The sequence below is a fragment of the Mauremys mutica genome, chromosome 2 (assembly GCF_020497125.1).
Source record: "Mauremys mutica isolate MM-2020 ecotype Southern chromosome 2, ASM2049712v1, whole genome shotgun sequence".
NCBI classification, from domain to species: Eukaryota; Metazoa; Chordata; order Testudines; family Geoemydidae; genus Mauremys; species Mauremys mutica.
Window position 1 is genome coordinate 72678147 of NC_059073.1, and position 144179 is coordinate 72822325.

The window sequence follows — 144179 nt, forward strand, 5'->3', positions numbered from 1 at the left end:
CCTCTTCTGTGTTCCCTGTTTCAGATTCTCCTCCAGCTAGAGTCAGGCCATGTGGACAAACACCATTAATGTAAATGATTTCAGGTGGCCAGTGTGTGTGTTAGTCTGTATGGTGAGTAATTCATTTATTTTATTTTGCCGATGAGTCCCCTAAATATTTCTACAAATATTTTAAAATATTGTTTTCTGTTGTATGGCTGGTTGCTTCAGAGATGGAGAGGGGAGGGAGAAAGGAACTAGACCTTGCGATCGGCCTCATGTTTTCAAGACAACCATAAATAGGGAAATTGGCATGGGATGGCTAGGTGATCTCAACTTGCCTCTGCTGAGTTAGGCATGCCTCTGGCATGACTATCTGAGAGGCACCTTGCTGAATGCTAGGGGACCACTGGGGGCTTTAGAAATGTCACATGAGCACTCAGCACATCAGCCAGGCTCCAGCCCACTCTTGGGCAGTGCACAGCACCAAGGGCACACTAGGTATTTGAATGAGACTAACATATGGCGTGGAAAATGCCTTGAACATCCAGATGGCCGCTCTTTCCCCCCCCCCCGATACTTTTAGCTGTCAAAATTGCCATTTGGGGGCTCTCAGATGTTTGAGACTGTTAGCCTGAATCTTTTATCCTTTTAAGATTGCTTTTTAGTAACGCAAGGAGGCACCATCACGTCAATTGACCACCACAATAAGACCACAATAGATATATAGGAACAAATATATCCTGGGCATAATGCCAATGAAGCAATTGCATGGGTTTAATGAAGAGCAGAATGTAATCTGGCTCATCATGTTGACGTTTTTCTTCCAGTCATAATGAAAAATTATAAATCACCATTTTTCTGGAATTCCTATAAGAAGGAACCAGAGCAGATGCACATACTTTCTTTTTGAAATGAGTATAAGTTTTGGTATAGAGAAAAATAAATAGATGTGGAAATTATTTTGAAGGCTCCTTAATGATTCAGATTTTTTCAACACATTCTTTCTCTCTCTCTTTTTTTTTGCCTAAGTGGACATCTTTGCTGTCACACAGGGTGCTAGATATCTACAAGTCAATTCCCAGGTTCCATGAAAATATGTTCACTTGTCATGTCACATCGAGGATCAGGTTTTTGACTGAAATGGTTTGGAGGTTAAACTGGGAAGAAAGTCTCACCAAGCATAGTCATGTTACTGAACAAAAATACTTGGGTAAATAGGATTCTTTTTAGTCATCTTTAAACTAGTACAGGAAGCAGGATAATGCACTGCATGGCAAAATTGGTGTTCCCACAACTATGTAAAATTAATGATAATGTTGTGGTTTTGTGCAGTTTATATTCATGTGTCAGTATTTCAAAAACCACAATTTAAAGGCATCTCACCTACACTTCATCGAAATTCACTGATCCCTCAGGACCCAGTCTGTTGTTCATTGATGTCAATGGAGGTCTTTCCATTGATTTCAGTGGGCATATGATTTGGTCTTCAGCCAGTAAAGATCTATAAATTAGGGTCAATGTCATACATAAACTAGAGCTTCAGTGAAATCCAAAGCTCCAGTGAAAAGTTCATTGAGGTGTGTGAACCCACTGTGAATCTCAAGTTTTACTTCGTCTGAATCTCACCTTCCCCTTGGGTTCCACACCTGACGTCTTCATTCAGTATCTAGGGTTACACCTTGGTTTTCTTAGATACCAGCTGCTTATGGTATCTGAATCCCAGTCAGCAGTGTGACAGTTTATTAATTGGATCGTAAGCCTTTCCTACTATTGAATTTTGGCAGCATGCGTTGAACCATGCTAGAGAGCTCCCTAAAGATAACTGCTGGGAAGAGTAACCATGCAGCCTTCCTGGGAGAGCCATGGAAGAGGGAAATGAGCCAGCAGAATTCAGAGAGGATTGGAGGCCACCAGCCCATCTCCTCCCCCACTGAAAACACAGATCAGGTAGAGGGGCGATCTCGTTGGTTGGAGGGCATGTAGAGTTCGAAGGGAAGGGATTCAGTGGGGCAGAGGGGGTGTCTCTGTAAGGAGATGTACATATTGACTACTTAGAGAGCCTTCCCCGCCCCTCCAATGTTTGGATTCACGAGTTAATGTTGGCATGTGGCCATTCAATGTTTTTGAGGTTTTTTTGTGATTGGGTTACGCATCTCTAACGTGCCTGTATTAGCAGTGTTGGTGCCTTGATAATTTCTTCATAGCTTTGCTTCAGGTTGCTCATACTCTTTTAATAACCTTTCCTTCATTAACTTCTGGAAATTGTTTTCTGTCTTAACATTATCAGAGATGGTGACCAATATCTTTTGTTCATTTAGAGCCTGACCTCAATAGTATTTATACTCTTTGCTCAGTCCCTTGCAAATGTTTTCTTTTTCCCCTTAGATTCCATACATTTAGCTCTTTCACCCTCTCCTATTGATTGTGAATCCTTGCATCATTTGGGTTGCCTTTCTTTATATTTTCTCTAGTTTTTCAGACCTTTCTAAACTTTGAAGACCAAAACTGCCCACCAGGCTCTAGCTTCAGGCACACTAATGCCGTATAGAGTGGCACTGTTTCCTCATTTTATAGTTCATCTATTTTTTAATTTGAAAATGGGAGTTTTTGTTTGGGAATGGCTTCTCACTGTGAAATCATATGACATTTTAGTAGTTATATATATTTTCTCCTTCAATATAAAATGTTCTGATTTCACAAATGAGATTTTTAGACTTACAACACAGTAAACCATACTAAGAATAGGAGTTGGAAAGCAAAACAGAGCTCTTTCTGATTTGTATATTATCACAAAGATGATATTCCTGGAATGGAACCTATACAGCAGTTTTGATGATATGTGAAACATTAAAATGCACCTTTCTGTTCTATAGCTGTATTGGCTTTGCATTGATACATGTATTAAAGACTTCTTATCAGTAGATTAAATGGGTTTACTCCAAGCCCTCAAATCCTTGCTGACTTTGGCAGCCCAAGTCATCACTCAGAACAACCTGCTCAGAAAATTGGCTGGTTCAACTTGGGGTGTGAGTGCCCGGACACTTAGAATATCAGCCTTTGCCCTCTGCTATTCAACAGCAGAGTACGGTGCTCCTGTCTGCTGTCACTCGTCTCACATGAGGCTGGTTGATGTAGAGCTTAACAAAGCTATGCATGTTGTTACCAGGACTTTACAGGCAACTTTGTTGCCCTGGCTACCAATATTTAGTACTAGCACTGCCCTATTTTTGCCATGAGAAGGCCTTTATTATGCTGCTGGCCAAGATCCATGAGAAATAGCAACCTGCCTTTGTATGCAGACCTCTTCAACCACCCGCCAGCTCGCCTGTTTTCTAGGCACCCTTTATGGTAATTTATGCCACCACAGGACATGACGGTGATATCTACTTGGCACAACAAGTGGTCAGCGACAACAGTCATTAACCATTTGCTTGTCACTGACCCAACTATCTGTCCACTAGGTTTTGATCTGCCAAGGCACTTGTGGTCATCTCTGAACCGGTTTCGAACAGGAAAGGGCAACTGTGTGGCCAATCTCTTTAAATGTTTTTTTCCTAATGACCACAATGTAGCTGCAGTTAACGTTAGACTATGTGGCATATCCTTGATGAGTGCCCACTGACTTATTTTGATGGCAGGCTACCGGCTCTCCACCTGGCTGATGATGATGATGCCATCAAATGGCTGGGCACATTGTGCATACACTGATATATATAATCCTTGCTCAATCTAGTGTCAGTGTAAGCTTGGCCCGAAAGAAGGCCTCAAGATTAAGTCTTAGAAGGTTAAGGTAATTAGTTTACATGCTGCCTCTTGGACAGCATAGAAGCCACTAATCCTTCATGAACCTCCATAATGTGCTGTCCTGAGCGGGGGCGGCTCTAGGATTTCCGCCGCCCCAAGCAGGGCGGCATGCCGCGGGGGGCGCTTTGCTGGTCGCCGGTCCCGCGGCGCCGGTGGACCTCTCGCAGACGTGCCTGCGGAGGGTCCACTTGTCCCACGGCTCCGGTGGACCTCCCGCAGGCATGCCTGTGGATACTCCACCGGAGCCACTGGACCAGCGGCCCCTCCGCAGGCACGTCTGTGGGAAGTCCACCGGCGCCGCGGGACCAGCGGACCTTCCGCAGGCATGCCTGGGGGAGGTCCGCCGGAGCCGCCTGCCGCCCTCCCGCGGGACGCCGCCCCAAGCGCGCGCTTGGCGCGCTGGAGTCTGGATCTGGCCCTGGTCCTGAGCTGAATCTGGTACATTGAAGGATAGGATGACTGTGAGGGACAGGTGGCTATTGACACTGTTTTAGGTCTTCTGGAGGGTCTTTTCCATCCTGATTTCAATGGGTCAAAGTCAAAGATGATTCTTGCAGAGAAGTTGGGAGGCATTTGGAATAGTTGACTATACCATATTGGAGAACATTGGGTGACTGAGAAAGCAGGACTTTGTTTAGTTAGAAAACAAAACTCTTCATTCCACTTGAATTTGTTCCATTTGATGTTTTTGATCATTTGGAGGTTCATCTGAGTGGTGTCCAACTTCTTTTCAATCTTGACAGTCCTATGGGCCAAAATAGAGTCCTAAAGTCATAGATTCTAATTCAGAAGGGAACACTGTGATGTTTTATTTTGACTTCCTGTATAACACAGGCCATAGAACTTTCCCATAATAATTCTTAGAGCATATATTTTTGGAAAACATCCTTGATTTAAAAATGGTCAGTGATGGAGAATCTGCCCTCCCCTTTGGTAAATTGTTCCAGTGATTAGTTGCCTTCTCTGTTAAAAATTATGTCATACTTCCAGTCTGAATTTGTCTAGCTTCAACTTCCAGCCATTGGATCATGTTATACCTTTGTCTGCTACATTGAAGAGCCCATTATTAAACATTTATTCCCCATGTAGATACTTATAGACTGTAATCAGGTCACCCCTTAACCTTCTCTCTGTTAAGCTAAAGAAATTGAGCTCCTTGAGTCTAATCACTATAAGGCATGTTTTCTAATTCTTTAATCATTCTTGTGGCTCCTCTCTGAACCCTCTTCAATTAATCAGCATCCTTCTTGAATTGTGGGCACCAGAACTGGACACAGTATTCCAGCAGGAGTCACGCCAATACCAAATACAGAGTTAAAATAACCTCTCTATTCCGACTTGAGATTCCCCTGCTTATGTATCCCAGAATCGCATTAGCTCTTTTGCTCATGGCATCAAATTGGGAGCTCTTGTTCAGCTGATTATCCACAATGATCCCCAAATCTTTTTCACAGTCAGTTTTCCAGGACAGAGTCCCTCATCTTGTAAATATGGCCGACATTCTTTGTTTCTAAAACTTTCCCTGGGATGGATAAAAGAGTTATCCAGTGATAGTCTCATTTGTTGTCTTTGTTTCCAGAGAGGTAAAATAATACTTTTTTGCCAGTTGGATGGAACCAACTCTGCTCTGAAGGTGGTATTGAACAGTCTGCAGCCACAAAAGAATAGCTGGTCCAGTGCTTTTTACCAGTTCCACAGGAAATCCACAGATTCTTGACACCTTATTTCCCTAAAGCTTCTTTACATCTCTGGATTTCATCAATAGTAAATTGCCAGAATCATTTTGTGCAGAATGTGTCAACTCAGCAGTCGTCTTAATGTTTGGGTCCAAAGAAATTGAGGATTCAGCTAACAGCTGATTGAAATGATCACTACAATGTGGCACACACTCCGCTTCTGTATTGATTAGCTGACCAGAACGGGCACAGACCACATCAAGTGAGTGACCTTTCTCATCACTGAGATGACAAAAGTGTATGCAAGGAGGTGACATCGTTCCTGGCAGAAACTTGCTTGCATGTGACAGCTTTCGCTTCCATACTAGCTCTGCGTTCAATGTGTATTTCTTTATTACAAGAACCATTTAACTTATGACTTGTGACCATATCAACTCTCAGATGAGATTAGTGGCACTGTTCAATTTTGGGTAAGATATTAATGGAGATCCAGGACCCCTTGGCTCTTTTTTTGGAACCAATAATGGTTTTGGTGGTATCAATCGTATGGGATCTGAAGTCCATCCATATGGATTCCACATCAGTATACTCAGTCAGGGTCTCAAACCTGATTAAGATTTCAACTACATAGTGGTTTTCAAATGCTGTAAATGTTTAGGTTGGACTTTTCAAATTTTGGAAACCCAAACATTTCTTTTCCTGTGCATTTTAGCTTCAGATGGAAATTTGCAAAGACTAATTTGTGGTCAGTGTTAGTGAGCTTGGGAGACCAATATGTTCTGCAGTTGCCGATGGATGATTTTCAAGAATGATTTTATTCACTGTGTCTGAATATATAGCTGTTTTGTAAGGCATTATCTGCCTCATCACTTTATCTATGGAGTGGGATGGTGTGATGATACGGTTCTGGCGGGACCCAACTGAGAGTGCCAATTCAGGACCAATTGCTTAAACAGGGCAGTCACAGCCCTAGGCTGGGGTTTTTCCACCTCTAAGGCAAACCAAACCAGTCAGACAAAAAGGACTTCGGTCTCACCCCACTGGCTAACCACAAGTCACACAAGCAATTTCCTTAGACACTCCAGTCTCCCAGTATCACCACCAGTCCCACTCGTCCTGGGGATGAATGGTTATGAAAACCAACACCCCAATAAAAGAAAAAGGTTCTCTCGATTCCAAAGACTCAAGCCCCAGACCCAGGTCAATATACACATCAGATCTTACCCACAAATCACACTGTTGCCAATCCTTTAGAATCTAAAATCTAAAGGTTTATTCATAAAGGGAAAAAGGTAGAGATGAGAGCTAGAATTGGTTAAATGGAATCAATTACATACAGTAATGGCAAAGTTCTTAGTTCAGGCTTGCAGCAGTGATGGCATAAACTGCAGGTTCAAATCAAGTCTCTGGAACATCCCCCGCTGGGATGGGTCATTCAGTCCTTTGTGCAGAGCTTCAGGTTGTAGCAGTGTCCCTCCAGAGGTAAGAAGCAGGATTGAAGACCAGATGGAGATGAGGCATCAGCCTTATATAGGCTTTTCCAGGTGCAAGAACCTCTTTGTCCTTACTGTGGAAAATTACAGCAAAATGGAGTCTGGAGTCACATGGGCCAGTCCCTGCATACTTTGCTGAGTCACAAGGCGTGTCTGCCTTCTCTCCATGGGTCAATTGTGTAGCTGATGGTCCTTAATGGGCCATCAAGCAGGCTAGGCAGGGCTAACACCAGCTTGTCTGTGGTGTCACCCAGAAGCAGAGCACAATACAAAATACAGACAGTACAGAGCCAATACTTATAACTTCAATTACAAAATGATACACAGACATACAGACAGCATAATCATAACCAGCAACCCATAACCTGGTGTTAGACACCTTATATGACCCCCTTTACCCCAGATTTGGTGCCACTACAGGACCTTGGTTGCAACCCATGTTCTATATGGTCCCAATTTATATCAATAATGTCACAGATGGTCAAGATCTAGAAAAGGCATCTGTAACAGGGTACTGACCTTTAAGGCCAGAGGAGGTAAGTTGGGAAGCCAGTTGCCATATTCCTCCCTATGTCCAGGAAAAGCAGATGAATCCCAGAAAAATAACTTAAGCTGCTGTTGTAAGAGAAGATGGTCCCTGGGAGCAGTTAATGTCTGGGGAAGGGAAGGTATAAGGCCATCCCAGACCATTGTTCCTTTAAGAGCCCACAACCAGGAACGTTGTAGAGTGGGCAGGGCAAGAGTCTTCTCTCTCATCCAGGACAGACAGAGCTTTGGGTTTATTAGATACACCAGGGGAGTATCAAAAGAGTAATTAGTTGGCTGGGCAGATGAGCTCCAAGCTCAGTCAAATGAGGTTGCTGCTGAAGAAGCTGGAACTGAGAAGGACTCAGCCAGGATACAACCCCAAGAAGTAGCTGGCATGGGGCAGGCTCGGCAACTCCCCTGGGTAGCTGGCACAGGGCAGGCTTGGCAACTCCTCCAGGTAGCTAGCGCAGGGCAGGTTTGGCAACTCCTCAGGGTAGTTGGCGCTTGGCAGGTCGGGCCAGTCCTTGGGTTTTTCACATGACACTGGGCTTTCCCAATCACAAGCTAGGCCAGATGCATCTGGCCTCCCTGGCGGCTGCTTCCCCAGTGAGCCCTGAGGTCGGGCCTTTATACTTCCGAGGAAATGCCTGACCTTCTGGGGGGCAGGCTCAGAACTCCCTGGCTCCACCCACTCTGGTGTCTGGACGGGCTCGTCTCTCTCCAGGGCAGCAGGGATCCACACCACCTCGCTATACCCATGTATTAGTAATTCTGACTTGACTTCCTCTTCAGTAGTTCTGTAGACTATACTCAGGGCCTAACTGCAAGAGTGTGCATTGCTGGCTCTAACACCAAGTTATTTGTTGAATTATGAAATTGTTGTTAGGTTCTTCCTGTTGACTTTGTTCACTGAATATAAGAATGGTGATACCAGGGAGAAGGACTGCTTAAAATATTTAGAAATACAGTGCTTGATTATATATTATATTTGTAGGGTAATAAGGTAATAATTAGAGATATACCAATCTCCTAGAACTGGAAGGGACCTTGAAAGGTCATCAAGTCCAGCCCCCTGCCTTCACTAGCAGGACCAATTTTTGCCCCAGATCCCTAAGTGGCCCCCTCAAGGATTGAACTCACAACCCTGGGTTTAGCAGGCCAATGCTCAAACCACTGAGCTATCTCCTTCCCCCGTTGTAGCAATGTTGGTCCCAGGATATTAGAGAGAGAAGGTAGGTGAGATATCCTTTTATTCAGAAGTTTTCCCAAAAAGAGAGATTACCTCACGCATCTTGTCTCTTTGATTCAGACATATTATTTATTTGATTTATACAATGCACTCAATCACGTCTCATGGCACAGGCCAAAATCTAATAACATTTTTTGTTTTCCCAAGAAATCAAATGGAAGAAAAAGGACATTATCAGGTTATCAACACACTTTTCTTCTCTTCCCCTTTACCTCACATCCTCTCAAGGAGGTGTGCTAGACAGCTGCAGATCCAGCTCAGTGTGGGGAACAAATTCCAGAACCGAGGGCCTGCTGCTGACAACAGTCAACTTCCAGCCCCCAGACATTTAAATCTAGGGCCTATTTGCTTAGATGTCCTAACTGATATCAACAGCTACTGCCACTGATGGTGAAAGAGGTGATTTATCAAAGAGCTGTAACTTAAAGTCCATCTAAGGCTTTAAAGATCAATATCAGTGTCTTCAGCTGCACCCAGAAGTGAATGGGAAGCCAGTAGCTCTCCTAGAAAAATAGCACTGTGTTTGTTCAGGCTAATATCACCTTCTCCACTAATTGTAGCTTCAAGAGATCTTCAAGTTTAGCCCAAGAATAGTACACTGAAATTGCTGCAATCCAGAAGTCAAAGGGCCTGGGCTATTATGAGAGGGTCAACATCTGAAAAAAAAAAAAAAGTAGTTGTAAACACCTAGCCAAATGTAGATTTTAAAAAAGCAGGCTGGATTCTAACGCTATGCTGCAAAAACAATCCTCCTTCCCATCCCACTATTTTTAAATTATATATGCTGAAATCTGTTCCCTGAGGAGACCATCCACTGAATCATACAAAGGAAGTGGGAGCCAAGAGCAAACTGAGGCAGATGAGACAGCCTCTTAAGTGAAATCTTGTGAAATGCATGCCAAAAAAATGATGCTTTTAGAGTCTAAGTCAATTCTTTAGTATCAAGCCAGAAAACTAATCCAATGAAGAGATTAAACACAGAGTAATATTTGCAGAGAAATAAAGTCATACAAGCATATTCATTGTTAAAGATTTTCTTTCACTTTGTTTGATAGTGGAGGGGCAAAGGTGGGAGGGCAGAGAAAATTAAACGCTTTCTTTGCCTCTGCCGAGTTGTGCAGTTTGGTACTTATTACTTTGTTGTTGTTTGGCTTTATACATGGTGGTTTTATTCCATGATTTCTTTGCCATATAACAAAATTAGGACATTCCATGCAAGAAAATCTATGTTTGTGCAACTTTGACACAATTAAGCACTCAGACAATGGGAAATACAATTGTTAAGATTATGTGCATATATTTAACCTTGCCTCATTCCATATCCATTTGTATTAAGGCTGGTGGGGAAAAAATCAGAACATTGTCATTTACTAGACATGTTTTGAATCCTCAACATATTTTTTTGGTCTATTTTGAGGTCCCCAAAACTTGGGAAGATCACTTTCCACCATTCACTTTTGGTTCAAAATTTCATAATTATACATGTCCATCTCAAATGTTCACATGAAATTACCACGGCAGATACTTTTGGCAATTTTGCTTTTGAGAACAAATAGAGAGATGGTGGGACACTAACAATACAGACTAAGCCACAGAAAATCATGCCTATTTTTATAATACGTATGCAAAGACTAATATGTGGTCAAAAGAACAGGAGTACTTGTGGCACCTTAGAGATTAACACATTTATTTCAGCATGAGCTTTCGTGAGCTACAGCTGACTTCTTCGGATGCATAGAATGGACTATGCATCCAAAGAAGAGAGCTGTAGCTCACGAAAGCTCATGCTGAAATAAATGTGTTAGTCTCTATGGTGCCACAAGTACTCCTGTTCTTTTTGCGGATACAGACTAACACGGCTGCTACTCTGAAATATGTGGTCAGTTACTTACAGAAATGGCCAGGTAAGTATCCATCCTAATTCCTCCTCTAGCGTCATGGGGAGTTGTATCTGGTCCTTCATGTGACAATAAGGGAGATGGCAACTTCAAATGGGATTTTGGGCATCTTCATGCTAAGAAAGAAAGTTTATTATAGGCTGAAAGAATAATGATAACAATTATGATCACCATCATCAGTTCTCAAGGGGGTGTAATAGCAGCTCCCATTTTCAAAGCCTGATTCCGGCCACAAGGCAATTACAAACTAAATTAGAGAAGATAAGACAACAGCAGAGAAGGCTGGGGTAGGAAGGTGGGGGTCATATCATAAAAATAGAGCATTTTTGAGTTTTATGACCTATACTTTGTAATTACAATGGGAATAATATAAAGAGCATGTGGCTCTATTATTGAAACCTAGTCAAACTACTGTGCAAGTAAAAACACAATAAACCAGTCTCACTGCAGTCAAACCACATGTGAAAGTTTTCAGAGTAGCAGCCATGTTAATCTGTATCAGCAAAAAAGTTTGTTTTCTAAATCAACTTTGACATGGAATAAGTCAGCCTCAACATAATCAACTGACTTACAGAATTGGTGGTGAGAGAACCACAAAATTATTTGAACCACCATTAATACTAGACTCAAAGTATGAAGCAGGGGATGCATGCTCACATCTTATGATATAGCCCATCAGGGTGTAATTCCACATAATAAGCTTGCTCTGCCTTTGGCGTAGCCTTCTGTAATTTTAACTTTGCTTCTATTTTAGTTATATTATAAAAACTGGTACAAAATATAAAATCTTTCCATTTATTACCACAGGAAATTTACGTGTGTAACAGAACATAGGCCAATTGAAAAAACAGTCTCGGGATCTATATCAGAAGCAGACTTTGTTTTCCACCACCCAGTACTTGTTAGTACCAGTGTGGTCAGTTTTTAGTTTACCAGCATCCCAGCATGTCAACTGTACTGTGCAATTCAGAGACTTCCCCCAGAGTGAACCCACATGCTATCAACTTTGTCTGTAAGACATTATACAGAGCACGTAAGGTGTCCCCCTGGTGCAAACAGCATTACAAGTCTGGGGCTTTCCAGACCTTCTATTGTCTTGCAACGATGCTTGAGGAGGGAAAACAACAGGTGTAATGCACAGCTGCAAATTCTTGATTTTCCGTCATTAATTTCTAAGTCTTCAGTTTGAATGCAGTTGATGATGAGTAAAATTCATTACTACCTGAAGGCTGGGTGGCCTATACAACATATTTTGGAGGTTTTGGTTCTGTTCCTAGTGTAGAAATTACCTCAGTGTCCACTAACAACACACACACAGAAAACCCTACTGCCATCACCACCATTGCCATAATTGGTAGCCTGGTTTGGAAGTCTCATTAGAAAGGCCAAAGGATTAAGGATGAAATTTGCCCCTGTGCAGAGGGCCAGCAGAAAAATGAACAATATTCTAGTCTTAATAATGCAATGTTAGCAGTTACCTTATAAAAGAAGCCTCTATCTGGATGAGATCATCTCCTCACCCAGTTTTCAACTACTGTTATGCCAATATCTCCCGGATCTGTCTTTCCACTACTGACCTGTCTCCCTCCATTTATTTCCACATTTTAGTTTCTTTCTCTGACAGATTCTGGTTAACTTGAACTTAACATTAGCTCCTTCTCTTACCTCAGAAATGGTCACCAGTCCTCTCATTCTCTGTCACCGTTGCCAACACCCACTCCTTCCAGTTTCTAAGCCCATAACCTAGATTCAACTCCTTCAACTTTTTTGCCTCTCACATCCACGCTGAGTTCAAATCATGTTGCTTCTTCCCCCATAACATTTCTAAGATCCATCCTTTTTATTCTGTCTAGATAGCCAAAAATTTTGTCCCAAGGTTTAATCATCTCCCATACTGAATACCACAATCTCTTCCTTTATGGCCTCTCTGACAGACATACTATCTTCTTCAGGCTATAGAAAACATAGCTACTAATGTCATTTTCATTATGCATATTCTGAATGCATAACCCCCTCTCCAGCCTCTCTAAATCCCTCTATTGGCTTCCTCAGTTTCACTGCACTCAGTTCAAGCTTCTTATTCTCACCTTCAAGGCCCTATCTGTCTATTTTTATTTCTTACTGTGTCTGACACACACACACTCTCTCTCTCTCTCTCTCTCTCTCTCTCTGCCTCCTCCATTCCATCAATAAATGCCAGTGGGTTTGTCAGCTTCTCACACAAATGTGTCTCTGCCTTCTACCCTCTCTTCCTTTAAATCCCAATTCAAGCTCCACTTCTGCAGAGGCACTATAAGAAATCTGCTAATTGATGATGGCTTTTTATGAAGGGCACATGAAGAAACTTTCTCTATTTATAAAAATAATGTAATAGAATTGAAATTAGAGTCAGGAATTGAACCCAGGTCTCCTGAGTCCCCATCCTGTGCCTTAACCACAAGGTAATTCTTCCTTTTGCAGGGGGTACCAGCATAATATAAGGAACCTATTTAAGAAAAACATGTTTCTGGCAGAGGCCATAATCCTCTCTAAAGCTGTAACAAATGCAGAAACTATAAACATACATAACTAGTCATGGGCCAAGGCACACAAGTCATATAAAGTTAGAACGTAAAACCTTCATCTCCAAAAACCTAGTCCTCTATCTCTTGAGCTAAAAGAAAACCTCCATTAGCTGGAAGTAATGTGATTTGTATCCCTTCCATTCCACCATCTTGTGTAGGTCATTTGTCCTCTTACATTGTTAGCTTTCTGGGCAGGTACTATGTCTTTACATGTATTTATATAATACAACAAAGGAGGCATCAAACCTGATCTACTACAGCGTAAATATTAAATAACAACTGCCAACAAGTTTAACATGTTTCAGATTGCCTCACATATATTTCCTTCTTCTGTTTTAAGCAAAAGTATTGCACTGTACACGGGTTTTTTGTTGGTTAGTTTGCTTGTTTGATTGACATTTTGTTTCACTGGAAATTATGCTGTAGGTGCAAAATGTTCGTGTTCTGAGAGCTGAAGATTGGGACTGCCAAATTTGAAAGGTCACTTGCTACCAGATGCAGAACATTAAATACATATTATCATAAACTTTTTATGGAGGCTTCACTAGTAAAAGTAGCAGTACATACAAAATGTTCCACGAGGAACAGCATGGTCCAAATTCTTAACTCACTCTACAGGTTAAAACATACCCCAGTATAAGGACTGCAGAACTGTGTGGTGTATGTGTGCCAAACTGAACTGACAGCTGAGGCCTGTTTTCACACCTTTGGGCTGATGAACCAAAAGGAAAAATGTTTGTGTGTCTGGTAGTTTAGTACTTGGGATAGATAGATTTGTAGAGACTCAGGACCAGAAAGGCTGTTGGGGTCTCCCTGGAAGGAGTAACTAGGTTGGTGGAAGCCAGGGTAACAGCTTTATGGTCGTGGACTACTGTTGTCAGGACTCTGATCCATAGAGGATTAGCGTTAAGGCACCCAAATATACATGGCAGGCAGTGACAGAATCTCTTGCTGGGCTCCAAAACAACACAAATACAAATAATAAAAAATAAAGATCTTTGCTAGAGAATTCATTCATATGTTACATATGGACAGGCACATTGGCTTGGGGAAAATAGAAATGATTCAAACCTTTCAAAACTCAAACTTAACTAAACCTAATTTTTGTTTATTTTTGCTTACATTTTCAGGTGTTAGCTTGGACCAGAAGTGTAAATGCTGAAAAACCATGACAGGCTGTCCTTGTGGTATTTCTGATCCAGCTGAAACACTCATTCTACCGACCAGCTTTTTATTGAGGCAGCTATGGGGAGGTATCATGTAATTTTGCCAGATAAGGGAAGCCCTTTACGTCCTAGAGAACACTAGCTCAGAAACCTTGACTGTGCTCCAAGTAAGCCATGCTGGAGAAGATGGGGATTAATACAAGAATTGTAAGGTGAATAAGGCGCTGACTTAAGAGGGGAAGGCATCTGATTAAGTTGAAAGGACAGCTATCAGACTCAGGGACGTTACTAGTGGAGTTTGTCAAGGATCAGACTTGGGACTAATCTTAGCCAATATTTTTTTATTAATGACCTTGTCACAAGAAGTACAAGTGTGCTAATGAAATTTGCTGATGGTACAAAATTGGGAGGCACCATCAATACAGAAAAGGATCAGAATATGATACCGTAAGATCTAGGTGACCTTGAAGACTGGAGTGACAGAAATGGGATGAATTTCAACAGTACAAACGGCAAGATCGTGCACTTAGCGTCTAATAATAAGAATTGCTGCTACAAGCTGGGGTCTCATCAGCTGGAAGCAACAAAGGAGGAGCGATACCTGGGTGTGCGGGGTGATCAGAAGGTCTATGAGCCATCAGTGTGAGGTGGCTATGAAAAAGGCAAATGCAATCCTGGGATTTATCAGGCAAGGTATTTCCGGAGAAGTATTACCATCGTACAAGCCATTGGTAAGACATCATTTGGAATACTGTTTAGAATTCTGGTCACTCATGTTCAAGAAGTTTAATTCAAACTGGAACTGGTGCAGCAAACTGGTGCAGTTACTAGGATGATTAGGGGAATGGAGGGCCTATCTTATGAGATGAGACTGGAAGAGCTTGGCTGGTTTAGCTTAACAGAAAGAAGGCTGAGAAGGGATATAATTTCTCTCTATAAATACACTGGGACGTGTAAGGATAAACACCAGGGAATGTGAAGAGATATTTAAACTAAAAGACCATGTTGACACAAGAACAAATAAAGTGAAGGGTGAAATTAGAAGAAGGATTCTAACCATCAGAAGAGTGAGGTTCTGGAACAGCCTCCAAATGGGAGTTGTGGGGAAAAAGCAACTTAATTCATTTTAAGAGAGAGCTGGACAAATTTATGAGAATGATTGTATGGTGGGGTTGCTTGTGATGGTGGGGATAGGGCTCAGCAGCCCTGGGGCTTACTTCCAGTCTTCATGGCTTCAGCTGGACAACTGCAGGTGTCAGGAAGGTATTCCCCTCCACCAAAAAATCTATTCTGTGGGTTTTCTTGTTGTTTTTATCTCCTTCCTCTGAAGCATCAGGGATGGCCATAGCTGGAGATGAGATGGGATGGACCAGTGCTCTGAGGAGGCAGTGAGTATTCTTTTTCTCAAGTGCTTGGCTCGCTGCTCGCTGGTCATTGCTCACAGGCTTGCAGTCTAATGGATTGCCAAATGTGGGGTTGGGAAGGGATTTTCTCCCAGCTAAGATTGGCAGTGACCTTGGGTTTTTTTTCACCTTCCTCTGTAGCATGTGGATGTGGGTCACTTGCCAGGATTAGCTAAGTATATCTCACTTAATCATTTCCCTGCCACTGTGGGGGCCTTGGGCAGTGGTTCACCTCGGTCCTGCCTATTCTCTCCCTGTGGCACATAAAATTCTAGTCTCTTATGGACTGTATTACTTTGGTATAATTTTGGTTGTTGGCTTGTGTGTGCTAGTGCTGGGTGGTGCTGGTGGCCTGTGATATACAGGAGGTCAGACTAGATGATCTAGTGGTCCTTTCTGGCCTTGGTCAGTGACTCAAGATGTGAGTTTTTCAACCTCTCTTTTGGCTAGAACAGGTTAATGAGTTTGCTGCAGCTGCCCATTAGATGAGGTTCATGCTTCTAGTGCAAATGCCCTACGTTCAAACTCTGCTGATGACCCAAACAGTGTCAATTGCACTAGAAATTATGGTGTGTCTCCATAACTGGCTAAGCAAAGATTCAGCTGGCAGTGAGTACAGACATGTTTCCCCACTCCCAGTGCTCCAATTTTGGGGACAGGCAAGTCTTGTAATTCTAGAATATCCTCGTATGGAACTGGGGAAAGTGGCTCCTTCTTTGCTGCTTCTTAGGTCATATCTACACTTACCGGTAGATCGGCACTGCTGCAATCGATGCAGCGGTGTCTATTTAGTGGGTCTGGTGAAGACCCGCTTAGTCAATGGCAGAGCACTCTCTGGTCGACTCCGGTATTCTAGCTCCCCAAGAAGAGTAAGGTAAGTCAGTGGGAGAGCGTCTCACATCGACACAGTGCAGTGTAAACACCATGGTAAGTCGACCTAAGGTATGTTAACTTCAGTTACATTATTCACATAGTACCAAAACTTAGGTCAACTTACTGCGGTAGTGTAGACCAGTCATTAGTTTCTGGGTGACTAGCCACTCAATGACTCCTGAAGACTTGGGGTGTGGTTGAGGGAACTGAAGGTAGAGAGTGGGGGGAAAAAACCAGTATCCACACTGTAGGTGGTGTGCTTGAGTCCGCCAAGCACCATCTGTTTCTGAGAGAGAGGTCTACACTACGCGTTTAAACTGATTTTAGCAGCGTTAAACCAATTTAACGCTGCACCCATCCACACAACGAGGCCCTTTATATCAATATAAAGGGCTCTTTAAACCGGTTTCTGTACTCCTCTCCGACGAGAGGAGTAGCGCTGAAATCGGTATTACCATATCGGATTAGGGTTAGTGTGGCCGCAAATCGACGGTATTGGCCTCCGGGCGGTATCCCACAGTGCACCATTGTGACTGCTCTGGACAGCAATCTGAACTCTGATGCACTGGCCAGGTAAACAGGAAAAGCCCCGTGAACTTTTGAATTTCATTTCCTGTTTGCCCAGCGTGGAGCTCTGATCAGCAAGGGTGGCGATGCAGTCCCAAATCCAAAAAGAGCTCCAGCATGGACCGTATGGGAGATACTGGATCTGATCGCTGTATGGGGAGGCAAATCTGTTCTATCACAGCTCCGTTACAGAAGATGAAATGCCAAAGCATTTGAAAAAATCTCCAGAGGCCACAGCAGGGACTCAGCACAGTGGGTCATTCCCATTTTTGCCTATGCGCCCCTGGCCGACCTCAGCGAGGCCAGCCAGGAGCACCCATGATAGCAGCAGACGGTACAGAGTGACTGATAACCGTCATCTCATCGCCAATTTACAATGGCATGGTAGACGGTACAATATGACTGGTAACCATCTCTGCTATCTTGCAAAGGCAAATGAATGCTGCTGTGTAGCAGTGCAGTACCGCGTCTGTCAGCAGCATCTAGTACACATACGGTGACAGTGACAAAAGGCAAAACGGGCTCCATGATTGCCATGCTATGGCGTCTGCCAGGGCAATCCAGGGAAAAAGGGCGCGAAATGATTGTCTGCAGTTGCTTTCCCAGAGGAAGGATTGAGTGACGACATTTACCCAGAATCATCTGTAACACTGTTTTTGCATTGGGATCTCAACCCAGAATTCCAATGGGCAGGGGAGACTGCGGGAACTATGGGATAGCTACGGGATAGCTACCCACAGTGCAACGCTCCGGAAATCGACACTAGCCTCGGTACATGGACGCACACCGCCGAATTAATGTGCTTAGTGTGGCCGCGTGCACTCGACTTTATACAATCTGTTTTACAAAACCGGTTTATGAAAAATCAGAATAATCCCGTAGTGTAGACGTACCCAGAGAGACAGCCAGGGCTGACTTGCTGTTTGTCTCTCTCTTCCTGATCTGACATCAGGAGTTGGGAATAGGTGACAGGGGATGGATCACTTGATGATTACCTGTTTTATTCGTTCCCTCTGGGGCATCTGGCATGAAACCTGTCAGAAGACAGGATACTGGGCTAGATGGACCTTTGGTCTGATCCAGTATGGGTGTTCTTATGTTCTTATGACATTGATAGCATAGTAAGGCTATCCTACGTCTATTCTGCTTGATCCTCTTATCAAAGAATGAAAGGGAAAAACAAAACAAGAAAATGCTGAATCTGTCATAGACACAGGTGAGAAGAATTCACCAGGCTAACAACAGCACAGATTAGTTCCACCAGGGAATTCCACATTCTTGTCCCCCAAATTTTATCTGGCCATCAACCCAGACCCAGACTCTCCAAACAGAGTCTGATTGGCCTCAGAATAAGTCATTGTCCAGCCGTACTCCAGTCTTCTTCCTAACTTCTTCAACTCCTGGGGCTGAGAAAGAAGGGAACAAAGAAAAGGGATGAGATGCATCGGAGCCACTTATTCAATGGCAATGGACAGAAAGAAATTATACAGATCAACTAAGCTACTGAAGGAATAAATAGTTCAGTGATGAAAACTCCAAACCATCAAAAACCAAACTGGAGACAACAGTACTGTAGGGCATAGCATCAAAATAGGTTCTAGTCATCTGAGAGGGTTAGGTGGCCTGACACCTGCACACATGAAACCATGGAAATGTTCTGTCAAAATACAGATTGAAAAACTTAGGGAGTAGAAAGATGTGTATGTGCTGTGGTCCATTTGAGTGTACCTGACTATTGTTCAATGCAACGATGTTATGTCTTCAAGAAAATGAGTGATTGCTGCCATCTATTGGTAGACGAGATACACAGATGAACATTACCTTCCCACCAATGTACTAGAAGATACTGCATTTACCTACGAATTGTCATGTTATATGGTTATAACAAGGATGATTGTATATACTGTCACTCCACTTGGTATCACAAGGATTTATTTTTCTTTATAAAAGAAAACTATACCACTGAATATATGCAGTATATATTTTTTCTTGATAAACTTCTTTCCTTTATATTCTCTCAATGTTTTGTCTGTTCTAACATTTAATTTTTTTATGGCACATGTTGTATAAGACACTCAATTTTCTCAAAAGCAGAACATCTCTTCTAAGGACATGACTACACTACAAAGTTAAGTTCACTTAATTTAAGTCGAAAGCCAGACACCACAGTAATTAAGTCACTTGGGCATGTCCACACCACACTCATTGTGTCGGTGGATTGCATCTTCACTAGCAGCTCTTGCATCAATGCACAGAGCAGTGCACCATGGGTAGCTATCCCACAGTGCAACTAGCCGCAAGGGGTTTTGGAATGGGCTTGCAATGCCTTATGGGACAAAAACATTGTCACAAAGAGGCATGGGAGCATGGCAGTTTCCTTCCTCCCTTCCCTGATATCAGTGGCAAACAACTCATGTTTTTCGTGTGCCTTTTAAAAAAAACCTGGCTTAGTCGTGCATATGCCATAGTCTAAGAAGCATGGACACCACTCAGCTGTGCATTCTTGTTGAGAGCATTACAAACACCTTGCGCCTTATCTCACAGTATTTCCAGAGTCAAGACAGGAGCATGGAACATTGCAATGTCATTCAAGCAGCCCTACTGCAAGCCATAGAATGAAAAAAATTCCCGGTTGCTGCTGGCAGTCGTTCAGCAACTGAACATGGTTGAGCACTGTTTCTGATCCTGGGAAACAAGCACTGACTGGTGGGATTGCATTGTTATGCAGCTATGGGATGATGAGCAGTGGCTACAGAACTTTCGAATGTGGAAGGCCACTTTCCAGGAACTTTGTGCGGAGCTTTCCCCAGCCCTGAAGTGCAGCAACACTAAAATGAGACCTGCAATGCCAGACTGCTACCATCAATTCGGTAGCAATTCGGAGTTGGTAAAACCACTGTGGGAACTGTTGTGATCCAAGTGTGAAGGGCCATTAATCGACTTTTGCAGAGAGGGATAACGACTCTGGGCAACATGCAGGACATAGTGGATGGTTTTGCCGCAATGGGGTTCCCTAACTGCAGTGGGGCGATAGACGGAACACATATCCCCATCTTAGCATCAGACCACCTTGCCAAAGAGAACATAAACCGAAAGAGATACTTTTCAATGGTGTTGCAAGTACCGATGGATCACAGGCGGCATTTCACTAACATCAATTTGGGATGATCAGGAAAAGTGCATGACGTGCACATCTTTAGGAACACAGGTCTGTTCAGAAAGCTGCAATCAGATACTTTCTTTCCAGATTTCAAACTAACCACTGATGACCTTGAAATGCCAATCGTGATCCTGGGACACCCAGTTTACCCCTTCTCCAATGGCTCATGAAGCCGTACACCGGCCACATGGACAGCAGTAAGGAGTAGTTCAACAATAGGCTGAGCAAGTGCAGAATGGTAGAGGAATAAATAAAGAGTATTTCATTCTTAAAGCATTGACTTTTATTGCACAAACATAAAGAGACTGAAAGAACAGGAAAATAATTTAACCTTGGGCAAATGGTGTGATAAAACTCAGAGGGGAGAAACCAAGTCAGCTTGTCTGTGAAAGCACAGAAGTCTTGCCCATCAAAGGTCTTCAAATGGCTGCCTTTTGTTCTTAGTACCCTACCCTGGTGTTGAATGGAAGAGATGCTGCACCTTCCCAATCCCACCTTGTGGAATGTTTGGGGGAGGGGGATTGGGAACAGGTTGATGTTTTCAGGCCGTTGTGCAGGGGTTGCAGAAGGAGCCTAGCTTCAAGTTGTTTTTCTTGACGTGCAATTGCCTCAACATGTCTGATTGGTCCTTCATAATCCATAGCATCCCATCCTGCATGGCATGCTCATGCTCCTGGGATGGTTTTCTGCTCTTCACGTCCTCCAGGCTCTGAGCTCCATATCAAATGTCCCTGAGGCATTTGTTATCTCGTTGAACATGTCATCACAAGTTCTCTCTTTCTGTCCTCTAATCTAATCTGCTGTAGCCTCTCCGCCGGTGTCACCGTAAGGCACTCAAAGCACAAGGCAACCATTGTCAGTGCATACCCTGGGTCTGGTACAAGGTTGCTATTTAAAAAACACTCCCCTTATTAATCTCAGGTGAAAGCCAGAACAAAATCAGAATCCCTAGCTGTTTAACAAAGTGGTTTGCTGTTCTAGCCATGGTGAGTATGCCCTAGCAGCATGGGGTGACATGCCTTGTGATGCAACTTGTGGGAAACCCGCACTGGGAGCACAAGTGAACAATACCCCCTCTCCCTAGCAACATGGATGTTGCCTAGAGACCAGGGACCAGGGTTTACCTCCAAAATTGTGGTCTTTGTCTGAGGCAGTTCTGGTGGAAGGTGTGTGTGTGTGCGGCCAGAAGAGAACATAAGAAACCCCGCTGCCCTTCCCTTAATGCTGCTCGCAGTTGTCCTGGGCTTGTAGATTCTGAGGTCAGTGTTGATCCCTGCCATCCAAACATGTTAGTGAAACCATGGTTGAGGGACCCAGAAATCACCATGGGTGGGGGATCACATACTCTATTGTTTGTGGTATGAGTCTAGTAATGATAACTTCCTCCGTCTCCCCTAGGTGACCCTATGTGATAGTCTCCTGAGGGTAACAGAGATGGGAAGGGAGCAGATTCTGCAAGCATCTGGGTACAGACCTAGTCCTCAGGCTGCTATGCTATGTATTGCGGTGATGTCATCAGAGTTAATACTGGAGTGGTGGAAGAAATAAGGCAAAACTTTTGAAAAAGATTGCAGAGTAGCTCCATGAAAGTTTCCTGGAGATCTCCATGGTGGATTCTTGGGCCATCCTTGTTCACATAAACAGTCCGGGGGGCACCCTCTGCATAGCATAAGAATTCTTGAAGAGAAAAATGAATTTTCTGTGCAATTTTTGCAATAAAAGATTAGGTAAGAATGATCTCTTTGTAAAGCATACCTTTTCAGAGATTTTTACGTATCCCACTAACTTAATAAGTATATTTCATAGGCTTCAAATTTCACCCACAGTATCTCAGACATAGACTACAGAGTGGAACTTGAAATAACAAAGTCATTTCTAAAGTTCATCATAATGTAATCTAGATTCACCAGCAAAATATGGTAGATATAAAAGTTATGTAAAACAGACTATAAAGTCAAATGAATATCCCAGAATCTCAACTTTCACTCAAAATAAACAAACAAAACAGTATCTCTGTAATCCTCATGGTTGTGAAGAAAACCTTGAAGACTTGAACCAATTGTAATTGAGGTCTTCTTCTCAACCACATGAATTAAAAATATATATATTCACAAACCCAAAATTTCATTTAATTTTAGTTAAGGTTGCTCTACTCGATAAACTGAACCATAAAAAAATTAGAAAATAAAAAATTAGTGATTAAAAAGAATTAAAAGGTTGCAAAGTTGAGCACTAACAAGTTGGAAAATGTTAGAATGAATGTTGCCCATGCAACCTAAATTCAGTCCCCTTGTGCATATGCATTATGATACAGCCTTTAATTACATGCATAAGTGACTATCTGGGAAAAAAAACTAATACTAATTAGTCGCTGAAATTTGCTTCAAATTCCCCATGGCATGTTTACAAAATGGTTAAAAAGATGAGACACTGAGGTACAGACCCAGTAAAACAGAAAATTCTGATGCAACCTTAATTATGATCTTGCTATTCTAAAATGATAATGAAGCAGAAAATTGAAAGGTCTAGAAAAATAAGGGTTACTGAGACAATTTAGGAGCTGCATACATTAGGCCATATGGAAAATTATTAAATATTTAATTTTGTTATAGCACAAAAGCAGATCTTAAAAACTATATAAAGCTCATCTGATGTTACTATTTCCACATATTTTGGGCATATCAGATTTTTTTTTTGTCTTTTATTTTTTTTCAAGACTCAATGACTGTTAATGTACACCAGTTGTGGAACAGGGCTAGGTATTTATGACCTTGTCAGATGGAAATCAGGACCTAGGATGAAAACCTTGCCCTACTGAAATCAAGAGAGTTTTGCTATTGACTTCAGTAGGGCCAGGATTTTACCTCTAAGTTTCCAGCACTGGAGCATGCTGATGAAGTGGTTAAATAAGAATTCTGGAAGAACAGATCCACTGAAATCAAAGGGAATATTTGTGTTGTTAAGGGCTACTTGCTTAAATAAGGTTTGCCGAATGGGATCCATACCATGTCCACTGAGATGTCACCCTAGGAAAATGAATGGATCATTATATGAGCATGTAGGAAGCTGAGAGTGGTGTAGAATCATTTGGTTTTGTACAGCACCTGGTTTGGTGTCCTCTTATTATGGGCTAGATAGTGAACTCCTTACTCCTATTGGTGAGTAATTATTTGCGTAATGTCTGTCAAGGTTAAAACTGTTTCTATTGTTGTAAAAGAATATTTTAATGAAATTGTAGCCTTTTTATCCAAAAGGATTATTGTTTTATTTATTATTAGAAAAACCTCTAGAATGGTAGGTTGAGTGTCCTGCTAATGTTAAGTAGATAATTTTGGCATTAATAATTGTATTTATTCTAGGAGTACTTGTGGCACCTTAGAGACTAACAAGGTGCCACAAGTACTCCTCATTCTTTTTGCTGATACAGACTAACATGGCTACCACTCTGAAACCTGTATTTATTTTGAAGCTCTCAGTCCCTATTATATTATCTCTGTACTTGAAACATTAGATTTGGTATTGTTTAAAAAAAAAAAAAAGAGAGAGAAGCAGCATTTCACTAACACTATAAGAAGAAATGTGATATTGCTTAGTTTAGTTTGGGCTCATTCCTTGGTTCAGAAAATGTTCTTTAATCCAGTGAGATATAATAAATAATGTTTTAGAAATTATTCCAAAAAGTCAACAAACTGTCATATTTTCTCATTGTTGCCTTTCTGTTTACTTGAAAAAATATTAATAATGCAGTTTACAAGTTCTTTAGTAACCTAACACATGAAACAATCAGCTGAAATGTTGCTAATGTCAGCATGAAATATGTTTTCATAGGAAATCATAAGGCATAAGTTCATTGCCCATCACATTGCTGGAAAGCCTGCCCTCTTACGGGTCCTGATTCAGCAAATTACTTAAGTTCATGCTTATCTTTAAGCATTCCAGTGAGACATAAATACTTGTTTAAGTGAGATCAGAAGAGGACCTAGGAGAGAGTTCTTAGGGACTAGCACAGAAAGGCAGATGGAAGAGGCTGTGAAGTCTCTGAAAGAGACAATGAAGGTGCAGTCAGAAAGGTAAGAAGATAACCAGGAGAGTAGTAAATTTTGGAAGCCCAAGGCAAGGAGGCAGTGAAGGAGAAAGGACTAACTAACTTCTCAAAGGTCACAGAAAGGGAAGAAGAGTTAGAACAGTGAAGAAGTTGAAATTACTTAGGAGGTGGGCATTCGTGATGTTAATTAGTAAGAGTGGTTTTTATGTGATGAAGGGGAGCAAACATCAGATTGGAGGCTATGACAGGACTCAGGATGCTATCTTGTCTCTGTGACAGGTGGGTAACTTGAGCTCAGCCCCTCCCTTCCCTTGCACAGGTGTCAGGTAAGGGTGCTTGGGAAACAAAGTGGAAAGAGTGTTTTCAGGTTCCACAGCCAGAGTCATAGACCAGAACTGAACCTTAAACTGAGATTTTCTGCTTTCTGAGTATGTTCATTATTTTGCTTTCTTGTCATGACTAGGAAAAAACTTGGCTGACTGCAGTAGGGGAGTTTTCTCATGAGTCACTCTATCATGTTTCAGAACTGAAGAGAAGGGCTGGCCAGAAAAGAAGAAAAATTTTGAGGTTTCAAAATTTGTTTTTATTCCACTTCAGAATAAAACTGAGACCTTTTGAATTTGTGTGCGTGTAAAAATCACACAAGAGAAAGACACCACTCCCCCAGAATAGCCAATAGGCCAGTGTTAGGGTACTCACCAGAGCTGTCGGAGACTGAGGTTTATCTCCCTGCTCTGCCTGGTTCAGAGCAGGGACCTGACCCTAGATTGCTGGTACTGGTACTAGATTGCTCACATCCCAGCTGAATGTCCTAACTAATGGCCTTTGTTGGTGGGGAGGAGTTAAACATTCTCTCTCCATTTTGACCAGAGATTCAGTCCTGGACCTGAAAAGCCTTCCCAGTGAATGTTGGGTTAAAAATTATACATTTCTGCAAAAAGTTCTGGGTTTGACAAATTGGCATGCCCCCCCCCCCAATATTAACAAATTCCAAAACAACTCTACTGAAGAGAGGAAATCAGAAAACAGAATCTATCAAAATAAGGAGTCTGGATAACTGAGGTAATGGAACAGTAATTAGAGAGACAACAGGCTTCAGAGATTTTAGTTTGCTTGTTTGTTTAAGATAAGTGAGGTGGCATGGCCAAGTGGCTAGTGCACTGAAGTAGGGATCAAGAGACCTTACTTTTCTGTGTAACCTTGGGTAAATCATAAAATCTCTCTGTGCCTCTGTTTACCTTCCCACTTGTTGGCTGTATTTCCTACTTATACTGAAAGCTCTTCAGAACAGGAAATGATGTGTGTTTGTTAGAGCTGGCTGGAAAAAGAATTTTCCTTCCTGTGAATTTCTTTTGTTTTTGAGGAATGTTTTGTCCCAAATCAGGAAGTCAAAAACTTGTCATTTTTTGTGGGAATGAAAATCCAAAAAAAAAAATCTGTTTTGGCAGAATTTAGATGAAAGTTTTCAGTTTGCTGGGCTGCCTGGTTTCCCAGTCAGCTCCACAGTTCCCCAGCTGCTCAGCTGGCTAAAAGGCCAGTTAATAAGCCAGACAGCAGGCAATCAAGGACACAGGGTTTAAAGGTCTCTTGAAGTACATTTTGAAGAGACAATTTAAAAATGAGTGGTGGAGGTATTGTGTTGGTAGTACCAGTGACTTCTGTACTCTCCTTTCTCTCTCCCTCTTTTACAGAAATAATTCAAAGTTTGTGTTCCATTAATTGATTATCAACCCTCAAAACTCTAACACATTGAATAATCAAAATTTTATTTTATGTTTAAAATAAAATCCTTATGAAGGTTTTGATGGAATCCTTGAGGTTGGCCATCTGGCACTTAGGGAATGCCTACACTTCAAGCCACTGATTGAGACAGCACACTAAAATTAGAATGTAGCCACAGTGGTGGGAGGAGCTAACTTCCCCTAGCCTATACATAGGGTTCCAGTCAGGGCTGTATTGTGGGAAGCTAACCCTTCCTGTTTTTCATGCTGCTGTAGCTACAATCTATTTTTATCATGCTAATTCCCTCAGAGCTAGCACAGGTATGTCTCCTCAAACTGGGAATGGCATGCCCAGCTTGAAGTGTAGACATATCCATATGATGCAATTATTACTTTTGTGCTTTACAGAAAGACTGAAGATGACACTATGATAATCTTATCTCACTCGGTTGATTTGTTTAAGTTAAATTACTCTCCAACTGTCTAGAAAGGCTTAGGCTCATATTAGTTAAACCTAATCAAGTTAGATTTAATAAAAGTCCATATGGTGCAGCCAATCTGAGGCTCTTAATGAATGTTCTTTGCTTGTCCCTGTCAAAGGCTAGCCCTACTCTTATTTTTTTCTCTTGAAATAGATAAATTCCTTTGTCTGGGATGAGAACATCTAGTTATCCCAGACCCATGAGCTTTGGTAATGGATTTTTCACTGGTTCTTATACCACTTCTAAAGCAGCCTTAGTGGCTCATGGAATCTCCCTCCTTTTAGCTGGGGTGGGGGGCCCTGTTACAGTTTTGTCCCCTGTTTCTTAAAGCTCTGAGTAAAGCTGTTGGTCTGTACAATTAGTCAGTATTGATAGTCAATAATCAAACATTGTAATCAAAGAATGTATGTTAGTCAAACTATGAGAGTAAAAAAAAGCAGGGTCACAATGTATGTGCACATTACTTTCTGATCTATGACCAACCCTTCTATCTTTTAGAGCTCTCCTAGAATGCTGTGGCTCCGAAGTGGGTTTAAGGTTGATGTGACATTGCTGTGTGCTTGGCATTAGAATGGGTGTGGAGTGGTTTCCAAATAGTGCACAGAAATGTCCCGGTCCATGATGAAAAGAGCATTGTTGAGGAGGATACCTGGTCATGATACAGGAGAGGCATAGAAAGGGCATTGGTGTTTTAAATGCAGCCTGTGAGTGCAATAATGGGACCAGTCCTCCTTCCAGCCAGTCAGTAGGAATTTTCCCATTGACTTCAGTGAGAGGAGGATGGAGCCTGACATGCAAAGCAGCCATTTTTAGAGATTTCCGGTAACTCCTCTTGCCAGCCAGGCTTACTCAGTTGTGCTTAGGAACTGCATTTTAAGGAAGAGAGGAAAAGCAAGGGCAGGCATGAGCATAGGCACTGCCTCTGTGGCTGAAGCACCCATGGAAAAAAATAGTGGATGCTTAGCAGGGCGGGGCCTTGGGGCAGAGGAGGGATGAAGGACCCCTAGGAAAAACTGAAAGTTAGTGCCTGTGGTCATGAGTCCCAGTTGTGATTAGAAATGCTTCTGAAGGTTCACTTGAAACATTGTCTCACAGCCCAGCACTTCAAACACATATTCAGCACAGTGATCTTATCAGCATGGCTCTCCCCTCAAATTACTTCACTGTATTAAATTGCAGGTAACAAATCACCATGCTTATTGCTGCTCTCTGAAACCTTCATCCACAACCCATAGCATAAAAGTACACAGCTAAGCCTGAAACACTCCCTCCAATGGAAATATCCCTGGGAAGTAATCTGTAGGGAGGAAAATTCTGCAAAGATGCCCTTGAGCAGCAGTTATTGACCCTGTGGACCGTATAATCATAGGACTGGAAGGGACCTCGAGAGGTCATTTAGTCCAGTCCCTTGCACTCAAGGCAGGACTAAGTATTATCTAGACCATCCCTGACAGGTGTTTGTCTAACCTGCTCTTAAAAATCTCCAAGAATGGAGATTCCACAACCTCCCTAGGCAATTTATTCCAGTGTTTAACCCCCCTGACAGTTAGCAAGTTTTTCCTAATGTCCAACCTTAACTTCCCTTGCTGCAATTTAAGCCCATTGCTTCTTGTCCTATCCTCAGAGGCTAAGACACACAATTTTTCTCCCTCCTCCTTATAACAACCTTTTATGTACTTGAAAACTGTTGTCATGTTCAGTCTTCTCTTTTCCAGACTAAACAAACCGAATTTTTTCAATCTTCCCTCATAGGTCATGTTTTCTATATCTTTAATCATTTTTGTCGCTCTTCTCTGGATTCTCTTTAAATTGTCCACATCCTTCCTGAAATGTGGTGCCCAGAACTGGACACAATACCCCAGTTAAGGCCTAATCAGCACAGAGTAGACCAGAAGAATTACTTCTCGTGTCTTGCTTACAACGCTCCTGCTAATACATCCCAGAATGATGTTTGCTTTTCTTGCAACAGCGTTACATTGTTGACTCATATTTAGCTTGTGGTCCACTCCCATATCCCTTTCCACAGTACTCCTTCCTAGGCAGTCATTTCCCATTTTGTATGTATGCAACTGATTGTTCCTTCCTAAGTGCAATACTTTGCATTTGTCCTTATTGAATTTCATTCTGTTTACTTCAGACCATTTCTCCACTTTGTCCAGATCATTTTGCATTTTAATCCTATCCTCCAAAGCACTTGTAACCCTCCCAACTTGGTATCATCCTCAAACTTTACAAGTGTACTCTCTATGCCATTATCTAAATCATTGATGAAGATATTGAACAGAACTGGACCCAGAACTGATCCCTGTGGGACCCCATTCATTATGTCCTTCCAGCATGACTGTGAATTACTGACAACTACTCTCTGGGAATGGTTTTCCAACCAGTTTTGCACCCACCTTACAGTAGCTCCATATAGGTTGCATTTCCCCAGTTTGTTTATCAGAAGGTCATGCGAGACAGTATCAAAAGCTTTACTAAAGTTAGGATCTACCACATCTAGCGCTTCCCTCCATCCACAAGGCTTGTTACCCTGTCAAAGAAACCTATCAGATTGGTTTGATATGATTTGTTTTTGACAAATCCATGCTGTCACTTATCACCTTATTATCTTCTAGATCAGTGGTTCTCAAAGCTGGTCCGCTGCTTGTTCAGGGAAAGTTCCCGGCGAGCCAGGTCGGTTTGTTTACCTTCCATGTCCACAGGTTCGGCTGATCGCGGTTCCCACTGGCCGCAGTTCGCCGCTCCAGGCCAATGGGGTCTGCGGGAAGGGCGGCCAGCACATCCCTCAGCCTGCGCCGCTTCCCGCAGCCCCCATTGGCCTGGAGTGGCAAATCGCAGCCAGTGGGAGCTGCGATCAGCTGAAACTGAGGACGCAGCAGGTAAACAAACAGGCCTGACCCGCCGGGGGCTTTCCCTGAACAAGCGGCGGACTGGCTTTGAGAACCACTGGTCTAGATGTTTTCAAATTGATTGCTTAATTATTTGTTCCATTATTTTTCTGGGTACAGAAGTTAAGCTGCCTGGTCTGTAATTCCCTGGGTTGTCCTTATTTCTCTTTACATAAATTGGCACTATATTTGCCCTTTTCCAGTCTTCTGGGATCTCTCCAGTCTTCCATGATTTTTCAAAGATAATCGCTAATGATATCTCCTCAGTAAGTTCCTTGAATATTCTAGGATGCATTTCATCAGGCCCTGGTGACTTGAAGACATCTAATTTGTCTACATCATTTAAACTTGTTTTTTCCCTAAGCACTTCTGCCATTTCCACATTTTCTGTTATTATTCTCCCTTCCTCCCATCCCTCCATCCCCATTGAGTAATGAGCCTTCCCTGTCCTTGGTCTTCCTCTTGCTTCTCATGTATTTGTAGAATGTTTTCTTGTTACCCTTTATGTGTCTAGCTAGTTTCATCTCATTTTGCAACTTGGCCTTTCTAATTTTGTCCCTACATAATTGTGTTAGTTTATACAGTATTCATCCTTTGTAATTTGACCTATTTTCTACTTTTTGTAGGATTCTTTTTTGATTTTTAGATCATTGAAGATCTCCTGGTTTAGCCAAGGTGGTCTCTTCCCATACTTCCTATCTTTCCTACGCAGTGGGATAGTTTGCTCTTGTGCCCTTAATAATGTCTCTTTGAAGAAGTGCCAACTTTCTTCAGTTGTTTTTCCTCTTAGACTTGCTTCCCATGGGATCTTACCTACCAACTCCGTGAGTTTGCTAAAGTCTGCCTTCTTGAAATCCATTGTCTTTATTTTGCTGTTCTCCCTCCTACCATTCCTTAGAATGATGAACTCTATCATTTCATGATCACTTTCACCCAAGATGCCTTCCACTTTCAAATTCTCAAACAGTTCCTCCCTATTCGCAAAATCAAATCTAGAACAGCCTCTCTCTTTAGTAGCTTTCTTCACCTTCTGAAATAAAAAATTGTCTCCAATATAGTCCAAGAACTTGTTGGATAATCTGTGCCTTGCTGTGTTATTTTCCCAACAGATGTCTGAGTAGTTGAAGTCCCCCATCATCACCAAGTCCTGTGCTTTGGATGATTTTATTAGTTTAAAAAAAGCCTCATCCACTTCTTCTTCCTGGCTAGGTAGTCTGTAGTAGACCCAACCATGACATCACCCTTGTTTTTTACCCTTTTATCCTTACCCAGAGACTTTCAACAAGTCTGTCTCATATTTCCATCTTAACCTCAGTCCAAGTGTATACATTTTTAATATATAAGGGATAACCTCCTTCCTTTTTCCCCTGCCTGAGCAAGCTGTACCCTTCTATATCAATATTCCAGTTATACATATTATCCCACCAGGTCTCTGTAATGCCAACTGTCATAGTTGTGTTTATTTACTAGCATTTCACGTTCTTCCTGCTTATTCCCCATACTTCTCGTAATAGTATACAGACATCTAAGATACTGATTTGATCTTGGGGAACCAAGAGAAGGCTGGGACTATTCATAGGGAAGTCCTGGTGTGTCTATGCTGGGTTTGGGGTCTCTTTCACTCTGGGCCGGGTAGCTCCTTTGTAGACCTTAGCTGCCCACAGAACCCTCTTAAAAAGGAATTCCCAACCAGACTCCACCCAAATGCAGTACAGTCTGGCTTCATGTTATATTTTGTATTGATTCCGTCAGGCTTGAGGGGGGATGACATACATTCTTTTCAGTTCCACTTTGCCCTTTATGCACCTGGCCAGCCTTTCTCCCCATGTGCAGGTCTATGTTTTCAGTGCAGAGCTCTCCATGAGGTACCAGAAAAAGGAAGACATTGATGCAGAGATAGTTGCATGACCCATTATTCCATGTGGATGGTACTCTTCAAGTGTGGGTCCCAAGGGTTTTATTGGGCCCCAATTAGATATGCACTTGTTAATTCTTGTACATGGCAAATATCTGTAGTGAAAGGAGATGAACAGGTGTGGATTGAGAAATGTACAACTCAGCATAAATTAACCTCCATTTCAGTTAAACTGAGAAAAAGCCTACAACAGAAGAGCTTATAACTCATTCACAGTGATCACTTCCTGATTTTCTCTTACAATTTTTCTTCTTTTCTTCCCTTAAAAATACCTATGGAACTAACAAAAATGATAGTGTAACATTACAGTTGCAGGACCATTAAAAGTTAGGGAATTAAAAATGTTAAGGTTGCCTCAACAATAACTTGGGCACAACTCAGATGCCACAGTGAAGAGCATGATATGACTGATAGATTGGACATATTCATCATTTTCTCATGTTAAATGTACATCTTAAAATATTGCTTTCTGTTATTAAAATATATGGGATGTACAACATTGAAGCCTTAACTCTTGGAATTTCCCAGTGTTTGATCTTGCAACTGTAGTGTGTGTGTGTGTGTGTGTGTGTGTGTGTGTGTGTTTCTAAATTAAAAGGAAATATAAGGGATGAGAGATTTTTCTGTGTGGGGGTGGATACATGGATAGCTGGAAGGGATGGGTAAGGAAGGACTGAGCAATGGCAGGAAAGACTTAAAGGAGGAAATAGGGGCACCTGGAGTAGAGGCAGAGAGACCATTGCAGAGGATACCATGACAGAAGGCAGGAAGTAGAGGGTGGGAAAAGAGGGAAAAGGGCCAGAAAGGTAACAAAACTATAAAGAATTAGTGATTTCATTATATTTAAATTTTTGAAGATAGGTGTGTCGATGCATTCAATATCATAATACATGAAAAGGGGAAATTAACTGAAAGTGAAATACAATTTTTTTAATTGATAAGAAAAACCCACACCACTAAATAATCCATAATTTGCCTCTGAAACTCTTCACAATAAAATACACTTGGGGCCAAGAGATTATGTGATTCCAAATAGGATATGAAAATTTAATGGTTAATTATCCTCCCTGTTAAAAATTTGCATTGTATTTCTAGTCTATATTTTTCTAGCTTCATCTTCAATGATTGGGTCTTGTTATACTTTGTCTGCTAGACTGAAGAGCACTTTATTATCACATTTCTGTTCCTTTGTAGATACTTATAGATTGTGATCAGGTCATCTCATAACCTTCTCTTTGATAAACTAAATAGATTGTGCTCCTTGACTTTTTCACTGTAAGGCATGTTTTCTAATCCTTTAAACATTCTTGTGTGTCTTCTCTAACACCTCTTCAATGTATTAAAATCCTTCTTGAATTGTGGACATCAGAACTTGATACAGTATTCCAGTAGTGGTCAAACCAGTGCCAAATGAAGTGGTACTATTACCTTTGTACTCCGACTTGTATTGTTTATACTTCCAAAGATAACTTCAGCTCTTTTGGCCACAGCCAGTTATGTTATTCTTCAAGTATGTGTCAGTGTGTAGCCCACTGCAGATGAGCATGTGCCTCGTGTGTGAGACTATAGTTTTTCTGGAGGGTTGTTAATAGCAGTGTCTGTCATGACTATTCATAAGCCCTGTGACTCCTCATGCTCCTGTATAAAGGACAAAGGGTGGGGTGGCCACAATCTTCTCTTAGTTCCCTCTTACTGCCCATGGCCATGAGACAGAATCTGGAGACTGTCTGATCCACTAGTTCTTAGCTCAGGCTAATCTTCAGAATCTTCAGAACCACTTCTGGTCTCCTGTTTCCCTCACCATGATCTGATTCCAACCATCTGGACCAAACTTTTCTAGTTAGACCATTCCCCCCACCTCCCAACCCACACAGGGCTCTTCAGAATGTCAGACTCAAACCTGCAGGCTTCCAATTCTGTCCATCCTGTGATAGTCTAATTCTACTAAAGGGCAGGCAGAGTAGATTTCTCTTTTGCCTGGGGCAATCACCTTCTGAGCTGATGCTTGGTATTCTTATCCAGTCTTGATATGAGAGGCCAGAGACTCCACCCTCTGGAACAGTCCAGGCAGATCTCATCGGACCCTGTGGAAACAAGCTCCAGAATCCTACTGGTGGACAAGCCAGCATCTTCAAGCATACTATCAAGCAGGGGGGTGACATATAAGACCACCATGGAGAAGACAGCACTGAGGAAAGATCTGGTATAGATATTGGCACTGGCACTAAAGTCAGCTTAAATGTTGAAGCCTACAGCAACACCTCCAGTGTCAAAGTAGAGCACCAAAAGGAGTTGCTCCACGCACCAAGGCAGAAGTTCAAGAAAGAGCTCAGTGTCCTCCCATGAGGAGAGTCACAGCAAAGCCTCTGGAGAGAAATCCTACAAACTTTGCATGACATTAATGCAACAGACTCTGACAATGTTCCTCTCTGCGTCGATCCCATTGGGGCATGAGGCTCAGACTGAACAAGGTCCTTCATTGGTGCTGAAAAAATCTACCAACCTCAGTACTGACTCTGATACTGGGAGCAGATTAAACACAAGTTCTATCTGTTTAGAAATACGTTCTCCCCATCATAGAACAAAGAACCTTCTCCTCTGAGGTCTGCAATCAGCGACACAAAGAGACATACAGACTTCTCCTATAGGACCCAGCTGCCACAGGATAGTCAAGACTCGCATTTGTCTAGCCAACAACCAGCAAACCTTCTATATGCACAAGGTATGCTACCGGGGCCCTACTGAGGGTCTCTCCAAGCTCAAGACTGGTGTGTAGCTCTTCATTCGCAGGATGTTTACTTCCATATCACCATCCACCTGGGCCACAAGAAGTATCTAAGATTCACAGCGGGGCGGCTTATTAATACAGAGTTCTGCCCTTCTGATTCTCCATGGCACCAAGAGTGTTCACCAAGTGCCTGGAAGTAGTGGCAACACATTTATGAAAACAGGAAATCCACATTTACCCATACTGGCTGATCAGCAGCAGGTCCCTGCAGAAGCTTCAGACAACCTTAAATTGTGTCCTTCCTCTGTTCTCTCAACTAGGATTCCTTGTGAACTACAGTAAATTGTCTCTCATACCATCATACACAGTAGAGTTAACAGGAGTTTTAGTCAGCTCCAGAGCAGCAAGTGGTTACCTGCCAACAGAAAAATTATGATCTCTTCAGTCTGTCATAAACAATTCACAGATTAAATAGACTATGACAGTCCTTATGTGTCTGGAGCTCTTAGGCTACATGTCGATGTGCACCTTGCCAAACTTCACCTTTGGTCCTTACAACTTTGGCCTCCACATCCAGATGGCTCATGAACACGGTCCTGCCTGAAGTCCGGTGAGTGGTCATTTGGTGGCTAGACCCCTTGAATGTGTGGAAAGGGGGAAACATTCTCAGTCACTTCCCTGATGATGGCTTTTATCATGGATGCTTCTGGAACAGGCTGGGGCACCCACCTCAACCACCTGCAAATGTACTGAGTAAGATAAAACTGATGATAGCAAGTAAATATCTCAAACAATTTATGGCTATTGTGGTCATGTTCTTTACATATGTCCTAAATAAGGGGCCATGTCAACTCTAAATCTTTTAGAATTAAGAATTACGCTCTTTGCTGTTTTCCAAGTACTTTTGCTATAAAAATCACACTGGGATTCTTTCCAAGAAAACTAATGTAGGGGCTCCTCATGGCCACTGCTAGATAGCCCTGCTGCAGTCTTGGCCTGAGAATAGGTTTTCAACCTATTAAAATTGCGTGGGATTAGTAAAGCAGTCTTCTCCCCCTAGTTGCTTCCCATGTCTCCTTCTTTGAAATACTTTCTGAAGAATGCACATTCCCAAACAACATAAGCAGAAGTAAGGCTTTGCGCAATAATAGAAAATAAATCTCTAAAAATAACCCATAGTCTCTGAGGTTCTTGGTTACTTTTTTTTAACAAAATAGGAAAAGCTACTTAAAAGTAGAGAGTCAGGAATCATGTTGCCCTAATTAGTTCTTGTCATTATTTTAGAGGTTGATCCAACTCACATTGCAGTCAATGAGAATCTTTGCAGTGACTTTAATGGAAGCTAGATCAGCCCTACTATCTGTTATGCTTACTCTCTTACTCCCTTGGTTTCTTGTTTACTCTCTTGAAAACAGAGGAGGAATACATTTAAAAAAATGTAAAAGATGGGATAGTGCATTGGGCTTTCACCTTTGGCAACCTGGGTTGTTGTTTTTATATTTATTTATTTAATTGAAAGTCTTTATTGTTTTTTTTAGGTGGGAATACCAGTGTATTGTTAATCCAAAAATGTTAGGGTGCAGGTCACTGGAAAGAGAGAAAGAACTGGTAGCAGGAATAAAAGAGAAAGGAAGAAGTTGGGTGTTCTACAAGGTATTCAATGAATGACAATCAAATAAAATGAAAGTGTGATACAGAGCTTTGCAGTATATAACTATAGATTATTGACCATACGTGTCAAGGAATAAGTTATGGCTACGTACAACCAAATTTGCTGGTTTTATACTAATTCCTAGCCAACAGCCGCTTCCCAGAACCACCACAGAATTTGGATGGCATGAATAGTAGGTTTTGCTCAAGGGATGCTCAGGCGTCCAGATCAGGATCCCCAAGATGTTACTGATCAAGATTCAGCTGCATTTGCAGAGCTGACTAGGGAAGCTTGCAAAATACTGCTCGTTACTATGGTTTTGAGACCTGAGATTGGGAAGATTAGTTTAGGATCACAGTGATTGCCATACCAGGTCACTCCATGTAGCACAGCATGCTGTCTGACAAGGACCAGTCCCCAATACTTCTAAGGATGATACAAACAACCCCGAGATAGCCAAATATGGGATAATCTGACCAAGGGAAAGTTTCTTCCTAGCTCCCCTATTAGTTAAAGTTTGGCTTATATGTTGTCTAAGCATGAAGATTTATATCTCCTACAAAACTCTTGCTTAAAAAAAACCCTTACTCTTACAACTTTGGTTACTCCATATAAATATCCAATTCTTTTTTTAATCCTGTTAAACTTTGGCCTCAGGTGACTTGTGACAAAGGGCTTCATGGGCTAATTCTGTGCTGTTGTGAAGAAGTATTTCGTCATATCATTTTTAAATGTGCTGTTTTTCAATTTACTACAGTACCATCTGTGCCTGACTGTTCTTCCAGTGCAGAGGTCCAATTTCCAATGATTTCAAAGCTTCCTTTCCATCTTTATGAATCTTTAAGGCAAATTTACAAACATGTTGGAATTAATGATTTTGCTAAGGCAGTGGTAACTATTTTGCCATTTTATTTTTTGTCTCCCATGTTCTGAAATTATTTTTTAAAGAAAAGTATTAACTTGTAATGTGCTTTACTTTATTGGTTAATTAAAAACTTTCTCTCCCTACCTGCCCTCAAACCATGACAAACCTGGGTGTGTGCAATTTATACACACTGTTCCTTTCTGATGGCTTCTTTTTTCCAATATGAGAGAAATTAATTTTACTTTCTCCCAATGTATTAATAGCTGTACAAGGGAATTCCACTGCGTTCAAAAGTATTCTCCTCTCTCGTACGTGTAGGTTTATTAGCAAGCATTTCCTAATCTACAGAGAAATCTAATTTCACAAATAGATCCGAGCCACTTCAATTGATGGCTTTCAATTGCTATCCACCGGGGGACGAAAAGGGAGGAGGAAGTTTGTCAGAAACACTTTCGCTGAGGCGAAGAATGATTACCAAAGATGTCTTCATTGACTGCCACCCACCTACAGTCGATAGTACTCAAATGAATACGCCGATAGTGAACTATATAAGACAGGCGAATGGCTGCTAAAGGCGCATCCTACTGTTTTGGGTTTAGAACCGATCGTTCCCCATTCACTCTCTAACCAAAGAAGTAAGTCTTCACTGGGAGGAAGAGGAAGGAAAGTCTCTTAGCAACTTAGAAATACCAGAGTTGAGCAAAATTTGACTCTACTTCAAGGTAAGCGCTCCCTCTTGTCCTCTGTTTAGAGAGAGAGAGACATTTTGCCAGGCTGCTGCAATTCTCTTTGTAGTCAAGATATGGTGGCTGGGGTTTAGCGATTTCTTTAATTATTCCAGGGGTTGTGTCACCACTTAGAATAATCAGGTTCCGCTCGCCGCATCAATGAATGAAAGGCTAAATCCGTTCCTAATTCATTCCTAGAGCTAGTCATATGCAATAGCTGCCGGCGAAGGGTTGGAAACCTAGAAATATTTTTGGGGCTGGTCGCTTGCTGCGAGATCTTTTTAGCTCTTTTGACAAAAGGGAGTTGCAAGCGATGCAAACATAAATCGGTTTGTAAATAACTGAATTATTCTTCCCTTTCGTAATCCGAATTGTTTGCTATATTTAGAATAGCTTACTTACAGGTATTAAGTTCTCTGCTAGGAGTCTCAGCCCATCATTTTTGTGTTTGCCTTTTAAACCGCCTTTCATATTTGTCTCCGCTCCAAAATAATGAAACACCCCAGCCTCTGTTTTCCTAAGATACTTATGGAAGTATCTTGGCTGTAGTATCTCCACGTGTGTAATGTGCTCGCGTGGATGTAGGAGGGCTTTGAACTCTCACACTGATATAGTAAAACATACTAAAGGTTTGGACTTTTAAAATGCATTCTTGTCAGAACACGGGCTGCATTGAAAAACAAAGCGCCTAAATTCTCTTACCAGTCACCTGGCAAAATCATTAACCCCCCCCGAAAGCCAGGAGTTCGATCAATGAATGTGCCCAGTAGATTCACAGAGATGAAAGTCAAGCCCATAACAAGAACTGGGGGAAATTGTCATTCTAAGTGGAAAGACAGCGTGAGTGTATTTCATATAATGTATATCAGTATGAGAATCTAGGGCAATGCCAGGGTAGTGTGGGGATTTCTAGTTCTATGGCTTAAAAGTCCTGGGACGATTTCTCCTTCCTTCCCCATTAAGAAAAAAAGTCTCTGTCTTGGTTAGCTGTGAAAGTTAAAACTGGTTGTGATTCCGCTGAATGACTAAAGCTTCAGGAATGATCACGTTGGGAGAAGAAAGCCAGGCAAATCCCCCAATAAAGCCCTGGATTGTAATATGTGCTGCTCGGTTAATACCCTTGTCCTAATCCGTGTCTATAAATGTGTCCTAAAGGGATCTGAGATGCAACTGCAGCGCTTGCCGCGGTGGGCGGGGAAGTGTGGCGGGGCCAGGCCATCCGGAGAGCCCTCCTTCTCCCCCGCCGCCGCCCCCCACCCCAGCGCAGCGGGGCTGGCACTAGCAAGGTCCCCAGCCCGGCAGCGCGCAGTGTAGGCGCGGGAGAGGAGACGGGTGTGCTGAGCCCAGCGCCCTTGCGCCCACCCGGCTCCCTGCGCGCCCAGCAACACGCGCCTCCGCCGCGCTCCAGCCAGTCTGGTCCCAGCAGCGCTCTTCTACCCAGCGCCCTGCAGCCGGCCCCAGTCAGCCCCCATTGGCTTCGCTCGCTTTCCCCACCCAGTGGGACAGGAGCCGGCCCCAGCATGAGGAGAGGGCTGGGTGCGGGCATGGCCAGGAGCTAACCGTGCTCTGCTCTCTCTTCTCCCAGGAGCCAGAGAGATGCGAGGGGCAAAGAGATGTCACGCTCTGCCTGCCATCTTCTTCCTGCTGCTCACTTCAGCCCCTGCGCCGCCGGGGGTCGAGGGCAGCAGCAGGGACCCGGAGGCGCCAGGAGGGGACAGGAGGACTCTGCTCGATCTCCTCTTGCAAGCTATCGGGGACAGCCAGAGCCACCAGCCCCACCACCCCCCGAGGGGGGACAGGGTGATCGCCAGGCGCTACAGCGGCAGCGCCCTTTACTCCGCAGCTGTGGACCAAGAGCCCCGGGTGACTTCCTCCGCCTCCGCCTCCAGGGAGCGAGCAGCGGGACAGGTGCCCCGGATCTTCACCAGCTCCAGGCACGTAGGTAAGAGCAGCGTCCCTTCCCCCCTCCTTTTCCCCTCCGCGCCCCCGATCCCAGCAGGCGGGGGACCGCTCAGCCTCTCTCCCCATCCCGGGCCTGGCAGAGGAAACTTGTCCTCAGCAGCTGCGGTACTTGTCACACCTAGGCCGGGAGGAAGGGCGCGTCTCCCCAGCTCCCGCGAGGGCAAGCACGCGTGTTTTATCGTGCTCCGTGGGGATCTGTGTTTCTACCCTGCCCCCCTATCTGCGGGAGCGGGACGTGTTGATGGCTTTAGAGCCAGCAGGAGCCAGGCTGACAGTCCTCCTGGCTCGTCTGAGATCTGCCGCCTGCACGTGGATCCCCGCCGCGCAGAGGAGCTGGCCTCAGCCTTGTAGAAACACAGAAGCAGAGAGCGAGCGTCTAGAAATCTGCTTCTCCGCTTCCTTCCCCCTCTGCCCTGGTGTCCTTGTCGCTGCTGCTCGGCTACCGTGGCAGCCACCGCAGCGCGAAAGCTGCAAACTTTCGGTGCAGGCAGGAGCGGGGGCAGCGTGCGGATGTTTTGACTGGAGCAGAGCGCGTGGCCCGATGCCCGGGATTGGATGCTGCTGCCTGTGTGAGCTGCAGAACTTTCCCCACCTTGTCCTTAAAGTTTCTACCTAAGCGATTCCCATTCACTTTCAGGTCCTCGGGTGCCTTGTTAGCCTTTAAGTGCTGCAGGTCTCCCGAGGCTAAGAGCCTGAGTTTACCCCGTGAGCTGCTGTCCCTCTCCCTTACACACCCGCAGGCAGGGGCAGCGGAAAGCACAGCGCTGGGTAGGGAGAGCCGCTGGGGGCGGGGGCGAGCCGCGGCAGCACCAGGAGCCTCTTACAGAACAGGGGCCGGGGGCTGCTCCAGGGGAGCTTTTCTTCTTTATCACTTCCCCGTCGTTTCCAGGCTCTCGGCAGCCCCTGGATTTGTTTCTGCCTTTGCGTCCCTCCCGGGGCAGACGGGAGGCTCAGCGCGACTCAGCGCATCGACACCCGGTGGATCACAGAATAGAATATCAGGCTTGGAAGGGACCTCTGGAGGTCATCTAGTCCAGGGGTCTGCAACCTTTCAGAAGTGCTGTGCCAAGTCTTCATTTATTCACTCTAATTTAAGGTTTCACCTGCCAGTAATACATGTTAACGTTTTTAGAAGGTCTCTTTCTATAAGTCTATAATATATAACTAAACTATTGCTGTATGCAAAGTAAATAAGGTTTTAAAAATGTTTAAGAAGCTTCATTTACAATTAAATTAAAATGCAGCGCCCCCCCCCCCAAACCAGTGACCAGGACCTGGGCAGTGTGATTACCACTGAAAATCAGCTTGGGTGCTGCCTTCAGCCCACATGCCATAGGTTGTGTACCCCATCTAGTCAAACCCCCTGCTCAAAGCAGGACTAATCCCCAGGCAGATTTTTTCCCCAGGTCCCTAAATGGCCCCCTCAAGGATTGAACTCTCCTACCCCTTCCTCCCGCTGCACCCTGAAGAGGACTCCTCTCAGACCCATACTTTTAAAACAACTAGCAAGCAAATATAGGAAGCAATTTATTATCCTGCCGCTTCCGCTTTGGCTCCATTCCCCAAAATAAGAGTTCAGCTTGTGTTGGGCTCCTCGGTGTGTGTGTGTGTGTATGTGTAGGGTGGAGGATAAAGTTACACCAAACCTAACAAATTATGCTGTCCTTATCTGGAGGTGTGAGAGGGGGAATCGAGTTTACTGGTGTCATGTGATTGTCACTTTGGCTGCAAAAGTCGAGCTTCATATTTTTTGGAAAAACAAAACTACTGAGTAGTGGTTTTAAATCAAGCCCCTCCCTTTTCATATTTACATTGACTTGTTCTCTCCTTGGGTCAGCACAGAAACAATTCTCATGAAAATGAATTCCTACCCACATTCTGCACTGGCAGTTCAGTTATTCCTAGAATTAAGCACAGAGAAAATAACTGATGTAACATTTAGCTCTGGATTTATTAATTCAAGATGTCTTGTTTTATTGATACTGACAGCACCATTTGGTCCATATATTAAATAAATGCTAGCAACTTTCATGAGTCTGCCTGGGGGAAATGCAGTTTACCTTTTCTTCTTTTTGTGTGAAGAAGGTCAGAGTAGGTCAGAAACATTCATCCCGTTAAGCAATAAAGTATGGCAGGGAAATGAATTGTGGGTTTGGGCATAAAAGTCAATTGTGATCAACATAATTGTGCCTAGAACATATCAGGTACTAAGGTCTTATTGTGATAACATCTTGTATCCAGTAATGATGTCAATACACTGAGTTACAGTGGTTAGTTATTTGCAGAATTCTTTAATAGATAAGTGTATAGGTAAGACACAGTCTTTTGTCTAGGTGGTTAGGCTATGTACATTCTACATAACTGGTATTTTTGCATGAAAGTAGCATTATAAGATTTACAAAAAGGAGATGAAAGCATGAATATATCCTGGCTGTAGCCCACTGGTGTAGCTCACTGCCATTTCCTCCTGATGATGCTGAGCAATGAGAAAAGACACATTAGAAAAGTTGACATGGCAAAAACAAATAAAGTTTGGCCCTTCAGTATTATGCCTCTTCTATACACATTCCTTGACCTCTACATTTCAAAGGTGCAGGAAGATGCAATTAGTGAATACAGTCCCAGGAAGGAGAGTATCTTTAATGAACCTGCCAACATTTCCCCCAGTGTTTAGACCACCAGTTTACTGAAAAGAGAGGTGCCCATGATGCATGATATATCACTATCCTGGCTTGGACTACATGTGAGACAACTGCAAATATGTCTGATTTTTCACAGGTCCCCCTTTCAAGGCAATATGCAGGATGCTTGACCAAGTTCCACCATAAGTAATTTATTCTCATGACTGGATGGTAGAAGGACAGAATAATTGCACTCCCTGGTCTATGTATATAAATCCTCAGGCTGGGGAGTGCTGTTTTTTTAAAAAGCATGATAGATGCAAAAGAAGCATAGACCTCTTAGTGTTGAGAGCAGCCAGACTAACTCTGGGAGTTATAAAAAAAAGTCTATTAGAAAACATATTCAGATAATATCCCCACAGATTCATGTGCTGACATGAAGGGTGATAGCAGGGAACATATGTATTGACATACCAGAAAAGACTAGTGGGGCATCAAATCCTGTATCCTGTCACTAACAGTTGCTAATATCAGGAAGGCATAATTATAAAATACCTACCATAGAGGAAGTTTCTTATGCACTGAAATATAAAAGTTATAGGCATATAAAATATGTATATAATATCTAATGTAACAGTGACACTTTATTACCCATATAAATGTCTATTTTTTAGAATCTTTTCTGATGAAATACTTTTGAGTGCAGTTCACACAGCATGGTTTCTTTCTCTTTAAATACTTAGTTTTAGAGAATGTAGTGCTTGTGAAGAATGCAGGACTGATAACCTTGGAAACTGCAGACCTCCAGTTATCCATAGAACAGGTGGTTAAGCACCGAGCAAACTTCCTCCCTGACCTAGAGAGATCTTCTCTAGAGTTTAGAAATTTTCATGCTTATTCAGCTTCTGGATTTACTGACACAGTAGACAGCGAGGGTTCCAATTACACCTATTTTCATGGCTGAGGTTTTTGAGGTGGCCACGCATCTCCTTGAAACTGGATTTAGTTATCAACTCTTTTAATTTATGTCAGTGGCATGGTGACAACTTTTGTTTCAGATGGTCACAAAGTGTCTATTGAACTGGATTGAGAAAGGGATCTCTCAGTCAGAAGGCTGGTTCACTCAGATCAGGATGCAGATAGAGCTCCTTATTTGGCTCATCACTTATGTTCATTTTTTAAAATGATCATTTTGTGTCAAATGACAATTCAGTACCCCTTTCTGTTTCTTCTTTCAAAAACAAAAGGTACATGGAGCTATGGTACAGTAGGAGAAACACCTATTTTATGTGTCCTTCCTTTCCCTCTTCTCCTAGGAGCTATTCAATAGATTTGGTGAAAGAGGTCTTAGATTATACTAATCATCTCATATTGTGCATGGAGACCCTTATTTCCAGATCTAGTGAAGATGACAGCTTCTTCATCACTTTCTCTCTCTCCACTCAGAACCCAAGTCACAGGAACCTCCATCGCCCAGATCCTTCCAAGTTACACTTGTCATTTTGATTAACAAAAGTGAGCATCTATTCCCCAGAGAGGTATTCAGACAAAGTAATATCTAGCAACCAAAAGACAATCTTCTGCTAGGATGTCTTCTAGAATGTGACTAGAAATACACGGTGTTCCTTTGAATAGTGTGTTATCCCTAATGGAGTTAAATTTGGTACTGCAACATCCATACTTTGAGCCTCTATAAGCCTGAGAACTAGTCATATTAAGAAGCATATTTTTTGCTTTGGAAAGTTATGCGTCCCTCCTTTCTGAACCATGACTTACATTTTCTCCCTATTCCCTATATGTAACTGTGGCTTCCTAATCATCATTTCTCTGAATACATGAGTTTTCAATTCTGTCTTTTCATCTGAAAATTAAAGTAGTATTTTCCACAAAGATACAGTGGTCCTCAAGTTATCTTCTAATTTAATGTTTGGGTAAACATGAATATTTCATTAATTTCATGAGATTTTCTTAGCTGCCTTTTATCCAAATACTTTCTGCACAACAGGAACAGCATTGGTGTACCCTACATGCTAAAGTAGTCCTAAAAATTAAAAGACCATATGTATTCACTATTCTCCCTTTATGTAGAGGAAAGAGTCATCTAAATTCACAACAGCTAGGTGGCTCAAATTTTGCCTTTGTTATGGTAGGATATTATTTTAAAAGATATCAGTTGATTTTTTTTCCAGGATTTCAGGCTACAAAGCCAGGTTCTGTTCTCAGTTACACCAGTGTAAATTCAACAGAGAACTTTTAAATTAAACCGACAAGATTTTAAAGGATGTAATGGAGAACGGAAATGAGGCTGATGAAGAATAGAAACTTACTTTTTAATTTCCTATTATTTTTATAATAATTAGCATATTCTGTCATGATGCACATGGGATATTCCAGGCAGTGCCTATGCCTTCTCCAATTAATTAATTATTATTATTTATTTATTTTCAATATTCAAATAACTTTTTCCTACTTATAGTATGAAAGTAAAGATTTCTGGATATTGGGAGAAAAGGAAATAACAGTAATCAAAACTTTCCATTCTCCAGAATAACATGTCCACCAGACAGACAAGCCCCTAAAGATCAGCTAAAGTAACAGATGGAGCCACTTTATAAGTAATTCTATTTTATTAAGTCAAGAAGTCTAATATTTTTATTTGACTTCCTTAGTTAATCTTGTGGTTCCAAATCTACAATTTGTAAGTCAATCATTTTTATTGGAAGGTTGGTGAGCAAGTCCTTCTGTGAGCTGCTTCCAGTCACTTAATCCATGATTAAGTATTAGTAGTTTTGCTGTTTTGAAGGAAATGAATTGATAGGTAAGCAAAATTATAATTGTGTGTGTATACAAAACCTAGCAGCTAATAGACAGCAAATTAATTTTTATGGAGTAAACAAACCATAGCATGTTTAGTTCTTCTGATTGTCGTCTCGTTGAAATAATTATCAAGGGATATTTCAGCAGAATTTCTGGACAGTGTTTGTATCATCAGGTTTCAGTCATTTTACAGTTTGTTATTATTTTGTAATGACTAATGTGTATTTTGTATAGTTATTCTGGAAGGAAGATTATATTTAGCACAGGGTTATACTATGTGCTTTATAACTCAACTAGCTCTTTGTGTTTTCTTCTGTCTTGAGGGGAATCTAATAATATTGTGTTTATTATGGTAGTGCTTAAGAGCCAATCAAGAACGGAGCCGCATTGTGCTAGGCACTGTACAAACACAGGATGGAGGGTGGTTCTTGCCCCGAAGAGCTTACAAATGAAAAAGGCAAGACAGACAAAGGGTAGGGGAAGGGGTAGAACATCCAAGCAGATGGCTTGGATGAACAATGTGATGGCAGACCAAATTCAACCAGTATTAGGGTGACCAGATCACAACACTAAAATATCGGGACACATTGGGGTGCCATCAGCCCCGCCCACTGTCCACCCCTGCTCCTCCCAGGCTCTGCCCCCACTCTGCCCCAGGTCCTGCCCCCTCCCTGCTCGCCCCCCCACCCTACCTCGCCCCCTGCTGGCTTGCTGCATCCTTCCTCAGTCCCCCCCACCACTGCTCGCCTCCCCCCCCACCGCCCATCCGCCGCTTGCTTGCCTCTTTACCCTCCCCACCTGCCACTCGCCTCTTCATCTCCCCTGCCCGCCACTCACCCCTGTGGTGCTGACTTTCCGTCTGCCAGGTGGGTGTTTGCCCACCCCCGCCTCTTCCTGCCAACCATCCACCCTTGCTCTGCCCCCATTCCATCCCCTTCCCTCAAGTCCCTGCTCCTGCCCGTCTCTTCTCCTCCTCCTCCCCTGAGCGCGAGGTGTCCCCGCTCTTCCACCCTCCCTTCTGGAAAGCACTAAGTGCCGCCAAACAGCGGTTTGGTGGCGGGAAATGCTGGGAGGGGGGAGGAGCGGGGACACAGCACACTGGGGCCAGGGGGAGAAGGAGGCAAGGAGGGGGAAGCTTGGCTGCAATTTTTCCTCATGGGTGCTCCAACTCTGGAGCACCCACGGAGTCGGTGCCTCCCTCCCGCATGCCTCCTTACCTGAATATTGGGACAAATGGCGTCCCGATCGTACATTGATCGGGATGCAGGACAAAGGGTTAAATATCAGGACAGTCCCAATTTTATCAGGACATCTGGTCACGCTAACCAGTATCAGTGTTATTAACACAGAGCCTTTCAGTTACAGTTTTGATTTGTTTGGTGCTATAATTCAGGCCTAATTTGCTCTCCGTTTTATGACAATCTGCATCACATATTGATTCTTAAGGCTAATTTCCATTTTAAACTTTACAGGTGGTGGCAGAGGGTCCAGTCCGGCAAATGAATAATAGGAAGTGTAACACTTACAACCTTGAGTATTCCTATTGAGTTCAATGGGGCTAACAGTCATATGCATTATCTACGCTGGTACTAAGTTTAGCACTGAGCCCTACATGAACAATAAGAGATGTGAAATAGGTTTCTGTTAATGCTATAGGAGTACATTTTGGGTGGAGAGAAAGGATGACATTTTTATTTAATTTATTTAATTTTGTCCTCAGAAATATATATATATATATATAACTATTTCCCTTATAAGCTCTCACAGAGAAGATCCTATTAGTCATCTTTTCTTTTCTGATCAAGTGTTTAACATTTGTCCTATTGAACATGCATTTTTGTTTTATTTCATTTTATTCCTTTATCTGACATCCTGTGTCTCTGTCCCCACTTCCCTCCCTGGAACGCACCTCTGTGATCTCAGTCTGTTCCCTCCTCCTGTTCAGGATCCATTTCAGACCCACCCTTTCCTACCAGATGCAATGTTACTTTTGTATTACTACTGACATTGAATCATAGAAATGTAGGGCTAGAAGGGACCTTAAGAAGTCATCAAGTCCAGCCCGCTGTGCTGAGGAAGGATCAAGTAAACCTAGACCATCCATGATAGGTTTTTGTCCAATCTATTCTTAAAATCCTCAACTGATGGAGATTCTACAACCTCCCTTGGAAGCCTGTTCTAGAGTTTAACTACCTTTTATAGTTAGAAGGTTTTTCCTAATATCTAACCTAAATCTCCCTTGATGCAGATTAAGCCCATTATATCTTGTTCTACCTTCAGTGGACTTGGAGAACAATTTATCCCTACGGTCCTCTTTATAACAATCCTAACATATTTGAAGACTGTTATCAGGTCCCCCTCAAACATGCCCAGTTTTTTTAACTTTTCATCATAGTTCAGATTTTCTAAACCTTTTATCAATTTTGTTGCTCTCCTCTGGACTCTTTTCAATTTGTCTACATCTTTCTTAAAGTGTGGGACTCAGAATTGGACATAGTACTCCAGATGAGGCCTTACCAGTGCCAAGTAGAGTGGGACAGTTACCTCGTGTGTGTTACATACAACACTCCTGTTAATACAGCCCAAAATGATGACATCCTTTCTCGCAATTGCATCATCTCACATTCAATTTGTGTTCCACCATAACCCCTGATCCTTTTCAGTGATACTACAACCAGTTATTCCCCATTTTGTAGTAGTGCAGCAGATTTTTCCTTACTAAGTAAGTACTTTGCACTTGTCTGCATTGAATTCTGACTAATTCTCCAAAATTTGTCAAGATCTTTTGATTTCTAATCCTGTCCTCCAAAGATCCTGCAACCCCTTCCAACTTGGTATCATCTGCAAATTTTATAAGCATTCTCTACACTTCATTATCTAAGTCTTAATGAACATATTGAATAGTACCAGGTCCAGGACTAATCCTGGCGGGACTCCACTAGATACACCCTCCAAGTCTGACAGAACACCATTGATAACTACTTTTTGAGTATGGCCTTTCAACTAGTTGTGCACCCACCTTAAAGTAATTTAGCCTAGACCACATTTCCCTAGTTTGCTTATAAGAATGACATGTGGAACTGTGTCAAACAGTGCCGGCTCCAGGCACCAGCGAAGGAAGCAGGTGCCTGGGGCGGCCAGGGCTGCCCAGAGGGGGGGGGCAAAGGGGGCAATTTGCCCCGGCCCCGGGCTCCGCAGGGGCCCCCAAGAGAACAGCGGAGGCTCCCGCCTCCGCCCCTCTCCTGGAGCCTCAGCGCATCAAGCGCCGAGTCTCCGGCGGGGCCCCTGAGCCCCGCCCCGCTCCGAACTGCATGGTGAGGGGGCGGGGCTGGGAGCTCCGGGCTGAGCTCAGCTCCCTCCGCTCGGCGTGGAGCTCACAGCCCCACCCCCTCACCGCGCGGCTCTGAGCGGGACGGAGCTCAGGCCCCGCCGGCCACACGCTGCGGCTGTTCCGGCGAGGCGCTGAGACTCTGGGTGAGGAGGGAGCCGGGGGTAAGAGGCTGGGGCTGGGGCTGGGGCCAGGGCGGGGGGGGGGAAGTGGGACCCGCCGCCAAAGCGCAGCCCGGTCTTCGGCGGCGGGGGGCCCCTTCCATTCCGGGACCCGCCGCCGAAGTGCCCCGAAGACCCGCGGCGGGGACCCCCCCCCGCCGAATTACCGCCGAAGACCGGGCTGCACTTCAGCGGCGGGTCCCGCTTCGGCGGTAATTCGGCGGCGGGGGGCTCCCGCCGCGGGTCTTCGGGGCACTTCGGCGGCGGGTCCCGGAACAGAAGGGCCCCCCGCCGCCGAAGACCCCGGGCCCCCGGAATCCTCTGGGCGGCCCTGGGAGCGGCCAATAGAAAGGGGTGGCACGTCCATCTGTTGCTGGGGCGGCATGTCGGGGTCTTTGGCGGCAATTCAGCGGCAAGTCCTTCAGTCCCTCTGTTCCTCTTCAGTGGCACGTCGGTGGCAGCTTAATTGGGTTTGTCTTTTTTTTTTCCTTCACCGCTTGGGGCAGCAAAAAAGCTGGAGCCGACCCTGGTGTCAAAACCCTATGTCTTTGTCTGATATGAGTGTTTCTCAATATCGGTCATCTTTATCTTGGCTCTTAATTTAAATAATCCCCCCCCACACAATAGGAATGTGTGTTCCCTGAGCCCCAAGCACAGGGCAAGTGTTAAAGGGTTGGATTGTCATTGAATTTACTGATGCCTCAGTGGATTAGAATCCTGCTGATACAGTTTCTTGCCTGATGGCTCTGCCCTCAGGACTATTGCGCAAAGTATCACACTTACATTTTGAAATCACTGTGTGTGTGCCTGCCAAACATGGTTTGACATTGCTGTAAAGGGATATGGACTCACATATGGACAACCTATGATGTGCCAATAGTCCTCAAACCCATTCTGGATGGGGTCAAGCCTACAGGCCACTGGCCTAGCTTCTGTGTGAACAGTTAGAAGTACAACTATATTGCGTTTTAAAATATAATGAACTCCATCAAATAAAAATTATTAGATACGTTCTAGTGACACGTACATATCTTTTTACAAATGGAAGCCAGACAGGACATATTGTATAGGATATTGAAAAGCACCTAAGTGATTTAGGAGTACAAGTCCCATTGAAGTTCAGTAAGAATTGTGTTCCTAAGCCACTTAGGTATTTTCAAACCCCCAACTTGTATGTCCTTTAAAACCAGTGGTCCCCAAACTGTGGGGCACTCCCCCCCAGGGGGGCACAGAGGAATGTTCAGGGGTGTGTGGTGGGATCTGGGGGGGGGGATGGAGTGCCACTCAGCTCTGCTCTGCCCCCACCTCCCGTTCAGTCCTGGCCCCAGCTCATGTCCTGGCCTCAGCCCCCGGCCCCGCTCCTGGCCATGGCTCCCAACCACAGCTGTCGGCGGGGAAGGAGAAGGGGGGCACAGACAGATTATATTAGCGGCAAGGGGGGTGTGACTTAAAAAGTTTGGGGACCACTGTTTTAGGCCAAGATTTTTTTAAAAAGGGGCCTAAGGTTAGGTTCCTAAATCTATGCCTCGGGATCTAATTAAGTGATGTGATTTTCAAATATCTTGAGCACTTCAGTGAAAACTGTTGGGTGCTCAACACTTTTGAAAATCAGGTCACTTACTTAGGAACCTAGATAGAGACTAGATAAAGTTAGAAGCCTAACTTTTACCATCTAGGCTGAGATATTCAGTGCTGCATAAAGGATTAAAATTATTAAAAATTATGCATCCAGACCTCCATAGATGGCTTTGAAAACTTCTCTCCAATCTGTAACCTGATGGCTGCTCACATATTTTGCATGAGGCGGTGTTTTTGCTGAGTTCATGTCTCTCTCCCTTTTGTTACTGGCTTTATATACCACTCTAGCAGCTCTTCTTCTGTTACCCTGATTAATGATGGTTTGTCCCATCCTATAAGTAAATGCTGACAGATATTGGGCTCACATCTTTTCATGGTTATGAAGGCATTATGGCTGTGATTATAGAATGTGTTATGAATACCCATATGGGCATTAGCTACTCCCTGCTAGGTGTAGTGGTTTTGTAGCTCAGGCCCAGTTTTCTTGAAATTCTATTTTGCTCTTAGTACAATACAGCTGACATTTCAAATTCTTGTGGCTCCCTGTGTACTGGGATTTGGTCCACTGCAAGGTGATAGCTGTCAGTATGGGATTCCCTCTTTTCTGTGCTTTCTTATGGACTTGTTATTTACTGTATTCCAGTAACATCCAAAGGGTCCAATCAGGGTCAAGGGCCTGTGCTAGGTACGGTACAACCATATACATTGACAGTGGGCTGGTTTCTCTAAGTCCACAAATTGACTTAAAATGGCCAAACAGGGCCAGTGGAGAATCTCCACTGTGCAGGGGAACTCACCACAGATGGAAACCTGGCAGATGCAGATCAGCCACCTCCTGTAACAGCTGCGCTACCCACTCCCACTGTAGAAGAGGATGAAGGGGGTGGCTGGGTGAAGGGGGAGTGTGGTAGAATAGCACTTTACTAAGCCTGATACCTCTCTGGCACAAGTTAGAGCTATTTCCCACAGCTGAAACATGAGCTGGGTCTGTGTAGATGAGGCTCAAAGAGCTGTAAATGGCACTGTCACAGCAATTCCCCCCCACTGCCACTGTGCAGAGTTTTGATACAGTCCAGAATCTGTTTCACTATCCATGCCCTGAAGAACCTACAGTTTAATTCAGTGTAAGACCTAAGTAAAGGAAGACAAATAAAAACACCTTACCAGCATGATTTGTTTAACCATAAACATGTGATCTGTAATCAATTCACAGTGAACTGGAATCCTGGGTTCACACAACATGCTTTAAGGATCCACCATAAAATATGTTACTTTTAACTGTACACTAATCAACCATGTTGTCTTCTGAGAAGGTTATATTTTAAATTAGTAAAAATATATTTTAAAAAATTGCTCATTACAGTATTTTTACCTTATGCAAATTTAGAATCAGCATAATAAATATATAAATATATAATATTCATGTAGTTGTTTAAAGCAATTTGTATACAGCTTAATGCTTTAAATATTCAAGTTTTGAGAGGCGAGTAACTTTAAAAAAATCTTATTAATATTAGTAGGGGCCTGACCCAGTAAGGTGCTCAGCAGTAGTGCCCATTGAGGGCCCTAAGCCGCAATATTTTTGGAGGCCCTCGCACACAACACATCCTAATAATTAGTTGGGGACCCCCTTGAGCTGCTCAGGGCTCTAAGCAATTCCTTAGTCATTTTATGCCTAGTGCAATCTCTGCTCAGCACTTCGGGCCTGGATCCACAAAAGGACTTAGGCATTGTGACTCTGAGAGTCACAGCACCTAACTTTTAGGTGCCTAGAAAATCACAGGAGCACATTACGATTCACCAAGCCGAATTAGGTGCCTAGGCTCCCTGTAGAATGAACGAGAAGAGAGAGATGCTGGACTGTGATTCACAAAAGTCAGCATGCTAGTCAGGAAGCTGCCAAAGCTAGCCAATGAGATTGCCAACCAGAGGGGTAGGTGCTAAGATCCACTCCTCTCTCAGAGCTAAACACTTACTTCTGGACTGCAGGGAGGTCCCTGCCTCTGCTAGTGATTTACAGCCAGGAACCTCTTTGGGTGCTGGGTATTAGGAAAGGTTAAAAACAAACAAACAAACAAAAAAAACCCCAATGATATCTCCCTTACTAAACAAGGGAAAAACCTTCTGATGCGTTCTGGAATCCTGTTTGTATTGTATAACTGTATTTAGCATGACAAATGAGCCCCAATAAATAATGAGTTAAATTTTGGCTCCATTGAAATCAATGGCAAAATTCCCATGGACTTTAATAGGGCCAAGATTTTACCCAATACAGAAGGAAGCAAATAACAGGTAAAATAAATTAGCTTCAAAATAATCTGTGGCGAGGACTGGATGGTTCACAGGATCAATAATGGGATGTGAATTTTTACCTCTATGCCAGCTATGTGACTCAGCTTAGCTTGGTATTGAGTCTGTGACCAAACTGTTGAATGACATGAATCAGTAAGCTATTTATTTTATTCTGTACTATTATCCAATTACTTGTTAACCCAGCAGGGGCATAGCAATGAGCCAAAGGTGGTGGTTGATGGTCTGGATGAACAAGAGTTACAATAGGGTAAGACTATGGGATATGTTTATTGTTACATAGGCATCTATTCAGCAGCATGTAGTGTACATGTAGCTACAGACAGCAGTGTGGATGCTGTGAAAGACTCTGGCAGAGGTGAGGCAGTGGGAAAAGGCTTCAGCAGCTCCCTGAAAAGGCTCTGGTGGGGGAGAGGTAGCAGGTAAGGCCAAGCGTTTCCCCACTGTTCAAGTCTTCCTCTAGATTGAGCTCTTTGAATCTTTCACTATAAGGCATGTTTTCCAATCTTTTAACCATCCTTGTGGCTCTTCTCTGAACCCTCTCTAATTTATCAACATACTTCTTGAATTGTGGATACCAGAATGAACACAGATTTCCAGCAGTGGTTGTACCAGTGCCAGATACAGAGGAAACATACTCTTTCTACTCCTAGTTGATATTCCCCTGCTTATATATCCAAGGGTCACATTAGCTCTTTTGGCCACAGAATCACACTTGGAGCTCATTTTCAGCTGATTATCCACCATGACCTTCAAGTTTTTTTTCAAAGTCACTGCTTCCCACTGCTTCTCCATCCTGTCTTTAGTGCCAGCATTCTTTGTATGAAAAAGTGTTACTTTACCATACTGAAACACATACTGTTTTCTTGCAGTCAGTTTACCCAAGATATCCAGATTGCTATGTATCAGTGACCTGTCCATTTCAATATTTACCAGGTCCTCCTGAATCTTTGCATTATCTGAAAATTGTATCCCTGATTATTTTATATTTTTTCCCTCCAAAAGATGCCAGGAATATATTCTCCTGAGACCCCTCTAAAAACACATCCCATTGACAATGAATCCCTCATAATTACATTTTAAGACCTATCATTTCACTAATTTTTAATTCATTTAATGTATACCATGTTAAATTTGTATCATTCTAGTGTATTAATCAAGATGTCGGGTGGTACTAAATCAAATGCCTTTACAGAAGTCTAAGTATATTATATCAGCAGTATAACCTTTATTAACCAAACTTGTAATCTCATCAAAAATTGATATGAAATTAGTTTGACAAGATTTCTTTTCCAGAAACTTATATTGATTGGCAGTATTATGTTAGTCTCCTTTAATTCTTTATTAATCAGGTCCCTTATCAGACATCACATGATTTTTCCTGGAATTGATATCACGCTACCAGGCTTGTAGTTACCTGGGTCATCCCATTTACCTTTTAAAATATTGGAACATCATTAACTTTCTTTCAGTTCTCTGGAACTTCCCCTTTACTACAAAACTTACTGAAAATCAGTATTAGCAGTCCAGAGAGATCCTTGATCAGATCTTATAAGCTCTTGGATGCAAGTTATCTGGACCTGCTAATTAAAAATGTTTAACTTTAGTAGCTGCTGTTTAATATCATCCTTAGTTTCTGTTGGAATGGAAAGTATTTCATCATCAACATCATCATCATATGATATGAATACAGTTTTTTTCTCCAAATATAGAATTCTACTCATTGCCATTGTTAGGATTCCTTTCATTCTTGATACATGTAAAAAAAAATCTATCTGTGGACCTAAACTTATTATTCTTTGGATTTAGTTTTAAATTAGTTTTAAATGTTTGGGACTATGTCTGGAATGAGAGTCAGGGTGGAGGAAAATGGGGAAAATCTTTCTGAAAGAAGTGGGTTTTCTAGAGGGTTTTTCAGGTAGAGAATGAAGTTGTGTGATATCATGGTTTTGTAGTACTACAGTAATAATTGCGTTAGAAATACTGTGTGGGATTCTCAAAAGTGTGTAAGTGGCAGAATATAGGGCACATGAAGCAGAGTAGAAAAGAAATGATATATAGGCAGGCTGCAAAAGGTGAGGATAAGGAATTTGAATATGATATTGGGGTAAACTGGAAGCCAGTGCAAACATTCAGGAAGACTGACATGTTCAAAAGCAGCAGACAAAGAAGATGCAGATAAGTTTGAAGGGTATGCTGTAAAATTTGGGGAGGCCAGTGAGAGGCAGTTTCAGGAGTCAACTGGACCAGAGTAGTAGGAACGTAGAGGAAGGGATGAATTTTAGAGAAACTCTAAGTGGAGAACAGATAGGATTTAACAATGGCCTAGGGACTTGTCTACACCAACAATTTCCAGCAGGCTGGGGTGTGAATCTTCCTCACACTAGCCTACCATCGATTAACTGTCTGTGTGGACCCTGTTAATGTGCATTAACAGTTTATTAATATGCTTTGACCTAGTCCTCTTTGAAAGGGGACGAGTCAAAGTGCATTAACAAACTGTTAATGCAGCAGAGTTCATGTGAACAATTAATATGAGGTGCTAGTCCAGGGTAGATTCACACTCCAGTTTGCCACAAACTAATTGTTCATGTAGACAAGCCCTATATGTGGTGGAGGAATGGAAAAAGGATGTCTTTAGATTACTCTATAGCTGTGAACCTTGGTGCCATTAGAGTTGGTGAAGTTGTTGACAGTGACGGAGAAGGAGAGAGGATTTTTTTTTTTGAGGGAGGAAAAATAAGGAGTTCCTGAGTTCCTTTTCACTTCGAATTTAAATTGATGACTGGACATTTGAGAGATATTTCCAAGTTAAAGAAGCAGGGCCAGATAGAATGAGAGGGGTCAGAATTGCTGAGGTGGGTTTGGGTATCATCATCTTAGGGGTGAGAACTGAATCAGTGAGAGTTGGTGGGATCACCCGTGTATACCACAAAAAAGTGAGAAGAGGAGGGAGGTAGTGAAGGGGCTCTGAGAGACACTGGATGAGAGTGGGAAGTATGTACGATGAAAATGAGGGGCCACCTAGTAATACAGTGACTGGAGAGGTAGGATGGAAACTGATTCAGTTTGCCATAGTCCAGTTTCTATCAGAAAAGTGTCCACATCACAGTTAGCAGTTTTTGGAAGCCTTGTTGCCAGTTTCAGCAGAGGCCAGAGGTTGATTTTTTATTTTTACAGATGTTCTTTCCAAGTGAGAGTTGAAGGAATTTGCCAGGGTAAAAGTATGCCTGTGCTGCATCTGTATTGTAGAGGATTTAATCTCCAGCACTGCTTATCTAGCAGTTTTCACAAATAAATTTACTAAAATAATAACAAATTTTGTGCTTTTCCTAAACAGTGCCATTTAAAATATGTTGTAAGATATTTTCTCAATATATCCTTATTTCAAAGAATTACACTTATGTAAACATATCACAAGTGTTTTCTTCTGTAGAAGAAGTACTTGATTGAGATTGTACTGAAAGCTATAATTTCCTGAGTAATATTTTGATGTTTGTGCTTTGAGTAGGTTTGCTTTTCGTTATGAGGTAGGAATTGACCATGGGTTGTTAGAAAAAGGTATGGTGTTAGTGGACATATATACACACATTCATGTACACTGTGGGATAATATTTTCTATTCAAACATCTTTTCAACTGATTACTTGTGGCTTTTATAATAACATGAGTTTTTAAGCAATAGTATAAATTCCATATGCATGAAAATAATTCCTCCAGTTACTCTGGAGGAAAATCAGCAATGTCTAACTATACTTTACCAAATCTCTAAAAATGACTAATGTGTACTAGAATTTAGTTGGGAATTGGTCCTGCTTTGAGCAGGGGGTTGGACTAGATGACCTCCTGAGGTCCCTTCCAACCCTGATATTCTATGATTCTAGGAGAGAAATACCTAGCTGGACACTCTGTGGAGGAGCCCACCAAAGAGAATGGAAGAACTTCCATTGTCTTCAGTGGGCTTTGTGTCTAGCCCACTTACAAAATCTGTCTGATACGTGACACAGAACTGCCTGGAAGTGAGTTTTACTTTCTAAAGTGACCATTACAATAGCTAATAAGTTGACAGTCTGATTTCTTTCAGAATACATACTTTTATTAGTCATCATTATTACATTAGGGCTGGTGATGATTTTGGAAATTTGTCTGCACACAACTTATGAATTCAAGCTGATGTTATGAAATTGATGCCTCATGGAATGTCTCAGTGCATAGTGAGTCAGCCATAAATTGACTGGAGTTTGTCAGACAAGGTACAAAGTTTAGTTCTAATACCTTAATGATCAGCTTAGGATAGTGGGATGGCTGAAGCCTTGGGAAAACAGTTTGACCCAGTCTGTCTACAGGGAAGGGGTCTGGAGAGTGCAAGATCCCCAGATGCAGAACAAAGAAATCTAAGTGTTGATGCTAGCTAGCCTTTAAAAACCACAGAGACTGGGTGAGTCAGAGGAGACTCACAGAAACACACAGCTTTGAGCAGGAAAAAGGAAGAGCTAGGAAGAGGCAACAGCTGTCAGGGATGCTATACTTGGTTCTTCTTCAGCATGGGGGAACGATCTAGGTGACCTCTTGAGGTCTTCTCTAACCACACATTTCTATTCTATGCTTTTGTAGTGAGGGTGAGGGGGTCCTGTTTAATTGTGTGAGCAGCTGAGAAAGAAGGAATCTAGCTGACCTAGAGAGAGAGGATCATGGACACCCCAGAGGACTCTATACTAATTCCCAAAAATGCTCCAGAGTGGTGAGGAAACTGAGGCAGGGAAATGAGTATTAGTATTTGTCATTTTTCTAGATCTGTTTCCCCCTTGTGCTAGCTAAGTAAAGAGTATTTGCCTTTAGAATCCCATGCAAATCGATCTGTGTGTCTATCTGTGGTTCAATGAAGAGCTAAACTGTAAACCCAGAGCGCCCAGATTGTTGGAGTTCCAGGAAAAGGTGTGCTTAAGTATGGGGAAATCTGAGGGGTCAGTACTGGTCCTGGTGGCCACGGGTAGCAGAATGGCTCATTTCTGTGAAGGGATAACAGAGAGAACACTTGCTTGAAAATGTCACAGAGCGGCCACAGACATGTCTGGAGCCTGCTCAGCTAAAGGGAAGCTTGAAGCACATGGGTCCAGTGGATTAGGACTCAGAATTGCAGCCTGATGCCAGAGAGATCTTGATTATGGTTGTGTATGACACAGAGGTTATTACTGGTTGTTGCTTCAATGACCTTTTTATAGGCTATTTATTCATGTTTAGGACATGTTTAATATCATCAGTTGGTTGAAACATGGTTGTTCTAGTGAAAATATTGGTTTGCTATCGTGTGATTGTTCATTTGTACAGTATGCACAAAACTGATAAGAACTGAATCGGAGAATTAAGAATACACCATTTGCCAGGCTACTGACATTTTTAATATCATTTTATTCCTACTATATTTTATTATGCCTAATGGGTAAAATTCAGTGCGGTGCAAGTGGGTTTAACCATACTGATTTCTGTAAACCTGTGCTTACTCTTACAAAAGGTGAATTGTCTCATCTAAAGACGAAAAGTGTGTTTAATGCAAACATTAGAGCTGATTGAAAATGAAACCCTATTATGAAAAAAATGAAAATCTGAATTTTTTTGTTTTGAAGTGTTAGAAATCAATCCTTTTTATTTTTGAAATATGTGTTTTTTTGTCTTAAATTTTTGTTTTTGAAAATGTTAATAAAATGGTTAAGTTCAATAATTTTTTCAATGCTTTTAAAAACAATGGGGGAAATGGCACAATTTGTCTCATAAATGAAACATTTAAACAATGTCGACAATTGTTTGTGAAACATTTCATTTTAGAAAAAAGCCAGTTTTTGTTCCAAAATTGAAATCAGCTGTAACAATTGTAGTCTTAATTATTTCTTGGTGTGTTCAGCTATAGTAGTTAAATTTCATTTTAGCAAATATTCCATTATGACACAGTTTGAAACCTAAGTGTCTGGGGATGGTGATTGAAAAAAAAATGTTAAACTGCACCACCACTTACTGCAGCTATTGTCAGCTTTAAGATTTACTACAAGATTAGGGATACTGTGACACAAGCACAATGATAGATTTGCCTTATAAAGCACAGCGCTCCTTCAAAATAAAAATAACTAATACAATGCTCCTGAAATGTGGCTCACAACCCTATTAAATCCTTAAGCTCACCTTTTCTCACGCCTTCACTATTTATGGACCAGGGTTGGGTATTTCAGTGGAAAATACCTTTAAAGAAATAGTGTTAATAAGTAGTGCATACTTAACAGTGCATGTGGCAGCAGCAATGGATAAATGTGGCAGCACTAGATAAGTACAGTAGATCGGCAAACCTATTAAATCCCGTGGGATTAAAATAGCCAAAGAGTTAGCTGTGATGTTGTTAGAATAGCTTTGATAAAGCAGTTACTCCTTCTTTGTCTGTTAATGACATATCATAACTAATGTACGGGCAGTGTATCATAGTGGAGAGAGTACTGGGTCACTACTCAGAAGACCTGAGCTCTATTAGTGACTCTGCCACTGGTCTGCTGGGTGACCTTGGGCAAGTTATGGTGCTGCTCTGTGCCTCAGTTTCCCCATCTATAAAATAGAGATAATGATATTGATCTCCTTTGTAAAGTGCTATGAGATCCACTGCTGAGAAGTATTATTTACAACAATAGACATCTAGTTTGTCAAACAAGTTTTAATAATTTCCTAGGGATTTTTGTCTTGTATTGTATATAGTATGGTTTGTTTATATCCATTACATCTTCTTAAAATTATTTGATATGGCTTCAACTACATCACCAGATTGTAATAACCATGAAACCATAGAATATTCTTTCTTGCATATAATGCTAGTGAAAGGTTTCAGAAAAATGGCCTCCGGTCCTTTTTCCACCACATCCTTCCAGCATAACCAATGTAATTTATAATCCTTACCTGCTTTGACAAGATGTTAGTAAGCCCTTTGTGACAATAACAGCATGATACCTTTTCAATGCAGCGAAACTCCTGACCACCCTACTGCTAATCATTCACTGAACTTTGTATGACTGGAAAACTGATGTGGGTATGAATTTATGTTGGTTTCCAACTGGTTTCCTGTCATCAGTGACTCTTCCACAACCCCCATAGAAGGATTACTTGGTGGCTTAGAAATGTAATTATCTACTTGAGCCTCCAGCTGCTTGTGCCACAATCAAGCAAATTAAATCATTACAACTCAATATATCTTACTGTACTCATTCTAGTAAATTGCAGAGAACCTACATCAGGCATTGTACAATCTTGTCCTCATCTTAAGTGGCCCCTCAGTATTCCCTGGACAAATTGCAATAGATTTCATTGTAGCAACAACTCTATTCACTATTATTACTAAATTCAATGCCCATGTGCTCATGGGATCTAAGGTGTTTAGCTTTCAGATAGCTGTGGCTATTTCTGCACTGAATAATGTAATTTAGGACACCAGAAAAAGTCACAGTTCAATGTTTGGTAGAAAAAAAATTGCTGTGAAAACTTCTTCCTACGGATTCAGAAGCAAAGCATAACTCCTTCATTTGGTAATGCTTCAAAGTACCATTTCCAAATGAACACCATAATTAGCCTTGTCAAGCTTTTTATAGTAAGCAATAGATCTTGGTATTCAGGGCCAAATATTGGAAAACCCACAGCAGAATTGGGATACTCTGCAAATTAAATCTTGCAGTTACTTTCACATCATGCCACAGAGAGGTGAGCTTTATAGATAGCCGTACTAACATGAGGATGTCCTGAGATCTGCAGGGAAAGCTCACGGATCACAGGAGACTCTGCAGAAGGTTGGCACATCTACATTGAGACCCAGGGACTCTGCTGCTCACTAACTTCACGCTAACCTTGTTCCCACTGGCTCCTCACTTCTGCCTAAAACAGCTCTTCATTCCTTTAGGGGCAGAGAGTGGTGTCACGAACAGTACTGAGCATAAGATAATACTACCAAGGTCAGCATTATCTTGCCTAGAAAAATCCCCCTGGGTTTTGTGGATAATGATATCATTGCTGGCCCAGTTCCCTTTCTCCACAACACACACACACACACACACACACTTATAGAATTATAGTGGTGATAGGCATGGCATAAAAAAACCAAACATGGAAAAAACAGGGGCATAGTATATGGAAATTATTTGTAGGGGATTAGATGGGCTCTGTTTAAGGTCAACACTCTTTGTCTCCCAAACTTTGGCCCATTTAAATGTGAGATTTTCACATTTTTCCCTTTGGTTTATCTTTCCCCATTACCATAGTGTATGAACACCTCATAATCTTTAATGTATTTATCCTCACAGCACCCCCACAAGTTAGGGAAGATTATCCCCATTTTGCACATAGGGATACAAGACAAAGACAAAAAGTGACTTGCCAGGATGACAGAGAAGGTGTGGAATAGAGTAGGGAATAGAACTATGGTTTTCTGATGTCCCAGACTAGACCTTAACCACTGAAAAATCATGACCACCACTGTTTGTAAAACAAATGTTTTCAATAATTGCTATTTAAAAAAGTGTAATATCTTTCAATGGAAAACCTACAAGGCCAGGGGAAAGCATTTGAAAACCATATTGCTCTCAGGGGAGAGGTCTACAGCCTCACGGTACAACTCCCAAATGCCAGAGTCCATGGGGAAACTGGGCGTCAACCTTACAGATTATGGAGGTTTGCACCTTTTTGGGTTGCTCCCCTACCTGGCCTTAATAGCAACACTCCCTGAGAAGCCATGCAGTAATTTGTTCTGTCTTCCTAGATCCCCAAAGCTTGGAGGAGGAGTTTAATGCTGATGGGAGTAGCATTAACTCTCACATGGATTTGTCTGCATATCCAATCTTTTATTTATCATGTTTGGAGGAGAACATGCTATACAGAGCTGCTGCTCCTAAGCCTAATCCTCACTCCAGCATGCCACCTTTCTCCCTACAATGCAATTTTGGCACTTCAACTATGTGGTGTTTGGTAGAGGGATGAATTTCTAGTCAAATGCCTCATACCATGAAGCCATAGTTCTCTATTTCTTTACCTTTAGAATATATCAAACTGAAGCTTTAAAACACACTATAAATAAAATCATTTAATAATAATCATTGTATTCAAAGCATCTGATGTTGGAAGTTACAGTGTGTGCATAAAGCCTTGCACCTTGAGGTGAGATTAATGGTCCTGATCTTTAACTCGGGCCAAGAACTGCATAGTGCAGCTGGTACTATGCTAGCTGCCGGCTGGAATGTTGCTTGTGTACTCTGACGGCCAAAGGCTCTAAAGGGGTGCTTGAGCAGCCAGGATCAAAAAAGTTTAAGGAATCCCTGGCCCTGCTGCCTTTTCTCAGCATGCCCCTACTCCAGTAGCATAGGTTATGGGTGGCATTTGATCTACTGGGGTGATCCATCTGTGGCTGACCCTGCAGAATTTAGGGCTGTTGCCCAGTGATCCGGGAAAAAAAGTGACTGAACCAGAAGCAGGATCTGGACCATTTTTATTGGTCAAGTACAATCAAGTAGATAATAGTCATGGCTGTTACTAATTCTTTTGGACTTAACACACTGGATAAGCAAATACTTTGAGTCTTATTATTATTTTATACCACTCTGGCAGTGTAAAGTGTCCTTAATATGGGTGCAAATGTAATTTGTGTTCACTTTGAAGCACTTTTAGGCTAACAGAGCAGTCTAAAGGTGTAAATGAGAATCTGGCCCCAAGCTTTAAGTGTAAGAATTCCTTATAGACTGGTATGTCCTTTATTTAGCTATTCAGTCTGGATTACTAATTACTCTATCTGCACCATTACTGTTCTAATTCAAAGAAGAAATAGAAACATTTCTAAAATAAGCATAGGAAATGTCAAGTACACTAAAACATTACCACCTACACTGCAAGTAAACTGGAGCCTAATATGTCTCATTACTTTAAATAACTTGTCCTTTTAAAGCTTTATAAGCAGTTAATGTTTATAGTAAATCAGGGTTTGTTCAAAATGTAATAAATAATTTTTGTTCCACAGTCAGGTGTGCCTGCTACTTTTTCTCATAAACAGCTAGGGTAGTATCCTAGCTTTTCTTTTTACTGAAATCTCTCACTAATGCTCTCAGATTGTGCTCAGATTAATATAGCATCTAATAGATTAACATAACATAATTCTTTCACTCAATTTAATTTGTGTGTTGTATATATAATTGTCTTAATGCCTTTTTTAAATGTAAAAACCAGGCATATACTTGATAAGAGGGCTTTTTAAGCACATATCTGCATTTGCAACTCTGACACAGGAGAAAGAGGAATAGTTTACGAGGGAGCTTTAGACTGGCATCTAAATGATGCTTAAATTCAAATTCATTGTTTGATATAAGTACAATCATGATAAAAAACTATGGTCACTAAAATATTTTTTTCTTCATTTTGTTTAATATAAAACCTGCAAAACTGCATACATCTAAATTTACTTCCATTGGAATATTTTTAAACAGCTGGCTGGGAAGGCCAATCTAGTATAAAGTGGGGAAAAAGTGTGTGTGTATATGTATATATATATCTATATGTATAAGTTTGGTTTATTTCACTCTCCTGCAAAACTGATGGATTGAAGCAGAAGCTTATAATGAAAAAGAAAGAGAAGTCATGTTTCTTAATGTTTTTTTGTTAAGTGAAACCTCGAAATTGCTACAGGCTAGGGTTAACTCACATAAATATGCTTTATGAGAGAGAGAACACAGAAGAATCACTAATAAGCATTGCTATAGCTGTTTTTTGTGCTCAAAGACAATTAGCCTTGTAAATGTATCCTGATAATTTCATTGTGGTTGAGGCTGAAGAAGAAGCTGACATTTCAGACTCTCTAAGTCAAGTATTAATGAATGATTAGAAAGCAGCTGATTAGAAAGCATAGGCTTAGAAGAGACCATTGTATTTTGAACATTATTCTTTAATGATTTTTATTTATCTGCTAAGTTAACTCATTCACTGGCAAAGGAATCAAAATCCCTTGGCAAGTGAGGGTTCATGGCCCATGTAGTTATGGGCTTCATTTGCTGGGCCACTACATGGAGCAGCAGTGCATGTCCCAGAGAATAGAATTGGTTGGTATATATAGAAATAAATATAAAAATTCAATCCGCCTGAGGCGGGCAATGATCCCTCCTCTGTAATGATGCACATGGGGATCACAAAGGAGGATAGGAGTCCAAGTATGGGGCCAAGTAGGCAGTCACAAGTGGCTAGGTAAAGATGGTGGCCAAGTAAGGGACCCAGGATCAGGTTCTCCTGCCTTCAGAAGGTCATTAAAGGCTAGGTGAAACTCACTGTCCCCTCCTTGCTCCACCGTTCTGTTTGTCTGACTAGTGTTCTTGGTGTCATTCCCCCCTCAGATATTTGATTGGGGTCTGGTTTCTTTCAGTTGCGTCTGAACTGAATAGCTCTTGAATTATTAAGAAAACAAAAAAGACTGATTATCTTTCTTAAGTGACTGGTGCTTAGCACAGTTCACATGCTTTCAGAAGCATAATAAGTGAGTTTCTCTGCAAATTTCCAAATTTCATTCCATGCTCTACACTAGCATTTCACAGCAGGGATACTCAAGTCTACATGTCATTTGTCAAAGCTAAAATAAAAAAAAAGGCAGCAATGGAGCAGATTATGGGCCCCTTTTGTTTCCTTTAAACCACTGTCTTTGTAGATCTTTCTGTTAGGAGTGGCTCCCAAACTGATGTATGGAGAGCAGTTAACCACAAGACCTACCCCAAGGCATGGTCAGTGAGTAATCATTTGGATCCATTTGAATGTTCTGAGATATGCCAGTGCTATTGAATTGTGGATTTTCTTCAAATGTGAGGGATTAGGATCATGATTGGCAAGTATAAAATCTACCTTCAGGCTCCTCTCAATGCACCTGAATAAGTGATCTCTTGGGAGGTTGTTTATTTGGGGTTACAAGTGTCATGACATAGTCTTTCAACATGGTGGTTGGTATCTTGAGCAGCCTCTGAAAAATTCAGCTCCTTCTTAGAATGGGTGCTAAAAAGTAGAAGCGTAGATTCCTTTGGTTGCACTCTTATTGGATACCTTCTTATTTGCTGGGCATGGGGATATGCAGATATAATTTTTAGATTCTCAGTTTGTACCTCGTATCTTGCTGGGTAGAGCTGCGGTGTTGCACCAAAACAGCCAGTTGCAGTTCCCTGATCATATCTGGCCTTATCTTAGTTTAAAACAGTCTCAAGGCTACTCTAAAGTCTCAAGAGACCCGTACACAAGCTGAGAATAACTAGAGTACAGTAAAAAGAACAGGAGTACTTGTGGCATCTTAAAGACGTGCGCTAGCCATGCCCCTTGCTATGCCAAGGACTGAAGGGGCCAGAGGGAGGGAATATAACATAAAAGATGACTATACAAACCTGGAAACTCACTCATTCTGGGGGAATCTCCATCTGGGAAAATCTACTGGTATTATGTCCTTTGTGCCACCAGAGCAGAGGAAAAAAAGGCTGGACTGAAGAAGAGAATCTGGCTCAACGAACTTAAAATAAATATCAGCTGTTAGAGCTCTGACTTAATTGTTTTGCTAAGTAGATCATTTGAATTACACACAGATTAGGGACCTGTTCTTGTTTCCACTGAAGTCAAAGGGAGCAGGATCAATCCCTAAATCTGCTACTACAGTACTGTCTTTCAGCAGCCACAACTGTATCACATGTGAATATTACATCTTTAGGAAATATACTATCGGGCACCCCACACAACTGCAACTGATGCTTTGCAGTTATCTAAAACAGTGTATTTTTTTTGTCCATCATTGTTTGGTTGTGATTTTATACACAGCCTTTTTATAGTTTGATGATATGAGATTTCTAATAATGACATGAATGATTCTAAGTATCATAATATGAACCTCAATTTCAATTTCCAGTTTTATGATCATAGATAATCAATAATATTTAGAAGGTATCCATTGTGATATTAGCAACATTTTCCTTTTCTCAATACATTCTTATCTTAAAACTCTGATGGAATAAAAATGACACTTGTGTCCTGAATGAAAGAGTTTAGTGTTTTATGGATAACTTGAGTAATTCTCTTGATCTGTTTTTCTTTGATTACATTTCAGTAAAAATGTTTGATCTTTCCCCCCTTAACATATTAATCAGAAATGGTTATTTTCTCTTGAAAACGAAAGATTTAAAGCAAATTTCCTTTTATAAAATTTGCCACCGATGTTACATGTTTCTTTTGGCATTTTAACATCTTATATTAAATAAAAACATTTAATCATGGAGTTTCTGCTGCAATAAGTTAACAATCAGGAGAAAGAGAGCAGTAACTGGAAACTTGAAAAGATCATTTAGGCATAACTAGAATTACATTTACTCTAGATTTGTTTGATAGTCTTGCATTAAGGAGGGAGAGAGAGTGGGTGAAGCTTTCACATGTGTAATTGAAAATATTTTTCTGCTGTATAGCTAACAGCCTAGACAAGGCATTACTGACTCAGAGTGAAATGCAAGCTGACAGATGATAGGAGGAAAGTATTTGAGAAAATCTATAGTCAATTTATAGATTAACATGTATTGGTATAAATTCTGACTGGAAGGTAAATGTATATAGATATTGTATGTAATTGTTCATAATGTAAATGAGCTGAATATCTAGAATTGACTTAATACAGTGGCAAGTTTCTAGAGGTGTTTGGAAAACAGTGGGGGGAACTATCCAAAATAGTTAGAGAAATTCATAGGTGCTGTCTTCAGACAGCTTTTATTTTCCTTTGTACTGTTCGTCAGTATAATGGGAGAGCTGGCCCTTAAATGAAATTGGGCTCAGTGCTCCTGTTCTAGTCCAGGTGCACCCTACTTTCGTGTAATGAGGAGGGTGGGGTTGCCCCTGGGAATTATAAATGAGAGTTCAGAAAGCTGAGAGGGGAGGCTAGAACCCTGAGAAAGTTTAGAGGGTGAGTTTAAAACCCAGAGGCTAGAAAGGGAGAGAGTCCAATGTCCTGAGGGTAAAGAGAGCTCAAAGGAAGAGCAGAGCAGAGCTGGACTGAGAGCTTGAGCATGGGGATGCCCCTGAAGAAAGGAAAGGTGAGAGTTTTCTGGCTGAGCAGAGGAGTCAGATCAGGCTGGTGAAAGTGGAAGGCAGTCAGAGGTTCACCTACAAACTTTTCCAGACCAGAGAGCCATGACCTGAGAAGGCTGAGGACTGATGGATACCAAGGGGGAAATCTCTGTAAAGATTTCAGGTCTCCCCTTTCTCCTTATGGCAAGAAGTCCACCAGCCATGTCCTAGTGCTCATTTACCTCAGAGAGCTGGTCCTTTTAGTCTTTATGCGCACTGGACACCAGCCACAAGTTGCAACAAACTAAACATTCCTTTATTACCGCCTAACATTTGAATTCCTACCCTTATTCCTTTTTACCTAAAGTGGACCTCCAGATGCTTGCCATTTTGGGCCAACAAATGTAAATTCCTTCCTGATCCCCAAAAAAGAAGTGATTGGTCAGATCTGCAGCATCCTGGAAGCACAGCTCCCGGATACTTCAACTATAGGGAAGGAGATCAGGCCAGCAACAGTATTAAGATGGCCATCAGACACATAGCAGGGGTTTAAATGGAGGGAGGGGGGTGCATGAGAGCCAATAAGCTTCCCTTAACACTCCCTGACTAACCAAAGGCAAAGAATCCCCTCCTCCCAGGCACATCCCCAGGTGCAATTTAAGGCACAAATTTCTCTCCTGTCCCCTTCCCAGGAGTTGGCCATTCCACCTCTGGTCCAACCAAAATTTCTTCTTGCTGAGAAGGAGGGAGGGACATTTTGTTTGTCTCATCATTGCTGAAGAATTCATCTAGAGATTATTGAAGTGCTACTCTAGACATTATTCAATTTTGCCTTTCATCTTACGTAGTTATTTGCACTGGTGCAAAGTGAGTGTAGAATTCTATCCTTCTGATTTGAAATGAGTAACTGTGAAACACAAAATAAAATGCAGTCAAAAAAGTACGCACAGGCATACTTAAGTAACTTCTCAGATCAGATTCACTGTGTACATCTGTTGGTCTCACAGAGTGACATAATGGGTCAAATTCATCTCTGGTGCAACTCCGTTGATTTAATCTCTGGTGCAACTCCGTTGATTCAGGGATGAATCTGGCATATTAGTTTGTGACTAAGTGTACCCACTCAATATAATATGTTGTCCTACAATTAAACCTCTACACTTGTAATGTTAACCTTTTTAGAATTCCTGATTTTTTTTCAGCCGAACAGTGAGTGAAATGCGATATGAGATAGCCACACTAGTGTACTTATTTGTACATTATGCTTATTTAAAAAGCACTTTAATCTGGGGAAAATACTTTCACATTTATTTTGATATTACATTCCTTTGTTTAGTTTTGGCTTTTTTTTAAATTTAGCATATGACTATTGCTAATAACCAATAACATTTTTGTTTAAAGAAAAGTTTATCATACAAACATCCTATGTTATTTTTGTTGGCTGATTCCTCAGGGAAGTTATATGTGCTGAAATTTGGACAGCACTCGCTGTTATCATGTCACAAAGACAGGATTACAACTTTGCTTCATGGACACCAAGTCAGAAAGCTGGGTTATAAATTATCCACACAGGTAGCAGTAATAGAAAATGGAAAAGAGAAATGCAGGTAAAGCCAGTTTGCATTTTCCTTGTCTGTTCTCTTCTAGTTTTCCTGACTGTGAAAGCCACTGTTGAGGGACTAATTTCTCTACAAATGTCAACAGACCTTGTGTGTCCACTGCTTGCATGAGAGAGGGGAGCCAAACATCGGAAATCTGGGCTTGGGAAGGCACAGAAATAGCGAGAGCATTGGTAGGCAGCAGACCTTAAGTATGCTCTTAAAGGGAACTGATTCGAGAATAGCAATGCAGAGGTAAGGGGCCTCCTAATGGAAGCAAGTTAAAGGGACTGAAATCCCTGCCTCTTGGACAGGAGGGGAAATCCAACTTTCCTTCACACCCCTCCAACGGAAGAACAAAGAGGAAACTCCACAAATCAAAACTCTAGGACTTGGAACTCCACTATGTGGGAACAACTGGCATAGTAGAATATGGGGCACCATGTTAAGTGTAATTTCTCACACAAATAGTTGCATATACATGCTGTAAAAGCAGCACTCATGTGCTCCTCTCCTCCTGTAGGAAACTGAAGAAAGTCTTCAACAAACTTATTTAGAGAGGGAAGAATTCTATGTGCCTGGGGCCAATGGCTTGCTATGTTAATAACTATCAATCATTTGGAGTTGTAAAACATATCCACAAAGAACATCATAAAAGACAGATGATTTAGCCGGGTGCTACTTATGAAAAAAACACGAGCTATGGCACATTGGGAGGAAGTGTTATTTGGGGTATTTCAAGTTTAATCTCATGTGATTATTGTGCAGTTCTAGTCAACTTTTTTTTTTTATTGCATCCTAACACATTAGCAACAAATAACACTGATTAATTCAGAAACTATCCCTAGTTAGGTAACTGAAAAAGGATAAGTAACTCTTTTAAGAACAATGGGTATAGTGTCCCCTTCTGCATAAAGATCGTGGGAGGAGGAAATTAATTCCATAAACTCAGAACTAGTTCCCCGTGTGAAGATTTTAAGGCATCAAACCCTGTAGGGGAAGAATTTGGGGCTGTACAATGGGAACCAGGATATGGCCTCATGTCCGAGAGGAAACTGGAGATATCCCTGCAGAGAGAGTGGCCCTCTGTGCTTTATCCCATCTCAATCCTCTCTAGACAGCATCACTTGTCCACAAGTGGCTTTGCTCCTTGTGGGGCTCCTGCTAATTAAGAGTGAATGCTGCTGTGAATGGCAATAACATTCAGTGGGAAATTTGCTAGAAGTAGTGTGAATTTCTCAGCAGATCAGGATATGCCTCATCTGAACCCTCCTCTCCTTCCCTCCATATCCAGAACCTTGCAGAATCCTCATTTTACCACCTAGTATTCAGGTGGAAAGGGGAAAAAAAGAAAAATTGTGACAATACCTCCACTTCTTTCCTCCGCCATTTTTGGGGCCTTTGCAGAACCTAGCATTGGTGCAAATGGCTGGAACCCTGTGCTGCAGGGGTGTATGTGTTGGAAGTTCAGGTGATGGAAGTTAAGGATGAAGATTGAAGAAACTGGTGCTCCCTCTGCGCCTTCTTGCACTGCCTCTAAAAATATACAAGGATGGTATTTATATATAAATAGGGTGAACAGATGTCCTGATTTTATAGGGACAGTCCTGGTTTTTGGGTCTTTTTTTTATATAGGCTCCTATTACCCCTCACCCTCTGTCCCGATTTTTCACATTTGCTGTCTGGTTGCCCTATATATATATATATATATATATATAGTGCTCATGTCAGCGAGTGATTGATATTACTAGCATGAATCAGCCATAGTGCAGGAAAGCATTGTCAGGCTTTGCATACACTATTACACTACAATCCTGACTCACATCATGCCCCTACTTTTCTAGTCTTTGGCTTTTTAATGACTCATTACTGAATAAAGACATTCTGGTACTATATATGTACATGTGTGTGTTCATGTAATAGCGCTCCTAACTAGAGCTGGGAGAATAGTGTATAAAATGTCCTTCCTTCAACATTATTAGAATGTTCTTGGCCATGTTCATATGCCCTTTGATGCTCACTTTCTATGAACATCAGAAAATGTTACTCAGAAAAAAATCACAAAAAGTAAATTCACTAGCTTGAGTATATGCAGAAGCAAAATGTGGATAAACAAATAGGCAGGACATAAATGCATTCATCTAATAAGGGAACAACAACAATGCCATGTGGCTTGGCTGACAAATCACAACCAACTATCACAGTTTACATTTTGAGTATTCTCTATACCTGGAGTAAATATACTGAATACAGATTTGTTATACAGCAAATAAACCCACCAGGCTGGTGCTGTGTTCAAAGACATTGCGTAAGTAGAAGAGGAAAATAAATTAGTCAAATGCTTCATTGTGAATGCTACACTTGACTCACAGCTTTCATCCCCCCAAACACTTTTATTTGGAGAGCTATAGGAGTGGCCTTTACTTGGTGAATTAAATTAACAGCTCAGTTAGCTCAAAGAGCAGAGAGGAATGATATGCATGAGCATGACTGGCATATTCCATTCAGTAGAGGGCAATGATATATAAGTTCATGATATTCTATTGAGCAGACAGTGCTTTTTGTTTTGTTTTGTTTTATTATTGATTTATTCTGAGTCATGTACTAAGATGAAACCAGCCAATCCATTTTCACTTGTGGTGTCACCTGTAATAGACCACCCTTAGAAAATGATAAAACATTAGTTAACTTCCTTAAATCTTAATTACACTACAATCCAGTGCATTGTCATTTTGAATTTCAAACAGATTTGTACTACTCATGGGAAGGAGATCTTCTCTGGGTGTAACATTATCCCTGCTGAGTGTCGAATCATTTCCCATTTATCCCCCATAAAACATAATACACACACCAAACCTTCAAAATAACCCTTCAGTCAATGAGAGTTGTGCATGTTTCTTAACACAAGATATACACAGTGCCTCCTCTTAAACAAAAATAGATATTTCACTTAGGCTGATGGAAACAATGATGTATATACTAGCTGTGTGTGTGCGTGTGTGGGTGTGGGCATTGGGGGGAAAGGCAGGAAATCTACTAAGTTAACTATGCATATATTAGTTGCACCAAGGTTTTAGATTGTGAGTATCTGGAGAAAGAAAGAGAGAAGCTCAAAAATAGAACAAAGACTGAAATAAATCTGGGAGGCAACACGAATGGATTAATTTACAAGTATTGAACTAGACAGTTGAGATGAATATTTCCTCATTTAGCAGCCATCATATTTCAGGGAGTTCTATGCCTTCATGTACACTTGCTTCATGAAGAGGATTTCAGGCCACTTACAAATGTGGGACCCTGGGCAACATGATTCCCCAGAGTGAACTAGAGCCAGAAACTGTTATTAAGGAAAGTGAACACTGTGATATTGTCAGAGGTGAAAGTAAGCCGGTCCGGTCCGGCCTACCGGCAAGAGCCAGTACGCTGTGCTGGACTGCATAGGCTTCCATGGCGAGGATTGAAAGGACTCTGGGCTGCGGGCAGCCCAGAGACCTTTGAATCCCGGCCGCGGCTCCGGCGGCCGGTCAGGGGCCAAGGGCTCAAAGCTCCCCGCGGCTGCGGGCAGCCTAGAGTGCTTTGAATCCCGGCCGCGGCTGAGATTTAAAGGGCTCAGAGCTCCCCGCTGCTGCGGGCAGCCCAGAGCCTTTTGAATCCCCGCCGTGGTTGGGATTTAAAGGGCTCAGAGCTCCCCGCCGCTGTGGGCAGCCCAGAGCCCTTTGAATCCCGGCCGCGGCTCCGGCGGCCGGGCAGGGGCCGGGATTTAAAGGGCTCAGAGCTCCTCGTGGTTGCGGGCAGCCCAGAGCCCTTTGAATCCCGGCTGCGGCTGAGATTTAAAGGGCTCTGGGCTCCCCGCCACTGTGGGCAGCCCAGAGCCCTTTGAATCCCGGCCGCGGCTGAGATTTAAAGGGTTCAGTGCTCCCCGCCACTGTGGGCAGCCCAGAGCCCTTTGAATCCCAGCTGCAGCTGGAATTTAAAGGGCTCAGAGCTCCCCGCGGCTGCGGGCAGCCCAGAGCCCTTTAAATCCTGGCTGCGGCTCCGGGGGCTGGGCTGGATCCAGGATTTAAAGGGCTCGGGGCTCCCCTCAGTGACAGTAGATCTAGGCCCTTTAAATACCTGCCCCTGCCCCACAAAGCTCGGGGTTCCCCCCGGTAGCCGAAGCCCAGGGACCTTTAATTTGCCCCTGAGCCCCGGGGGGCTCCCAGCCACCTCTTCAGCTGGGAGCCACTGGTTGATTTAAAGGCCCTGGGTCTCCCAGCCACAGTTGGTGCCCCAGGGCCTTTAAATCTTGAGAGGCCGCGCCTCTTCCAGACAAGGCCACACACCCCTCAGGACTCCGGCCGTACTGGTAAGTCCTGTAAGTTACTTTCACTCCTGGATATTGTACAATGAGTGCACAATGCACCTAGTATGTAAATATAATTTCTCAGTAACAAACTTAAAATACAATCCTAGCAACAGTCTGCAAGGAATGCAAGAATGTGCAAAGAGGTGTATCCTAGAGTTGCAAGATACCAAAACTGCCTGAATAAGCTATGCATTAACCTGTGAGGCAAACTAAGGATTTAATAGCCATTGTGTCAGGAACTGAAAAGGTTCCCACAATGTATGATATCCTGCCAGAACTTTCCAGGCTAAATATGATGTTGGAACTGGGTTTTGGCACATAGGGCTGAATAGAGTCCAACTAGGACTGGACTATGCATTTCCCTTTGGTCACCACCTGAGAGAGTCTGCAGCATTTCCAAAATAATGAATGAGGAAATATTCCTCTAAATTGTCACAGTGAATGATTTGACTAATCAACTTGCATTGGCAATATTTTGTAATTGCTTTTAGCATTGTAACACTTTCTATTTACATAAATTTGTTTAAACTTGGTGTAGCAAGATCTAGACAATCTTACAATAACTTTGTTTCATTTTGACATTGTAATGTTGTCTTAATTGGCTATCTATGGGCTCTCTAGACATTATGGGATGGTTTTGCTGAAGAAAAGCTCCATACAAATGAATGGTGAATTTCTGTTGTGACAAAGAATGCTACTGAATTTTACTATTGAGCATGTTATAGTATGTTTCAAATCAGAATATCTTCTTGGCCATTTTAAAGTTTTATTCCTAAACCAACAAACAAGCTCAATCCAAATTAAGGATAAGAGCTTTGCAAAATCTTTTTTACACCTCCCTCTTTATAGTTAAACAATAACAACAAATACAACATAATAAACAGTATCATGAATTGAAATAATCTTTTGGAGAAAATGTTGCTTGGATTTATGGCCTACATGCCAAAATGTGATTTGAGATGACTGAGCATCAAGGTTTATAGCAGAAGAGACAGATTCTCATTCTCTAGCTGCAATACTGGTGCCAGGAAAATACACAAAAAAGAGCTTACATAGAGCTTAAAATACCATAGTTGTAAAAGACTTTGAAGTCCAGATATGTGGAAATAAATCCAGAGCTTGTAAACATTTGGTTATTTTTTAAGGTAGATATTCTTAAATTTATATTTTTGTAAGATTACCATTCACAGAGGAGTAAGCAGAGACAATGCTAAATATTTCAATGGAGGGATTCAAAGATAGAAGTGATGATTCTGGGAATTTGTGTAAAATCCATAAAAAATATGTTCCTATAAGCAAGGTAGGTGTATCCACTGGGCTCATGACAAGTTGTCATTGCCTCAGTCAGTTACACAAAGTCTAGGTGCCTCTAAACTAGATTAATAGAAAAAATACTCCTGAAACACTAGTGCAGGATCTGCTCCAAACTATTCCTTAGTAATAGAATTAATTTGGCTTCAATAGAACCACAAAATAAAAACCACCTTCTCAGGCATTTCTCCTGAGAAATAGGATGAAACAAAACAGCTTTACATGAAAATGTTTGGTTATATAACCAGAGTGAAATAACCCTTGCTTTCTGTTTGAATAATAATTTATTTAAGACTACTTACACAATATTTGCAAAAGTAAATGCTGTACAGTAATGATCACTAGAGGCTTGCACAGTGTAATATTCTATAACCCAGACCTTGGAATGCAGAAAGTGAACATGGAGTCACTTGTTTGGTTGTAGGAAGAGAATAATGGAGTACAGTATAATACAAAAGGAAAAATATGTGCTGGAAAGCTTAAAGAATCTTGTGTCCTATTCTGAAATATTGGAAAAAGAACAGGAGTACTTGTGGCACCTTAGAGACTAACACGGCTGCTACTCTGAAACCTGAAATATTGGAGGTTCTTACACTTTGGATATAATTCCAAATTTAAAGAATTATCAGCTAAGTGCTGAATATAGTTAAGATGGCAAAACCATTTCCATTCTGACCTCCTGTTTAATATGCTTATATATTTTTGGGGATTCAGCCAGTGTGCAGTAATTTTCCTTGCATATAGAAGGTGGATTTTTTTCATTGGCTTTTTTTTTTTTAAAGTTTGAGGAAAATCCCTTCATTTAGTTACTAATGTGGCTCATTGCTATAGTAGGTATCTGGGTACCTCAAAACCATTAAACAATTTATTCTCACAAAAGGAAAGTACCTGTGTTAATTTTACAGATAGGAAACTAAGGCACAGGAAGATTAAATAACTTATCCAAGTCACACAGGACGTCTGTGGTAGAGCTGGGAATTGGACTCTAATGTCTGGAATCTTAGTTCAATACCTTAACCATGGTTTTTACTGTTATTTAATATCTATATTAAAGTAGCACGGAGAAGCCCAACCAAGGCCTAAGGTCCCATAGTGCTAAGCACAGTTCAAATGGAGCAGAAAACAGTTCATGCCCTCCTGAGCTCACAGTGTATCTAGACAAGACAAAAAATGAGAAGAGAGACAGAGGCGAAGTCATGCAAAAAATCTGTGGGGAAGAGCCGAGGAAAAGCCTAGCTCTCAATTCCCTTTTGGTACTTTAACCACAAAACCATCATTCCTGCCCCAGGCATCAGAGCAATTGTAGAACAGTTTTAGCACCACTACTCCAGCCTTAGTAATTTCATGACCATCGCCACCTGTGGAGGGGGAAAAGAGGGGCAGGATTTGCCCCTGTCGTGCTTAATTATTTAAAGGGGACTAGACATCTAAGATGAGAGATCCCACTGGAACCAAGAAAGAAATCCCTAAGTAAAGAAGATTTCTTATGATTATTAATTGGGATTATACTAGGGATGGAACTCTTGCTTATATAATACAAGTACATGTCATAATTCATTTGTAACTTTGCCTATCAATATAAAGGAGAAATGCAAGATTATAAATCTATGCACAAGATGTTGCATCATGTATGTTCTATATCTGAACATAAATGGCTTAGTAGCCTATACCCATATATTTGTGATGTTTAAATAGTACTTTGATTGTATTTGACCTCCCTATGCCACATTCTCTTCATGTTCAAAAAGTAAAATATATATGCTGCTTACCCATATACAATTTTCATTTGCATCTTCCACCCATAGGATACTATTCTGCTTTAGTTGAGCCCAGTGCAGCTCCATAGTAAGCGTAATTTAAGCAAAACTTTGCAAATACAGATCATTTCTACTACACAATGCTGTTTCCCCTTCATGAAATGAATATGCATCTAAGGTATTTACCTTGCTACATGAGCATCCTTTAAAAGGTGATGCATATCATGTGAAATGTTACTAAAACTGTTAAAAAGAGCTGGTTGCAAGCCTGGCTAAACTAGCCCAGAGATCTTGTCTTGGGAATTTTACACCAACTTTTGGAAGCCTACTCCTTGTCAAGATTCTGCTTCTCGCTTCTGTTGTTGGGTCCATCGTATACAGTCTATCAAGCAAGGGCTTAATTTAATTTAATTTAAAGTCCTTTGGGAATATGGTGAGTTTTTTGGTCCTTTAAATCCTGGTGGAATTTGTTGACCTTTGGTGTTGGGAATTTTGAAAACATGCCTGCTTTTAAAACCGAGAAGACTTGACTAAAAAGATGGGAATTAACTCTCTTAACAATAGTACCATCGTGCTGACTCTCATTGTTAGCCTCATAGTCTGGCCATGCTGCCTTAAAATTGAGAACTGCTGCAGTGTAAAAGTTACTGTTGCTCCTCTAGTGCTACCAGTTAGTTTCAGGTAGAGTTGCTGATGTTAGCAGGTGCAGTTGGGAAAATGCTACCAAAAAACCCTGAGACTATTCACATTTTTAATACAAATTAATTTCAGCTGTGCTTGTGGCGTGTGTATGTGTGTGTGTGTGTGTGTGTGTGTGTGTTCACTTTCTGTGAATATTTTAGTGCAGGGGTAGGCAACCTATGGCACGGGTGCCGAAGGCGGCACGCGAGCTGATTTTCAGTGGCACTCACACTGCCCAGGTCCTGGCCACCAGTCCGGGGGGCTCTGCATTTTAATTTAATTTTAAATGAAGCTTCTTAAACATTTTAAAAGCCTTATTTACTTTACATACAACAATATTATAGACATAGAAAGAGAGCTTCTAAAAACGTTAAAATGTATTACTGGCACGCAAAACCTTAAATTAGAGTGAATAAATGAAGATTCGGCACACCACTTCTGAAAAGTTGCCAACCCCTGTTCTAGTGAAATGAAAATTAAGGCCTTTTTCACATTTCACTGAGAGTAATTTTAACCCCCCTGAAATTTCATGAAAATAACCTCAGTGCACTGAGGGAGAAATGAATTGGCCAACCAATGAAATCCATGTCAGATCAGGCTGGGATTTTCCAAGGCACCTATGGCAGTTAGATGCATAAGTCTCATCGAAATTCAGTAGGATTAGGGGACATAAATTCCTTTGAAAATCACAACCTAAAAACAGAGTCCCTCCTCACCTCTGCTCCCCTTCAGCCAAAAAACCCCCAAAACCAAAATCCCTGCCCAGAGTCACTAACAATTTATTTTGGCAGATTGCTGCCACCTTCCAATCTATGAAAGGGAACTTGCTTTCTGTCATTAGTTGAATGGGAGTTAATTCAGACCAGATCTGGATTCATTGCTGATAATATAACAAAACTCAGGTAGAGCCATTTCCTGTTGTTTGTCTGTGGGAACTGGGTAGAGAGTAGCATAAGAATACAGAGACTTTAACACTATATAAACAAGAAAGAAACAGCTTATCGTGCCTAGACATGTTTGGTGACAAGTCCATAATGTTAATTCCTAATTTGTCTACTTATTAGCATGCATTTTGTGATCCAAGTATTTACTATCTGATACAATGATATTTAAAATGTAAATTGAGTGACGTAGAGGTATAAGGAATGCACAATGGAGAAGGGGCAAGATCTAACCCCTACTGACATCAGGGGGAAAGCTCCATTTACTTTAATGGGAATTTAATCATGTTCTAGGTGCATTATGGAGTGTTTTCCCCTTCCTCCAAAGCCGTAAGTTCTAGGTATCTGAAGAACAAGATACTGTATTTGGCTTGTATCTATCTAGTTTTTTATATGGCCCCAGTCACTGTGGTACCTGAGTACTTACGGTGTAGCAAAGCATTCCTGTGTTTAGATTGTGGTCTTTCTAAAAAAATATGGTTTAACTCTACCAAAAGATAAGGGTTTAATTAATATAGGGATTAGCTCAGTGGTTTGGGCATTGACTTGCTAAACCTAGGGTTGTGAGTTCAGTCCTTGATAGGGGCCACTTTGGGATCTGGGGCAAAAATCCGTACTTGGTCCTGCTAGTGAAGGCAGGGGGCTGGACTCCATGACCTTCCAGTTCTAGGAGATAGGTATATCTCCAATTATTATACTGGGTGAAATTCTATGGCCTGTTTTATGCAGGAGGTCATACTAGAAGATTGTAATGGTCTCTTCTGGCATTATTTGGAAAAAATATTGAAGTTAATTTAATAAACTATATGATATCTATGAAACTGAGAATGCTTACTAATATGGGAGGTTATTGTGTGCATGTACAGCATATTTGTGTGCACATTATTCTCAGTTCATTATAATAAAAGTATCATGTGTATAATTTTTTTTCTTCAGAAATATTTCCAAGAGATTCCAATTTAAAAGACAAGTTCATAAAACACTTTACAGGTAAGGACAACTCTTTGCTTTAATTCGTGTACATGAGTATATTCTAAACAGGCATCAAAAACTAGTTACATAGCTAATATTCTTAATGTCTGGTTCTGAATTTAACACCTGTGAAATTAAATTGACGCTGGAATTTTCAAAAGAGAAAGTTCAGTCCCCATATTTCACTGGATTTAAATGAACAGCTTGCCAGTGCTATTGATGAACTGAGTATATCCATATACTGCAATATATATATATGCAATATATATATTTGCAATCTGATATGAGGAAAATGAGGTATACATGAATGTAAATCATATCTGCTTTCTCTTGATAATATTTTGAAAAGAATTTTACCCTATTCTGTCTTTGACCAGTTATGTCAGAGCTATCTTTCTGTTCTTATTTTCAACTTCATTAGTGTTATGGCTGTTTCTGGGCTATGTTTATTATTGATAAGTAGGCTCAGAAAGGTTTACTTTTTATTGATTAAATGTTAGTAAACATCAATTTCACTATACACACAAACTGATGACAAAAATATTTCCATCAATGATAATTGAATTGCAAATAGGCAAAATAGAGAAAATGCTACCTGAGAACTTGTTAGAGTCAAAATGCAGTGATTTAGACTTTTGAATTAGGTTTATTACAAAAGAACTAGCAAATGAGTAGTAAAAACAAGTATGATTTGTTGATTTAAAGATTTGTGTGTGTAAATTTTGACATGTGATGTTGACAATTTGTGTTTTAACAGATTATAAAGCTTAAATGTTTTGAATTTCAGTCATTACATAATTGTGACCACACCATAATTTTATGTAACTGAACATTTAATCAATACAAATCTAAAAAAATGCTTAAAATAAATATCAATATTATCTGTCAAAATTAAAAAAAAAATTGAATTCTGCCAAGTTTATTTATAGGCAATTCTATGTCACGTATCAGCCTAAAAGTTAAGTGCCTCTTATCTCTGTTCTTCTTATGTTCAGTCACACACATGACCATGATTGATGTGTAAATATCAAAGTTTATTTTGAAGAGCAAAAATAAGTACTATAGAATGCAATTTCTTTTGAGACTGTAACCTCAGTGGAAGATACTGTACCCTTTGAATATAAACAATAAGAACTGCCTGATAACAACATGTTTCTGTCCCCTTCATTCTTGTTTCCCATTTCCCTCTCCCTCCCACCCCCACAAATTAAGGAATTACGGGGTAGGAGAATATCAGATGAGTGGTGATGGTGAGAGACCTGTAGAGGAGTGCTCGTGAACATTATGGGGCATAGTGGACTTCAGAACAAGAGAAATGGAACAAAAGAGAGGAACAGGAGGTTGGATGGGAAATAGCAGCAACCAAATGAATTTGGAGAGAAGCCCCAGGCCTGTGGGGAGGAGAACAAGATGCAGCTTAGGGCAGGAATGAGCTGCAAAGAGGCGGCTGGAGAGGATACCAGGAGATGAGGAAGTCCTGGAGGGTAAGGAGGAGCAGGAGATATGACCCCAGGGAGCAGAGGGATGAGATGTAGCTCCAGCCAAAGTGGAAGGTGACTCAACTAGGTGATATAGAGGATTCTTTGCAAGGGTAGAAGGAGGTAGAGGGGCAGCAGGATGGACTGAGAATATGGGAGAAAGGAGGGGGAAGAGTAGGAGAAGAGACAAAGAGAAACACAATGAGATTCAAAGTCCTGTAGTTCCCAAGTACCACTATCATGGTGTAAAGGAATCCAGCTGTTCTATGCTTTATTTGGCTGAATAGAAAAATGTACATTCAACTGATAACCAACTCTTCCTAGACTAATTCTTCCTTAGTCTTAAACTAAAACCCCATATCTACCTCTTTGTTGAAAGATTTAGTTGAGTCAGATTACAATTTTACCCCTGCTGGACAGGGCCTGCTACCAGCAGCTTTAATTTTCAATGTCTCTTGCATTGTTCTGGATACTACTGATGTTGAGAAGCTGGCTGTATTTTAAAGAATCCTTATTGAGGTTGCAGGAACAAACCATCCCGATGGTGTATAAAGCATAGTAAATATGGCAGGTGACCAGCTTGGCTTAACAGTGAAATCCTTGCTGATCTTAAATGCAAAAAAGAAGCTTACAAGAAGTGGAAGAATGGACAAATAACCAGGGAGGAGTATAAAAATATTGCTCAGGCATGCAGGAGTGAAGTCAGGAAGGCCAAATCACACTTGGAATTGCAGCTAGCAAGAGATGTTAAGAGTAACGAAGAGTTTCTTCAGGTATGTTAGCAACAAGAAGAAAGTCAAGGAAAGTGTGGGCCCCTTACTGAATGAAGGAGGCAACCTAGTGATAGAGGATGTGGAAAAAGCTAATGTACTCAATGCTTTTTTTGCCTCTGTCTTCACGAACAAGGTCATCTCCCAGACTGCTGCACTGGGCAGCACAGTATGGGGAGGAGGTGACCAGCCCTGTGTGGAGAAAGAAGTGGTTTGGAAAAACTGGATGAGCACAAATCCATGTGGCCGGATGCGCTGCATCCGAAGGTGCTAATAGAGTTGGTGGATATGATTGCAGAGCAATTGGCCATTATCTTTGAAAATTCATGGCGATCGGGGGAGGTCCCAGATGACTGGAAAAAAGCTTATGTAGTGCCCATCCTTAAAAAAGGGAAGAAGGAGGATCCAGGGAACTACAGGCCAGTCAGCCTCACCTTAGTCCCTGGAAAAATCATGGAGCAGGTCCTCAAGGAATCAATTCTGAAGCACTTAGAGGAGAGGAAAGTGATCAGGAACAGTCAGCATGGATTCACCAAGGGCAAGTCATGCCTGACTAACCTAATTGCCTTCTATGAGGAGATAACTGGGATGAAGGGAAAACAGTGGATGTGTTATTCCTTGACTTTAGCAAAACTTTTGATACGGTCTCCCACAGTATTCTTGCCAGCAAGTTAAAGAGGTATGGACTGGATGAATGGACTATAAGGTGGATAGAAAGCTGGCTAGATCATCGGGCTCAATGGGTAGTGATCAATGGCTGCATGCTTGGTTGGCAGCTGGTTTCAAGTGGAGTGCCCCAAGGGTTGGTCCTGGGGCTGGTTTTGTTCAATATCTTCATTAATGATCTGGAGGATGGCATGGACTGCACTCTCAGCAAGTTTGCAGATGACACTAAACTGGGAGGAGTGTTAGATACACTGGAGGGTAGGGATAGGATACAGAGGGACCTAGACAAATTAGAGTATTGGGCCAAAAGAAACCTGATGAGGTTCAACAAGGATAAGTGCAGAGTCCTGCACTTAGGACTGAAGAATCCCATTCACTGTTACAGACTAGGGACCGAATGGCTAGGCAGCATTTCTGCAGAAAAGGACCTAGGGGATACAGTGCACGAGAAGCTGGATATTCAACAGTGTGCCCTTGTTGCCAAGAAGGCTAACGGCATTTTGGGCTGTATAAGTAGGGGCATTGCCAGCAGATCGAGGGATGTGATCACTCCCTTCTATTCGACATTGGTGAGGCCTCATCTGGAGTACTGTGTCCAGTTTTGGGCCCCACACTACAAGAAGGGTGTGGAAAAATTGGAAAGAGTCCAGCGGAGGGCAACAAAAATGATTAGGGAGCTGGAGCACATGACTTATGAGGAGAGGCTGAGGGAAGTGGGATTGTTTAGTCTGCAGAAGAGAAGAATGAGGGGGGATTTGATAGCTGCTTTCAACTACCTGAAAGGGGGTTCCAAAGAGGATGGATCTAGACTGTTCTCAGTGGTAGAAGATGACAGAACAAGGAGTAATGGTCTCAAGTTGCAGTAGGGGAGGTTTAGGTTGGATATTAGGAAAAACCTTTTCACTAGGAGGGTGGTGAAGCACTGGAACGTGTTACCTAGGGAGGTGGTGGAATCTCCTTCCTTAGAGGTTTTTAAGGTCAGGCTTGACAAAACCCTGGCTGGGATGATTTAGTTGGGAACTGGTCCTACTTTGAGCAGGTGGTTAAACTAGATGACGTCCTGTGGTCCCTTCCAACCCTGATATTCTATGATTCTATGATAAGTGAGTTGCCTTGGTGTATCATGGGTAGTGTTTGCAAAGATAGGAGCAAATAAAAAAAAGGAAGGGTGGCCTGAATGACTTAAAATGCATATACTCAAAACACAGTTACATACAAATCAAGTTATTTTTTATTTGTAAATAAAACAATAACTCTGAGAAGCAGAAAGCTCTTTCTTTCTCTCCCCCTCTTCCTCTTCTCTTTAACCCTCTAAGCTTTCAGTCATTTCAAGCCTCCTTAATCACCTTCAGAGTTAGTTTAATAAAATGACTTTGTTTTATTTTATTCTGTTCCTCTATGCCAAAGTCCGCCCTTTTTCACTGGAAATCCATTTCCATCTGTTAAAATGTCTTCAGATTCTGAAGTTCTTCTACCAATGGATTAACAGCAAAATTCAGCACAATCTTCCCTAACCATTCAGCCTTTCCTTCTAACTCTTTCATATGCCTCTGTAAATTCACCTCTGACTTTTTTCTACATCATTGCGAGATTTCTTTAAAAATAAAAATTGGTTTTGAACATATTTTTACTGGATATTTCATACCGATATTTAGAGGCAAAAGGCAATGCTTCACAGAGCTTGCTACCTCAGTGCTGTCTCCTTCACTCAGGGACAAATGTTCACAAATCTTCAAGCTAAGCACAGTTTAAGGGTAATTCTAGAGTTCTTGATGATTGTGGATTTTTGCAAAATTGCATCTGCACAGAATGTGCTCTATCACCTGAGGCCTTAGAAACCAATAAAGACATGGCTTTGATCATACACACCATTATTACTTCCTAACTGGTTTATTGCAAGACTGTGTACCTAGGCTTGAAAACATGAGCCCTGATAAAATTACAAATGGTGTGGAATGTAGTAGCACATCTCAGAAATACAGATTGGAACCAGCACATCATCCTGTACTTCACTAATTTCCCATAGAACAATGGGTCCAATCGAAGGTCTTGGTCCATATTTTTAAGGCTCTAAATGATGGGGCTCAGGTTACATAAAGTATTGTCTCACCCTGTGGAATCTCCTTCACTTTTCACTCTTCTTAGGAATGGTAGAATTGTCTACTTTGAGTGAAGCATGTGTGAGAGGAGAGAAGGATTTTCTAGTACCCAGTTTTGGAATTCACTGTTGAAGGAACTAAGAGTGACTGCAAACCTTACCGCTGTCCAGTACACATTAAAAAAACAAAAACAAACACACATAAAATCACTACCAGCAAAAGTCTTCGACTTTGCTTTCCTGTGTAGCAGTGCCTAACACACCCATTTTATTTATTTTAAAACAATAAGAACTAAAAATACTCATAAGAGTTCTTTTATGGGGAGGTGAAAAAGGAAAATGTTACTTGACTGATGCTAGTCATATTGTTTAACATTAACTGCTCAAATACTGAAGTGAGTACAGTATAAGAACTTAGATGAAAATAGAAATCATACCTAAAACAGAGTACATTGGTCAAAATGGTAGTGAAAAATATCCATGAATACTACAGAACATATGACCAGAATACAGAAGTTAGCGATGGATAAAGACCTAAATAAGGCCTGATCCCGAAGCCCTTAATCATTTGAGTCCATTTCTATATGAGTAGTCCCATTGAAATTAGTGAGACTACTTACCTCAGTAAGAATTCTTTGCATGAATAGGGAAAGATGGATTAGCCCATAGAACACTTAGTCTATCCACATAGTCCAGGATTATTCTCTATGGTATATTTTGTAATGTTCCCAATTTACATTTTAAAGGTCTCAAGTAATGAGGCCGCTTCCCTTGAAAGACCATTCCACAACTTTAGTAGATCTCACCATCAGTAAATTTGTCTTGAAATTGTCTAAATTTTCAATATCTTAATTTCATCCTATTATTCCAAATTATAATCCTGTTTGCATCACCGTAAATAACATGAGCCATTGTACAGACATATTCATTGTTAATTTTAGGGCATGCGGAAAAATAATCAACATTTTTTTCATAGTCCATATGCTTCCAAATTAAGAAAAATATTCTACACATCAAATATGCCAGGAGATTATGCTCAGTTTAAATGTTGAATAAATACTGTAAGTAAGATTCTTGGCCAATAAACACATTAAACAAAATAAGGGTTTAATTTAAAACTCTAGATGTTCCCTAATATAACAATCAATTTTAAAGACTTTACTTTTGTTTCATCTCACATGTGTGTGGTGGGATGTGGGGGGGATAACCATTTTTCCAGGTATTCCTACCACCCTCATCTGACTTCCTTGCCTATTAGTTACTTTGGGGCTATTTTGATTCATTTTCTCTAACTCTTGAGCCAAGTGCTGAAGTCCTCCTCAGTTTCAGCATATTTGTGCCATGCAAACAGAAGACACTGAACATATGCCCAGACTAGGAAGCACAGCTAGGAAGCTGTCATGGATCCAAAATAGCAGAGGCAAACCAGTTACTTTCCTTTGGGCCTAACTCTGAAACATAGTGAGCGGTTGAGGATACATAATACTTTGCAAGAGGCACTTAGTGGCCAGTCCTGCAAGTTGCTATCTTATTAAAACAGTTTAATAAAACAAATCCTTAAATAAAATCAAAAGCATCTAGAGCAAATTGAAGTTGTAGACTAATTACTTTAGCTTTGCTGGACTTGGGAACTTTATTGTTTAAAATGCTGCTTCTTTAGAGATAAAAATTATAGCAGCCAAACAATAAACTACATCATATTTATTCCTTTTGCATTAGACTACTGTATATTGAGCTAAGTGGGCACTGTGGTAGCTACACAATTTGATTTTTTACTTCATTGGAAATTTTACTCCTGGCTTTGGACTTTTTTCTGGGGCTTCAAGACAAAGAGCTGTTTCACTTTCAAAGAACTGCATTCCAGACACATAGACCATGATCATATCAGTGAAAGAACATATGATAGCACTTCATTACAGTGACTAAAGAGATAGTGTGTTAAATAGAAAAAAAAAGGAAATAAGGGAAAATGTAATGATAAAAATATATTGACTTTGGAATTTAAAATTTCCCACCACCTCCACACCAATTTATAGGTAGTTCCCTTTCTGTTATCTTGTGGCATCATAATCAGATTACAATGTAATTGTTTAAATTGTATTAACAGATTAAGCATAATTATATTAAGGCTGTAAAACATTAGCAGTTGTGGGATGGTGCAGACTTGCTTTTTTCTACCTGTAATGTCTCAGGCATACACAGATCTGTTTCTGAAGATTGTGTTTCATCCAGAAGAATGTTGGAGCATGGGGGATTTATATACACGTGAACCAGCTATCAAACAGGCTTTGAAATACTTAAACATTTTCTTTTGTCGCTAACTCCTGTTTGTTATCAAACAGGGCCAGTCTCATTCTCAGCTGAGTGTAGCAAGCATTTCCATCGACTCTATCACAACACAAGGGACTGTTCGACACCAGCATGTAAGTAACGGATGAAATGATTTTTAGCTCTAACAGCAGTTTTTTTCCATTTATAAACATGCTTGTTTTGCCTGATAAGGGCATGTCTTCACTATGTAGACTATGCCAGCATATCTCTGTAGTGTAGATGCAGCTGACACCAACAGAAACGTGTGTTCTGTTGGTGCAGGAACACCACCTCCCTAAATGAAGTTAGCTGTATTGATGGATGGTCTCTTCTGTTAACATAGTTGTGTCTACACTGGGGGTTATGTTGGCATAGCTACATTAATTGGGATGTGTTTTTTTTTCAACTCCCTGACCAGTGTAGCTATGCTGATATAACTGACATAACCAGGCCTAAATGTGTGCCATTCTAGGCCTGATCGTGACCTTTCCTTATACTCAGTCCTCCATGGAAAATACACTGGGTCTGATTTGTCTCTCTCTTTCATTGGTTTTACACTAGTGTAATTACATTAACTTCTGTGGAGATGCTCCTAAATAAGACTAATGTAAGTGAGAAGAGAACCAGGCCTCTGGAGAATGGATACATTGTAGCAATAAAATGCCAATTTTTTAGAATAATTTTCTGTAATTACATACACACCTTAAAGAATGAAAGCCAATCAACTGCCAATTTTCAATTGTTTTTTGCAAATAAAAATAATTCCAGCAAGAAGAGAACCATTGCTTTTACTATTGACAGATTACAGGTCCAGTCCTACAGTCCTTACAGAGCTAAAATTCCCATTTCAAGTCAATGGGTCTTTTACCTGAATAAGGACTTCAAGGCCAGCTGCTAAATCTGTCCGAAAGCTTTGTTTAAGAATTTTTTTTATATAAATAATGTACTAAAAGGGGGAAAAAATGGAAGCTGACTGGCAATCAATAGCACTGTTTGTCTACAACATTTAAATCTATTAGTCATGCAAAACCTCACACTTCCAGACATATGACATCATTCTGCAAAGTAGAGAACACTTCTTGTGAGGTATTGACAGCTCAAGTCCCATCGAACATTAGCACCTCACAGAATCTGGCCTTCAAACAGGACAGAGCAGCCAAGTCCCAACTTGATTGAGTAATACTAGGCCCTAGTTCTCCAATCCTTATGCTGAGTAGAAGTGGGAACATAGAAATCCAGGGCTGATCCTGTAAAGAATAAATAATAAGTTTATTCATTGTAATAGAATTACTTCCTCTTTCCTGTACTGTATAGGAATTGAATAATATCCCTTTAACTGGTATGTGACTTCACTATCTTCTGACTCATAAGACACCAAAACCCTGCCAAAACAGGAGTTTATATATGGCCTTGCATGTTATGTATATTTATTATATACAAGTATTTGGATTCACAGAGCCATGTGATCCTTCATATTATGTAGATTTTGTAAGGAGCAAAAGACAAAATCTTTCCTCTTCTTTAATACAATCGTGTATCAGAGGTGTGTGATGAAAAGCAAAATTGTAATAAGCTACTGGTATAATTTTGCAACCAGCACAAATCATTTCATGTATTTCTAACAGAAAAATTTTCATTGTGTAGTTCGCATAAACCTGGTTCCCACTCTGAATATTAATGTTATTCACCCAGAATACATGGCAATTACAATTATTTATTGTTATTCTGAATGATTTTATTTTATAGATTACAAAAGGTGTGCAAGATTACTAACAAGGTTGGCAATGAGCCCTTTGTGTACACAACCCTAGAAAATTTGCTGTGTAAGTATCCTTTTTCTTCATCTGATCCTTGCTTACTTTATGACCTAGTAATTTGCTTGATACCTTTCACCTGTTATCTAGAAAACAAACAGAAATGTGGTAGTGTTTATAACCTGCTGCTTTGTTATTAATATGCTCTATTTTTGCGCCACACTTTGAATTTTTCACCTACTGGAGGTAGCACATTAATGTACAGACTTGTCCTGCATCTGTTATGCATGCTCTGATGTAAGGTAATAATTGGAGATATACCAATCTCCTAGAACTGGAAGGGACCTTGAAAGGTCATCGAGTCCAGCCCCCTGCCTTCACTAGCAGGACCAATTTTTGCCCCAGATCCCTAAGTGGCCCCCTCAAGGATTGAACTCACAACCCTGGGTTTAGCAGGCCAATGCTTCTTACATTAGCTTGTGGCTCCAATGATGTTTCTGGAACTAAATAATTATGGCTGAGATGACCCACTTCCATAAAAATATCTTAGAAGGAATCTGGAAAGGTGGGAGAGGGCAGGGAATCTGTGAAGTTCCCTCATAGTATTTCCTCTAGATTCTTCCTTCAATGTGGCAGAGTTTGCTCCTCCATGGAAAAAAACAAACAGAAAGTCTGGTTTCCAACTCACAATTGCCCTAATGTCTGTGAGGATCTCAAGTGGGATAGAATCCCTTAAAGATACAGTGCAAAATGTCCTATGCCTTAGCACCAGATCCAGGGCCATCTATAACTCCAAAATCTGCCCCTGGGAACAGACATGAAGGAGGTGGAATTTGTGGAAGTGGAGGTGTTAGGGGAGCATAGAAAACATAATGCGCTATTCTCGGAGCTGAAGTTAAGTATCTTAGATCGATCCCCCTCCCCCAGTGTACCAGGCCTAAAGACTCTCAGAAGGATGTTTAGAATGTTCAGACTTTTCATGCTGATTGTTAAAAACACTCTAGAGTTATCATAGCTAATAAATATCAAAAGCTGGGATGAAATGAGACAACTCTTTCTTTTATCCCTGTATTTTTTATTTTCTTCATTTAAACCAGTCTCATCACTGTCTCAAGATGCTTTGCACCACTGCCACAGCACACCACTGATTCTAGCCCATTGTTTCCTCACTGTGACTCAAAGCAGGTGTCTTTCCTAACATCTCTCTTCTGTGTATCTCTATTTTTTATTTTCTTCCTGTGTGTTTCTACAATATTTATCTTCTCCTCTACGCAATTCTATTTTTCTTTTGTTTCCTGCTCCTTGTCTCACTCTTACACTATGTCTCACTGGTTTATTTTCCTCCCTCTCTCTTCTTCCTCTTCTCTGCCTCATCTTCCCTCCTCCACATCTTTTTTTATCCCTCCAGCTCACTCTGTAGGATTCCCACAGACAGTTCTATGTTCCCATTTTTCTCTTCACATGTTCTTCCAACTGGAAGAGCTGAAGACGTTTGCTGTAGCCTCAGTGAAGTCCTATTCCCCAGAAAGTTTACTGCCTTCTGCTTTATCCTTAAAATCAGGGTAAGGCGATCAGAAGTGGCTCCTGATTTATGGACCCAGCTGTTCTAATTCACTTGCCAAATGGATAGAAAATGAAGAGCTGATTTGGAGGTTGGAAGGGCAGGCAATGTGAGCAGCTTCCCACTCACCATATTCTCTTTAACGTGCATTTGGGCTTTCTTTAAAAAAAAACAAAGTAAAGGTTAGACGAAAAAAGTAATACAGGAAGGCAGTAGAAACATGGTCTGAGTCTTCCTTGCCTCCCTCTCCTCTCCCATGTTCTATCCTCCTGCAGAGGAGATAAGAGCCTGAGTGCCGGCTCTGTGCCCCCCCTTTTTCAACCCTAGTATCTTACAGCAGCTGAGGCTTTTCTCTTGGAGGGGGCAAGAGGTATGTTTGACCCACCTTCCTCTACCCTACTTGCTACCCATCATGCAATGGGCAGAGTCTTTGTTTGCTCCCTCACCATCTGTCTTGGCAGCAGTGGGCAGGACTGGTGCTTCTCCTTACCACATTAGTTGAGGTTTTAATTGGCATGATTGATTCTTCCCCTCCTGCTGGCTCAATAAGGTCAGAGGTAGTGCTCCCTGCAGCAGCTGACAGAGAACCAAAATTATTATTGTTCCTGTCTCCCTTGTAGGACCTGCTCCTTGTGTTACATCCGAAAGAGCCCTTTTGGGTTCCTTCATGGCACCAACAGCAGGACCCAGAGGGTCCAAACCTCACCTAGATATTTAAGTACCTTTCCACCTCCTAATATAAAAAATAGGCCCATTTTAGGATGTAAGTGACCTTGATAATTTTGTTTAACCAAAAACAGCAACTGTGATACAGGGGAGCACAAGCTTGTTCTTCCCTCTCCTTTACATGCCCTGGGAGAAAAGGGTGGAATGGTATTTGTACATTATGGTTCAAGTTTTCCTTTGGAAATCCAAAGATTTCTTTCCAAAGGTGTACTACACCAACTGTTCCAGGAAGGGATGTACAAAGGTTTCCTCTGCTTCCATTTCAGGACCATGGAGAAGTCTACTGATGTGATACAATATGTGTAGATTGCCTGCTAGGTGACCTGCTAGCTTGGTTAGAAAAATAACAACACTGTAAGGCATTTAGGAACATAGTTTATATGAAGGATGCTCACATGGTTGCAATTACAATCTTTATAGTTTTGTCTAATTAAAGTTACTGTGGTTTGTTGCAGAATGGGTAATACACAATGGTACTTGGGAGTGGCAATAATAAAGATTTTAATGGAAGCCAATGTATAGAAATGGATTTGTACTATATGCATGGGAAACTTTCTTGAAAGGTCCAGCATGCACCACTAACTTTTAAACCTCCTCACACCATTAGTCAGGATTTGCAGATGCAAATCTCATTAGTGCGCACAGCAGGGAGGCAAGACCCACCGGCACCACAGAGTTAATCTAAAGGTTTCTTCAAATCTAGAAGTTTCTTTAGTTCACACAAAATTATAATTTGTAAACAGATTTGGATTAAGCGGACTGCATCAGTGTTGCACAGCTCTAAAACTAGGTATGCTTCTTCTTCTTGCAGTCCTTTCTACTACAAGAGAACTCTGATTTGCCGAGAAAGTGCCTTGAAATCTTCCCCAAGATAATATAAAAGACAACTTGTATCTTTTTGATTTAACAAGCATTGTTTTGTTACTAGATGCATTTTATTTTCATATGTTGGACATTCCATATTTGTGTGAAGGAAACATTATTTTATTTTAATTTGTAAATTTGTTGCCTATAGCTCAAATAAGCCAATTATTTAAATATATTGTATATAAAGAATAATAATATACTAATTAAATGTTATCATATGCAGAGAGTTGGCTAGTTTTTGCCGTTGATTATCTTGTTTCATTGTATTTACACCATTTTGCTCAGGCTCTTACTTTCATTATTTGCACTAACTTGAAATGCAAAAGTCTATGTAACTGAAATCTGAATAAGCTGTAAGTGGGATGTTCTACTTTCCATGGAAGATATTGTATATTCTGAAGCTTTGTTAATATATATACATTATATATTATTGCGCATAAGAAAATAATTCCCAGAAATGCACCTTGCTTTCAGGAACATTTGTATAGCTATTCTGGATGATCATCAGTTACATTTGTACTGGCACTTATGGAAAGAGTTGCAAATAATGTAAATACTATAAAAGACTGGAAGACTGCAATGCAGTTTTGGTGGAATAAAGAATATAAAAATAACCTGTTTCTAAGTTGTTTTTATTGACACCTTGGATGGAGTTGGAACTTACATCTAAAGTATTATGTTATCTCTATAGTAACAGAACACTAACGTAATGCTGGAGAACTTGAAATAACATTCTGTTAAGAGATCTAACCCTTGATTTTACATAGCATAGGACTTTCACAAAGTTTGCTTCCTAAGAGCTAAATTTTGCCCACACATTCAGTCTGCAGCTGATTAAAGATGTGAATGTGAGTACAGAATGCACCTATAGTGCACAGTGAACACGGCACCTAGTAGAGGGCTAAAGATACGGCCCACAACAGTAGAAACATTTTCACAAAAGTAGTGTCAGAGATCAATATGCATGTGCTACCAGGGGCATGCTTAGGAGGTACAAACCCAGCTGGCAGCCACCCAAAACAAGTGCAATGCACCACAGCAAGCTGCAGTAAGGACAGTGCACTAGGCCAGTTCAATATGCCATGTATTACACAGGGTATACCACACTGCATATATATGTTTCTGCTGCTGCTCTGAAGCCTCTTGTACATAGTGTAAGAACTTGGACAATAATATGACAAGTTCAGAGATTTTTTCTAAAATATTTGAACTACTACATCTTTCTTTGATGATTGAGCAGCTCCAGCAATTAAGTAACATTTGCTCTTCCTTTATAAATTCATGTTATTGTTGTTTCTCAAACTTTTTACCATCACATCCCATTTTTCTCAAAGTGAAGAAGAGCTCAGGCCCTGACCTGTTGTATAATGGAGCCAATATTCTTATTAATGAAGTACTGAACTATGAAATTCTGGGAGCTTTTCTCTGAGACATTTCAGTGAGACAGATGGGCTTGCTTCTGTGCACATACCTTCTCTAGTAGTAGAAAAACTACTACTGAAATTGGACTGTGCTCTCCTAGTTTTCCAAGGAGCAACGAGGCAGGATGGGAGGGAAACTGGGTGATCCCAGGAGTTCTGGGGTCAAAGAATAGGGGAGGATCAGAGGCTCATGGGGGATACCTTTCCCCACTCCAGTCAGTTCTCGGAGAGCTTCCATGCATCCATACTGTTCTGTTTATCTGCCTACCAGCAAGGCCCATAGGTTGCCTCTTTCTCCTTTTCAGTGGCTCCATATGGCTGAAAGCCATGAGAGCAAAAGAGAAAAGACATGAGTTTCTGCATCATAGCCATGGGTAGGAAGAGTCACTGCAGGAAAACCTTGCTGAAGCCCTGCTGGATGCATAATATCCAAGGTCATTTCAAACATGTAGACACACACACAATTTAAAAGAAAATCCCATGCAATTTCTTACTTTCAGGCTGAAGAAGCCTGATCTGGGCTATTTAATGTCATTCTTGGCTAACCTATAATAATATAGTAGTTTGAAGGTCTGTAAGTAAATCATAAGCTTTGTCTCCCCATGATAGGAGGTAAAGACCCTAGTCCTTGACTGTCAGGGAAATGTTTAATTGCCTTTCTGTAGGAAAGGGCACAGCTATCTTCTCTCAGTGCAGGGATAGTCAAGAGAGGATGGAAACATGCGGAGAAGGGAAGTCCCTCCTTCTCACCCTCAAATGCTGGGGCTGAGAGAAAAAGGATGTGAGTGAACTGAATGAGGGAAGAAACATAAGTTTGTGAGCCCTCATGACTGAGATCAGGAAGAAACTAAACCTAAGAATCAGCCTTTCAGCTTTCTTCTGGTGCCTTGGCTGAGGTAAGTCATGTTTTGCTGGGAACATTGGGTGGGGAGAGGTTTACTTTTTCTGGTTAGCCTTTGAAGGACCAGGACTCTTAGAGGCTGCTATATTGTGATGAGCTGGAGTTAAAACCAGCCTTTCCCAGGCTGTGAATCACACACCTACTGTTTGACTTTCCCATGTGACCACCTTCTTACCACATTCCTTCAACCCAATTGTCAGATACAAACCTAAACAGATCAGAGTAGAAATCTGAACTCATATTCTACTACATGAAGGGCACCCCAGAATTATTTATATGCAGCATTTTTCAATCTTGATGATGGTAAAATTTGTTCCTGGGCCACACTTTCAAGACCACAGGAGTCTCGGTTGTGCCTGCATATACACCATTCCTTTTTAAGTTTGGCCCTTAATTGCTACAGTCTTTCTGGGATTCACATGTTTCCATCAACTACCTGGAGTTGGGACTTTCAACAGTGGGGCATCCAGGCATTAGCCCTCCTTTTTGCTCCAGTCTCTTGTGTGGAGGCTCCCTCTATGGCCTGGAGCTCGATACCACCCACTTTTAATCCCTGCCTTGAGTGTATCGAGGAGCCAACATTTGGTGGAGCAGTCAGCTTTCATGGTGATGACACAGATAACTGTTATGAGGCAGAGCGAGCAAGCAAAAATTACCAGGGGCTGAAATGGAGATCAGGCATTTATTTGCCAGGAGAACTGCTGAAACAAAGCACTGGAACGTTCAGAGGACAGCATTTGTACCCTGCAGGGGATAGTATCAATATCCATTAGTGGGCACGGCTAATGCTCTTTCTCCACTACTGCGGCCCCAGAGGTCAACAGTCTATAAGAGCAGATTGTACCAATAGAGGTTTTTTTTGTCATTTTAACTTCCTTGTTCCTTTAGAATGCAGAAAGAAAAGCCTGCAGTTCAAGTATGGATGGAAATATAACCCAAAGATTACAGTAATGTGTGTTGGCTGCTTAATAACAAGTATATATATTCACTTCACAGCAGGGGCCACCTTGACCTTAATGAATGCCTGTGGTATATGAATTACAAAGATATCAAATAATATGGCAAAGTGATGGTGAGGCTATAACAGTCTAGAAAGGCAAGGGAATTCTGAAAAAAATCTTGCCACAATGCTCTCATGACAACCCCTTGTGTTTAATCATTACATCCTATGGTGGGAAAACAACAAGGTAGATAACATGGTTGAAATACATGTATTGTAAGTATATAGCTACTGTATTTTTGTACCTTATTCCACTCTATGGATCTCATTTTATGATCCATTATTCACATAAGACCCACTTCACATAAGTGATCAATTAACCTTTTTGCATAAGTAAGTGTTGCCACGACTCATCCTGACTCCTGAACAAACGTACAGAATACAGGCAAAACAAAAGTTAATGGTGCTGTAAATCTGGGAGTCTAGGGAAATGTTTCTTCTTTCCAATTACATGAAGTCCATCTTACAACAGAAATAGCTTTGGGTTTTTTTTATATTCACTCTAATATGCCACACAAAGACTAAGCCCCATGTAAAACCTATTTAATAGCTACTCACAACTTTGAAGCAGATCTGAATAGGGCCTCTCAGAGGGTGCTCTAGATTGGGTGAATCTCACTCGCAGAGCAACTTAAACACTTTAACTCTACAAACAGCTTAAACTGCTAAGCCACTCCTACAGCAGATTAGCAAAAGCTATAGTTTAGATCATTGCTATAACTTCAACATGCATTGGTATTTAAAAGTTCTAAAAGTTTAAAGTTGGAAACTCCTTAATGTGCCAGGAAAATACAATGAAATTGACAGACAGAAACTTTCTAATGCATGATTGCCACTGCTAATTCTAATGAAAAATAATTGGTTGCACTTGCTTAGATCCTTTCATTTAAGGATTAAAACTCCTTGATCCAAAAGGAATTCAAGAAGTAAAGCAGTAAAAACTCACACAGAAAGAAAAAATATGAAGCATAAAAGAAATATATAATGTAGCATTCAATAACATGTTTATTGCCATATGTTGAGAAAGACTGGAATTTGTGGTTCTGCCTCTTGCAAGTACAACAGTCATCATGAACTTAAAGAAATAAAATCTTCATAGAAAGTCATATGTGGCCAGAGTTTCTGTTGTATACATGAGTTGTGAATTACAGTTGTGTATATGTTTCCCCCTCGCCCCCCCCAAATCAAAATCTGATGCACAAAAAGTTAAAGGGACAGAACCAGGAAAGGGGGAGAGTGGCTGTAGGTCCTTATCACCCTACAAGGAGCAGGTCAGTGGGGCCAGGCGGCTGGAGCAGAAGTAGAGGATTTGTTGTCATTCCTGAGCATGAGGCACAGACAGTGGCAAAGTTCCTTCGCTTCCTTGCAGTGGGTAAAAGCAATGGGAGCAACAGCAACTTCAGACCCCTGGCAAACGTCGTTCTTGCGTGGCTCAAATGCTATCTTTGTGAAAGGGTCTGGAGCGTAGTGTTGGGCAATTGTTTTCCTGCCCCAAGTGCATTCTCAGACACTATGGCGGTATCTGTTCTGTTAACTCTCCTATTGCACATGTATATGAGGCCACTGACTGAGTTAGCCAGGTGATAAAAGCTGCCGTGTATTCATCATGCTGGAAACACCCTGCTCCACATTTCCATTGCATATGCCCCAGCTGCAGCATTAGCATAAATAATTCAATGTCTACATGAGATTGGGGCATAGATAAAGGCACCATCTAAACAAGTCTGTGGAGTCTGGATAGAGGTAATGAATGGAAGTACGGGCAATCTAGGATGAGGCTGGCCACACGGGGGGTCTTAAACTTGACGGAGTTGCTCATTACTAGTGTCTCTGCCAGATTCATGCCATGAGTGAGATAAATTTTTGCCACTTGCTCATGAATTTTGCAGCTGTTTTTGCACACCAAATACACTCTCTCTTCTAGGTGGCAAAGATTTAGGGTGGGCTTTAAAGGCACAATTTTTTAACAGGAAGGATGATTAATCATTGGAGGAAACTACCAAGAGAAGTGGTGGATTCTCCATCTTTTCATGTTTTCAAACCAGACTGGATGTCTTTCACAGTTCAGGACAACTGCACCTGTATTCCCCATCTGTGGACCCTCAAGGACATCCACTTGCTGTTCCTGGCTCCTTTATCAATACCTCTCTTGGGCAGAGATCTATGTCTCTCTGATTGCTGAAAGGGTTTTTTTCTAGGCTACACAGTTCCCTGCCTATACTGTGATATCCCCAGCAAGCCAGACTGCCTAAATGGGCCAGCATCTGCACTTTGGTTTCTCTTTGAAGGCTATGAACACCTGTAATTGCCAGCAGTCACAAGTCAGTACACAGCTCTTTCTAAGCAAGCACATTTATTCTTAAGGTGAAAGCATTACAGAGAAAATAAAAGTTCATATATGTATGCCAAAAGCTTACCAGAGGTCACCCATCAGCCTTATGGGGCTTAAGTAGGCCAAAGTCTTTCCTGCCTTTCCCAAGAAAGGTTGGTGCCCACCCCCCTTGGATATAAGGTCCTGAGTCAGTCTAAATTCAGGCTATTTATCCAAAAGTCCATTCCTTGTCTGTTGAACTAGTATATGCAAGTCTCTCCAAGTGGTGATACTTCTCTGAAGGGGTTACAACCTGAGATAATTTGCCCAATCTCCCTCCCCACCACGCACACACACACACACACACACACACACTTTCTCTCTCTCTCTCTCTCTCTCTCACTTCTTAGTTTCTGAAGAACTGTGGTCACCCTGATCCATGGAATTACATGCAATCCCTGGCCCACAATGATATATAAACTTAATAGAGTAAAATCTCCAAAAGATATTTCAAGAAACTGCCATTTCTGTCACTGATTGTGTTTAGCTAAACACACTCTCATGGGCTCAATACAGGAGTACTGGACGAAATCCTATGCCCTCTGTTACACAGGAGATCTGTTTAGGTAACACAGTGGTCCCTTCTGGCCTTAAAGCTTATGATTCTGACTGATTATCCAGGTGACACAGTTTGCCTAGCCACCAGGTCAGGTTAGTCTGCACTAGGGTGACGAAATGTCTCAATTTTATAGGGTCAGACCTGATATTCCAGGGTTTGTATTATATAGATGCCTCTTACCCCCCGCCCCCACTCTCTGGCCTGATTTTTCAAACTTGCTATCTGGTCACCCTGGTCTACACTCTTGTTACACTGATGTTGGGGGAGAGAAACAAATCTGCAGTGATGGAGAGGGTCAGGCAGGCTGTGCATTGAAGAGTTTCATGTGGTCACTTAGCAGTAAAACATCACATGCTATTCCCAGTCTTTTTCATCTCAGTGATGTGCACCTCTTTGACATTGGTTCCGATCTATACATTTTTAAAATGCAGTATTGAATTGGCTGGATGGGTGCCTGGAATCTATAGTTAACTTGACAGTTAAGTTTTGAGGGTTCTGACATACTGCTCTTTTTTATTAGAACTCCTTATTTGAATTAAGTATTGTGTAAAGGCTGGGACAGGGCCCCATTATGTTAATCACAGTACAAACATACAATGAGTTTACTATCTTGTTTGCAAGAGACATAACAGTAGCTTATGCAGGACTGCTAGGCTCTCTGAACTAGTACGGAACTGGTTCTGGCCAAGAGAGACTGCAGAGCGTAGACTGGAATAAAATAAGATGTGTTTTGCAGGAAGGGAAAACTGAAGTTAAAGATATATTTTAGTATTGTAAAAATATATATATTTAGAGAAAAAAAAATGAAATCCAGGCTGGTTCTGGTTTTTAAGCAGAGCACTGACTATTCCTAGAATTCTTTAAAATGTAATTATTTACTTTTAGATTAATAAAGGAAGATGAAATGCAGATTCCGGGGGGGGGGGGGGAGTATTTCAAAAGGGGAGAGATGGGGAAAAACCTGAAGACAATCACATTCTTACCAGAAGAGGGGAACAAGGGAACGGAACATCTGAAGACTAGCCAGACATCAGGTTCAGATGGAATCCATCCTAGAACTCTGTCGGGAGTGCCAGCAAAGACTGGAAAACATCAACAAAACTATTTTAAATTAAAGGTAGGGGCCAATGGCCCAGATGGAACCTGATGTCATGGTTAATAGATCCAGGAAAGGGCCCAAGAAAACTGCAGCTCTATAAGATCTATTAAAGGGATCAAATATGTAGAATGTAATTTTTTTCCCCCAGAAAATGAAGGTTAGTCAACACATGAACTGTGAGAAACCCTCTTGGCCCAGCAATTGAATGCTGTATCTTGGCTTTTTGACAATTCTATTTTGGCCAAGAAAAAAAAAAGTCTGCTTTTTCTTTGTAATTCAGGACTGTTTTCCTCTTTTTTCACCTTTGAACTTAATGTTGCCCAGCAGGAAACAAAAAAGCATTAGTATCATCATCTTTTATTTGTTTAGCGCCAAAAATGTGCTTCTGGCCCACAGTGACAGGGAACAACAAGAAAAAATAATTACAAAAAACACTTCACTTCTTCAGGGGGAAGAGAAGAATAACATGCTTTTCAGTAGGCCCCTTATTCCTTTGCGGATTAGTGGATGCATACAGCAAGGCATCAGTCCAGCTGGTGCTCTGCCCAGGCTGGGAAACACTACAATACTTTACCACAACATGTGCTCCAGCCTCAAAAAATCTCTCTGGCGTACACAAATGTTTGTTTAAGTTTATTGAAGCTGTAGGCTCTAAAGTTTACTGGGAAGTTTTACTATAGCTGGGTGCAACATCCTCTCATTGTCCCTCCATGTACACCTGGAATCCTGTTGTTGATTCCCGCTTCCACAGGGTGATCTCTAGCTTCCCAAAGGCATTGTACATGCAAATATATTAGTATTCTTGCCGCTTTAAGGATGTAGAAGCCTTTTTTCCACTGGTCAGAATGCCGTAATAGTTTACGTGATGCTTTTGACAAAGTCTACAATATACGTTAGGGTGACTTAATAATTACAAATTTGTGTTACTGTAGTGCCTAGGAGCCCTAATCATGGACCATGACCCCACTGCCCCTCGGGCGCTTGTTCATGAATTAAGATCAGAATATTCTCCTATGAACTTTACAATGATGTACATAGTCAAAACTACATTGCTCCTTACAAGAAAATAGGCTGGTCATACTTCTTAAATTACTTTACACTATATTTCCATAAACTGCAAATACTTAAGACAATTGATGGCATATTCATGTTATCTAAGTCTTTTTACATACTGTACTGATGAATACATTTCAGCATCTCAAGAATACTATTGCATTAAACATGCAATGAAACTAAGTCACAAAGGGCAATACTTCACGTGTGTAAGAGACAGAGATGCAACTTATTAAACTGGTATATTTTCACTGATCCATGGACATCCTTTTTACAGATCATTTAAAAGATAGATCTTTGCAATACATCAAGAATTATCTGCACTTTAAAAGATTTCTAACCGCTAGAAATATGATATCTTACACGAGTTTATTAAAGTAACTGCTTTCTTTGTTTTAGGAAAGCTAGAATAATCTTCAATTTGAAGTTTCTTCATCTCTACGGTTTAATCCTGTTTATACTCAGATTATATCTTTCTGAAATTAGGTGTCACAAGCAGGAATTCAGGATGAATCCTTCTGAAAAAAAATAGTTACCACTAATTTTAATTGAGCACCACTGACGTACAAAACATAGAAAGACACAATCTTGGTTTCAAGAAGCTTAAATTTTAAATTGTCCAGACAAAACAGTTCTTTCTCATACACACAAGCAAACTGGATGATGAGATAAAGTCGCAGAGCAGCACAGATAACAGTGCAGAAATGAATTGTGCTTCTATATAAGACACTGTGGCATAAGACCTATTACCTGATCATTTAAAGCAACTGGGCCAAATTCACACCACTGGTGCTAGCCAGGGCCAGCTCCAGCTCCAGCTTTTCTGCCGCCTCAAGTGTCCAAAAAAAAAAAAAAAAAAAGGACGAGCAGTAGCACTTTGGCAGTGGGTCCTCTCTCTCTTCGTCTTCGGCAGCAATTCGGCGGCAGCTCAAAGAGGAAGAGAGGGAATGAGGGACCCGCCGCTGAATTCCTGCCAAAGACCCGGACATGCCGCCCCTTTCAATTGGCCGCCCCAAGCACCAGCTTCCTGCGCTGGTGCCTGGAGCCGGTCCTCGTGCTAGCTGACTTTTTATGAAATGCACCCAGAGGAGGGAAGGCAAGTGGTGCCTCCAGGACAACCCTCCCTCAGAGAATCTGCTTAAAGATGCACTCTGTCACAAGTTCCAGTGAGGCTTCTATAGAATCCCCACCTGCAGTGGCGATGCACCGAATCAGCATATTCGGTGCTATAACACTTCCATTTTTAGACATCACTGATCCCCTGAAGCTGGCAGAGTGAAGGATTCAGCTGCCTTCTGCTTTGGCCCACTCGGATCTATGATGGTGAGTTGAGTGAATTCAGCCAGCTCTGGCTGGAAAAAGATGTAGTATACATCCTTCTTTTTTTAATTTAGCCTCTCTGAGATTGACTGTTAAAACAATCATTCCCCAAAACACGATGAACAGGGAATGCAGGTCACACCCACAGAATGAGGAACTATATCCTGGAAAACAGTGACTCTGAGAAGGATTTAGGGGCCATATTGGAAAGCAACTCAAATATGTTACACAGTGCAGTGCTGTGGCAAAAAAGGGCTAATGTGATTCATAGCTCTATAAACCAGAGGAACAAAAGTAGAGAAGTGATTTTGACTTCAGAATATGGCATTGGTGAGACTGACACTGGAATATTGCATACAATTCTGGTATAAAATTGGAGCAGATGCAGAAAAGAGCTAGAGAAAAATGTCTTATAGTGAGAGACTTTGAATAAACTAAACAGATTGAGCTGTAAAAGCAGACTGAGAGGTGACTTGATTAGTGTCCAGTTACCTTCAAGGAGACAAAATACTGGATATTAAAGAGCTCTTTAATCTAGCAGAGAATGGCATAATGAAAACCGGTGACTGGAAGCTGAAACCAGACAAATAAGGCACAACTTTTTTTTTTTAAAGTGAGGGTGATTAAACCTTTGAAACCAGCTAACCAGGGAAGTAATGGATTCTCCATCTCTTGATGTCTTCAGATCAAGTCTAGGTGCCTTGCTGGAAGATATGCTTTAGCCAAAAAGAAGTTAGTGGGTGAAGCTTAATGGCTCATGATAGAGAATTTCAGACTATATGTCTAATAGTCATTTCTGAATTTATGAATCTTATCCTTGCTGTTGCTTTCTCAATGAAACTAATGGCCGAACAACATTATTTGTGCATGATATTTGTGAACATACTGGGGTGAGTGTTACTGGCAGAGCTCGTTGGAAACATTTTGCTGGAATCATTTTCTGTCAAAATGCAGCTCCACTGAAATCAGAATGCTTTGTGAAGTTTGCTGAAATTTGGGGGTCAAGGAACTTTCTGACCCCATTGAAATGTACAGTTTTGACATTTTTTTGGAACAACATTTCAGTATTTCCTTTCAAAGGGGTTTTTGTTGTTGTTCTGAAATGTTATTTTTTATTATTGTCATGGGGTTCACTGACCGGGAGCAGCACCTCCTGCTGGCCATCCTGGGGATCAGCTCTGCCAGCTTGTGCTCTCCCTCTGATGTTGTCTTCTCCCATCTTGTCTTGCTCTGCTGCCCTGCTCACTCTCAGGTCTGCAGCTTCCTCTCTATGGCTTGGCACTCCACCCAGGTTACTAAAGTCTTCCCCTTCTGGGGAATTCAACAGTCTTTCCAGACCTGCTGTCTGGCTGGCACCTCCAATGCCCTTGCCACTCCCCAGTGGCTAGTAGGGAAACCCAGGCCCACTCACTACTCTAGGTTCTGGCTCAGGGACCCTATAACAAGCAGACCCAGTCCCTATATAGTCCTTCCACTTGCTGCTGTTTCCCTGGGCTTCTTCCTACTATCTAGCTTCTTCACTCTCTGGGTTTGCCAGCCTCCAACTCCTTCCACTGAAGAGATGTCTACAGCTTACTTCCCCGCCTTTCTGCAGCCAGCTACCTGGCTTTATACATGGTCTGCCTGTTCCTGCACTGGTAAGCCTGTCCTTAATTAGCTGCCTCCAAACTAAAGGCTTGCAGCCTAATTAGCTGATTGGGCCCAACTGTCCTAATTCAGCTCTTGCAGGGCTAGTGTGGGGAGTCCACCCCATCACAATGATATTAAAAATGTCAAAATCAAAATAAGCAGATCAACCCCAAACATTTTCCCCCTGAAATGTACTATCATGAAAGATTTCAATGGAGGATTTGGGGTGTGAGCAGATTTGTTCCTAATCAGGGGACACACAAATTTTGAAATCTTCCATGAAAAGGACTTTCCATTCTCCGTCCAGCAATATTTATTGGTTGTTTAGAAATGCTTTTCAACAGAATGATCATTTCTTAATGTGATATTATAACAAGAAATACTGTAGAGATAATTTTAAGGTATATACATGTCTGCTGTACAGTGTCGAATTAGAAAGATCATTTGAGGTAAATTGGTTTCTGGTTCATTTTCCACTGTAAATGAAACACATTAGTGGTTGATCAAAAATAACTACATTCACTGAGATATAAGAGTAACCCCATTTCTTGTGCATCTCTTCAGATCAGTGAGATAGCAGAACTCATTTTTCAACGTCTTTTGCCTGCCCCTCAGACCTGAGTGCTGCTGATCCATCTAGAGGAAAGAGTTTCTAGATTTACAGCTCCCTTGTACAGGGGCAACAGTGTTAAATCCAAAACTAACCCCACAACTGATATTACATTTGGAGTTACAGTTTTTAGATCAAAGCCTTTTATACTGACTGGTGAACACTGAATATATTATTTCTGTTCAAGTGTACCACCATCATTTTTACAGGTACTGCTTGTTCTATGTGCAATGCCACTTTTTCCTGTTTTTAATCACTATATTTGAAATGGATTCATGCCAACCATATTTTTCCCCTACATCAAGGCCAACAACTACCTCTACAGAAGCTAAACTGGATAATCCAGTTAACTGATACACAGTGCCATCTTCCATGAAACATACATTCAGCTCACTAAGTATCTCCCAGCTATGGTCTGTGGACCATTGGTGGCCTGAGGGTCACTTGCTGGTATCATCTGATATAGGGGTCTGACACAGGTGTGCAAGCAAGAACCAAATTTCAAAGCAAGGTCCTCGGCACAGCTTGGATTAGAGCTCTGACACCAAATTCCTCTGTCACATGACAGCTGTCAATAGGTGTTTGGGAAATTTAAAACATACAGCATAAAACTGTCTTGATTTGAGCAGGCTGTAATAGCCCACTACCCGATTGCTTTAAATAATGGCTACACAGACTTGATCAGTGTGTAACACACCTTTTTTATGTATACTAATAAGTGTACCAAAAGTAGTTACACAGAACAGTATATTGTTTTATTTTAATAATTTAAAAATAAACTATTCCTTTTTTAAACTAGATATTACTTATCAAGTTTGAATGAATGGTCTCTTTCCACTTCATGATCTTTTTGTCCTCACACCTAAAGCTGTGCAGGTTTCCTGATTTAATTCATTGTTATGAAGGGAGTTGCTCCATTTTCAGGCAGTAGGGATATTCTGTAACTGGTTCCTACCCCTCTAGTGATGCTGGAAAAGCACTCTAAACACTTGTAGGGGAACAACTCAGAAAATAAATAGCTAGCGTTAGCCAGACCTTTGATTTATCTTTCCACTAAGTGAAAAGTTCACTACTGACACCTAGAGGTAGTTTCATAAGATAACAATTTGCTGTACTGTAATAGCCAGTAATAGTATTGATAAGTACTAGAACCACTGGTAAAATGGGAATGAAAATTTGGGAAATGTTTGAATATAGACTTACTTAAGTTAAAATGGTATCCTATGAGCAGGTAGCTGAAAACCAACATATAGGAAGGTAAAGGACATGAAAATCACGGCAAAAATTGGTTTAGTTCCTGTAATAGCCAAGCACAATTGCATGAGGAGACCTTATGCTATTTTGGTTTGTGGTCCAAGTGCAGCTGATTCAGGTGACTGCTGCCCAACCATCTGGTTAATTTTGTTGTAGCGCATAGCTTGTGTATGCTAAAAATTCAGCCATAAACTTTGCTGACACCTGGTGGATTCCACTGACAAAACAGTGAGATACTAATCTGCGTTTACATCATGTGTGTGGCTATCTGTCTGATGCCTCCCTTAAAATAAACAGTCATTTAAGTTTCTTCAAATGATCATTCCTGCATTTTAGCAAGGCTATCTGTCCAATGTTTGCTTCTCTGAGTCAAAACTTAGTTACTTTCTAACAATGTCTTGGATATGAATAAACTGATATGTTTGGAGGATGTGTTCTGTTTTATTTCACATTTAATTATGACCAGAATCTGCTGTAGGGAATAACATGACAAGATGGTCTGTCTTAAAGTTGTCTACGCTGTCTTTTAACTCGAAGACTGTAATCTATTTGGAAGTCTACAACTTTTCTCCAATGGCACCACTGGCAGCACAGTGAAATATTTAAAATGGAACTGAGATCAATGAGTCAGGCCTTGATTTTTGGTTTTATGTATCTAGTGTCTACACTGAAGTGCCGCAGTGTCACAAATGCAGTGGTGCCACTGTAGAGTTTTAAGTGTAGACAAGCTCTTATATGCACAGCTCTTAGCTCAGTGGTGAATCTAGTGTCAATGGAGATTTCAAGATGCTATTACAATACAAATAATAGCACTCCCATAATCTTTGAAAGATGATCCATTGGAGATCGGCCTTGTGGCCTAGTGACAGCATCATGCACTAATTCTGAAATCTTTGCCATAGCTCTCAGGATGGTTAGTCAAAAGATAGCACTTTGAGCCACTGAAGAAGAATGTTTCATATCGCTATACAGGCAACCCCTGGCAGAATGAAGACATTGCTTTTCTAGGCTCAGTAGGGAACTTCCTCCTCACTGGAGGAAAGGTCACTGAAGACACTGATGGGGCAAAGGGAAGTATCTTCTCCGTGCTCAATAACTTTACACAGATAGTTAATTTCCTTTTCAGTCATCTTTAAGAGCAAAAAGTCATCAGTTTATTTATTTTACTAGTGGTTTATTGGAATTTCTGATTTAACATTGTCAATATGCATAGAAAAGCTCTTTCACTGGAGGATTTCAAAAAGAGACTTGGTAACCATCTCTCTTGGATGGTTTAGACACAACAAATCCTGCATCTCGGCAGGGATTAGGCTGGATGATCCTTGCGGTCCCTTGTAACCCTATTCTAATATAAGAAAAGTCATTTAAACTCTTCTTCCTAGAAGGAGACATAAATAACTTTATTAATGTAAATATAGGACATAACTGTTGTGTATTTGGTTGTCATGGGTTTTGTTACTATGGCAACTGTGTTAGACTATTAAGGGATAGCTCAGCCGGTTTCAACCGGCTGAGTGAGCTCTCTGTTTCTGTAAATAAAATGGAGGTTTTGGTTAGCTGTCTGCTCTCTGGCCTCAAGTGATTGCTTCCTACACCGGCTGCCCCTAGGACATAACACTGGCAACGAGGATGGGATCCTGGTGCTGCTCCAGTAACAGAAGGAAGTAGAAGTCAAGGTAAAGACCAAACAAAGAAAAAAAGCTGCTTGTTTGCACTGACTGAGAAAGTGAAACTAAAAATCATGGCTACTCTGACCAGGCCCCTGGAGCCTTTTGATGAGAATACAGAGCAGTGGCATGTGTATACTGAGCGTTTTGAGCTTTTTGGTATTGCAAATGACATTACAGAAGCGAAGAAGGTGCCAATATTCTTAACTGTTGTAGGGGCTAAAACCTACTCTCTGCTACGCAGCTTACTACACCCTGTTAAGCCTGAGACTAAATCTTACAGTGACATTGTGGAAATCCTGGGGTCTCATTTCTCCCCAAAACCACTGGTAATTGTTGAAAGATATAGGTTCCACAAAAGAGACCAAAAGGAAGATGAAACAGTTGTACAATTTGTAGCCATTTTAAAAAAGCTAGCAGAACACTGTGAATTTAAAGAGATGTTAAATGATGCCCTGCGTGACAGGTTAGTGTGTGGCCTCTGCAGTGAAGCTATACGGAAGCGCCTACTGACAGAGGCTCAGCTTACATTACAGAAGGCTGTTGATATTGCTGTCTCCATGGAACTGGCTACAAGGGAGGCACAATACATCGGTGCATCCCCTAGGGTGCAAAAAGTGTCACAAGAACTGACCCACAAAATGGTGCAGAGTCAAGAATGTTACCGCTGTGGTAAGCTGGGTCACCAGGCATCAGAATGCTGGTGTAAGGACCTGGTGTGTCGACACTGTGGCAAAAAGGGACACATTGAGTATGCCTGTAAACAAAAGAAAAAGAAGCCTGTGGTCTGGCCGACAAAAAGAGGAACCTTGCATACCCTAGAGCAGACCCAGGATGATCAAGGTGACACCTCCTCACAAGAGGAAGTGCCACTGCATGTTTTGTCTTTGGCAGCGGGCTCACATGAATACTGGGTAACCCCCTTATTGGAGGGCAAACCTATACGCATGGAACTAGACACCGGTGCAGCTGTCTCGCTGGTTCCTGAGACTGTGTATAAGGAAAAGCTACAGCATCTTCCGCTTAAGGCAACAAAAACTGTTCTGAAGACGTATACAGGTGAAGCTGTGCCCATGTTGGGCACTATTGATGTTAAGGTGGAGCTCAATGGACAGGCGGCTAAATTGCCACTGTTTGTGGTGAGAGGTGACTACCCAGCCTTAATGGGTAGGTCTTGGCTTGGGAAGATTCAGCTGAACTGGGCAGAAGTCTAAAGAAGAAACCAGTCTAACCCCTATACTAAGGAAACATGCTGCTGTTTTTGGAGATGATTTGGGAAGTATGAAGGGAATCACTGTGACATTGAACATTAAACCTGGCAGTCCACCAAAATATCTGAAAGCCCGAACTGTGCCATATACCATCAGGCCAAAAGTTGAAGCAGACCTGGAGCGCCTGGTCACCAATGGAGTCCTAATACCAGTTACCCATAGCTCATGGGCCACTCCTATCGTTCCAATAGTGAAGAAAGATGGCTCTGTCCGGATTTGCGGTGATTTTAAAGTCACTGTCAACCCAGTGTTGTGTGCAGAGCAATACCCGCTTCCCCGCATCGATGACCTCTTCGCAGGCCTGGCTGGGGGACAAAAGTTCAGTAAGATTGATCTGAGTCAAGCATATTTACAGATGCACGTCGATGAAAAGTCCCAAGAGCTGTTGACTATTGTGACTCATAAGGGGCTTTATCGATACTGTCGCCTACCCTTCGGAATCACATCGGCTCCCGCCCTGTTCCAGAGGGCTATGGACCAGATCTTGTGTGGCTTGTCAGGAGTTCAGTGCTATCTGGATGATATCCTGGTCACTGGAAGAAATGAAGAGGATCACTTAAAGAATTTAGAGGCTACCCTACAAAGACTGGAAGAGTATGGCCTACGAGTTCGCAAAGACAAGTGTGAATTCTTCAAGCCCTCTGTTGAATATTTGGGACACATCATCGATTCTGCAGGTCTTCATAAGGCCCCTGCAAAAGTTAAAGCTATTGTGGAGGCTCCCCCACCTCGAAATGTAAGCCAGCTACGCTCATTTCTAGGACTCCTGAACTATTATGGAAAGTTCATCTCACAGTTAGCCACACTGCTAAAACCACTTCATGAGCTCCTTGGGCAGAACAAGGCCTGGAAGTGGACTGAAGCCTGTGATGTTGCATTTAACAAAGCTAAGGATGCATTGTTAAATTCTGAAGTTCTAACGCACTTTGATCCATCCTTACCCCTGCAATTGGCCTGCGATGCTTCCCCTTATGGAGTGGGAGCGGTCGTGTCACACATTATGCCTTCGGGAGAAGAAAGACCTATTGCTTTTGCTTCACGCACTCTAAGCAAAGCAGAAACTAACTACGCCCAAATCGAACGTGAGGCATTAGGAATTGTTTTTGGAATTAGGAAGTTTCATCAGTACCTGTTTGGGTGAAAGTTTACTCTTCTTACAGACCATCGACCTCTGACATCAATTTTTGGACCCTACACAGGCATTCCCCCATTAGCTGCTAGTCGTATGCAACGTTGGGCATTGATACTTTCTGCACACACATATGAAATCAAATATCGGAAATCCACTCTGCAAGGCAATGCAGATGGCCTCTCAAGGTTGCCTTTACCGGTCAAACATCAAGATAGTGCCCAAAAGGAAATCTTCTACTTTGAACAGGTAGAGAATACACCCATCACTGCTACTCAGATAAAGAAGGCAACCCGCGTTGACCCAGTGTTGTCCCAGGTTATGGACCTGGTGATGCATGGAAAATCTCGACAAACCTCTCCGGTCTCACCCGACCTTGTTCCCTACATGTCCAGGCGGACGGAGTTATCGGTCCAATCTGGTTGTTTGTTGTGGGGGAGGCGTGTCATTATTCCACCACCCCTGAGATCACAGATGTTAGAACAGCTACATTCCGGTCACTGTGGAATAGTGCGCATGAAGGAAATTGCACGAAGCTATTTTTGGTGGCCTAGATTGGACAGTGCTATTGAAGAGAAGGCAAAAGCTTGTATGTCATGTCAGAGTGTAAGAAATGCACCCCAGTGGGCACCCCTACACCCATGGGACTGGCCTGAAAACCCGTGGCAACGTATTCACGTTGACTTTGCTGGCCCCCTTGAAGGAAGCATGTTCTTGGTGGCAGTAGATGCCCATTCTAAATGGCCAGAAGTCTCTATAATGCAGTCCACTACTGCAGAGAGTACTATCCAAAAACTACGAGGACTCTTTAGTCGTTTTGGTCTGCCAGAACAACTTGTGAGCGACAACGGACCGCAGTTCATCTCTCAGGAGTTTCAAAATTTTATGAAGGCAAATGGGATACACCACATCACGTCAGCACCATATCATCCGTCCACCAACGGATTAGCTGAAAGATTTGTGCAGACAATGAAAAACGCTTTGAAATCAGCAAAGGGACAACACTCCATTCAAAAGCGTCTGGATACCTTCTTACTTTCCTATAGAAACACACCTCATGCTACGACCCAGGCTTCCCCAGCCTTTCTAATGATGGGACGACAGCTGCGCACTTGCTTTGATCTGCTGAAACCTTCTGAACCCAGACAAACTGTGCAACATCAGCAGCAATATCAAGTAATCAGACGGGCACCCAGAGCAAAAGACCGAACCTTTAGCCCAGGGCAGCCAATTTTGGCTCGGAATTATACTTCCAGAGCTAAATGGGTCCCGGCCACAGTCATCACTCAAACAGGACCTGTTTCCTATACAGTCCGGACTGCAGAGACTCTTACCTGGCGGCGACATGTAGATCAGCTGTTGCCAGGTCATGCCAGTCTTCAGGACCCATCTGCAGTTGAGGGGTCTGACTTCACCCCTCCTGGTGAGACACCGAATCATGAGTCACCTGTTCCTGACTGTTCTCCTCCATTACTGCCGGCAGCTGAGATACCCCTTTGCCCAGCACGAGCTGATACCACCTCCTCACCTATTCGTGCTGCGGACCCTGAGCCCCTAGTACTTTCGGGTGCAACAACACCAGAAGTTCGCCGTAATCCACCTAGAGACAGAAGGCCTCCTCATCGGCTGGATCTTTAGTTAGGGCGAACCCACGGTTATGGGGCAAAATAATCCCCAGGGTTTAGCTGGGAATGGAGGCAGTCTACCCTCCTTCTCTAGTTTAGTGTGTGTTTTATTTAGGGGATGTTCTTATTAGGGGGGGAGGAATATGTTGTGTATTTGGTTGTCATGGTTTTTGTTACTATGGCAACTGAGTTAGACTATTAAGGGATAGCTCAGCCGGTTTCAACCGGCTGAGTGAGCTCTCTGTTTCTGTAAATAAAATGGAGGTTTTGGTTAGCTGTCTGCTCTCTGGCCTCAAGTGATTGCTTCCTACACCGGCTGCCCCTAGGACATAACACTAACCCCTTCTCAAAAACTTTTTAGTCTTGTATAACCAGTGAAAACTGGACAATTTCCTATTGGAAAACAGAAGGAACCTCTTAAGTTCCTATAGTAGTAACGATGCTATATAACCAAAAGATGGATCCACCCATGTCAGTGAGAATTTTGCCATGGATCTCAAGACAAGTAGAATCTAGGACCTGGACTCTTACAGTTTTATTCTTGTTATTTTATTACACTGTTAAATTTCTTTTTTAATGTTTTATTTAGGCACAACTGTTACCACTTGTTTAAAATCTATAGTTATGTATATTTTAAAATGAAAACAAACCGCAAAGGCTAGTTTAGTGGCTGTCTTTTGTTTACTACAAAATACAGTAGGTTTCAGTGAAACTAGTTAAAAACAAATGGTTTGTGTTAGATTTGGGTAACAGCAGCTTGAGTTATTTATATAGCAAATATTAAAATTATTTTCAACACTCCTCAAATTTTACTTTTAGAACTAAAAATGTTTTAAAAATGGCCTCTGTTGAAATAACACAAGTACAAAATTTTTAACTCTCCTCAGAATCACCCCTCATGCAATGTTATACACCAAATGCACAGCATATTAGAAGCACAACATTCAAATTCTGGAAGCATTAAATTCTAAAAATAAGAATATGCATAGAAAAGCTCCAGAGCTGAGTGATGGAATCCTCAGCCTCCACTTGAAGTTGCTAGTTTATGGTGGGATCAGTGTTGTTCCTGCAGGAATATGGCTCCACAGCATGCAGGGCTTTCGGCTGCTTGCTATTTGCTTTGTGTCGGGAATCTTTTAGAGGCATGGAAGCCCTTAGATGAAAGACATGAGTTAGTTACCGGAAACATAGAATTATAAATGACAAGAGCATTAAGTAACTCTCTTATGCTGAATTTCAGCTTAGCATCGTAATATATCTTTGGGCGGGAGGGGTAGATTGGCCATCCTTACCTCTTGTGTAGCCTTGCTGCTCTGGTCACACGCCTCCCTGTTTACAGACTTTCCTATGTGCTTGGCCTCCATAATCATTACTAATGAACACCTGTATCTCTTATGTGAGAAATGCTCCCACGTTTTCCTTAAGGAAAATCTTTAAAGATTTCTGGAAAGCCAGGTTTCATTACTTGATACAATAGTCATTGGCTGTATGGGAAAAAATTCAAGATCATTTTAACTTTATTTTTTATTTCTATACACAGTTTTCATGTCCCTCAGGACACTTTGTGTAGTGCCTTGTGGATGTAAATTCAAGCACATACCCAGGCACACGGTTAATGCTCTTTTTATTAACAGTGTGCTCTGCCCTATTAGCACTCACATACTAGACCAAATCCAGTACTACTGGGCATTTCAGCTTACAATAGTGGCCTTAAAACCTTTACATACATCTATGGCCCCCTTTATCATAGTATCTGATCACTTCAGAATCTTTAACGTATTTATCATCACAGCTTCCCTGGGGTAGGGCAGTGCTATTATCTCCATTTTACAGATAGGGGATTGAGGCAAAGAGAGATTGTGACCTTGCCCAAAATGTCACAGGAAGCTTGTTGCAGAACAGGGATCTGAATCAAGATCCCAACTCCCAGGCTGCCACCCTAACCACTGGATAATCCTGCCTCTCTTTCAAATAGACGTGTTACTACATCCCTCCCTCAGTGCTACATAAACTGTTCAAGGGCTAATGAACACAAACCTCTGTAGCCTTCTCCTCCTTTTTCTTATCAAAAGCTCAGTTGCTAACAAACACAGTCCTAAAGACTTTATTCCCTAGTTTTATACTGGTCACATTCAGAATATGTTTTTCCCATCTGTATTTGGCATGCTATTCTTGAGATCTGCTCTTCAAAAGTTTTTAGTAAATTTATCTCATTGCAGTCATTTCACCAACAGTCTCCTTGGATTCTTTTCCTTGGAACATTTTCTGCTTCAAAGAACTTGTTTATTCATGTTTCTAGTGTTTCTGATGAGCTGGAATGGAAGGCAGGAGTATAATACTAATTAATGAGTTAGTATACCGGGATTTTTCACTTGTTTATATTAAAGCACTCTACATATAACAGTATGTATCAGAATCTCAGTTTTTCAGATGAAAAAAACTGAAACCTGAGGTGACCTGTCCAAGATCACAAATAAGTCACTGCAGAGCTGGAAACAGAATCAAATTTTCTTGCAGTTCTGACAGGCCGTACGTAGTGGTCCCTCGCTATCCAGTGGCGAGGGAGTCCACTCCGCCTCAATGTGTCAGGCAATGATATTGGGGCTCATGCTCCACTGGTCAGGGCCTAGCAATCAGCAGTCTATGGTTTGCAGCCTCCTGGCAGGGCAAACCACAATTAACAGTCTGGGACTCTGACCCTTGGGCAGGACAGAGCAATAAGTAATTGTTAAGTCTGAATCTCCTGACTAGGGCTGACAACAAGCAACCGTCTAGGACTCTAGCCCTCTGGGCTGGGCAGAGCAATGAGCAGTCTTTAGCCCATGCCTTCTGGATAGGTCAGACAGCAATATAACAGTCTATAGTATGGCCTTCTGGCCTCAGGTGAGTAGGCCTCCAATCCAGGAGTGTGGTTGGCAGCAGGGCATAGGGAGACTTGGGCTCACCCTACTTCACTGGGTCCCAGCCCAAGGCCCTATCATGGTGACCAGATGACCCAATTTTATAGGGACAGTCCTGATATTTGAGGCTTTTTCTTATATAGAAGCCTATTATCCCCCACCCCCGTCCCGATTTTTCACACTTGCTTCTGGTCACCCTAAGTCCTGCCACGGGGTCAGTGGGGAAATCACTGAAATATGCTGCCTTGTTTCCCAGCAGCACAACTGGACTGAAGTCTGGTTCCCCTGGGCTACTTCCTATCCCACTTAGTTTGAATGGGGGCTCCATCTGACAGCTGGGCAGTGGCCACTTCAGCCACTTCTCGGCATCCTCTGTCTCTTCGTTCAGTAGGGCACTGTTTGGCTCAGTCTGGGATTCTTCAGCTCCCGGGAAGAGACGACTGCTCCCTTCGGTGGTCCAGCACAAACTGAGCTCCAGGGCTCTCCTCTTATACTTCCCGTCCTACCCCGGAACTTCCAGTGAGGGGGGATGGGGTAGGGTTGTCTCTGCCCATCAGGGGGAGAGGATTGGTCCCTCACTATTCAGTTTGGAGGGAGGCCACTCTGCCTCACTACACCATATATAATCTATAGACAGTGCTTAATTTGTAATGAAAGAGATGTCATGGCTTAAGCAATTAGGTGCTGGGGCTCAAGCAACATTTTTACATTCATAACTGATACAGCAAGCCCAGAAATACTGGAGCTATGAATTGCCAAGCCTAGAGATACTGGCTCTCAAATTAAGCACTGTCTATAGATGTGTTCAGCATCCTCTGATTCAGTATTGTTGTCTCCTATAGTTACTACCTGATAGAGTTCTTCCATCTTCTGTTTATCTTAGGTACTCTGATGGCCTCCATTACCATAACACCTGACTGTCTCACCACACCCGTTGGAAGTACTATAATCCCAGGTTTACAGATCTGAGCCACAGAGACAGGAGTGGCTAGATTCACAAAAGGAAGAATTGCCAATTTAGGTACCTAAGGCCAACATTTAGGTATCACTAAGATCCTCAAAATCTCTGCTCAGATGCCACCTAAAGCTATATATGCCTACATTTCCAGCATTAAATTACCCTAGGCACCTAAGTTTCTGCCAGTAGGCATGAGTATAGTTGCTTCAGTCTAAGTGCCCAGGCACCTCTCTCAGTGGAGTGCTCAAACTAGGGTGTTTTCCTGCCTATCTCATCTGTGGGCACAATCCGATAAGTATTGTCAGAGGCCACCTGACAGATCAGTCGCTTTACAAACAATGCCACCAGAGGAGGAGGTGGCTGTGGCCCGCTTAGTACTTTTAGCTCAGTAATTAGAGCACTCACACAGGATTTGGGTTCAATTCCGACTTCTGGGATTAAAATAGTGCACTCCCTGGTGTTCCCCCACCTAACCACAGACATTATCATTAATGAGCATTTAAAAAAATACACACAAATTTGCCCTTTGGCGATAGGGAAAGGAAGAAAGAAAAACACATGACTGATGTTAGTCACTCATTTAATGCTCTAGTGAGTGTCATTAAGACACCGCAGTGATGGATGTGTTAAGAGAAGCTAAATAAACCATTATTCTCAGACTCTGCTTTTAACTACAACACAACCCAGTGCCTTGAGCAGCTCTGGAGTTCTCATGTTATCTGGTGCATGCCTCATCTAATACTCCTTCCACAATCCCAGCTCTCACAGGCAAGAGCAAACACTGGAAACAGCACTGGCTCACCCAGCTGCAAGAGGAAGCCCCGAGCCTCCACGGACCCCCTCCCCTTGCAGGTGAAGGCCTGTGATTGATTGTTTTTCTGTGGGTCAATGGCTCATGACAGAAAAAAGATTCCCTACCCCTCGTCTAAAGCAAGGAAAACTCATCCTCCCTCTCTGCACATTCTTACGCTTCAAGGTCAAATATTCTCTGTCAGCCTATTGAAACATTGAGTTAGATGACACCTTGGAATCACTGCTGAATCACACACATCATACTCTAAGAACATGCAAAACCTGTGGTGTGCTGGTGATCCTGTTACCTGTCAGTCTGAAACACAGATGAAAATCCACAGGAACTATAATAAAGCATTTGACTGTTCCAACTCAATCTGTGAGTCACACAAAATCAAGCAGATGCTCAATAAATATACAGACTTCAAGAAACTAAAAGGTTTTGGTGGTATTGATAGGTCTGAGGATTTCACCATTGTGATCAGTGTCTATCAGCCAAGATTTTAAAAGCGGGTGCCTAAGATTAGGTTGCTGTCTGTAAAGTGTTGGGCATCCAGCAGCTCCCACTGTAGTCAGAACATTCTTGTGCTTTGCATACATCACAATGAATTACTGATACCTTTAACCATTCCAGGAAATGTGTACTTTGTCAGGAAATCCATTTTGCCTTGACCTTCCTCATCTGTTCTTGTGTGCCAGGACTTGATTCTGACATAGCTGGAGCCTCCTACAAAACTATTTTGTTGTAAATAGAGTTTGTTTGCCTTTCTCTGATGTTTAACAGAGGCCAAGAATGTCTTGTTCTTATCCACCGTAACTTTAGTCTCTCAGCCTGTACTATATTTTATAATTTGATACATATTTCCATTTGTATAAAGCCAAGTTAGGGATATATCAGTTCTAAAGAAAATACCATGTGGGCCAACAACGCACAATGCATTAGGATAATGGGAAACACTCTGTGCTCATGTGACCAAGCAACTTAAGACACATTAACAAGTGGTTCATGTGGGTGAAGGAGATATCTGTAGAGCCACTTTATAATTTCTTCTGAGCATGCTGTCAGGTTTGACCCTCACCTTTGGTAAGCTTGAACCATGTTGATCTGATTCTCAGTTACACTAAGGCCTCAGACCGAGTGAACGATAACAATGCCTTGAGACCCTTCCCCATGCAGGGGGCCTACCTGGTCAATGTGGAAAGGCCTTACACCGGCATTGCTCCCAGACCCTCAGTTTAGGGGCATATCTGAGATGTGGCCAGAGTGCCTTTCACCATGACTGTATTCTGCTCCTAAGGTTTATATGGGACCATGAGAAGCAAAGATCAAATTGAAGCAGACTTGCACTGGAGACCAGGCAGGTCCCGAAATACAGAGAGCACAAAGATGGCTTAACACTACCATCATTCCTCACCTCCTACTTCCCAAAGCTTAGGGGCAGACTAACTCCAAATAAGTCCATGTGTGACTACATTGAAAACGGATGCTTATTGGGCCAAAATCTGGCCCTATGAATCAATAGATTAATGACTATTTGCACCAGCTGAGGATCTGGACCACTGAGTCTCTAAAGAGGGAAGAAACATCTGAAAAACATTTTGATTCTTCTTGAGATACCTCAGTATTTTGAGATTTGTGTCCCTTTCTTTTTAAGGGCTCTATCTGAGGGCAGGTCTACACTAAGAGCGGGGGTCGAACTAGGGTACGCAAGTTCAGCTACGTGAATAGCGTAGCTGAATTCGAAGTACCCTAGTTCGAACTACTCACCCGTCCAGACGCCGCAGAATTGAAGTCTGCGGCTCCAAGGTCGACTCCGCCACCGCCTTTTGCAGTGGTGGAGTACCGAAGTCGACCCCGGCACTTCCGGAGTTCGAACTATCGCGTCCAGATTAGACGCGATAGTTCGAACTCCGAGAAGTCGAACTCACCGCGTCGACCCGGCTGGTAAGTGTAGACTAGCCCTGAGAGATCACCTCATTCTCAGAGGCAAGAAAATCACTCCGGGAATGCCTTCTCACTGCCAGAAGAGATCATATAGCACCACAGCATGACATGCATCAAAGAAAGGAAGTGGTCTTGCTTGTATGTTTGTGCACATGAGCACTAGCAGAGCCTCGTCACTTAGAATCATAGAATCATAGCACTGGAAGGGACCTCGAGAGGTCATCTTGTGCAGTCCCCTGCAGTCAGGGCAGGACTAAGTATTATCTAGACCCGGGATTCTCAAAGCCAGTCCACTGCTTGTTCAGGGAAAGTACCTGGCAGTCCGGGCTGGTTTGTTTACCTGCTGCATCCGCAGGTTCGGCTGATTGCGGCTCCCACTGGCCGCGGTTCACCGCTCCAGGCCAATGGGGGCTGCAGGAAGGGTGGCCAGCACATCCCTCAGCCTGCACTGCTTCCAGCAGCCCCCATTGGCCAGGAGTGGCGAACCGCAGCCAGTGGGAGCCACAATTGGCTGAACGTGTGGATGCGGCAGGTAAACAAACCAGCCCAGCCTGCCAGGGGCTTTCCCTGAACAAGCGGTGGACCGGCTTTGAGAAGCACTGATCTAGACCATCCCTGACAGATGTTTTTCTAACCTGATCTGAAAAATCTCCAACAATGGAGATTCCACAACCTCCCTAGGCAATTTATTCCAGTACTTAACCACTCTGACTGCTAGGAAGTTTTCCTGATGTCCAACCTAAACCGTCCTTGCTGCAATTTAAGCCCATTGCTTCTTGTCCTAGCCTCAGAGGGTAAGGAGACAATTTTTCTCCATCCTCCTTGTAACAACCTTATATGTACTTGAAGACTGTTATCATGTCCCTTCTCAGTCTTCTCTTCTCCAGATTAAACAAATCAATTTTTTTCTATCTTCCCTCATAGATCATGCTTTCTAGAACTTTAATCATTTTTGTTGCTTTTCTCTGAACTTTCCCTAATTTTTTCACATCTTTCCTGAAATGTGGCTCCCAGAACTGGACACAATACTCCAGTTGAAGCCTAATCAGCATGGAGTAGAGTGGAAGAATTTCTTCTCACGTCTTGCTTACAACACTCCTGCTAATACATCCCAGAATGATGTTTGCTTTTTTTGCAACAATGTTACACTGTTCACTCATATTTAGCTTGTGATCCACTTAATCCACATGTGGAAATTAAGGGCACAACTGATCTTCTTACTTTAAAAAAAACCTGCTAGAAGGTATCATCAAGGGAAGCTGAATGGAATTTATCTGATTTCACTGAGAGAATAATTTTGGCCCAAATTGCTCAGCACTTACAATTTCATTAGTAAAGGATAATGTTTTAAGCTGAAGTTTGAGGCACCGACTGATTGTCTTGAATCTATTTTCACAGCGTGGTGGGGGTGGGAGGGAATAGCACAGGGAACGCAAAATACTAAAATTCGACTAGACTAAAACAATAATCACTTTGATACATGATACAGCACATATATACATAATATAACACTGGGAGCTAAACCACCAGTTACATAGTTTCCTGCTTTCTTTTCCCCTTTCTCTTTCAGGCATTTACAACAAATCTTGTCCTAGTTATCCTATAATGGAAAGGATACAAAACTGCATCATTACTGTAGGCTTTCCTAACATTTGAAGGGATAAAGGGTATTACAGTAAATATTTTCTCTTGGAATAAGTTAGCGGCATGGAAGATGAAGAAAGTTTTGTCTTATTTCAAAACCAAAACCAATTTGCATTTATTTTTCTTACATGAAAAAAAAATAATTGCGCTCTTTAAGTTTAAAAATCAGTATTTGTCATTTATTTCATGCTTTAATTAAAAACTTTCAGTTCATTTAGATGAAAATAAAATGTTGTCCCCAAAACAAGTATACTCAGAGATTTACTGTATAACAACACAGTGGGGACATGATCTACCATTCTCTGCCACAGACACTTAGCAATGGGCAAGTCACTTATACATCCTTCAGTTTTGCCATGTTTATACTGAGGTCTTAGCCACCAGCACACGTTAAAGAAGCCCTGGGACTGTTCTCTTTTGCACCAGAGGTCAGGTTGGTCCCCTGCAGCCTCTAGGATTGGAAAAGGAAAGCTGACATAAAACCACACTTCCGAGGTGAACGAGCACTGTTGTCAGGTCAGAGGGGTTTTATTTTTGTGTGTGCGGGGGTGTTAATTTCTTTATTAAAAAACAACAACAACATTGTGAATCACCGTATTGTAGTACCTTTACATTTTTTTTTGTCTCCAGACTAATTTGGAGGTGATCAATATGCTCTCTCACTGAAAGGTGTATAGTTGCTGCACTGTGAATTGGGCAAAGAATGGTGCGTACATTGTTTCTTTGCAAAGGTTATATCTGCAAAGAGGTGAATGCAGGTATGTAGCTACATTCTGCCTGCTCTAGGTCTTGGCCCATCTTTTCCCTAGCCTTCCAGTTTCACTTTTTCTCAAGTTTTCCAGTTTCTCTGCTCCGCTGAACTCTTCCTTCTAAACAATCTTCAAGATTTCCACTTCATGTAACATATTTTCCCATTTTGCACCTCTGCAAAGTGGATATAATCCAAACCAGAGGCACAAGTCAATGCAAACCAAGGGGGCTTGCTTTATCTTACCCCTCTCTACTGCCCAGTTACGTGCAAAGCTGATTGGGGGCTATAGTGAAAAGAGGATTAAAAGAAATAAAAGCATTATAAATTATGTAATATTCAAGCAATCTGGTGGTATGGTTCCCCAAGAAGCATTTTAAAAGTTGTAATAGAAATGGCTGGTGCAGTTTTAGAGGCAGAGAAATTCCATGAAATTTAACAAAAGAAAAAGACAAATGGAGACTGAAATCAGAAAAATCTCAATTTCAATAAGACCTTTATGGAAAAATCTTCCAAGGAATGTCGTAGAAGCCATTTCATGTGGAAAATTTAAAAGTTGACTGCACAAATCACTAGAAAAAAATATATTGCAGGAATAATTCCTAAATGGAAGGAAGATGGATTAATGACCAATGGAGCTCTTATATTTCTAACTTCAAAGCGCCAAATTTTGCCCTCCATATCTCCCATACAAATTTACCCCTGCACAATTGACTCTGATTCTGATACTGCATCTAGTCACCACACCAAACTTGTGTTCCTATCAATGGCTTGAGGGCCTTTTTTCTGAGTGTGTGTATAAAATGAATTGACAAATTGCCAATAACAAATGTTTCAAAGAGAATCTTTTAACTACATGACCTAAGTCAAGTCTCAGGACTATTTTTGGGGATGCTCTCACTCTCAAAGTCTTACAACAGCTGATGAGTAGGTGGCAAACAGTGTCTGGAAAAATAATTAAAGATAACATGAGAGCACTGAGCTGTGAGATTAGGGTTTATAATGATAAACTTCATGATTAGTATATTTATGATTTGCAGACAGATGGTACAGATATCATTGTGAGAAATTGGAAAAACCCAGTTGGCAAGCAAGGTCTTCATTTTTGTTTAATAAGCTCGCCAAGTCCACACAAACCCTTGCAGAGCTTAATTTGATTAAATGAGAAATCTACAAGACTGACAAAATTAAGCCCATAAATACAGTAGGCCAGATCTGCATCTGTCATCAAAGAGGCAGAAAGATGCCCTTTGCCCTTTGCCCTTCCCTGACCCTGAACAGCTCTGCACTAGTCTGTTCCCTTCCCGCACTCCTCTTCTCACAAGTTGGATCAGGGTTAAAGCTGTTTTAAATGGCACCAGTTTCCAAGGGCCCTGAGAGGCCATTAGTGCAGCCAGGAATCACTTGGTGTCAGGGATACCAAACCTACAAACAACCAACTCTCCAAATACCAGTCAGTAACCACTGGGAGACTTCATGCTTCCTTTTCATCTCATGAGTACATGGATCCCTGGTAAAATACTTCTTGCAGACACAGTGAGACTAAAGGAAGACAAACAATGAATGTGTAACTAGAACAGCCCTATGTTTGTTTGAACCCTAGGCAAAGACAAGATTTGGTGCCTCCTTTTGGTGAAAAGAAATCACTCACTGCTCTCTTCTTTCCAATTAGTCTCCTACTGGTGTCTTTCCCCTCACAGTTTTTGCAGTGTCCATCTTTGTTTTCCTGAAGCAATCCAGAATCATTTGCATTTAAATCAGGTGAGTTTCAAAACAGGTGCCCCATGAGCTAGGGCAGAAGAGTCTGGAGCACATGAGTGATCCAAAGGAGCCATAACTGAACCAAAACGAGAGCAACCTTTTTGGAACTGGGAGGGAAGGGAGTGGGAAAAACATAAAAGTGCTGAAACTCTACAGGTGGATAACAGCAGCTTGGGACTAGCATCACAGCTCAGTGCAAGGTGGAAGAGACTGTTTAGCATAAATAGTTAGCACACATTCAAGTACAGTGGCCCACTAATACCCCTCTAGTCATAGGACAAAAAGAGGGGATTAGTGGGTGACAGACTGTTGAAATAAGTCATAAATCCTGTCTCCATTAAGTCCATGATTTTTAGTGTCTGGCAGAGTTATGAATTTAAGCTCCCAGGCTCATCTTTTGAAAGCGTTGTGCAGGTTCCTTTGAAGATGAGGACCGAGAGGTCAGATATAGAGTGATCACTTTGTGAAAAGGGTTTACCCACAGGTGAGAGGGTGTTTTTGTTTTGGTTCACTTACATCACATAGCTGGAAGAGACTGCGTAGCATTACAGTAGGACCTGTCATTCTGATCCAACAGGACGTTGAAAGTGGCAAAGCACAGCTGCTCTTCTCAGAAAAATGCTTTTCACAGATGACATAGACACCATGTAGCATCAGTGACACAGATGTCATCTTCTTCCTCTATCTTACTAGGAGATTTGTCCCTTCTTCCCTAACAAGGTTCTGGCCACAGCAATTTACACATTCAGCACCTCCAGACTCAATTACTGTAACTCATTGTGCCAATGTCTGAAGGTGGCTTCAATGTGGAAGCTCAGGTTTGTGCCGAATGGCTCCATAATGGGATGGGCTGTTGTGAGCCTATTTCCCCTGTGCTCCAATCCCACAGTGGGCTCACTGTCTGCTTCTGTTGCTGGTTCAAGTTTTTAATCCTATTTTCATTAGAGAGCTAGAACTTGGTGACATTAGTGTCAGTCTCTCTAGACACACCTGGGGCTGGATTTGTAAAGATTTTTAGCTTTAGGCCTCTAAGTAAGGTGGCTGGTGAGATTTTCATAAGCTCCTAGGTGCTTGATTTCCATTGATTTCAGAGCTTTAGTGATGAGTAGAGCTGACTAGAGGATGACAATTCCATTTTCCAAGAACTTTTGAGGTTTCAAAATTTGTTTGCATTCAGTATTGGAAGGAAAACAAATCCTTTTGAACATTTTTGCGACAAGAGACTTGTGTAGAAATGTCCATTTTTGGATCAAACTGTGTGTGTGAACTAACGTCCATTTGGGCACTGACCTAGGATGTGAGATACCAAGGTTCAAGTCCATGTCTGATTCAGAGAGATTGGAGATTTAAAAACTTTTCTCTACTCAGGCAGAATAAGGGACTTGTATGTGGGTCTCCCACGTCTGATACCAGTGCCCTAACCACCTGGCTATAGAGTGAAGTCTCTTTCTCTCAACACGTTTTCTGGCTGAAAACTTCATTGAAACTGATCCATCTCCATGATGAAATTTCATTTTCTTGAAAATGTTCCAACCAGCTGTAGTGGTGAGTGCAATATAAAACCCTAAAATAGATGGAAACAAGTAAATGCTCTCTAAATGAAAGTGTTACTGCATCCCACTCTTCCAAAATTAGCCTGTTCTCATTTAAAACCTATGCTTCTCTTTTAAGCTGACGACAGCATGGGGAAATTGGGAACAGTAAGACAGCAATTCCCAGAACAGATGTGGTGCAGTGGAAATCGAGTCTTTACTGCACTCGTATTTATTACCTACTTCAGTGTCCTTTAGGATCCAGCAATTTATTGCATTTCACATACACTCACACAAAGTTATGTTTCTGAAATTGAAAGCTTTTTCACAACATTTTACCATCGCTCTTCTACTGTGAAATGTTCATCACATTAAATACTTACAATCTGGGGGATAATTTGCTGATGAACCAGGTCATTTTAATGTAGAACTTTTAGTGCCCCATTGTGGAAATCATCAAACTATATGTGTAAGTAGCCACTCGCCAACAAAGAAGAATGTTTTACAAATGAGCCCATTGGATTTGCATTAAACAGACCTGGCTTGTGGGGAAAAAAATATCCTCCAGATCTTAAATGGTTGATATGATAAATGTTACAATAGACTAGTAAGGGTAAGATGGCATTGAAAAGTTTTCAGTAGCAGGAACATAACTAAGACTATTTAAGTTGGGGATTGGTCCTGCTTTGAGCAGGGGGATGGACTAGATGACCTCCTGAGGTCCCTTCCAACCCTGATATTCTATGATTCTATGAGGGGTATATGTGAATTAAAGGACACCAACTGGGCAGAAGGCCTGTATCAAATGAAGTCACTAAGGAAAAATGTGTTCGGAATCCTTGCAGCACATCTATAATTAAGGATTATTAAAAAGTGACAGTAAGAATTAACACCTACATTGAGAGAGAGACAGAGAGAAACAAAACATCAACAGTGGAAATGTTGAAATTAGCTATGCAGCAGTTTGTAATTAGTTCTAAAATCTATTTAAAATGTATAGACATGCATGTGACCAGGAAGAGCAAATACCTTCATTTAACTTGGCTGTATGGCAAAGCAAGCATACAGTAACTGTTTATTATCACTGTGTAGGGCTAAGGTGAAATTCTGACCCCACCAAAGTCAATGACAAAATTTCCATTGATTTCAGTGGAGCCAGGATATCACCCATTGTTTCTTGACAGATTTTTGTTTTTAAAGTTGTCATAAACAGACAGTAAAGGGTAGCCTAGCTGACACCTGACCAGAGGAACCAATGGATGGACAAGATTTTTCAAGAGGAAGGAGGGAAGTTCTTCCTTTGTTCTGTTTGTTAAGTTGTGTGCTGGAGAGAGAAGAGCTAGGAATCAGCCTCCTATCAGGGTAGTGAGTATTAGAGAAGGAATGAATTAGCTTATGTTTATTTCCTTTTGTGACTTTGTCTTTTTGCATTATTGGGATAATAAAATTGGGTTTTCTTTTGTGTAACTAAGGTTTTTGCCCAGGGGAACATCTTCTGTGTTTTGAATCTGTTGACTGTGAGAGTAGCTTATATGCTAATCTCGCAGAGGTATTTCTTTTACCCCTTTTCTTTAATTAAAAGCCTTCTTTTTAAGAACCTGGTTGATTTTTTCCTTGTTTTAAGATCCAAGGGGTTTGGATCGGTGTTCACCAGGAAATTGGTGGAGAAGTCTCTCAAGGTTACCCAGGGAAGAGTTACAGTACCTGGGAGGGAGAGATTTTGGAGGGGAAGACAGAGTTTCCCAAATGACTCATAAACAGCTGTTTTAAATGATTTGGGTGGTGGCAGCAACCAGATCTAAGCTGGTAATTAAGCTTAAGGGTTCTCATGCAGGTCCTCACATCTCTATCCTGAAGTTCAGAGTAGGGGTGAAACCTATGACAAAGGTACATTTGGAAAACCTGATAAACAGTAAAATGTTATTAGAAAAACTAACTATCCATTTCTATTTATCTTGTCAGTTTTGGTTACATCAATGTCATATTGATCTATTTGGAGCTAATTTCCAGATATTGTAATTATTTACTTTTTGATGTATTTTAAAATATGATTACTGCTCAGCCTTACATTGTACTGTATGAAGACACTTAGAACATTTTCTAGTCAATATTAAGAACTTGGGACTAGAAGTTGGTTTCACTTAAATTGCTTTTATTTTAGAGAAGTGACTTGGATTTGCACTGATGTAATCAAGCTCAAAACTGGGCCATATTACATTATTTTTTCAAGCTAAATATTCATGTATCTGATTTTTATATTATATACAGTTGTGTGTACCAGGAGTGAGGGAAAGAGAACTAATTGGCTATCAATCACCTAGTTAGACAGAGGAGGGATATTCCTTCCCTGCAAAGGATTCTGGGTATAACACGCTATAAAACTCTCTAGTGCTCAGTATGGAGTCAGAGTCGCAGAAGGAAAAGTCACATGGAGGAATCTGGATATGCTGAAGTTGTGTTATGGAAGGTAATTTTTAGAATTACTATTATTTAAAAGCAGCAAAGAATCCTGTGGCACCTTATAGACTAACAGACGTTTTGCAGCATGAGCTTTTGTGGGTGAATACCCACTTCTTCGGATAAATCTTGGCATATTTTTTTAAAGAAAAACCTCTGACCCGGGTCTTCCTGCTTTATTGGACAACATTGCTGCTGTACTGTCACAGCCTTAATATTTGAACATTTATATTGTCCACCTACAAATCATACAATTTTTAAAATTTAAAATACAATTCGCCTTCCATATTAATTCCGGGTTTTTTTCCCCACATGCAAAAATTGTACTGCTTGGGTACCAAGAGGTACTACAATTTTGCTAGGTCAGATTCTTTGAGTCTATTATAACATCAGTAAACAATAGTTATCACCGAGAAGGCAATTCTGTTACAAGAGCATGTGTGTTTGTTTTTTTAAACTTAAATGTAGCCACCCCTATGAATTAAGAGTCTTGTCTTCAACACAGAATTTACGCTCTCCTTTTTGGCTCCCTCTGCCACCCTCCTTTCCCTCCAAGGAAACAGATGCAACATTTTATAAAATTCTCTTCGGTCGCTTTTTTGTGCAATCAAAAAATGAAACAATGACTATCACCAGTGTGAAGAAGGTGGGATTTTTTGTTTTGCACTCAGATAATTAAAAGATAACTTCATTTTCAGATGGCTTAAATAGTATCCTGGACATACAGCTATAGACACTCGAAAATAACTTATGTGCAGTAGGCTGTTCAGTATTAACTCTCTAAACAATACACACAAATGCGGTGCTTGTATGTATAACCATCACACAATGAAACACTACATATAATGGAGGCAGTCCAGCTGAGTTAGGCAATCTCAACCTTAGTCACTATAGAATTTCTATGTCCCCAGTCAGCCAGGGCAGGGAAATCATATTTATTTGCATGCAGAATGCTTAGATTGCATATGCAATCTAAATCTCACTGGCTCATCTATGTACCTCATAGTACAAGCAAAATATGACAATGGCACTCTATGTCCAATGATATCTTAAAGTTTACTGTGAATAGTGAGGGGATAACCTCAACAATAAGTACTATACCAATAACAATATAATATTAATGAACCTGATTTTTCAGAAGTGTCCACAAACTCCATGAAGTTAATGGGAGCTGCAGAGGCTGCATTTGTCTCTACAGTAGAAATAATTTGCCTTTCTACTGTAATCCTATAGGTTTTTCTCTGCCCAACTCACAATTTTTAGTTACATAACATTCTGTAGAATAGATCAGTGGTTCTCAAATGGGTACGTGTACCCCGGGGGTATGCAGAGGTTTTCCAGTGGGTTCACCAACTCATCTATTTGACTAGTTCTACAACAGGCTACTGAAAAAGTACTAGTGAAGTCAGTACAAACTGAAATTTCAGACAGACAATGATTTGTTTATACTCCTCAATACACTGAAATGTAAGTACAATATTTATATTCCAACTGATTTATTTTATAATTATATGGTAAAAATGAGAATGTAAGCAATTTTTCAGTAATAGTGTGCTGTGACACCTTTGTATTTTTATGTCAGATTTTGTGAGCAAGTAGTTTTTAAGTGAGGTGAAACTTGGAGGTACACAAGACAAATCAGACTTCTGAAAGAGGTACAATAATCTGGAAAGGTTGAGCGCCAGTAGAATAGATCATGTATAGGGCCTGCCAAATTTGCAGTTCATTTTGGTCAATTTCATGGTCATACGATTTTAAAAATCATAAATTTCATAACTTCAGCTATTTAAATCTGAAATTTCAGTGTTGTAATTGTAGGGGTCTTGATACAAAAAGGAGTTCGGGGATCACAAGGTTATTGTGGTGGGGGTTGCAGTACTGCTACCTTTACTTCTGCACTGCCACTGGCGGTGGTGCTGCCTTCAGAGCTGGGCAGCTGGAGTATGGCAGCTGCTGGCCAGTAGCCCAGCTCTGAAGGCAGCGCCACCACCACCAGCAGCAGCGCAGAAGGACGGCATGGTATGGTATTGCCATTCTTACATCTGTGCTGCTGCCTGCAGTGCTGGGCCCTCAGTCAGCAGCCACCACTCTCCGATCGCCCAGCTCTGAAGGCAGCAGCGCAGAAGTAAGGGTGGCCTGGCATGGTATTGCCACCCTTACTTGTGTGCTACTGCTGGCAGGGCACTGCCTGCAGAGCTGGGTGCCTGGCCAACAGCCACCGCTCTCCAGCTGCCTGCTCTGAAGGCAGCGTAGAAATAAGGGTGGGAATACCAGGACCCCCACTAAAATAACCTTGAGACCCCTCCCCCAGCAAATCCCTTTTGGTTCAGGACCCCCAATTTGAGAAATGCTGGCCTCCCCCCCTCGTGAAATCTGTATTGTATAGGGTAAAAGCACACAGATTTCATGGGGTGGGGAGACCAGATTTCATGGTCTGTGATGAGTTTTTCATGGCTGTGAATTTGGTAGGCCCTAAATTCATGTATCTCCCTGTACCCTTCTTCATAAAAATCTGACTGATATTACCACAAGTTCCCCTATCAACTTAAATAGATATTGAGTGACAGTTTTTGGTGATGAATTGCATGGTAAATATATGTATTGATGATCACTTGGGAATTTAGATTCAGCTCCTTACCAACTGATGAAAGTTTATATCATCTTCTAATAGCAATAGGCAATGCCAAGGGATGAATTAGTAAACTATTAGTGCACTACTCAGATGGCTGAAGGCATCAATCTTTGCTTTCATCAGTGCACCCAGGATGTGAGCAAATAGTTTTCTAATGTTTACAGCGAATTAGTCATTGACAAGTTAAAATTGGAAGCTCAGAATGAAAGTACCATCCCAGGCAGAACAACTGAACACTTGTCTGTCAGTTGTGTTACTAGGATGGTATGCGTTTGTTTTTTGGGGTTTTTTAGGTTCTCATTTTTTAAAAAACACTGGTGTGTTCAGAATCCATTTGGAAATGTCATGTCCATTATGTCTGAATGGTATCTGAGTGCCAAATATATTTCTGCCAATGATTGGTTCTGCACTATATTTATAACACAAATGCAGTAGTTATACACAAATTAGTTGGAAGCTGTTTTTCTTGTGTTTCAAGTCAACAATCTCTTCCAATCTGCAAAAAGAGAAAATCGAACATTTCATTAGTTTAACTAAAATATGGTAGTTCAACAATTGTCTACACAATTGTGTAAAATATATTAACATTTAGCCCTATGTGGTACCTTCCACCTGAGGATCTTCAAGTGCGTCACAGACACTAACTGAATAAGTGTCTTAATACTCCTGTCAAGTCCATATGGTGGTATTTTCACCATGTTACCAGTGGGGAAACTGAGACATAAAGAGGTTAAATGCTTAGCCTACTGGCACATGAGTCATTGTCAGAGCTAGGATCCAGTACAGCTATCCTTATTCCAGACCAACGCTCTAGCAGTAGACTATGTTGCTTCCCTGGCAGCAATTACTTTTCTAAGGGCTAGAGACTCGCAATACCATAAGCCCCAAATAAGGACCAGCATGTAGCTACACTGCTCCAGGAGCAGACCAGGGAATGAACTATGACTCAGTCACAGTTTGATCCTTGGCTCCCTGTTCCATGGGGAAGGTAGGGTGCTATGCCTCTCCAGTTTGGGGATGGGCAAAGTCAGAAGCATTTGTTTAAGGGGTCAAGGTGTTACAATGTATCAATGTGGGGGAAGAAATTAAGGATGTTATGGACCCCTGCTAAGAAGTCTCAGGTATGGCTCCCCTGAATTAGGATCTATCATCTAATTGATCTCAGTGCAAACGAGGATAAGGGACAAGAAAAAGGTAAACTAGAAAGGTGCTTTTTTTAACATAAGGTAAGTATATGGACAAACTATATCAGTGGCTTGCATGGGCATGAAGCCCAGAACCCTCTCCCTCTACAAATGACAGACAAAGGTGTTTATACTTTACAGATCAAAGTTTGTCTGATTGTCTGCCTCGGCTTTGAGATGTAGGATCTGGACCTACCACTGTGCTTGGGGATGACAGGTGGCACTGGAGGGACTCGGACCTTTGATGACTGCTGAACCAGGATTAGGATCAGGATCAGGATTAGGATTACTTCTCAGGCAAGTAGCTGTGGTGGTTTCTCTCAGAGATCTTCCAGTGGTTCTAGATCCGACAACGCGAGTGTGTGCTGCCGCTAGGGAGGACAGCACCCTAGAGCCTGTGAGTGGGGCTTTTATATCCTCTAGTCTCTAGGCAGATTAGGGACCACCTAACTAGTCCTTTCGCCACCTTTCCACAAAAGAGCGCCAAACTCATACAAAAGGGCGCCAAAGTTTCAAAGAGAGGGGTAGCCAACATGGCTGTCAAACAACAACTAGACACCATTCAAGATGGTGATTTTAATAATTTTTTTACATTACCATTTCCCAGGTAAATAATACAAGATACCCACATAAAAATAAATCAGAGCATGCATATTAAAACATAAATACATGAATAATGCTGTACAAAGGATGGGTTTGCTGAAAGCCCCATGTATGAGTGAGCATGTAGTTGCACCACCCAGAAGCAAGCTGTGACTCAGTCATAATTTGCTTCCTATTTTCCTTCTGCTCCAGAGTGGGGATGTATCGTTCACCAACCCTGTACCTAAGCAGTGTATGCCCCCCCACACACATTCCCCAGGGTATAGGTGCAGTTGTGAGGGCTGGCATGTTATTGGAGGAAACAAGGCTCTGTCCTTTCACTCTTCCCTCCTGGCCATGTAAACTTGTGGAGATGACTTTTCTACTTTCACAGGTACCCATCATATGGGTAAGCAGCACAGAGCCTTACTCCTCTGCATAGGTGTACAGGACAGGTCTCAATCTGGGCCTAACAAAGCAGTAACACACAAACAGATACCATATGTTTTCTCTATTTATTTCTATGGAACTTCTGAAATCATTATAAATACAGAGCCTGTTTGTTTTTTGTTTTCTAAAAGATTAAAATTTAGGAATCTAATAAACAGTAGAGCAGTTTGGATGACTCAAAGCAGCAAAATCCAGCAGCCACTGGAAAAACAGAGCATGTAGTCATGGGAAAGAGTGTCACATGTGGAATTTACTGTCCGATCTAAAAAGAATCCATGTGTCACAAGGAAAACCATGATAGTTGGCAAGCTTTCATCTAATTCCTTTCATAACTTAGCTGGATGAATCTAGAATCCACAAAAGCAAATAGTATATCTAATTTCTTGACTTCATTATTAAAATAGACAAGTGAGTAGAACCCAACCACTGATGAAAATAAGGAAAATCAAAAACACAGTTCTGTTTTCAAGGAGCAATAAAAAGTGATAATCCACCCAATGCAGTAAGTGTAGGGTGACCAGATGTCCCGATTTTATAGGGACAGCCTCCATTTTTGGGTCTTTTTCTTATATAGGTTCCTATTACCCCCACCCTCCACACCCCATCCCGATTTTTCACATTTGCTATCTGGTCACCCTAAGTAAGTGTAATGACAAATCATTAGCAACCAATTAAGTAACATCCTGGCACATTGATTGCTGATTCCAACTGATTGGGTCCTATAAGATGTTTGTCTGCAATTATTGTATATACACAGTAACACAAGTGGTACATATATACCAACACTGAGATGCCTTGGAAGCAGTATACATCCAAAGTTGCATGGGAAGTACAACCTCGCTTTTGCATGTGTATCTTTAACTTTCACTTGGAATTCTTAAGTTCAATGTCATACATTGGAATTTTCAAGAATGCCTAGTCTAATTTTTGCTCCCATTGACTGAAATCAGAGTGAAGTTAGGCCAGCTGAGTTCTTTTGAAAAATCCCACCCTAAATCAGTAAAAGAATTAAATGCATTTTGTTGACTAAGTGACAGCTGTTGAAGGGACAGAACAATCTGTAAGTATTTGAAAGATGTAATCACGAGAGCTGCTCCAATTTGAGACATACTTACATGACAAATTTATTCTCTTCTTTCCACCTCCCCCACCCTATCTTGGGCAAAGCTTTTCAATTTTTGTTTTTTAACCATTTCTAGTAAATATCAAGGATCAAGAGGAATTACTTGGAATAATATCTGAGGATGCAAGTAGGGGTAATTAGAATTAAGAAAGGAAAAAATTTTGGTTAAATGTCATGGGCTTGTCTACATGGAGAGTTTATGCACAACAAGCTGGGGTATAAATCTATAGCACAGTAGATACACTCTTTATTTCTAGATCTATTAGAAAGTGAAATAATCTCCCAGAGAAGATGTTTTTGACTTCAGACAGTTATTGTTTATTCCTCATGTACTAACTACAGCTCTTCGCAGGCAGAGTTGTGTACAATAAAAACATAAGATGGCAGCCTGTTCTGGATTAGATAGCTGAAATAAGTATGTTTGTGTCTATCAAGTGCCTTAAGTAGCGAGTGGGGTAGGGTGACCAGACAGGAAGTGTGAAAAATTGGGACGGGGTTGAGGGTAATAGGCACCTATATAAGACACAGCCCCAAATATCGGGACTGTCCCTATAAAATCGGGACATCTGGTCACTCTAGAGTGAGGCCTGGTTTTTCACCTCTGGATGAGCTTTGCTCAGTGCAGGAACTGAGTAGTGGGGACAAATGTGGCTTTATTTCACTTATGTGCCTGGCCATTATAAATGGGCAAACATTTTCAGACTAATAGTTTATTCACTGAAAAATGAAGTTTCAGGTCACTTGAAACTATTTGTGAATTTGGTGACTAGCTTTGGGGGAAAAAGGCGGGGGCACTAGATTTGCAGGAAACTTAAATACCATATCCAGGACACTCACTTGGGATAGGGGAGACTCGGGTTCAAATCCTCACAGCTGAGCCAGGACTTGACAGTAGGTCTTTCTTCCTTTTAAGGGAGTACCTTAACCACCAGACTATATAGTCATTCTCACTGGGCTTCTTCTTTGGCCCAGTGACTGTTCAGATATTTCATATGGAGTGAAACAGTTTCAAAAGGAGAGATTGAGGGATCCCCACACCTCAGATTACTCACTAGCCTGGGAGTTAGGGAGCTTTCCTGCAATGTGGGAGAGCTGTGTTCAAGTGCCTGATCCAGAGTGACCTCCCCACTGAAATATTGGGTGTAAGGAGGAGCAGCACCATGTCTTCCTCTGCAGGTTTTGTGAATCTGGCCCTTTATTTCTTGTGCTTTTATTTATATATATATTTATATATATATATATAAATAAAAGCACAAGAAATAAAGGGCCAGATTCACAAAAGGCTGGCTAGGAGCCTGCTCTGCTCTCAGGGTTGCTCTAAATTAAGCTCAGCTGCCTTAATGAAACATTCTGGCAGCTAAGAAGAGTCAATTCCCACCACTGCTTCTTCTTCTTTGCCATGTTTCAAGTGCTGAGGGATATGAGAGGAGGTGGCATAGAGATATTACCATGGGAATTGCCCTACAGCAGGTATATTCACTGGTGGTGGGATCCTCTAGTTTTATGGCTAGGGCAGCAAAGAGGGGCCAGAGGATAAATAGGGCCTCTATAATGCATGTATGTAAGTTAAACACAGAACTTATTTTGCAGAAATGTTTATCTGGAAAGCTCAGCAACAGCCAAATGCAAAGTTCAGAAGCTGTGAAAAGTTTTACTTCCATGGCTATGTAACGTTGAGCTAACTTCCCAGATAGTCAAATGCATTTAATGTGGCTTTAGGCAGGGTTACTCTAATGGCAGAAATCTTGTAGTACATTTTAGAATAACCCTCCTACTCTTCTTTGCATGGTGGATTTTTAGTGGTTTATAATAGGTCTGGATATTAATTGAGACTAATAACACGCTTAAAAACAAAACCCTCAAGTGTGCACTTTAGGGAAGAAGCCCACATTCACATGGAGATTTTGTCACGGATATTTTTAGTAAAAGTCATGAACAGGTCACGGCAATAATGAAAAATTAATGGAAGCCCATTGTGACAGATTTCTGTTACCAATCTGCCTGAGGCGTCAGGTGCTAAGGCTGAGGCCGCAGGATCATTAGGGGAGGAGATGAAGGAGCACACCATGGGTCTAAGTTTTAAAGCTTTATTAATAAAATAATAGCGGTGCGTGCGGGGTGCTCCCCACATCAGTCAGAGGAAGGAAAAAGCATTAGTGCCAGTGCCCTAACACACTTTTATACTCATACACGCACAATACGAGACTGGCCAAGCCTGGGTGTAACGTAAGAAGAAGAGGGGGAAGGGTGGACGAGAGTTCTGTCCTGTGCACAGGCCGTCTAGGGTCCGCTGTTGATCTCCGACTTGCTTCACCTCCCAGGAGAGTTTTAAGTCCTGGGGTATTTGGTGGCATTTCATTCAGAGACCTCTGTCCTCCATGCTCCTCTCTCTTCCTCCCCTTTCGGCCTCTCGCAACCTGCAAAGGAATCTTCTACTCCACACTCACACCTTTAACCCTTTAACCCTTCCCAAAATGCTTTGCGATGCTTGCAACAGCGTTAGCAACATACAATGCTGATCTGCCTCCTCAGTGGACCCCCTGAGGGAGGGGTCCACAGGGTTGTGACACCATGACCTGCCCCTGACTTTTACTAAAAATATCTGTTACAAAATGAGGACCCTGGGTAGCTGTGGGCTGTCTCTGCAGATGGCAGGGGACCTTACAACTTTCAGCTGGCACTGGCTGAAGTCATGAGGTCTTTGGAAGTCACAGAATCCGTGACTTCCGTGACTAAATTGCAGCCTTCCTCACAGGCATTTCAAACCTTTAGATTTCATGAATGTCCTATCCTGAATATATTTTGGCATCTAGAGTATGAGAGAATATCTAGTAGTGATATGAATTCTGAGAAAATATCATTCCTGAAAGGCCCTTACATAAGACTATCTGAGGGAGCTAAGATTATCCAAATAACTGGAAAATATTTGGCTCTTGATAACTTGCTAAAGCAGTGGAAAGATAACAGGAAGATCTTTGGTTCCTGTTGCAGTATGGGCAGCTTGCAAAGAAGAATCTTCCCAGGATTTTGGGTTCACCGCAGGCAGAAAACATATAAAATAAATGCTAACATGAATATGGTATAAAAATGTAGATAAACAGATCTGGTGGTTCCTGAAAGCAGCTGATGGGTAGAATGGCCATCTGCCATCCCCTGAAAATCAGTGAAGGTAGGCAGCTGCTGCCTGATGTTATGTGGATGGCTTGCAGGCCATCAGGGTCTGTAGAGGGCAAACTCATTGTCTCTGTAGAGGTAAGTCCAGGGATCTAAGGCCATGTCTACATTACCAACTTTGGCTGAGGCAAAATTACATCAGCATAAAGCCACTGCAGATACTATATTGCTTGTGTGCACGCACACTTGGCTCTTCTGTTGATGGTGCATGTACTCACCAGGATTGCTTGTATTGATGCACAGTGTGGTGTACCACGTGTAGTTATCCCACTGTGCAACCTGCCACCTTTCAGCGCACTGTCTCTTGAAGTTTTGGCAATGCATGGTAGGGCAGAAATGAGTTACACAGGGGAGACTGGGAGCAAGGGTCAACTTCCAGGTGTGCAAGTGTTTCCATCCCATAATGTTATCTATATCTATATCCCATAATTTTCACACAAATCCCACAAACTCACACAGCCCTTCTCACTGTCCGCCATCTCTGATGCACGATCTTCTGGTATTTGCAGAGCCACACGAAGAACTGAATCAGAGGGGAACATGATAATATCTTGAGGAGGACAGATGGCTGTGGGACATAGCAAGAACCAATACAAGGTTGGCGGTGTCTGCACAGAGCAGCTGCAGATGGTGGAGTGCCACTTCTGGGCCTGAGAAATGAGCCCTGACTGGTGGGATTACATTGTAATGCAGGCTTGGGATGATGAGTAGTGACTGAAGAACTTTTGGATATTCCTGGCTCTGTGTGCTCAGCTCTCCCCAATCATCCAGCACACGGACACCCAAATTAGAGCTGCACAGACAGCGGAGAAGCGAGTGGCGATTGCACTCTGGAAACTTGCAATGTTGGATTGTTACCACTCAGTGGGAAATAATTTTGGAAAGTTGGAAAATCCAGTGCAGGGGCTGCTGTAATGCAAGTGTGCAGAGCCATTAATTGCCTCCAGTTACGCAGGACTGTGCCTCTTGGCAATTTGCAGCATATAATGGGTGAAGCAATAGATGGCACGCATATCCCTATTTTTTCACCAGCCCACCTTGGCACAGAAATCAACAGAAAGGGTGACTTTTCTAAAGTTATGCAAGCATTGGTGGATCACTGAAGATGCTTCACCTATATCAGTGTGGGCTGGGCAGGGTAGGTGCATGACACTCACATCTTTAAGGTCACAGGACTGTTCAGAAAGTTACAAGCAAGGACTTTCTTTCCTGGAGGATTACCATTGGGAATGTTGAAATGCCAATAGTGATCCTGGGAGACCCAACCTACTCCTTGCTCCCCTGGCTCATGAAGCTGTACACCAGCCACCTCAACAGCACCAAGGAAAGATTCAACTGCCAGGTCAGCAGGTGCAGAATGACAGTTGAATATGATTTTTGGTAGAGTATAGTCAGTAGAGTCACAATGGAAAACAGAACTTAAGCGTCAGAACTCCCTTCCTCCCCTAAAGTTTTAAACAATATATGCTCATTTACACTTCTGCTTGGGAGTGCTTATGCATGGTACCGCTCACAGCACTAGCCATGGTGAGCATCGCCCACCTGGGGTCAGGGAATTGCTTGAAATGATAAGTATATGGCAATGGCACTGAAGACTGGTACCTATTTGCTGCAAGCAGTCGTGATTTTAGCTGATATCTTACTCCTGAGGATAACAAAGGCAGAAAGATCACGGCTGTATACACTGACCCAAGGATCCTTCCCCTGCACTGGGCTCATCCGTGCTTGACTGCCAGGACTGAATGGACTGCAGTGGAGTCTCAGGCATAGCTGGACCTCTCCCCCAGTCACATATCCCTGCCGAATCAATTGTTGGACTCCCTGGCCTTCTGGTATGCCGGCCACAGTACCTTCACTTTTATGCAGCACTGCTGCTGGTCCCTGTCATATCCCTTCTCCTGCATCTCCCCCACCCCCCGCCCACCGGTGCTATCTGTTTGTATATGTTGACGTTTCTACAGCTGGTCCATAGCTGTGTTGCACAGCCTCTTCTCCCTATGGGCCAAGGAGATCCAATATCTCCTGTCTACCCCAAGCCAGAGAAAGTCTGGAGTGTGTAGGTGGCATGGCCAGGGTTAGGGTTAGAGTTTCACAAAACAAAGGAGAGCTGCTAAGTGTGCTCGCCAGCTGGACAATCAAGAAAAGGCATTTCAAAAATTCACTGGGCTTTAAGGAGAGGTGGGCCTTCCGGTCTACATGGAGGTCACAGTTGTGAGCAGCATGGTCAGTCTTGGACCTTGTGGGACAGCTGCTGGAGGACTGTTAGGGTTGACATGGGCAACGCAGTGTACACTCACACTGCTTCAACTTCAGTACATTGAACATAGCCCAACTCCACTCAGGGAGGTGATGTTACTATGTCAGCATAACAAGGTTCTTACATTACTGTGAGATAAATTTAAGCATGGACACATGCACAACTAGGTTGACACAAGATGGCTTACATCAACCTAACTTTGTAGTGTAGTCCAGGCCTAAGGCAGGAATAAGAGGAGGGAAGTTTATAACTCTTTTGATTCAGATGCCTGACTCTCATTTGAATATCAAGACCAATGAATATCGTTCATACCCTAAGATTAGATTATTTGCCCTCTTTAGTGTTTAGTCACTTGCAAATCTACAAATACCCCTCTTCATTGATGGCTCAGATTGCTATGGGGCAGATAAGTACTTTTCTCCTGCCCAAGTCAGGGGCGGCTCTAGAAAATAGGCTGCCCCAAGCAGCCGTGCGCAGCGCCGCCCCTTCCCCGGTCCTGCGGCCGGTCCCCTCTTTGCGCGGCTCCGGCTGAGCTCCCGCAGGCATGCCTGCGGGAGCTCAACTGGAGCCGCGGGAAGAGGGGACCCGCCGCAGTCATGCCTGCGGCAGGTCCGCTCGTCCCGGGCTCCGGTGGACCTCCCGCAGGCATGCCTGTGGCAGGTCCACCGGAGCCAAATGCCGCCCCCCAGGGAAAGGGCCGCCCCACGCGCCTGCTTGGCGCGCTGGGGTCTACAGCCGGCCCTGGCCCAAGTGCATCTTAATATAGCATTATTTTATTTGGGGATGGGGAAAGGAGAGGGGAAACACTGGGTACTAGTGATCCTAAATCTTTTGGGATGACACTAGAGAATCCCATATAATAGGTAGAGCCAATCATTTTGTTAAATTAAAAATTGGAAACACCTCAAACTAACCAGTCAGTTTAAGTTTATTTAAAAACCCAATTCTTCAGCCATGGCAAATGCCTTATTTCAAAGGGTTTTCTTCCATTCATTCAGCAGTGCTACTTAGAAATTGTTCTTTGATGCAGCAATAAACATTTCTTTAACTTTGTAATCCATGTGGAATCTCTACCCAACAAGTAACACTTTGAAGAACAAAAATAAATATGCCATATATGACAGAAAAAGGCTTGTTAAAGGATTACAAACTGCCTGAAAAGTCAACCATATCATGATCTCTCTTTATCCTACACTATAGCTGACTTTGACGTGTTTGTTCAGTACCAACAAACCAAATAATATTGTCTGAAGAGTTAAACAGTCTGTCATACTTACTGTCAGATCAGCTAACTTGTATTCACTGTCAGATTACATTAACATTAACATTATTAACATTATATTAGCTAATGTTCTCATATTAGCTTTGCAAGCTCACTGGACAGGAACTCGGTATTCACATTTGCCTGTATTGCACCTAGTACACATTTATTAAATCATTATGATTGTGTATAGCCATTTTCATTCTGGATGGGAGGGATAAGAACCACCTTTGGGCCTCTCTTCTCCCTGGTCTCTGAAAGGAGGAGTGGAGAGAAGGACTAACTCTGCAACCTCCTTCTGGGGGCAGGGACATTCTCCTTTTTCTGGTTCCTCTTCTCCCCTGCTTCTCCCTCTGAAGAGGGAGAAAAGAATCCCCACTCTCTTTACTGGGACTGAGAAGAATCATTTGAGGCTGAAACTCTCCTTCTCCTTGGAGGAATCAAGGAGGATACAACTGGCAGCCTGCCTTCTGCTGACTTTTCTCATCCCAGGGACAGATATGAGTGGCTGTGGTTTGTGTATCAACTGATGTGTGCATAAGAGGTGCTGCTGGATGGAAAGAGAAGAAAGGAACATAGAGAAGTGGGAAAGAAGTGGGGGGGAGGGAAGGGATATTTGTCCCACTCATATTTTTGCTTGGGACCCTTCTAAAGATATTTTAATTACCTCTGTTCTTCATGGGTCTCTGGAGTGCTGCGAAACACCAACCCTTTCATTACTTGATAGTGTGCCAAGTATCCCAAGACTTGGAGGCAAGCATTAAAAGTGTTGCAGCTTCTAGGCCCAAAAGGTTCATGTGCACGGTAGTTCCCACTATGCACTCAGACAAATGACTCAAATGAAAAGATGGTTTATGAGGGCTGGGAGTAATGCTTGTAAATACACTAGGCTTAGTAACCTAAAATTAGAAATAATAATAGAGGTGTGTGATGGGGAGTACCTGGCCCTTTGAGGACCCCTGCTGGAAACCCCATGGTCCTACCACATCCTGCCCCAGGAAAGGAGCCACAAAGGCCTGCCTAGAGAGGCTGCATAGAAGGAGTCCATCAGAGCCTGGCAGGCTCAGATAAAAGGAGCTGCAGGGGCTGAGCTGCTCAGTTCTTGGCAGGGGCAAGAAAGGGTGCTCTGCTCTGGTGAAGGGGACTGATGGGCTGCATTAGTTACACCTGGGAGTGAGAAGACCCTAGAGCTGTAGACCTAAGGTAATGGACATTAGTAAAGAGGCCAGATGGAAAGAGTCCCAGGGAATGCAGCAGCAACCAAGAGAAGGAAGCTGCATGTGGCTGCTATTTATAGGGTCCTTGCATTTGGACCTGGAGTCATGGGTGGGTCCAGGTTTCTCCCCATCAGCCAGGGCTGGAGTGACCTAAGCCCCAGAAAGGGGACATGGCTAGTTTAAAAAGCCCCAAGAAAAGGGACTATACTTAAAGGGCCCAGAGACAGGGCTGAAGATTCTCGTGAGGGCAGACAGTTTTGTTGAACTCTTTGCTACCCTGGGCAGGGTTCATCTGTGTGACTTGGCTGGAGCGCTGAGCCACTGAAGGCCTGCCTAACAAGGTTAAAACCTATGGTGGTTCTAGGGAAAAGGATTGCAGCACCACACCCAGCCAATAGGAGGCTCTCAAGAGATGAGTGACCCTGTCACAAGGTGTCTAGCTTGGCCTTGAGGAGTCCAAAAGGTTAGGGCTCCTTAGGCTTAGTACTTGAGATGCCCCTTTCAGTCCATTCCTCTCTGGAAGTATTTAGGAATCTTGCAGGTTCCTTGGCCAGGGTTCAGTTGTGCAGTGCATCTCCTTGAGGGGCCACTCTGCATTGTTCTGTGCACACGCAACAGCCTCTGTACTGTTCTCACAAGCAGGCTCCCCCACAAATGCTGTCAAACTAAACAGTCAGTGCTGGAGCAGCTGTTCTAGATCCTCGTGCACCAGATCTCATAGCTCAGCTGCCTACGAACCCCATATTACTTCTGGGTTCCCTGGCCATCCTGCCTCATGGATCCAGTTGTGACCAATCAACTTCCCTACTGTCATAGAACCTTCACTTCCCAGTCTCTTCTCATCTATGACTGTTCAGCAGATTCAACACACAAGAAATATCCATGGATAAGAAATCTGCTTTTTGTCTTATAAAGACAATAAAGAAACACAGATGCTGTCTTCTACATAAGTATCATGGTTTATTTTATGAGGGCATACAATTATAGATAATTTATATATCTTTTTAATAGAGCCCTTTTTATATCAACTTACTGGCTGAGATTTACAGTATAGGGGCTTGAAGTGGCCACAAATATCTTTCATCAAGATTTTGACCTAATTAATCTTAAAAGCATGGATGCTTTTGACCCAAACACGGATTAAGCACTTGCTGGCTATTAACTACTTTAGGAGATCTAGAGTAACAGATTCTAAATCCAAAAGGAACCACTGGGATCAATTAGTCTGACCGTCTGTCTGACACAGACCTTGGCACTTCCCTTAATTCCTGGTCAAACTAGAGCATATCTTCCAGAAAACATCCAATATTCATTTAACAATTGCCAGGTGTAGAGAATCCATCACAACCTTTCATAAATTGTTTCAATGGCTAATTAGTTTCACTTAAAAATTTCACTCCTTATTTCCATCTGAATTTGTCTAGCTTCAACTTCCAACCATTGGGTCATCCCATGGCTTTGTCCTCTAGATCAAATTTCTGTTCCCCACGTAGGTACTTATAGACTGTGACCAAGGCACCCCGTAACCTTCTCTTTAAACTAAGTTGAGCACCAGCAGTCTCTCCGTATAAGGCATGTTTTCCAATCTTTTAATAACGTTCATGGCTCTTCTCTGAATCCTCTCCCATTTATCAACATCCTCCTTGAATTGTGGACATCAGAACTGGACATAGCATTCCAGTAGCAGTTGCATCAGTGCCAAAAAAAGAGGTAGTATAACCAGACATGCCAAACCTGTGGAAAAAAAATTGGGCTTGTTTTTGGTTTAATGGGCTCGTGAGTTGCTTGTTGGCTAGTTTTTCACTTGTAGCTTGTTGCTTCTTTTTTTTTGGATCAACTCCCAGGAAGCTGGGGCAAAGGGAGGCAAGTGGGGGTAAGGATGTCAGGGGTGCACAGCGAGTCCACCACAGTCCCACACTGCACGCTGGGGGGGGATCTGGTCATATAGAGTATTGGGGTTCTTAGGGATCGACTTGTTTCAGCCTTGTTTTGAAATGGGTTTAGCTTGATTTTTGGCTTATTGTGAAAGTCGGGGTGCTTATTTACCATGTGAAAGTTGGGCAACTGTGAATATACCCTCTGTACTCTGACTTGAGATTTCTCTGTTCATACATCCAAGGATCATGTTAGTCCTTTTGACCACATTGCAACACTTGGAGCTCATATTCAACTGATTATCCACCATCATCCACCTGTTTTTTCAGAGTCACTTTTTCCCAGGATAGAGTTCCCCATCCTCTAGGTATGGACTACATTCTTTATTCCTAGATATAAACTTAATTTTTGTCTATATGAAAACACACATGCTTTGCTTGCACCCACCCTACTAAGAGATCCAGATTGCTATGCATATCAACATTTCCTCTTCTTATTTACCACTCTGCCAATTTTTTGTGTTATCTGCAAACTTTATCAGTGATTTTTGTTTTCTTTTGGGTCACTGATAAAAATTTAAAATTGCAAAGGGCCGAGAACCAACCTCTACAGGACCCCATTAAAAACACTCCCTCTCAGTGATGGTTCCCCATTTACAAGTACATTTTGAAGCCTGTCAGTTAGCCAGTTTTTAATCCATTGAATGTGGGCCATATTTTGTTTTTTAATCAAAATGCTGTGTGGTACCAAGTCAAGTGGCTTGCAGAAACCTAAGACTATTATATCAACACTATTACTTTTTTCAGCCAAACTTGTCATCTCAGCAAAAATAATATCAAGTTAGTTTGACAGGTTCTATTTTCCATAAGCCCATATTGATTGGAATTAATGATATTTTCCTCCTTTATTTTTTAATCAAGTCCCATATGAGCCATTCCATTATTTTGCCCATAATTGATGTGTGACCGAGAGGTCTATAGTCACCTAGGTCATTTCATTTAACTGCCCCCCCCCCTCGGCACCCTTTAAAAAAATATTGACATATTAGCTTCTTTCCAATCTTGTGGAACTTCCCCAGTGCTCCAAGAGTTATTGAAAAATCAACATTAAGGGTCCAAAAAGCTCTTTGGCTAGTTCTTTTAAATCTTTTGGATGCAAGTTATCCAGACCTCCAGATTTAGAAATGTCTAACTTTAGTAACTACTGTTTACTAGTTCCTGTGCTTCCCTGTGTGTAAGGATTGCTCTTGAGTGCAGCCCCCCTTATAGCAATACAAGGGGGATGGATACTACTTGCTACTCAGTTTGCATCTGTACACAATGTAGAATTTTAGAAGTGTACATTGTGAGGAAAACTGGTGTCTAGGTTATGATAATTTGGAATAATTTGTCAGACATAAATATTTTGTTGCTATAATTTGTGTGCTGTTAGTATTCATGGGAACTTATAGACATAAAACAAGGTTCTTGCCCCAAAGAATTTGCTTTCTCAATTAGACAGGTAACACAATGAAAACAGACCAGGATATGCAGAGAGGAGGAAGAGAAAACAGTAAAGATGACAAGGGAATGGTGATCTTGGGAGAGCAATGCGTTCTCTGGAAAAGTAAATCACAATGTTTTTGTCCTATATATAAGACTTCCTTGTTCTGGGTTTTCTGATGTTTGTGCACTGTGTTTTTTAAATGGCTAACCATCAAAGAAACTACTTGACAGGGATTAGAAAGAATGAGATCATGTGCTGTTGCTCTAACCATAGAGAGCAGCCTGAATATTTGGTCATGTGAGGGAGAAGAAGGCAAAAGAAAGTACTAGAATGGAGAGAATTACCAACAAACTAGTAATTACCAACAAACTGGCTGTAGAGGGGGGAAACTAGAGCTCCATCTGAAACTTGGGTCAATGTATCCATTAATTGTGTTGCTTTGTTTTGGAAGAGGCCTAGCTGGGATGAAGAGTCAGAAAAATGTGGTAGCAGCTTAGGATATCACCAACCCTAATGCATAACCTTTTGTGCTTTTACGTTTAAAGTTTTATTTGGTCATGCACTACACTTGGCACCATTAGCATCAAAAAGAGCAGAATTCTATCTGTTCTATTTTTGACCATGGGAAAGAAACTTTTGTTAATTAATAGCAAAAGGTATCACTTGGGTCAAGTCAGCCAGCAGATTGCCCTCCTTTTTTTTTTTTTTTTGGCCTTTGTATAAGAAGTGTTTTGATTTGCCCTTTGCTCCATGTGTCATGTCCATGTGTCATGTAAACTGAAATATTAAGCCACTATCAGAAGAAACACGTCAAAATGCACTGCTGGAATTTTGGAAAGCTCACTGAACCAACTAAAAGGCTTAAGTTTTTAAACTAATGGAAATCTTGCACGACAAGATACGCAGATGCTACGGTGATGAGGACCATATAAGTACCTAGATATAACAAAATGAGCCAAATCCCTCAGGCTTTATTGTGTTCAGTGAGAATCTTGTCTAAGCACTCTTCTGGCTCACTGAAATTAGAGACTCATCTAATATATACTTCAGCTAACTTCCTGACTTAGTTCAAACCACTATCCTCCCACACGGGACTTTCTCCAGAGCAGGGGCGGCTCTACGAATTCCGCCGCCCCAAGCAGGGCGGTGTGCCGCGCTGCCGGGCGCCGGTCCCGCGCCTTCGCGGGACCTCCCGCAGACGTGCCGCTGGTCCCGCGCCTACGGTGGAGCTTCCGCAGGCATGCCTGCGGGAGGTCCACACAAGCCGCGGGACCAGCGCACCCGCCGCAGTCATGCCTGCGGGAGGTCCGGTCGTCCTGCGGCTCCGTTGGACCTCCCGCAGGCATGACTGCGGAAGGTCCGCCGGACCCGCCTGCCGCCCTCCCGTTAAAATGCCGCCCCACGCGCGCGCTTGGCACGCTGGGGTCTGGAGCCGGCCCTGCTCCAGAGGGACATGTGGTTCTTCAGGCTTGTCTAAAGAGTCAGTGCATAGCAAGCCAGGGTCTAAATCTACAGTACTCTAGGCTGCCATGCACTGCTGACCATGTAGACCATGCTACTACATGCTAGAAGCTTTTTGTAGTGGTTTTTGACATACTGCTGTTTGAAACAATGTCAGGTAGCAGCAGCAGTTCCAATAGGAGCTGGAAGAGAGCATCAGGCTTAAAACCAGCAGCGAGTGACATCATTGGACCTTCACTCCACAGAACTTTGCATATCGACTAACATCATCTGTTCTTCCTGCAGTGGTGCCTTCTCCGTGTCACACTCCCTAGAATCAGTCATAGCTACACACTATCCACATCATCTTATTTCCCTTGGCCTTCATCCTTCTACTTCGCATCTGTCTAGTGTAGCCTATAGAAATGATGGTTACTTATGTTACAAATTCTATTACCGAAAAATAGGTTTGATCATAGTCAAGCAGGCCTGGTAAAATATAGTGAAGACGGCTCAAAAGGCAAGTTAGAGGGAGAAGTAAGGACATAGCCCCAGGTCATGTTGTAAACGTGTTTTGGTCCTAACTGTTTTTTACAAGTATCAGAGGGGTAGCCGTGTTAGTCTGGATCTGTAAAAGCAACAAAGAATCCTGTGGCACCTTATAGACTAACAGACGTTTTGCAGCATGAGCTTTCGTGGGTGAATACCCACTTCTTCAGATGCAAGTGGTGGAAATTTCCAGGGGCAGGTTTATATATGCAAGCAAGAAGCAAGCTAGAGATAACGAGGTTAGATCAATCAGGGAGGATGGGGCCCTGTTCTAGCAGTTGAGGTGTGAAAACCAAGGGAGGAGAAACTGGTTCTGTAATTGGCAAGCCATTCACAGTCTTTGTTTAATCCTGAGCTGATGGTGTCAAATTTGCAGATGAACTGGAGCTCAGCAGTTTCTCTTTGAAGTCTGGTCCTGAAGTTTTTTTGCTGCAGGATGGCCACCTTAAGATCTGCTATTGTGTGGCCAGGGAGGTTGAAGTGTTCTCCTACAGGTTTTTGTATATTGCCATTCCTAATATCTGATTTGTGTCCATTTATCCTTTTCCTTAGAGACTGTCCAGTTTGGCCGATGTACATAGCAGAGGGGCACTGCTGGCATATGATGGCATATATTACATTGGTGGACGTGCAGGTGAATGAACCAGTGATGGTGTGGCTGATCTGGTTAGGTCCTGTGATGGTGTTGCTGGTGTAGATATGTGGGCAGAGTTGGCATCGAGGTTTGTTGCATGGGTTGGTTCCTGAGCTAGAGTTACTATGGTGCGGTGTGCAGTTACTGGTGAGAATATGCTTCAGGTTGGCAGGTTGTCTGTGGGCGAGGACTGGCCTGCCACCCAAGGCCTGTGAAAGTGTGGGATCATTCTCCAGGATGGGTTGTAGATCCCTGATGATGCGCTGGAGGGGTTTGAGCTGGGGACTGTATGTGATGGCCAGTGGAGTCCTGTTGGTTTCTTTCTTGGGTTTGTCTTGCAGTAGGAGGCTTCTGGGTACACGTCTGGCTCTGTTGATCTGTCTCCTTATTTCCTCATGCGGGTACTGTAGTTTTGAGAATGCTTGGTGGAGATTTTGTAGGTGTTGGTCTCTGTCTGTGGGGTTAGAGCAGATGCGGTTGTACCTCAGTGCTTGGCTGTAGACAATGGATCTTGTGGTGTGCCCGGGATGGAAGCTGGAGGCATGAAGGTAGGCATAGCGGTCGGTAGGTTTTCGGTATAGGGTGGTGTTAATGTGACCATCAATG

General features: G+C 41.9%; 1 protein-coding gene across 2 annotated transcripts; it reads left to right on the plus strand.

Annotated features, from left to right (window-relative positions):
* Positions 1–14941: 14941 nt before the first annotated feature.
* On the plus strand, positions 14942–90129 carry ALKAL1 (ALK and LTK ligand 1). 2 transcript variants are annotated; one of them, XM_045007408.1, is made up of 6 exons: positions 14942–15091; positions 38975–39331; positions 77799–77852; positions 85189–85269; positions 86903–86979; positions 90009–90129. In XM_045007408.1, the coding sequence occupies exons 2-5, from the start codon at positions 38986–38988 to the stop codon at positions 86965–86967; spliced, it is 546 nt and encodes a 181-aa protein (XP_044863343.1). In that variant the 5' UTR covers positions 14942–15091; positions 38975–38985; the 3' UTR covers positions 86968–86979; positions 90009–90129. The 2 variants fall into 2 exon arrangements, with proteins under 2 accessions (XP_044863343.1, XP_044863342.1); XM_045007407.1 differs by lacking the exon at positions 14942–15091 and adding an exon at positions 25342–25470.
* The last annotated feature ends 54050 nt before the right edge of the window (positions 90130–144179 follow it).

Excerpts from the sequence above, each read along its gene's own strand:
- ALKAL1 (XM_045007408.1), top strand. The coding sequence starts at position 38,986 with ATGCGAGGGGCAAAGAGATGTCACGCTCTGCCTGCCATCTTCTTCCTG. Across the intron at positions 39,332-77,798 it reads CACCAGCTCCAGGCACGTAG|AAATATTTCCAAGAGATTCC; the intron begins GTAAGAGCAGCG and ends TTTTTTCTTCAG. Across the intron at positions 85,270-86,902 it reads GGACTGTTCGACACCAGCAT|ATTACAAAAGGTGTGCAAGA; the intron begins GTAAGTAACGGA and ends TTTATTTTATAG.